Below are 142,830 nucleotides of genomic sequence, written 5' to 3' on the forward strand. Positions count from 1 at the left end.
TAAAGACCTTTGGCTCTGTAAATCAACTATACTCCAATATAAAATAAAAATTAAGAAAAAGACCTTGGCCGAAACAGTTAGCCTAGGGTAGTGGTTTTAGAAAAGGCAGAGGAACCAGAGATCAAATTGCCAATATCCGCTGGATCATCAAAAAAGCAAGAGAGTTCCAGAAAAACATCTATTTCTGTTTTATTGACTACGCCAAAGCCTTCGACTGTGTGGATCACAATAAACTACGGAAAATTCTGAAAGATGGGAATACCAGACCACCTGACCTGCCTCTTGAGAAACCTGTATGCAGGTCAGGAAGCAACAGTTAGAATTGGACATGGAACAACAGACTGGTTCTAAATAGGAAAAGGAGTACGTCAAGGCTGTATATTGTCACCCTGCTTATTTAACTTATATGCAGAGTACATCATGAGAAACGCTGGGCTGGAAGAAGCACAAGCTGGAATCAAGATTGCCGGGAGAAATGTCAATAACCTCAGATATGCAGATGATACCACCCTTATGGCAGAGAGTGAAGAGAAACTAAAAAGCCTCTTGATGAAAGTGAAAGAGGAGAGTGAAAAAGTTGACTTAAAGCTTAACATTCAGAAAACTAAGATCATGGCATCTGGTCCCATCACCTCATGGGAAATAGATGGGGAGACAGTGGAAACAGTGTCAGACTATTTTTTTTGGGCTCCAAAATCACTGCAGATGGTGATTGCAGCCATGAAATTAAAAGATGCTTACTCCTTGGAAGGAAAGTTATGACCAACCTAGACAGCATATTAAAAAGCAGAGACATTACTTTGTCAACAAAGGTCCGTCTGGTTAAGGCTTTGGTTTTTCCAGTGGTCATGTATGAATGTGAGAGTTGGACTATAAAGAAAGCTGAGTGCAGAAGAATTGATGCTTTTGAACTGTGGTGTTGGAGAAGACTCTTGAGAGTCCCTTGGACTGCAAGGAGATCCAACCACTCCATCCTAAAGGAGATCAGTCCTGGGTGTTCATTGGAAGGACTGATGCTGAAGCTGAAACTCCAGTACTTTGGCCACCTCATGTGAAGAGTTGACTCATTGGGAAAGACCCTGATGCTGGGAGGGATTGGGGGCAGGAGGAGAAGGGGACGACAGAGGATGAGATGGCTGGATGGCATCACCAACTTGATGGGCATGAGTTTGAGTAAACTCCGAGAGCTGGTGATGGACAGGGAGGCCTGGCGTGCTGCGATTCATGGGGTCACAAAGAGTCGGACACGACTGAGAGACTGAACTGAACTGAACTGAGTGGGGGTGGAAGACAGGTGACAGTGTGATGCTTTTGAGATTCTTCCATGTTATAGCCTATATCATAACTTCATTCCTTTCTATGACCAAGTGATATATTCCATTGTACGGATAAACCACACTATATACCACATTTTGTTTATCTTTTTGTTGATGAATGGACATTTCCCCTCTTAAATCAGAAGTCCATTCATTCAAATGAAACATTCTGTTTGAAAATACTAACTTGAGCCTGTTTTCCATTATTTTAAATGGGAAAAATGGAAATAGGTTGTGTGTCAACTTGAATCTTTCAACAAATTTCCTAAAAAATGTAACTAGATCCCAGTAAATGCCCATACAGAATTAACAAATTATTACATTACGATGTAAAAAGCTCAGTATATTGGTTCATGATTACCAAACAAGAATATAGCTGTAATGAATGGTTGCTTTGTTAGCAATAAGTCTTCTTAGCCTCAGCCACACTCCAGACTCACATCCCATTTGTTGACACTTTTCAAAACGTTTACACATGATTCTGATACCCTATCAATTCTATTTGAAATGTAACTTGGGATTTTTCCCATCCATCATTATGTTTAGAATGCCATATTGAGCTTTGGGGATGCAAATACGTATATATTTTCCCTCTGTAAACAAAAACTGACAAATATTACTGTAATTGATATACATGGGTTCTCTAAGGTTGGGGTACTAAAAGCCTAAAGATGTTTTGCCAGGAAAATATTAATAGGGGAGCATTTTCTACAGGATATTCCAATATAGTTAAACAAAAAATTCAAAGTATATGTTCTATATGCATATGTGTGTGTGTAAGTGCATGGAAGAACATACACCAATCTAGTTACAATAAAGAATGGGCAGAGATCTATAGAGACGTTTCTCCAAAGAAGACATACAGGTGGCCAAAAGGCACATGGAAAGATGATCAACATCACTAATTATTAGAGAAATGCAAATCAAAACTACAATGAGATATCACCTTACACAAGTCAGAATGGCCATCATCAAAAAATCTGCAAACAATGAATGCCAGAGAGGGTGTGGAGAGAAAGGAACCCTCCTACACTGGTTGGTAGGAATGAAATTGATATAGCCACTATAGAGAACAGTGTGGAGATTCCTTAAAAAACTAAAAATAGAGTTACCCTATTATCAAGTAAGCCCACTTTTTGCCATATATTCAGAGAAAAACACAGTTTGAAAGGATTTATGCACCCAAATGTTCACTGCAGCACTGTTTACAATAGCCAAGACATGAAAGCAACCTAAATGTCCACCAGTAGATGAATGGATAAAGAAGATTTGGTACCTATATACAATGGAATATTACTAAGCCATTGAAAAGTATGAAATAATGCCATTTGCAGTAACATGGATGGGCCTAGAGTTTATCATACTAATTGAAGTAAGTTAGAGAAAGACAAACATCATTCGATATTTCGATAAAGAATGGGCAGAATCTAAAAAAATGACGAAAATGAACTTATTTTTAAAACAGTAACAGACTCAAAGACTTATAGAATGAACTTGTGGTTACTGGGGGGGGGTAAGGGGAATGGAGGGATAGAATGGGGGTTTGGGATTGACATGTACACACTTCTATATTTAAAATAAAATGCCTTTCCAAAGATAAAATAAAAATGAGAAATAAACAAAATGAATATAAAAAAGGAAAGACTAGAATTAGAAGGACTGATCAATGACAGGTTTGGCTTTATCTGTAATATTTGCATTTTAATAAGTATGTAATGAATGGATGGGTGAATGAATTAACAAATGAATAGATAAGTAAATAAAATTTTAAAATGGGTTTAATACCCAGAACAACCTTTGGGTTGTTGATGTTATCCAAAGACAGAGAAAAGAGCTGCTATCTATCCTTTTTCCTTCTTTCCGGAGTGTTGAGGAGAATGACTTTAAATCGGAAATAGCAGGAAGAATTATGATTAAAAAGATCTAGGTCCAGACAAGTGTTGAAATCACATGTAATTAGGAATCTGCTTTTGGTGACCTTCATGGAATCCTGGCGGGTCAGAGGGGTACTACAGTATGTAAATGGATAAGGACTACCATAATACTCAGCAAGGAGTAGACAATCGATTTGGAAATTAAAGACTGTCAAGATTGAGATTGATTCCTGGCAAAATTCTAGAAATGATTATTATATATGGGGTCTGGCAATGCTTAACAAGGAAAACATGTCTACCTTTTGGCAGAAGCCAAAAATGAGTTCTTTAGGAATACATGCCAAAGAGTAGAAAACCATGCTTTTTTGTTGATAAGGACACTGAACGAGGAGGTTAGGGGAATCCTGAAGATACTGTTCTTTGATTTCAACAGGGGATGAAGCAGTTTGTCCTATTATCTTTGTGGATGCAATGAAGAAATGTGGGCTGATGATGACCCTGCTTGGAGCATTCAGAAATGGTGACTCACTGTACCCAAAGAAGGGTAATGATGGTAGGGGTTATGTCTTTCCAACTGGAGGTTTTTGAACCTGGTCATGTGATATTTCTATCAGTGGCTCAAATGAAGATGTAGGTGTCCAGCTCATCACACTTCCAGATGACACAAAAAGGACCAGGATCACTAATAGGCTGCATGACAGAATTGCAATTAGAATGATCATGATAGGCTGGAACAATGATCCTACATGAACAAATGACACTTGGAGGAGAGTGGATGTGGAGTCCTGCAGGCAGATTAAAAAGATCAGAGATGCAAACATAGGCCTGGGAGTCCTGGTTTAGGGATGAATCACTTGAAAAAGACTGAATTTATGTGACAGCTAATTCATTGTGGATCAATTGTATGATCCAGAAGTATGATGACTCCCAGGCTCCCTACCTGCCTTAGTAGATGCAGAAAGCTTGGTACAGGAAAGATTAATGGTCCCACTAAGGTTCCATATTTTGCTAGGTTTAAGGCTGAAGACACTTCTTCAGAGTGATGTCCAGGGTAGGGCAACCCACGTCGGAAAGGACCTAAATACCAAATCCTATTAGAAGAGTAGCCATAAAATGTTACCTAAACTACGGTACATTTGACAGTAAAAGAAAGTGTTATTAACAATTGCAATGTATAATAATTCTACTTTTGAAGCATCATTGGAAGAACTGGGACTTTTTATACTAAAAAAGAAAAGAAAAAAAAAAAGAATGCTAGTAGCCAAATGGCTATCATATGAGAAGGGGAATAGATTTCTATGGCCTATTTTTTTTTGACAGGAAAGTAGGATTTACTGGTGGGTATGAGTAAAGAGGGGACAGTACCATGGCTCTCATGAGTGTGGGACCCACCATTTGTCTGCTGCTGCTGCTAAGTCACTTCAGTCCTGCCAACTCTGTGCGACCCCACAGATGTCAGCCCACTAGGCTCCCCCGTCCCTGGGATTCTCCAGGCAAGAACACTGGAGTGGGTTGCCATTTCCTTCTCCAATGCATGAAAGTGAAAAGTGAAAGTGAAGTTGCTCAGTTGTGTCCAACTCTTAGTGACCCCGTGGACTGCAGCCTACCAGGCTCCTCCATCCATGGGATTTTCCAGGCAAGAGTACTGGAGTGGGGTACCATTGTCTTCTCCACACCATTTGTCTAGGGGGCCACAATTAGGGATATATTTGACCCCACAGCCATCTGGGGAAAGCCGCTCTTCTGCCATATCTTTTCAAAGTCATCTGCATTAAACTTAGTAACTCAGCTGGTAAAGAATCCTCCTGCAATGCAGGAGACCCTAGTTTGACTCTTGGGTCGGGAAGATAAAATAATGAAAATTCAAATAAATCATACTGTATTTTTAAAAGGTAGTCTAAAAAGGTACAACCTTTTCCCTGGAGAAGGGATAGGCTACCCATTCCAGTATTCTTGGGCTTCCCTGGTGGCTCAGATGGTGAAGAATCCACCTGTAATGCTGAAGACCTGGGTTCGATACCTGGGTTGGGAAGATCCACTGGAGGAGGGCATGGCAATCCCCATGGACTGAGAAGCCTGGTGGGCTACAGTCCATGGAATCGCAGAGTCAGACACGGCTGAGCAACTAAGAACACACACACAAACTTGGTAAATCCCCGCTTCTTGGAGATGTGGATCTTCTGATGGCCAGGGAGCTTGAAACTGGCCCCCAGGAGGACTTCAGTCACATGCTCCTTGTTCTGCTGCTTGGTGCAGACAGACATTATGATTTGGCCAACATGGACCCTGGCCACTGTGCCCTGGGGCCTTCCAAAGGCACGCGCCTACCTGTCTGGAACCTAGACTGGGGACAGCATGCCAGCATGAAGGTTCTGAAAAGGGCTGTCTCCAGGGTCCCTTTGAGCATCCCACACAGACAACAGGCTGCATGTACTGTTTGCAGGCGTTGCACACTAGACCGTGATGGGGAAAAGCGCACAATCGGCTTAACTGGCTGCAAATCTATGGCCTATTTTTAAAAATTATGGTTTAAAAAAGAATACTTTCTCATTGAAAAAAAACTTCAAATGATAGCCAACTCTTTTCTATCAAACTGGGGTGATAATAGTATCCACCTCAAACTGTTCTGAGGATAAATGAACAGTGAATGTATGAATTTGTAAGATAAAATTTAAAATGTAACTGTTTACATTTGCTTTTTCTGTTTAACAGAAAAAAATTCACCCTTTCCTCACTACCGTTCATCCCCTATATCCGTCATGTGCCTCAGAGGTAGCCATATTATTAATTTGTTAACATTTTTTAATTAAAAAAATTTAAACTTTATGCTTACATGATACAGGTGTGGCAACTTCTTGATATTTGCTAACTCTGAATGATTAGAATATGGGAATTCACTGACTATTCTATTTTCATATATCTCCAAAATTTTCATTAAAGATAATTATGTAACTCAAAAATTAAACTAATACAAGGTGATAGCTATTCCCTATTAGGTCCTCATAGACTACCATTTTAAAATTGTTGAGTGACATCTTCTGATATTTGCTTCCCTATTTCTATTGAAATATCATGTTTATCTTGCTTTTTTGACTTTTCACTTTTTAGATACTTTTATTGACTATTACGGAAGATGAGAATTGGGCTCTCTTATACCATCATCTATGTTCATTTTATCTATGTTCATTCTTTCAATATACTTTTATCACAATTCAGAGTAAAATCAACATTTTGTGTTTATGTATATAAAAGTGTAAATATTTCTTTTCAACAGCTGAGTCATGTTGTGACTTTCATCACATTTTATTTCTTGCATATCTTTTTGTTTTTCTTGGAGTTAATAATTGCCTCATGTCCTCCCCTGCCACCAGTGGTTTGCTAAATTTTCTAGTTACTTATTTATAATCATTTCCAAATTCTCAACAGAAATATGAAATATTTTATTATTGTCAAGCATATTTTGTAATCTATTGTTACCATATTTTTATTGGGGGCATCCTTTTTGGACCTATAATTTTCCTATTCAAGGCCATCACTAACACAGATGTCCCTTCTGAGTAAATTTTTAATTAATTAATTAATTTTTGCCCATGCCATGCAGCTTATGGGATCTTAATTCCCTGACCAGAGATTGAACCCACAACCTTGATGGTGAAAGACCAGAGTCCTAACCACCAGTGGTTCAGAGACTACTGAACCACCAGGGAATTCCCTTGAGCAAATTTTTTTATAAGGAACCCCCTCTGGCCATAAGGATTGTTAAAAAGAGCTTCTTGAGTTGACAAATTACAGAATAGTGCTCTCTTTGGGAAGACTGATTAGTAAGGGTATCTTCTTTCTCAAGGTTTAATGCACCCCTTCATCAGAAATGTGCCTTGGGAAGCAGAGCACTAAATGAATTTCGGTTCTCACTTATGGTCTCCACACGAGACATCTTTGTTCAATTTACACAGCTGTGTGTGGTATACCTGTTCTAGCTCCTGTTTGTACTGGTTATTCCATGGATACACGGCACACCTGTCATTCTGGATTTTTCCTTCTCCACTATTTTGGTGATTACCCTCATTTTTCTCCTGTGTTAGATCTTTTGCTTACTGAGTTGCAAGTATTCCTCTTTCTTAGTTTGGTCTTTTTTTTTTTTTTCTTTTGGCTGCACTGCGTGGCTTGTAGTATCTTCTTTCCCTGACCAGGAATGGAATCCAGGCCCATGGCAGTGAAAGCGCAGAGTCCTAACCACTGGACTGCCAGGGATTTCCCTAGTCATCCAGTAATTTTTAAGGAAAGAAAGCATGGATATTTTGGGAAGCTTTGGAATTGTGAAAAATATTTTATTCTCACACTTGAGTGATATTTTGTTTGAATATAGAATTATAAATTTGAAATCCTTTTTTCCTAAGAATTTTGAGGATATTGTTCCTTTATCTAATAGTTCCATTATTGCTATTGAGAAGTTTGCTGCTATTACTATTTTCAAATTGCTATATTTCCCCTCTTTCTTTCATTCTGGAAGCTTCTTTTTATTTTTCGGTGTTCTAAAACTGTATTATTATGTGCTTTGATGTGGGACTTTGTAAATCCTTTGTGCTGGGTATTTGACTGTCCTTTTCAATCTAGAAATTTCATGCCCTTCAACTTGGGAAAATTTTTGGAATTATTTTAAAAATAATTTTAACCTTTTAACCTTAATGAACCTTTTAACTTTCATTTTCTTTGTCCTATTTTTTTCTGAGACTCTCATTAGATATTTATACTTTCTGTACTTATCCTTTATTTTTCTTATTTTTTTCTTTTATAATTTTATCTCTGAGCCTATTCATTCTACCTTCTGGGTATTTTCTTAACTTTACCTTGAAAATCTTCTATTAAATATTTTTACTTTTAATGTTATGTTTATGAATATACACCTATTCATATATGTATATATACATATGTATTAATATTTAGAAGTTTGCAAATTATTATTATTCTCTGAATGTACCTTAAAAATGCACAGTTTTTGTTTCACAGAGGTCAGTTTCTTTATATCTCATACTATTAATTATAGATAGTTTTTTTGGAGGGGGGATTGTTTTTAGTTTTATTCTTTTCCCTGAATTGACTTTGATTCTTTCACATTTTTTGGTGGTAGTTAATTCTGGCCTTTATTTCAAGTTAGAAGCGTATTTTAAATCATTAGTATCCTTTCCTGTCCATCAACACAAAAGTGAGGCAATAAAAGATTGAAAATTCTGTATGCATGTTTGAGATCTGTTGATCAGTAGACACCATTTAAAAGTGATAAGGTGGGGACCCAGATGTTTTGTGGAAGACCCCAATTGCGAGAATCTAGAGGTATTTTATTTTGGACTGGTCATTTTCTTCAGAATCTCTATCTTGGACAGCTAAGCAACTGAATTTCTGAAGTCAAAAGAGGGGAGACAATGATCCCCAAATTTAACTAGTTTATTTTAATGTAAAGTGGTTTAAAATTTTGTTATTATTTCAAACGTATACAAAAATAGAGAGACTAGTATAACAAGTGCAACTAACAGTTATCAATTTATAGCCAGTCTTGTTTGATTTAGTTCCTCACCACTCCAACCCCCAGACTTGTTTCATAGCAAATCCCAGACACCATATCATATAATCTGTATATAAGTTTATATTTCTAAAATAAAATGACTTCTTAAAATGACCATCATATCACTAGCACATCTGAATGTGTAATTTGTATTGTATTTACTTTTTCCTGATTACCTCTTAACTTCTCCTCTTCCTAATCCTCTTCCTCTTTTTAACTACTTGAAGGATTCAAGTATATTGCAATTAGTGATTATGTTTCTTAAGTCTCTTTTGGTCTGCCTTTTTCCCCCCTTGCAATTTCTTCATTGAAGAAGACATTATTTGCACTAAAGTTTCCTCACAGTCTATGGAAACTATGCAAAAAAGAGCCTAGATCATGGGACTTCCCTAGTGGTCCCGTGGCTGACACCATGCTTTGAATGCAGGGGCCTTGGGTTCGATCCCTGGTCAGGGAACTAGATCTCACATACCACAACTAAGAGTTTGAAGGCTGCAACTAACGATCCCGTGAGCTGCTATTAAGACCAGAACAACCAAATAAATAAATATTAAAGAGAAAAAAAGAGAAGAAGAGCTTGGATCAGATTGCATCCTTGCGGTTTCTTTGTTTATTTGCTTATTTTTGGCTGTACTGTGTCTTTGTTGCTGTGCACGGGCTTTCTGTAGTTGCAATGAGCAGGGGCTACGGTCTAGCTGTGGTACATGGGTTTCTCATTTGTGGCGGCTTCTGTTATTGTGCAGCATGAATTCTAGAGCCTGCAGCCTCAGTAGTTGTGGTGCATGGGCTTAGTTGCCACACAGTATGTGGAATCCTTCATGATCAGGTTTCGAACTCATGTCTGCTGAATTGGCAGGTAGATTTTTAACCACTGGACCACCAGGGAAGTCCCTTGTGGTTTTTTTGTTTATAGTGTTTTCTGTAAAATGGTAGTTACAGCTAAAGGCTTGATCAGATTCAGGTTTGATTTTTTTTTTTAATACTACTTTTAAAGATTTTTTTGTTTCTTTGTATTTTCATTAAGAGGCACATAGTGTTCTGTTGTTTCTCTTTTGGTGATTAACAACCATTGATAATCATTGCTTAAATCTGTTACTCCACTGGGGTCGCAAAATAGTGATACTCTAATTCTATCCATTCCTTCTTCATTTATTAGTTGGAAGACTTCTATAAAGAGAAACTTCCCTTCTTCCACTATTTGATTTCCTAAAGTACAGGTCTTATAAGAAAAGTAGTAGAAATGCTTGATTCCTCTTATTTATCAATTTCCCAAATAATGAGTTAGTTCCCTCCCTCCTCTAAAGAAGGTCATAGGGGTTTTTCTTTTAAGTATAATTACGAACTCATGGATTTAAATATGTTTGATGAATTTCAGTCAGTTGCAGCTATTATTCTCACTGATGCTCAATTGTCTCATTATTGGTCAATGGGAGCCTCTAATGGGCACCTAAGTCCTTTTGACATGATCCTAGTAATCTTTGATAGCTTTCTTGCTTCCTGTTATGACAAGATTTCCCTGATCATCTTGTATATTAATGTTTCAAATCTGACATCTTCCATTTCCCCAAGGAATCCTGGTTGCTTTTAGTGCAAAGTGGTATTTAAAGACCAGAGTCTAGGAACTAGAGGTGCTTACAGCTATTGAGTTGGTTCATTTCTTGGTCCTTTTCAGTGCGCAGAGCCAGGACATGCATTTTTTAAAACATGAAATGCATCAAGAGTTACTATTAATACATCCAATTAAATCCAAGACTATAGGGATTTTACTTATCTTAATTGATCTTCCATTTGGTTTGTTTGTTTCTCCCACGCCAAAAAAACCTCCAAGCATACAAGTATCATCACTTATTTGCTTAATCAGTGTATGCCCCACTAGAGAATGTATATTTGGTCAACTGCTAGGTTTTAACTTACTTGGAATAATTTCTCTCTATGTGGTTATGATACCAACTCAATAGAGAGTTAGATTCATTTGTTTTATTTGGCTTTTGCTTTTGGGGGCATTGCTTATTGATTTAATTTTGTTGTGACATTATGTAAAATATTTACATAGAAAAGGCAATGGCAACCCACTCCAGTACTCTTACCTGGAAAATTCCATGGACAGAGGAGCCTGCTAGGCTGCAGTCCATGAGGTCGCTAAGAGTCGGACATGACTGAGCAACTTCACTTTCACTTTTCACTTTCATGCATTGGAGAAGGCAATGGCAACCCACTCCAGTGTTCTTGCCTAGAGAATCCCAGGGACAGGGGAGCCTGGTGGGCTGCCGTCTATGGGGTCACACAGAGTCGGACACGACTGAAGTGACTTAGCAGTAGCAAAGTCATATCTACAATATAAGATATCAGTGATGACAACCTTCTACCCTGTCTTCTCCATTTTGTTTCCTCCTTTCTTCTATAGATAAATATTAAAAAAAACCTTTTTATCTTTCCATTTTGTAAAATGATACATTCATATTCCTCCTTTCTTATATAAATATTTGCCTATTATACACATTTATCCACCTTAATATTGACCTTTTAATAAAATTTATGTCTAGGAATATGTTACATATTTATGTTGTGATTCAACTTGTTCCCTGTTTTGCTTCTTACCTAGAGGGCTGAAATTCTTAAAACAGATAATGCAATGCCAAGAGCATGGATGTACTTTAAAAGGGAGATGGACCTGGGTTTGAATTCCAGCTCTACCCCTTTCTTGCCATATTACCACAATATAACTTCAGATTGTTCATCAGTAAGTTCACCCATCATTTCCTGGTTGATATTAGTAAATTGTTGTATGATTATCCTGTTTTTGGATTATGCCATTACAGCCCTACTGAATCACTTATACCTGGTGACACATCTTTACCACATTATATTATATTAGGACCACAAGAACACATAGAAGAACTATACAAACAGGTCTTAATGACCCAGATAACCATGATGGTGAGATCACTCACCTAGAACCAGACATCCTGGAGTGTGAAGTCAAGTGGGGCTTAAGAAGCATTACTATGAGCAAAGCTAGTGGAAGTGATGGAATTCCAACTGAGCTATTTCAAATCCTAAAAGATGATGCTGTTAAAGTGCTGCACTTAATATGTCAGCAAATTTGGAAACTCAGCAGTGGCCACAGGACTGGAAAGGGTCAGTTTTCATCCCAATTCCAAAGAAAAGCAATGCCAAAGAATGTTCAAACTACTGTACCATTGCGCTCATTTCACATGCTAGCAAGGTAATCCTCAAAATCTTTCAAGTTAGGCTTCAGCAGTATGTGAAATGAGAACTTCCAGATGTACAAGTTGGATTCAGAAAAGGCAGAGGAACTATTGCAGGAAGGGGAACCCTTTCCAGAGCCCGAAACTGGGCTCTTGTCTAACACTCAGAAATGAATTGTCTGAGGAGACACATGTGTTGACAAAGCAAGAGATTTTATTGGGAAAGGGCACCCAGGTGGAGAGCAATAGGGTAGGGGAACCCAGGAGAACAGCTCTGTCACATGGTTCGCAGTCTCTGGTTTTATGGTGATGGGATTAGTTTACAAGTTGTCTTTAGCCAATCATTCTGACTCAGAGTCCTTCCTGGTGGTTCAGGCCTTGTTCAGCCAAGATGGATGCCAGAGAGAAGGATTATGGGAGGTGGTCGGACATGTGGTGTCTCCTTTTGACCTTTGCTGAACTCTTCCAGTTGGTGGAGGCTTATTAGTTCTGTGTTCCTTACCAGGACCTCCTGTCATAAAATAACTCATGCAAATAGTTTACTATGGTGCCTGGCCAGGGTGGGTGGTTTCAATCAGTGTGCTTCCCTGAACCAGAGATCAAATTGCCAACATCTGTTGGATCATAGAAAAAGCAAGAGGCTTTTCCTGCTTCACTGCCTATGCTAAAGCCTTTGACAGTGTGGATAACAATAAACTGTGGAAAATTCTTCAAGAGATGGGAATACCAGATCACCTTACCTGTCTCCTGAGAAACCTATATGCAGGACAAGAAGCAACAGTTAGAAACAGACACGGAACAATGGACTGGTTTAAAATTGGGAAAGGGGTATGTCAAGGCTGTATATTGTCACCCTGCTTACTTAACTTCTATGCAGAGTACATCATATGAAATGTTGGGCTGGATGAATCACAAGCTGGAATCAAGATTGCCAGGAGAAATACCAACAAACTCAGGCATGCAGATAATACCATGCTAATGGCAGAAAGTGTAGAGGAATTAAAGAGCCTCTTGATGAGGGTGAAAGAGGAGAGTGAAAAAGCTGGCTTAAAACTCAACATTCAAAAAACTAAGATCATGGCAACTGGTCCCATCACTTCATGGTAAATAGATGGGGAAAAGTTGAAAACAGTGACAGATTTCATTTTCTTGGGCTCCAAAATCACTGTGAATGGTGACCATAGTCATGAAATTAAAAGATGCTTGCTCCTTGGAAGGAAAACTGACAAACCTAGGCAGCGTATTAAAAAGCAGAGACATCACTTTGCCAACAGTTTTTCCTTCTCCTCCTCAGATCAGCCTTGTGTTTCACATGTACCCACATTGCTGCACAGAGCATGCTTCTTCAGATCCTGGGTTTTGCTCTTTTAGCAAGTCCTGGCCATTTTCTCTACCATTCTAACCTCCTTGGAGGTTATCTGCAGCCTCCTTGGAACCCACCCAGCACAACTGACTTAAGTCGGTCTGATGGGCTCACAGATTGAGTGTTCTCTGAGGGTTTCTCATCTTTCCAGCTACCCCAACATATCTTAGGCTCCCAAGAGAGGTCTGGCTCTGGGGAACATGGCCCCAGAGTCAGGCCAGGCTTAGGGCCAAGACAAGATTGGGCTTTTATTCTTTCATTTATTTATTCAACAAGTATTTTCTGGTTTCCATTAAGTGCCAAGTTCAAAGGATAAAAACATGGAGCCCATTCTCATGAAACTTAACATTTGGTGGAAAGAGAGAGAGTGCACAAGTAGGGTGACATGATGGATGGGTAAGTTTGGGAGCTGTGAACTCTAATCATGGGTTCAGGGAAGGCTTCCTGGAGGGAGTGATATTTAATCTGAAATCTCAAGGATGAATAGGCGTCAGTCAAGTGGTGGGGGTTGCAGGGTAGAAAGAACTTTTCGGGCTGCAAGAAGAACAGTGTCTGCAAAGGCAGGAAGGGAAGGTCATTGGGGCTGGAGTAGAGAAAGCAGCGGGAAGTGTGCTGGAGGTGAGGCTGGGTTGGTGGCAGAGGTTGGGGCTTTGTGGCTTGTGAGTCAAGAGTTTGGACTTCACCCCCTGCAGGCCCATGGTGGTCCACCAAAGAGTGTTAAACTGAAAGTTAGTGTGTATGTGTATGATGGCAGGGGAGTACACCAGAATATTATTTGCATTTTTAAAGATAACATTAGCTACAAGCAAGAGTGAGCAGGCAGAGTTGCTGATCGTGGTGATGCGGAGCTAGAAGCAGGTGGCCCAGATATGCTGTTTCCAGGAGGCTAAACTGACAGGACTTGGATTCTGATTGGCTGAGTGGATGAGGGAGACGGAGGAGTCAGGACAACTGGTAGAGATCTGACATAAGCAGTTGAGTGGAAGATGGTGCCATTCCCTCAGATTAGGATCAATGGTTGGGACAGTCATGCCTTGGACTCTGCACAGAGAGTCACTCAAGATGGTTGAGGGTAATGATGGGGGCACATATGTGGCCTAACCCAGTCAAGGGGCCAGAGAAGCCTCCCTGGTTTAGAAAACTGATGGCAAGGCCTTGACTAAATGTTGCTGAGGGTCCAGGATATGAGGTTGGGCCTAGGGTTGGGATCTGGGGACACCTGGAAGTTGAGGGGGCAGGCAACCTGGAGACTTGGAAGTGGACTTAGGGTGGCCAAGTCCTGGGTGACTCTAGCCTTGGTTGGTGACAGACGGCTGGGCTGGGCCGGGCTGCCCTCTCCTCCACCGATAATTAATCCCGCACGGGGGCCGCGGGCGATGACAGGGCTGTCTAGCGTGCACTTAAGCATTAAATGACCAATTTCTGTCAGACTAACTTCCCCAGCCTCCCCGTCCCCTCCTCTGCCGCCCACCCCCCGCCCACACCCCCTCCCTCCGCTCCCTGCACTCTGAGTTTTTCAGCAACTGATGGCTCCTGGTTCATTTCTGTGGAATTAATTGGTCCCTGAATGAATTCTGTTGACAGGGCAATTTATCATGTGTTTGGGCTGACAGTGCGGGTGTCGGGGGGTAGGGGGGTGGGGAGATGAATGGGGGGGCTGAGATGAAGGGGAGGAGGGGGTCTGGGTTGGGGTGAGTATTGACCATAGATAGGGACCTGAGAGGTGTCAGCCCCAGGGTTGGGGGTGCCATAGAGCACCCCAATCATGGCTGCATGCTTTGCTACACATCCTTGATCCCACAAGTTTGAGAGAAAACCCTAAATTGGAGAGGACCTCCAAACTTTATCTGACTTCTCCCCTACCCTTCAATCATCTCAAATGGGGTGTCTTCATTGGGGGAATTCAGCACCATGCTACGTTAAACCTCTGAAGGCTAGAATGGTGCTGGGGCTCTGGGATAGAATAAGGGAGCATGTGTGTGTGTGTGTGTGTGTGTATGTGTGTGTGTGTGTGTGTGTGCATGCTCATGCACTCAAGGAGCAAAGGGACTGATTAGTCTGGGGGGTAAGGGGGCTGGTCCCCAGGGAGTTGGGCGCTCAGCCGGCCTGGCTAACAGGGGCCTAAGGGACTGGCTAATTAGAGTATTGGGATGATCTGGGCTGGGAGGGTGTTGTGGGGAAGCAGGACACGTAGTTGGCCCCCAATAGCTTCTTTCTTTGTCTCCCTCCCATGTAGCTTATCCTGCACCCTCAGTGGTCTCCACCATTCTCCTAGAGATCTCTGGGCAGACACTGGGAAGAGAGAGAGGGAAAGGCAGTAATGACTCTCAGATGGGAGAGATGGCAACAAACAAATAAATCCATGCCTCCTTTCCTATCTTAAAAAGTCCCCCATCCCCTTCCCCATCTGAATGTATCCAATCTTCTTCCACAGAGCTTTCCTGAACTCCTCCTGACCATAGAGATTGAAGGCTACCTACCACATATAACTGCAGAAGCTTAGAATGTCAAAGTGGGAAGGAGTCCTAGAGGCCATCTGGTTTTACACAGGAGGCAAGGACAGAGACCCAAGGGGCTTGTTGAAGGTCACACGGTGATCACAGGAGCCAATTTCTGGGTTCCTGCTGCTCTCAGCTTGGAGATGCCTCTGTATACACATGCTTTTCGTTCTGCCTAGAGGATGCATTTCCAGTCTGAGGATTCCTTAGGGAAGGGGTGGCTCTTCTACAGGTCTCTTCAACCAGGAAATTGAGGCTGAGCCTGGGCACTTGGGGATGGACAGTCACAAAGATTAGGACATGGGAACATACTGAGGTGCTGCTGGGTGCTGGGGTTCAATCAAGTAAGGAGGCCACACCGAGGAGGGTGTGGGTCAGATGGGGGAGGGGAGAGCAGTGTAATCTGGGGGCCCTGAACCCTGGGTTCTGAGAGATGGAGCCAACCAGGGCAAGAGGAGCCCTGGATCAAGGCAGTGATCGACCACCTATGTGTGCTCTCCTGCTGCAGGCAGGCGACAAGCTCACGCTCTCGCAGACCACCTTCTAAATCTCCCAGAATGATTCTTCCAAAGCTCCCTACCCTCCACAAGGCAGGACCCAGTCCTGCTCCCCTCACTCTCAGCAGATAGCAACTGTGTCTCTTGCAAGCTCTCTGAGCAGCTTCTCAGCCCTATCCTCTCATGATCAGCTTTTTCCCAGCAGAATTCTCCGATTCATCCCCACTCTTCACCCTCCACCCCATTCTTTCAGGCATGTTTCCATAAGCCCCTCGGTCCATCTCTCAATAGCCCCTCCTTTCCCACACAGTCTCAACCCTCTGCCTTGGCCCCCAGGCCAGTTCATATAGTCCTTAGCTTGAAAGGACTCTCCCTTGCGCTCACTGACCACAGCATCTCCTGGCCCTTCTTGTCCTCCCTTCCCTTCCAAACTTTTCAAAAGAATTGTTTACCCTCTGCCTCCATCTGCTTCCCCAGTTCTTAGCTACCCCTCCCCCAGGTCTTAGCTACCCCTCCACCTTCAGAAAGCACCAGCTGCTGGTCACCAGGTGGCCCCTGTTCACCAAATCCAATGGCCTTTCCCTCAATCATACAACAACAACAAAAAGCAAAATCTAGTTTATTCATTGAACAATTATGCTTATATGTATCAAGGATATGGTAGTCTCTCTACTTTTGTTTTAATTTTTTGAAACTCAAAATTACATTTAGAAAAGCATACTCACAGAAATCTCACCCTTACCTAGTCACCCATCCACCCTGTTCCCTGCTCAGAGACAACCATTTTTATTAGATTACTAATTATCTTTCCAGTGTTTTCATATATATAAGCAAATGTGATAAAGTCCTTATTTTCCTTCTTTCTTAAACAGGGTGTCCATTATTCAGCACTTTTCTTCTTTTACTTAAAACTCTAATCTTGTACATCTCCATGTTGGTGTCCTCGTGGGGCTAATCCTTAGTGTGGCCTCCATCATCTCCTGCCTGGACCACTGTGGTGGGTTTGTACAGGCCTCCCTGTGCCCACCGTCTCTCTTTGTATCCCACTCCTTATGTTATGGACAGAGAGCGTCTCCAAAAATGCAAGTCTATTATACCACTGTCTCTTGCTCAAAAACTTTCCATGACTCTCAATGCCTACAGCAAAAAAGTCCGAAGTTCTTAACAGGACATTAGTGCCCCCCAGAACTATTTAACTCAGAACTTTTGGGTTACAATTGGCAGACACTCAACACACTTGCTTAAGTGATAAAAAGGAGAAGGTGCTGGCTTAGGACCCTGGAAGTGCCAAAGTGGCCCTGCTTCAGGCCTAACTGGCTCCAGAGGCTCGAATGATACCAGCACAGGTCTGCCTCTCAGCTCTGAGTGTCCCAGCCTGACTCTTGAGTGTGTCTGCACTGTGCTCTCAGGCAGGGGCTATCCACATAGTGGGGAACTGTCCCTAGAGATCCAAAGCCCTCATCATTGCAGCTCACAGCCCAAAGAAAGAAGGGACCCTCTCTCTTCCAGCTCCAATAACAAGACTTCTGAGAGGACTCTTCCTACCTTGAGGTGCTGTGAACAGGGACGGGGCGGGGGGCCCATTGGACAGACATAGGTCTCAGGCCCACATCTATGGTCAGGAGCTCACAGGGTATTTTGACTGACAGTCCCATAAGAACTACACAGGATGGGGGAGGGACAGTTTCAAATGGAATGGGGGGTGCAGAGACCTTAAAGAAGTGGGGAGCTAGTCATGGGACTGCTTGGGGCACATTGAGAGCAAATGTCTTGATGTCTTGAGAAGGCTCATGCTTGATGTAAGTGAAGCACAGCACAGAGGCCAGCAGGCTCAGAGCACAGTGAGCTGGGGGTGGTGGTCGTGGGGACAGAGTGGACAGCCAGAACATGTAGGGCCTTATAGATCAGATTTAAGATTCTGACTTTGGCTCAGAGGGAGAAGGGGCATCATTGGTGGGGGGGCGCTCTGAGCAGAGAAAGAGCATGCTCTGCTCTCCACTTTGGGGGATCACTCTGCTGATGGGAGAGTAGACTGGAGTGGGTGAGGTGAAGATGGAAACAAGAAAGCCAATTTTTTTTTTTTTTTTTTCAATTCAAGGTGAAGGGTCATACTGGCTTAGACCGGAATGGTACAGCGCAGATCATCAGAAATGGTCAAATTCTGTTATCTGTTGTTGTTGTTTTTTTCCCCTTTGGCTGCACTGCGCTGCATGTGATCTTAGTTCTCGGGATCAAACCTGAGCTCCCTGCAGTGGAAGTGGGTAGTTTTAACCACTGGACTTCCAGGGAAGTCCCTGGATCTATTTTAAAGGTAGAGCTGTCTGATTTTGCTGGTGGATCAGATAGGGGATGGGAGAGACAGGAGCAGTCGGGGAAGATTTGAGGTTTTGGCTTGAGTGACTGGTAGAATGGAGTTGTCCTTAACTGAGATGAGAGGACTAGAGAGGGCTTCCCTGATGGCCAGCGGTAAAAGAATCTGCCTGCCAATATGGGAGGCATGGGTTCAATCCCTGGTCCGGGAAGATCCCACGTGCCGAGGAGCAACTAAACCTGTGGGCCATAACTATTGACCTTGGGCTCTAGAGCTCCGGAGCTGCAACTTCTGAGCCCATGCTGACACAACTGCTGAAACCCATGAGCCCTGGAGCCCATGCTCCGCAACTGGAGAAGCCACTTTAATGAGAAGCTTGAGCACCACAACTGGAAAGTAGTCTGTGCTCTTTGCAACTAGAGAAGAGCCTGTGCAGCACTGAAGACCCAGCATAGCCAAAAATAAAATAAATAAATAAAATAAAGGACTGCGGAATCCCCCAGTCTCCACTGGACCTTGACTATCATGGTCAAATGGCCTTATTCTCTCTGTTCCTCCTAGTTTTGTGTCCTGAGAGAGTGGATTGATCGGCCCAGCTCAGTTTTGTGTATGAGTCCAATTCTAGTACAGTCACTGGTGGATACATGGTCAGGGTGGGCTGTGAGTGGGACAGCTTCCTTAAAGAAGCCACGAGTGATGGATACCATTTGGACATTTCTAGTGTCCTGACTTTCAATCACTTTTAAGTTTCATCTTTTGCCTCCTCTCCCAACCCCTTCTGTCTTTCCCCAGGCAGCTGATACCCCAGCCCATTTCATCTGGTATATTTGCATGCCTCCATGTCTTCGCTACTATTGTTTCCTCGACCCAGGACAGTTTCTGTCATATTTGGTGAACCTCAGCTAGGAACTCTGTGGGAGCAGGGTGGGAACAGGGCTAGCAGAATCAGAATTAGGTGAGTTCTGATGAACAGCAGAGCTGGGGAACAGGTCCTGTTTGTGTTTAGGACTGCATTTAGAACAGGCAACTTCTCAAGGATTGTAGAGCATGTTTTGAGCCCCTCAGGCTGATTCTAGGAGGGAATATTCCCCTGGAGGGACACAGAATAAAAGTTTTTTGGGTAGAGTTGGTCACTGTTGACAGCAGACCCTCAAAATCCAATTTGGTGTGAAGGAAACCAGAAAGAGAACAGAAGGTAAGAAGTTCTGGTGGGACCCAGGTGAAAGGCGCTGGCTCCCAATCTGACGACCTGAGCAGGACAGGGCTCCCATTCTGGGGCACCCGAAGGCAAAGCCAGGCACTGGGGGCCAGAGAACCGCTCCATGTGATGCATGTGGCATTGCCTGGGCCAACCCAGTGCCCTGGCAACGTCCAGAATCCACTTGCTGGACTTCAGACAATAATCAGGAGTTCTGCCACACTGGATTTGGGTTCTGAGCAGGCTCTCTGAAGTGGGGTAAACATTTTCCAGGGGGTGCAAATAATCCACTTAGGCATGAGAAGAGAACATTGGAATTTCTATGTATTCCAGTCTCATCCTTTTTCTATTTTATGTTTTATAAGATTCTTAATACGTTAGTTGAGTTTTTTATGGAATTTGTGAGTACGTAAATACTTATGGGCTTCCCAGGTGGCACTAATGGTAAAGAACCCACCTGCCAATGCAGGAGACATAAGAGACACTGGTTCGATCCCTGGGTCAGTAAGATCCCCTGGAGGAGGGCATGGCAATCCACTCTAGTATTCTTGCCTGGAGAATCCCATGGACAGAGGAGCCTTGCCTGCAGTCCACAGGTTCACAAACAGCCAGACACTGCTGAAGCGACTGAGCACGTATGCACAAATATATTAGGAGTACAAATTCAGAATTCTTTTTACTGCTAGGATGTATGATCAAAGGAGTTTAAAGACCATTCTTCTAAGAGACCAGTGATTAAAAGGAGCAGTAGGGGCAAGTGGAAGGTGGGGCTGTCATTTATTAATATGGGATTAGGGAGGAGACACAGGTGGTGAAGCAGAAGGAAGCGGATGGACTTGACTGCTTAGGGGCTGGTTGATTTGTTGGGGGCCCTGCAGCATCACGATGTGAGCAGGCTGGGGAAACAGGCCTGGGGAAAGACAGGCCTGTTGGAATCCTGAATGGAGGTAGGGGTGTAGGAGACAGTGTCCCCAGCCAATGGGAAAGTTCACTCCTTAGTTTGCCTCCAGGTCCCGCTTGCAGCTGCCCAGCCACCCCTGGCAGCTCAGAACTTTCAGAGTATTTTAAGCTGGAGGAGGCAGAGATGGAAGTTGAGGTGGGAAGGTTCCCAGGGGTAGAGAAGGAAAGTATCCTAGGGCAGAGACCAGGTGGAGACTGTGGCCTTTGTGGGAGGACTGGCGTGGGAGGTTGCTGAAGGGATGGAGGGCAGACCCCTTCCAAGTACAACAGAAGTAGTCTGGACAATCACTCCATCCCTCCCCCAAACAGGGTAGAGAGACACAGGGACAGACACAGTCAGCCTTCACTGGACACCTGGGCACAAGAACAGTCAGGGTGTCTGAAAAAACTAACAGTTCTCCCACTTCCCTACCCCTAGACTCACACAGGAACATGCAGACCCACGCAGAACAACAGAAATGGGAGCCGGCAACCGGCTGCATAACATGCACTCTCAAGATACACCCAGACCGCACCGATCCTAGCGGCTGCTCGCCCAGGCGGGGACTCCGCAAGACCCAGGGGGCGCGCGAGGTCGCTTGAGCTTGCAGGTTCCCCCGGGTCTCTATGGGAATGGATGCTCTCCTGGCCAAGAAATAAATGCGCAGCGAGAAAACCGGTGGCAAGCGTTTGTGGTCTCTGGGCGGACTGGGGATAAAAACTGCGGCTGCGCGGAGGAGCGGTGGAACGAGACAGGACAGACGAGACAGGACAGCAAACAATCTCTCTGCCACGCAGAGACGGTCTCCGACGGCGAGTTCTGAGAGACTGCACTCTAAGTTTGGGTGTGAGTGGAGAGGTAGAGCGACCAAATCACTCGAAGTTATTCTGAAGTTTTGCAAAGCGAAAACTCCTTGCTCCAAGGGCGGGGTGGGGGTCGGGTGGGGGTGGGGATGGGGGCAGGGGAGGGTGGCTTCTGATGCGCCGATAGGTCTGGGCAAAGCGGTGGGAGAGGGGTCGCAAAGGGAATGCAGCTGAGAGGATTACTGAGGGTTTATTTGAGATTGACTAGTGTGAGGGAAGGCCTGTTCCAGAGACCAAGTAGAGACAAACTTGGAGCCATGGGGAGTGACATACAAAATTTTATTATTATTTATTATTATTTATTATTATTATTTATTTGTCATGTGCACAGAAAAGAAAAGAAAAAGAATCAAAACGAACCGACGCGCTGAAGGTGGCCAAGGAGACCAGAGCCATCCGGGGATCTTTCGAGGGTTCGGCTGGGTCCTGGGTTTGGGCCCCTGTCGCGCCAGCCCTACAGGGACTGGAATGGGCCGGGCCTCGGCGTTTGAACCTCGGCTCCCTCGCCGCCCTGCTTGGGCCACTGGAGCCTGGCTGGGCACCGGCAGTTCCCTTAACTATTCTCTTTTCTCGTTTTCCTTTTCAAATAAAAAGGCTCGAAGGAGAGAGAGATCTGGGCGAGGACTCCAAGCCTTTACGGATTTGTTCAAGGATTTTTTATTTATTTTTCACTTTTATTGACTTTGTTTCTGTTATTTCGAGTCGTCACGATCCACGGGTGAGGAGACATGCAGGGCGCATCGCCGCTACCGAGAGAGCAACTACGGGGCGGGGCGGCCCGGCCGCCGGCGGCCCACAGCCCACAGGGCACGGGCGCGAGGGGCGAACCTAGGGGCTGGAGCCGCCACCTCTGATCTAGCCTCAAGGGGCAAGGCAGCCGGGGCAGGGCTGGGGAGAGGCCTAGGGAAGGACAGAGACAGAGAGACGAGAGAGACGAAGACTCAGAGAGACCGAGACAGAGGCGGAGAGAAGCAGAGACGAGAGCCGGAAAGGGGAGCGATGCAGAGGAGAGATGAGGAGAGAGCGAAAACACGGAATTACAGAGAAATAGCCAACAAAACAGAGGCGAGAGGAGTCCACAGGACCATGTTCGTCATTTTGCATAGAGATTTCTTTTCTTTCGTCATTTTTTGTAACATAAAAAAAGCCCCCCCCCTCCCCCAGGGCGTGCTGTGCTTTAGTGGGCGTGTAGCTGTGTTCCCCCCTCCCCCCCAGCGAGCGGCGACTCTCAGAGCACAGACAGCGGGGCGTTATCTACAGGCAAGGCGGGCGGGCACCTGGGACTCTACCGGGAGGGGCGGGGCGGGAGGGGCGGGGTTATATACACGTGGGTTCGCCTTCACAAGACACGCACCGTCTTTCTACAAAGCAGCAGCCTGTTGGGTGTTTTTGTTTTCCTTTTTGCAAAGACCATCATATTAAATAAATGTAGACTTGACTTTTTGCGGTTCTGTTCAGTTCCTGCCAGAGGAAGAGGATGGAGGTGGGTGGAGTGGGCAGTCCCCCACCTTCCACTCCGCGCAGCTCAGACGCCAGCTCACATCCTGCTCCTACCACCGGCAGATTGAGTCTGTGTCGGGGCGGGGGCCAGGGGTCATCGGATAACTGCTTGGGGTGACCAGTGCCGCGGCCTGCAGAAACTGGTCCTGAGGCAGGCACGGGGGCAGCCTCAGGGGAGGGCGGAGAGTTAGGGAGGAGAGATGAAGAGCGACGTGGGATCGGAAAATGAAGGGTAGGAGGGGGAGCTGCGAGATGGGTAGAAGGAAGAGACGCCGAGGTAGGGGCAAGGCTGAGAGTCTGGTCACTAGTAGGAGCTGCCTGGGCCCTTGGGAACTGGGCAGTTCAGGTGGAGTTGGGAAGAGCCAAGGGTCGGACTCGGTGGGTGCGGGCTGCTGGGGCCTGTGTGCCTTGGGTCCCAACCTTGGAAACGCCTGACGATCCCCAAAGCGCATCCCTGAAGCCCGGCCCCCACGCCCCCATTCCATTCCACCTTCCGGGCAGGGCACACTCAGAAGGTGGGGGCTATCTGGCTGAAGCCGGGATTCGGACATTTTCCCGAGGTCTCCGCAGGAGGCTCTTCCTCCTCCTGCAGAAAATCGTTTTGTTCTTCCTTTCCTTTGCCCAGTCCCTCCAGCGAAGCCTCCTGGCGCTCACCGGAGCGTCCAAGGCGGGCTGCTCCGGGGCTGGGCCAGGCTGCAGTCCGCGCTGATTGTGTGTCACAGAAGCGTGTCCCCCGCGCGCAGCTGCGGGCCCGGCCAGAGTCCGGCGGTGCGGCTGGTGGGCTCCGTGGCCAGCTCGGGCGAGGCAGGGACAAACTGGGTCGGGCCCTCCTCGCGACGCGGCGCAGTCCAGCAGGCGGGAGGGGGCGGCGGGCCCGGGCCTGAGGGTCCCGCCCGCGGCTTCACTCGTCCTGTCCCGCCTTGGACGGGGTGAAGTGAAGGGCTGGAGGGGTTCTGGAAGGGGGGTTGGGTCTGGGGCGGTGACCGGGAGGCTTCGGGTCGCGTCGATCCTCCCTCCCTCCGGGGCGGGCGGTCAGACAGGGACGATGTGGAGGCCGAAGCTGTCGGCCTGAAGCTTGATGTGGTCCCCGCGGTAACTAGTGGCGGTCATAGGCAGCGGCAGCAGCGGCAGGGGCGGAGCCCCGGGGGGCGGCACTATAATAATAAGGGGAACCTGGAAGTTAACACAGGAGAAGAATGGGCTGGGTGAGAGGACAAACAGGAGAACAAAAAAGGAAAGAAAGCAAAGCAGAGACCTCCTCGTGCTGGGGTCTAGCAGGATCCGTGCAGGGAGGCCTTGGCTGAGCTGCGGGGCCGGTTGCCCCCAGGAGAACTGCATTCACCGGGTGGGAGAGGGACCCGATCGGTGACCGCCGCCGCCCGACAGCGCACCTCGAAGGGGGCCCAGGGTGGGGCGGCGCAGAGCCTTGCAGCCGCCGCGAGCAGAGCGGAGCCGAGGGAGGGGCGGGAGGCGCGGGCTTCCTCTAGGGATCCCGGGGCCTCAGAGCTGTGCTAACAAGCCTGCCCGGCTGGGCACCCAAAGGTCCAGTGGCGGGCTGTCGAACCCGCATCCGGAAGCCGCACGGCCGAGCTGGCGGGCGTGCGGACGGACGCGCTGAGCCGCCGGCCAGCCAGGTGGCGGTACTCACTTAGCAAGGCGGGGTTGCTGAATCTCCAAGCCTCGTTGTAGGCCGTGTACTGGGGGTGGCTGTACGGGTTGCCGGAGAACTCGCTCCCTGCGGGAGGGCGGGGGAGTGGGGATCAGACATGCGCAGGGCTAGGGCCGACCCGACGTGCCCGGCCAGGGGCCTCCCCCGGGTCCGAGGTGCAGATGCTTCGGTCAGGCGGCCGGGCGGAGACAGAACAATCCACCTGGTCCGCAGGGGTAGAGCCCGTGGTGGTGGTGATGGTGGTGGTGGTGTGTGTGTGCAGAAGCACCGACGCGCCTCGCACAGAGGCGCGGAGGTAGTTTCGGGGCGCTCCCGCGGAAGCGCTCCGAGTCGCCCAGGAAGGGTTTGTTCTGAGTCCAGGGGCACCTACGCCCTGCGTTGGGGACCAAAGCCTTTTTAGTGGAGACTCTGGTTCTAGGAGCCACAGCGCCACAGGATGGAAGCGGGGGAGGATGGCGAAAACAGGCCCTCGGGACACTTTGTCCCAGAAAGTCCTGGGAATGGCATCTCAGCACGGTGCCAATGCGAGGGGTGGGGGCTCTGCTGGGAAACACTCCTCTCCCTCCTTTCCCTCTAGAGATTTGATACGTGGGCCACGCAGCAGGGGAAGGAGGCGGCGGGAGGAGGCAGGTGGACTGCCCGCGGGTTCGCAAGCGGTGAACGGAGAGCCCCGTGGGCTGAAAGCCGTCGGAAGCTGCTTCCCTCCCTCCGCGCGAGAAAGGCCAGGCCCCCGGGTTTCCCCCTCGCCCTTTCTCCTGTGTGATGACCCCAGACTGTTTACAGTGATCCCTAACCGCGGGTTAAGTAGAGGAGAAGGGGCCCCTCTCGGAGAGGGAGCTGGGGTGGGGGTGGGGGATGCAGCCACTGGAAAGCCTGTTTATTGACGAGGAGGGAAAGCATGCGTGCAGCAGGATAATGAGCTTCTGAGCTCAACTGTGACCAAGAGGAACTGAGCTATCTCCTTCCCCATCGCTAATGAAACAAGTGTAATTTCCTCATCAGCACTAGATTCTGTTTAACGACTCCCCCCTTGCCACCGTGAGCTCTCTGCGGTTCCCCTCACCCCCATCTCCTTGCAGACTCCCCCCTCCTGCACCCCCATCTCTCTGAGACCTTCTCCAGCCTCCACCTGCTCTCGCCTGGGACCTTCCCAGAAGAATCTCCTTGCACCCAATACTCCAGTTCTCTCTACTCTAAATCTGGGCAGGAATCCCCCTACTCATACCCTCAACTCTCTTTACCCAGTTCCTCCAGCCCCCTGTTCTGCAACACCAGGCAGCAATCTCCCCCTCTGCAATCCCCCTCCCCTAGCTCTGCTGACCAAGGATTGTCCCTGAATGGCCCATCCAGGAATGGGGCCAGTCACCCTATTCTATTCCTCCCGCCTTCCATGAGAGCTGAGCTTCAGGGACTGGGCACACAGAGGGCACCCAGCAGGACAGGATGCAGGCCCAGTGATTCTCATCGTCTTTAAGACAAGAGTTTTTTGGTGTTGATGTGAATAGGAGCTTCAACTCTCTCTCTGGCTTCAAGCCCAGCTCCCAATCTGGGGTGAGGAGTTGGGGACAGCACAGCCTCCAGGTGTAGTTACCAGATCCTGCATATGGCCCCTTTCTCTCTGATCCACACAGCCCAACCCAGCTCCTCTCAGAGGGGGACAGGTCAGAGCCCCCAGGAGCAGTGAAGGCCCAGGGCTCCTCTGAGACATGGGGGTGCTCTAGGTTGTCTCTCTGAAGCCAGCCTCTCTGGTTCCTGCCACAGTCTGTCTTCTGTTCCTCTTTCCTTAGGGACTGACTCCCTTCTCTCCCTGGGGTGGGGTCGACTCCTGGTCTTCCCAGTGGGTTGGTGTGGACCAGGGTGGCTTTGTCTGAGTGACTGACATGCCCCTGGAAATGGTTCTTGGCTCCAAGTTTCCATGGAAACCAGGGCAGGCTCTTCCAAGCAGTGTCAGCTGGCTGGGGGTGGGCTAGGGCACTGAGGGTGGAGCTGAGACTGAGTGCTCCCCGGGCACAGGCTGGGATGGGTGGGCACTGCAGAGGGGCCAGGACATACAGGAGAGTGCACACAGCGGGTACTTCTGCAGGCTCCCTCCGTGGGGTGCTCAAGAGGGAGGGTGAGGGACCCCCGCTGCAGCCTCTAGGGAGACAGAGGGATAGAACAGCAGTAGTTTGTGGGGGAGGAGATACTGGGTCTCCCCCCACCCCCAGTCTCAGACTACAGACCATGCAGCAGCTCACCCACAGTTTAGCTACCCCCACCTAAATTAGGCAGCTGCAGCTGCGTCACATACCAGGCACCATTCCTGCCAGGGTAGAGGTGGGGTAGCTTCCCTGGCCAGTGGGGGGCACGTGAGGGGGGTAACCAGGCAGAGTGGTGCTCGCCATGTCACGACCTGGAAAAACACAAAGGGGAAGGGGTGAGGCCTGGAAGAGAGGGGCCTGCCTCTGCTCACACCAGGGTACTCTGTGGAAAAGAAACTATTGCGTGCAGACACGTGGGAGCGGAGCTGAATGAGAAGGTCCAGGTGGACCTTGATGTCCTATGTCCAACCTAAATGTCCCATGTCCAACCTAAATGTCCTATCTGTCCTAAATGTCCAACCTGCCTCTGCTCACACCAGGGTACTCTGTGGAAAAGAAACCATTGCGTGCAGACACTTGGGAGCGAAGCTGAATGAGAAGGTCCAGGTGGACCTTGATGTCCTATATCCAACCTAAATGTCCCATGTCCAACCTAAATGTCCTACCTGTCCTAAATGTCCAACCTGATGTCCTATGTCCAACCTAAATGTCCCATGATCAGTTATGTGTATGCACCTCGGCTCATGTAGCTCTTTGTGTGTCTCTGTGCATGTGTGTGTGTTTGCCTTTGCTTGTGTCTCTTTCTAGCCCAAACCCAGATGGAGAAGGGGGGGAGATGACCTGGCTTTACTCCTCTTTCCCAGTGAGATACTCAGTTGTATCTCTCCAGTAGAAAAAAGGACCTCTATCATCTTGCTCAGCTCTTCCCTCTCTGGTGCACATGGTTATTCCTTGTCCTCTCCAAGTGAAGCTGCAGGTGCTGGGCCTGGCGGGTGTGAAGAGCAGGGGCTGGCCAGTGGGCTATTTTCCTGTTACTGTTTATGACATTTAAATGATAGAAAACCATCTCTGAAGGAAATCAGGAGCTTTGAGCCAGCAGTACAAGTGGATTAGACCAAGTTTCAGTGAGCAAAGTCTGCTTGGCCCACTAGCTGCTGGACTTCTGTCCCTAAAGGTGTCTGTTGTTAAGAGTCTGGAGAGTGGGAGGAAGGACTTTCCTATTGTCCTGGAGTGAAGGCGAAGCATGCCAGTCTGAGGGAGATACCCATAGTCCACAGACATCTCTGGAACACAGCTGTCCCTGAATGGCTTTCCTTCCTTGCAGACCCCCTCCACTGCCACGAAGCGGTTACTGCCTCCTTTGCAATTTAGCATGCTCCAGTCTCTAACAATAATTTGCCCTCTCCCATACTTTCATGCCCTAGAGACTCATTCATCCTCTCCTGGGTCGCAGGTCCCATCTCTCCTCTCCATATTCCCCTTAGTCTCCTCTTCAGCCAGTGCCTCTCTTCCATTCCACTGCCTCTGTCCAACCCTGGGAAGAGGTGTGGCTGGAAGAAGTCACAGAACTACGCATTTCTGGCCCACTCATCCATGGCGCTAGACCTCATCCTCCTGATGGCTATTCCAAAGCGCTTCTCTCTCTCTCCTTGACACTCTCCCCTTAAAGTTGACCTCACCCCCAACTTCCCTGAAATGTGTGAGTTTCCTTACTGCTACCTTAACACATCTGAGTGATTCATCCTTCCCTAAGTAGACAGAGACACAGCTCAGGCCTTTGCATTCCCAGCTACTTGTGAACCTTTTCATTAGCTGTCCCACTGTCACCTCAAAAGTGATCATCTTCCCCACAGTCAGTTCTACTGACGCACTTGAAGACCATCAGACCAAAACCTCTGGAGTTGTTCTTGATGTAGCTCCCACCCCCCTCACCATCTGAAGTCCGTCACTAAGTGCCGTCAGTTTTCCTTAGCAATGTCTATTACATCCATCCTGTTTCCATTTCCTCCACTTGTGTTCCCTGCCTCCACATTCTTCTTCAGTCTATCCCACGTGTGGCTGCTTGGTTAGCCCTCATGAAACATTGCTTTCATCACATCACTTCCCTGGCAAAACCACTACAGATTCTCTGTAGTCTATAGTTTGACTCTCTGGCAGTCTAAAGTCTACCAGGCTTTCAAAGCCTCTCTGTACTCTTCCCACTCAGCTTTCTCAGCTCTGATTCTCACCCCTCCTGGTTTAGTTTGACTGCTGTCACTGGCTTGGGTGCTGTGAAATCTCTGCTTTTGCCATGTTATTTTCTTCTTACTATCATTTCCCTCTCCTTCCAGCTCAAGCCTTAAAACCCCCACTGTTCTACCTATCAGAGAAGTTTCTCTCTTCTAAACTTTTCTATAGTTTCTGTCCTCCACGGTTTACCAGTCACTATAGTTCACAAAGCATCAGCCCTATTGTTTGCTTCCTCAAACAGATCATAATGAAACCAAGGGCAGGCCCTGTCTTCTGCTCTATCTTGCAGTTGAAAATATGGTAGATGCTCAATAAAAATTTACTGATTAATTCTCTATCAGTCTATTGGATTTAATAGACTTAATTAATGGCCTTAATACCAGGTGGGTTATATTGTTTTCTGTTTCATATACGTTGCTGTCCTTTGGAGAGGAAAAGCTGAGCAAAATGTAAATTTTAAATCTGCTTTTTCTGTACAAATAGTTTGAATAATGGATTATGAATTTTTATAAGATGATGAAAGATTTATATAGGATGATGAAAATGAGGGACTCATATGTTGTGAGTCAGCTTTATCATGCCATGGAATGATAGTCTTTCTACCTATCTAACATAGCTAATCTCTTACATTTCAAAACTGAAGAGTGGAACTGTCAAACAGATCACTTTGGACTCCCAGAGAGATAGAAGAATCTATGTTTGCTTTGTTGTGGGTTTTCTTTCATTGACTTCTATTGTCAACTAAATGTATGGCCCTCTTGATTATCTCTCAGTGGAGAGGACCAGAAGTGGACAAGTCAGCAACATCTATCAATTCCTAGGGAGATGAGTGATACGGCATTTTGTGGTCAAAAAAGTCCCAAGACAGAGGAGAGTTAGGGAGGATGTAGAGGCTTTGGTGGCTCAGATGGTAAAAGTATCTGCCTACAATGCAGGAGACCCGGGTTCAATCCTTGAGTCGGGAAGATTCCCCTGGAGAAGGAAATGGCAACCCACTCCAGTACTCTTGCCTGGAAAATCCCATGGACGGAGGAGCCTGGTAGGCTACAGTCCATGGGGTCGCCAAGAGTCAGAGAGGACTGAGCAACTTCATTTCAGAGGTTTTGAATTACAAGAATATAGAAGACCAATTCTTGATCTTGTGATCCTAATGGCCACAAAACAGCCAGGAAAAGAAGGACGCTTCTTCTCAATAAACAGGAATTTAAATGCATCTGAGTTTTGATTTTCAGCTGCATGGTTCTCACAGCTTGTTACACACAAATTCCTTGTACTCTAAGGTTGTGTCACACAATATCTTACCTAGCTTCAGGAGAGAAGAGGAAATGTGGGATAACCAGAAAGGTGTTTCCAGCTACCTGGAAGCACCTCTATGCAATGTTTATTTCCACTGGATTTTTCTCTTGCAAATGATCCAGCTTCCAGCCACAGAACTGTTGACTGAGAGACACATTTCTAAATTCTATTAAAAAAAACAACCGAATCTGGGAAGTGCTATTCAAATATTTTCTAAGTGTGAGGTAAGAGATCCACAATGAGGAAAAAGCATAGAAAGCTTCCTGATGTTCTGCACACAGCTGTGATTCTACTCTCCTGGATTCTGTAACATTAGCATCACCACCAAGAAGTGCCTGTTCAGGACCCCTGAGCCAACAAAGGTATAAGCCACTGCATACAAAGCACTCTCAATGGCTTCATTAGCACACAGGTGACACCTGAAGAGCAGGAACAAATTGACCAAACTCTTGCCAGAGCCATATATCCTTCTGAAACACCATTGTCAATAATGGAAAACACATACTGCCGGAAGTTTTCAAATTACTAAGACCGTCATACCATTTGCCCAGCAGCATTCTGTGAGCAAGCCTCTTTCAGTGAGTGAATATGAATGGGTAATGGAATCCATGCAAGGAAGAATCAACAGAGGACTGGGCCTTGCATTACTACAGATGAATGGGCAAGCAGGAGTGGAGACGGACTCTAAACCTGTATGACAGCATAACCACCTTCTTCAAACAGGCGAAAGTGCAGAAAGAGGAGAAAACAGCTTCAGAGCAGAATACATGGCTATAAAATATGTATTATTTGACAGACATAGGAAGCGGTCAAGCATTTGCTTTGCTCACTGATGATGCCAGGAACGTGAAAGCAGCACCAAGCATCACACATGAATAAAACCCCACATATGATAAGAGGATGGGCATTTCACTTTGGATAATTGTTTCCTAAGATGACAAAGTTTTAAAGATGGAAGAGCCTTTGAGATGTTGGGTCTCACTTCCTTGTTTTAAAGTTAAGAAAATGGGGACACAGAGAAGCACTGTGACTTTCCTATTGCTGCAGAGCTGGTAAATGACAAAGCGTGAAGCTCTGTCTGTACCACACTGCCTTTCAAAGATAACATGAAGTCAGATCCTTCCCAAATGCACCAAAGAAAAGGAAAAAGAAGTCCTCTGACAAGCAGAATCTCATATTGTCACCACTGTTATTAGGATGAGGCAAGAAAAACAGGACACAAGGAACAAAATATTGACACTGAAAGTCTGCAGTAAAACTCCATGGGGTGGGGTATTAATCTCCTTTGAGAGCTTTCTGAAAAACAAAGAAGCTCTTCAAGAAACAGGAGTAGCTGAGAATCTAAAGTACCCAGAAGTGTTAGAAGCACTGTACTTGATGAGGATGTCTTCTCAGTTCAACTGCAGAAGTCCCTGAAGATTCTAAAGCCAATTTCTACAGCAATCACTACATCTGAATCAGACAGTGCACTTTTGTCAGACATTCCTTACCAAATGGGCCAGATCAAATCAACTGTTTTGGAGAAACTAAATGCAGTTCCTCTTACAAGTACAGAGAAAAGCAAAGTGAGACTTTATTAAGAAAATTTCAGTCCCTGGTTAGTTTATCCTACTTTGTCAGCTCTGAGATCCAAGGACAGAGCTGTGTTTCTACTTGCACCTAGACTAGCTAGCATTCACTGAGCACCTACTAATTATGCTAGGTGTTGTCGTAAATATTTTCTATATATTATCTCGTTTAATCCCAATATCAACCTATGATGTTGATCTGTTTTTTTAAAATCCACATTTTATAGATGAGAAACTGAACCTCAGAGGGGATAAGTATCATGTTCAAGGTTTCACAGCTCATAGGTGACAGAACCTGGACTATAGAACAAGCAGTATACTCAGAAATGGGTTCTAGAATGACACTCTCAACTACTGTAGACCCAGAAAACAGGTATTTGGTCCAGGAAAGTAACCTGGGATTATGCTAAGCAAATCCTTCCTATAATAGAACATTGTGTCACTTCTTGTTTTTTGCATATTTCAAGTTTTTCCATTTTCTACAGGAAGTGTTTTAAACTGGGGATCACCAATCCTATAGGATATCATTGATGCACTTTAGGGAGTCCACCTAAAGCTATATATAAATGTCACAGTTATACTTATGCCATACTTAGATGGCTTTTTATCATGTTCTCAAAAGTATTCATGACTCAAAGATTAGTAAGCAGTGTTTATTAAAAAAAAAGACCAAAGATACTGATTAGTAAGAAAGACACTGGTTTGTTTGAAACTATTTGAATTGTACCAATAAACCAGATCATACAAAGAACAGTAGAATAACATATGAAGAAACAGGAAGGCTTATCTCAAGTAAGACAAATGTCAGCATCCAGAAGACCAAGGAAATAATAAAAAGGAAGCCACCAAAGCAGCATAGATGCTTTCACTCAGTGATGGCAAGACAACAAGACTTATTAGACACAGATTTATACAGTAAAAGTTATATTCAATGAGCTTAGAGATGCCTTCACTCAGCATCTTTCTCTGAAAATGAGCACTTTTGCTATCCACTTGACACTATGGAGGCCCCTAAGGGGAGAAAACATAACTCTTGTTTCACTATCCTAACCTCAAGTTTTGTCTGCTTCTCATACGGTAGTGAAAATGAAGACATTAGATTGCTTCAAGGTTGGCAGTCTGTGCCTGCACTTGACACAAGCATTTATAATACTTTCAAGAATACACAGTTATTAAATTTGTAATTACTGTCTAAATATACTGTATTTACATTTACTACATCAATTATGATCACTTTAGGACCAATCCAAGTTATATAGAACGCACCAAAGTAACAGCTTTAAATCTGTAAAAGATGTTTTAATAGGAGAAGGGAAGAGATTTCTACCTATTTCATTTCGTTCTTGATTTCCCAGGTTTCCAGATTCTCCAGAAGGTTTCTCCTGGGGGTCAGAGGTGCCTGTGTGAGGGTCCTCAGCCCCAGGCTCTGTCTTGGCCCCATAGCTCCTTATCCGGAGGTTGGCCTGCCCTGGGCTCCAGCAGAGGGGGCTGTTTCTGCAGCTCAGGGCGGCTGCTCTCCCAGCCAATCTGGCTTCCCACCCACAGCTGGACCTCTGTTCCCTGGGGTGTCCTTGGCAGGGATGCCACTCACAGCTATGGGGGCAGAATAAGGCCTTGCACCTCGACAGCTAACCTGCTGGATACAGTCAGTTGTGCTGTTCCTGCCCTTCTCCCAGCACACAGCCCCTGACCTGGCCACGCCCAGAGACCCATAAGAGGGGCTCCTATAACTCGGCTGAACCATGGATGGAGCTGCAGCCTTAGAATCCTGGCAGAAGGACAGGGAGTGCTGGCAAGAATCGCGTTCTCAAAGGACTGAACAGGAACTTGACTATCCTCTAGTCTAAGTGCCTCATTTTACAGAGGAGGAAAGTAAGGCTCAGACAGAGGGGACAACTTCTCTCTCCTCTTTCACTTCCCCAGGCTACCACCTTCTCTGGCTTCACTAGCAAGTTGCAAATGGAGTATTTAGGTGCTGGCACTCTGGAGGCTGGGCCTGGGCTCGCTGATGGGCTCCCAGCCCCTCGTGCTGGGTGGGCAGAGGTTAAGCCTGTTTGCACAGTCTCTCGATGCTCCAGGTCTCCCAGTTCCTCTCTGGCTTTATTTTGTTCTCTGAGAGCGCTGAATTGTCAACTCTAATCCTTCTGAAAGCGCAGCGTTTTTCAGGCACTCTGTGTAAGTGAGACCCTAATCCCAAGGAAAACGGCCACTTAAGCTGCCAGAGCATCAGGCCGCTCTCCAAGCCTACTGCAGGATTTCCTCCCTCCCCAGCTGCTCCCCCTCCCCACTCCGCCAACCTGAGGAGGAGAGGGGAGGATTTCAGGCTGAAGGCGTGCAAAGCCCTCTCCGAAGTAACAACAGTGGCAGGGCTTGCCTCCCAAAGCTCAGGGCTGAAAAAGTGCTGGTTTGTTTGTCCCGAGGCTACAGCTCAGAACCTGGGAAGAAAGGATTCTGATTACCCTGGGGTGGGGGGTCTTCCTGTCACCTTGTTGGGGTGACTGGCTCTATAGGGGAAACGGCCTTTTACTTAGGTGACTCCGAGACCACCAGGGACATTTCTGAGTCCTTGGTCCCAATACACACCTATAACATTCACAGGGACACCACTATTTAGGGTTTCTGGTCCTTCAGGAAAGGTTGGGTTGGCTGACTTCACTTTTACTTAGCCAACCTTTTCTTCTTAGTACCGAATAATGGAATAAATAGGTTTAGTGCTGGGGAATCCCTCCCCCCACCTTGGGAGAACTCTCCTTTGGGACACTTCAAGCATCTCTAAATATCTACAGCAGCTGAAAATTTCCCTATAACCCAGCTAACCATGAAAACAGTGCCCAGTGTTCTCTCTCTCTCTTTTTTTGACTAGGTCATGCAGCATACAGGAGGATCCTAGTTTCCTGACCAGAGATCAAACCCTTGCCCCCTGCACTAGAAGCATGGGGTATTAAACCACTGGACCACCAGGGAAGTCCCCAGGGAAGTTTTCTACTAGGCAACACTTTTTTTTTTTTTTTTTGTAGTTGGCTACTACGTGCATTTGAAATAAAGATCGTTGATCCCTCAAAAATATTTTGATTTAAATTCAAACTGTCCTCTCTCCTTGATCTCTAAATAAATCAGTGAGACTGTGCTGTGGAGTGCCAAATACAGCCCATTTGGCATGCTCAGCCTTTGGGTCTCATGGATGGAAGGAGGAGATGAAGGCAGGAGTCAAGAGGAGAAGCCCAAGGTAATGGGCCAAATTTGAGCTCAACTTAGAAGCCCATAGAATTACATCTTTGCTAAGATGCCAGAGAGTCGATTATAACTTCTTCCTCTTCCCCATGCCTCTCCTTCCCTCAGTGGCTCCATTAGCAGCCCTGGTGCTTCTGTCCAAGGAACCCTGCTGGGGAGGGCAGCCCATCACTGCTTGGGACAGCTGATGAGCACAGTCATGGGTGTAGAATTGGGGCTGGAGATTAGGGTGGTACAGCTTTTATTGTGTTCAAATTTGACCTGACTCTCCCAGTCCTAGAGTAAATTAATGACTTTTCTTTGCAATATCTTTTCCCTCTAGAGGTGGGCTGGATGAAGGAGGAAGGGAAGGAGCCCTGATCCAATGATTCCCTAGGCTGCAGACCCACAGCACCCACATTATCTGTCAATGTCTCATTGCTATGGAAATGCCCCCATAATTAAATCAGAGTTGATGTCTGGGGGCTGGTGGTCCTTGGGGATGTGTCTGGAGGCCTCAGGGATGTTTGGAGAAGGCTAGCCTCTTATCAGTGGGCCTTCTCAGCTGAGGAGAAGCCCTCTTGGCTTCATCCAGCCACCATAGCAACAGGCTCTGACTTGCCATGTGTCTGAAGTTGCCCTAGCCCTCTCCTTTCAAGGTTGGAGAGAAACTCTGATGTCTGTGCCCTAAATTCCTCTAGCTAATCAGGGACTTTGAGCTGACAGACAAGGCTAGGAGACTCCCAGCCTCCTTCAGAAACATTTCTCAGCCTTTATTGCCCTCTCCTCCCCCAAGGGGCTGGCCAAGGGCTAAGCTGTTTGTTTTATGGAGGGAAATGCAGTCGCATTGGAAGGGGGTTGTTAACTACAGGAAAGAGGTATTTCCTAGAGGTCCTTAGGACTCCTGGAGCAAGAGGAGGGTTTCCCAGGGTCCACACCTCTATCTGCGAAAAGGCCACTTTCGCTCACCATCCCAGCTGTGGGTAAGGAGGCTGAACTTCTAATAGTCTGCAACCTTTTCTCAGAAGCTGAGCCCACACAACTCTCTATAGGCCCCAGGGGCCAGCCCCTGATTTTCTTTGAACTTTGCCTTACTGGTTTCCTCCACCTCTGCTCAAATTTACCAGCTGCCAGAAGAACCCCATCTTCTGCTCCCTCCCCTGCCATGGGTGGTATTTCCTGCTTAGGCAGCATCCACATCTCCTCCCAGATCTCAGCTACAGGTTCCTGCAGAGCTGCAGTCTCTAGGCACCAAGAGAAATTTCCCTGAGCTCTCGAATAAAACTAGCTTATCCCCACCAGGGTGGGGAAGCTAACAAGGCTTTTTAGAAATTTCCCCATAAGGGAGGAATGGACCGTCCCTGCTACAGTTGTCCAATGTACAGACATTTTTCCAAAAGGGAAGATTCTCTGCTGAGACTTAGCAGTATGGGAGCTTGGATAAGAAGGCGACAAGCTCTACTTTCAGGGCTGCCTGGGGGTCCTCTCTTTCCATGCCTCCAAGTCCCCAGACAACACGATTTAGGTGTCTTCTTTGCCCTTTTAAGGTCACTATTACCTGACTAGTTGCTGAGCAGTGGTGAGGAAGGGGATGTGGGATCAAGATATGTGATTAACACAAAACATACTTTCAGATGGAGGAATAAATGGCAACCCACTCCAGTATTCTTGCCTGGAGAATCCCCATGGACAGAGGAGCCTGGCGGGCTGCAGTCCATTGGGTCACAAGAGTTGGACACAACTGAGTGACTAAGCACACCCACACATACTTTTAGAAATAATTTTTAGAATTTTAAGCATGCTTACTATATAGTTGCTTTTGGATTGTTCTGGATTGTTTTGGATTATTGTTATCTCTAAGTCTTGGGGGGTATTAATTGTTCTGCTTATAACTTAGACTAACTCTCCCTCATAATAGTCTATATTTATATGAGGTCTGTCATTTGATGTAGTGAGCTCATCTTTAGTGGTGGACTTGTTTCTGTGGGAGTCCCATGAAGATTTGCCCTTGTCCTGCTGGGGTTTCTGAGTGGGTTACCATCCTGGACAAATTTGTATGTAAGTTCTTCCCTGGGGGTTCCTGCCACACGGCGTACATTTGGACTCAGGGTTAGGCTTGGGGTTTCCACTTCTAGCAGAGACAATATCTTGCCCTCATTTGCTTCCATGGGCCCTGGGGATGACTTTGTGGTCTCCGTTTCATAGACAGTGTTGTCCTGCTTTGTTCCTGACTTTATTCAGGGGAATACTCCGTTCTAGTTGCTGCTTCTCTGTGGCCCAAGATCATGTTCTCTGTCTGGTGTGTTACAACCCCAGCCTCCCCCAGTTAGGGTCTGCCTCCAATGTGGCCTCTCACACATTGCTCTGGGTTTGAATCTCCCTCTGTTTCTGATACCAGAGGGTGAGGTTTGGTTGTGTATTAGCAATTCTCATTGTTATCTATCCAGCTGTGTTTTGGTGAGTTTAGCCTGCCTTGTTTCTGGACATCGATCTCATTCATCTGTTACCCCCTGGGACTTAAAAGAGGGTGGGGAGAACTTCACTGGCATAAAGCTCCCTAGTGCGCAGCAGTGAGCCTCACCAGAGGCTGTGAAGCCCACTCACTCAGTTCAGCAGCTCTGGGGCCCAGGGTATCCCTTGGGTTCTAGAGAGAACATGGAATCTCTGTACAAGCCCTGACTTCCTCCCACACCATCTTGCTCCACTGGGGCTCCGGGGCAGGGAACCTGCTCTCATTATCAGGGTGGATCTTCACCAGGCAAAGGGACTCTCTAAATGCTCAGAAGCATCTCCAAGTGACTTTGGGAATCCTGAAACTAGTATTCATCTTACTCTCGCAGATCAACATCACTGCCAAGGTCCCTTCACCCTCTTCTGCAGCTGCAGACCTGGCCAGGCACATGACAAAAGGAGTCACAGTGAGGAGGTCATGGGAAAGAGAGGCTCCTTTCTACCAGTGATGGGAGACGTGGAGGCATCAGCACAGTCAGAACCAGAGTCCTCACTGAAAAGGCCCTGACTCAAAGGCCCCTGGGACCACTGAGGGGTTGATGGCAGCCTCACTCTGAGGTCCTTTGAAAGGATAAGAAGGTGGTAGAAGGTTGCCACAGCCAGGCAACCTGAGGAAGCTTGGGGCTAGAGTGCCCCCCACCCACTCTCTCATCCATTTGGCCCCCTTTGCCTTATCACTTAGGAGAGACTCGGCTCTGTTCCAGACCAGCAGCCTAGAGCAGTGGGCTGGAGAGAAGAGGTGCTGCTGAGCTGGAGCAGCCCAGCGGCGGAAGGGAAAGTGGGTGATAAATTTAAATAACCAGCTTGACTTGGCAGCTTGCTGAGTTGTGATGCAGTGAAATTAAAATCTCGGCAGAACTTGCAAACACTACCCAGAAAAATCCGTCTCTCTCTCTGGTTCCATGATGGAAGGTGGGGAGGGGAGGCATTCGGGCCAAGCCCCAGCCTCCAGCAGCCACCCTTGCTTGCAATGTGATTAGCTGTGTCCTGGCCCACTGGGCTCCACTCTCCCCTCCAAACAATAGTCCAGGTTCCTCTCTCTTCTCAGTCCTGACCTTGTGGAACAGCTGCATCAAGTGGCTGGTGAAGTTTGAAATCAGCCTCTGGTGCCAGGAGGTGGCAGGAATATCAATAAGGTCGGCTTGTTGGGTTGGGCTAGGACTTCCTGAGCTGTTTCTTTAGGACTCGAAGAGGTTTACAGCCTCAGCTGCCTGTCTCCTGGGAGGAAGATGAGCTGGGGGTTTAGTTTAGGATATGGAAGGTGAAGAGGGCTCCTCAAACACCTGAGCATATTCAAGCTGGACTGTGGCCACAGAATGCCCTCTCTCACCTGGAGCACACACCTGGCCAGAATCACCTGCTGGAAAGCTCCAGCCCTTTCCTCCCCCACCAACGCCCTTCATACTCTCCAACCAAATAAAACATTAAGAATCTTAGGGGGGAGTTTTTTCAAATACACTAAAAGCCACTCCTGTATCTGAGCTATTCTTGGAACCCAGTTCTAGATACCAACATCCTTCTAGAAAAACTCACCCAAAATCCACCTCTCTGATGTCCGCGCTCTTTATATCACTACTCACTGCTACCCACAAACTCCTGGCCTGAAGGCCAACTTGCTGGACCCAGCTCCTGAGATGGTCCAGGAAACCTCTGGGCACTGCACTGTTCCTCACCTTGACAGTACCTCCAGCAAATTCTGTTCGTCCCCATGATAAACACATCATGAATCATTCATCTTTAATAGATTATGCAAATTAGGAGGACATAAAATCAACAAAGATCAATAACTGCAGCCGTTTAATTGCCAGCAAAAACATTTTAAGAATGAGCATAATCTGTAGCCCTTTCTTGGGTAATGGCACCATTAATCCAAACCTTGGATCTTGGCCTAAGTGTAGAAAAATCATTCCCTGCCCCCTTACCCCCTCCCATCGCCCCTCCCCCACTTCTCCACACACTTCTCTCTTTTTGGTAATTTCCAGTTTCTGAGCGAGTTTCCCCGTCATTACCACTGGTGAACAGCTCCGAATGTTAATGGTTCTGCTTTTGTTACTCCTCGCTTGATTGAAATGTCGCATACAGATTGAGATGTTAGTGCTAACTTGCCACCTGGGAATGTCAAGCTGGGTCTGAAATGAACTTTTCTCACACTTGGATCCAGATGGATCAGCCGGAGATGTTCCCAGGCTGAGCTGGGACCGTTCCAGGGCCATGGGGGGGAGGCGGGCGGGGGATGCTCAAGGTGGAGGCACTTTTCTGCACCAGCCTGAGTTCTCCTGCTGTAGGAACCCTGACCCAGAGATCCTTCTCACCACTCCAGGAAGCCTCTGCCTTCTGGATGGTGGCCCTGGGCCCAGGGAAGCATAGCTGGGGTTAGAGAAGTCTTCTGGGCTCTGATTTGCTGCTGCGTTGGGGTGGGCCACCTTTGGGAAGTGACCACTGTAACTCTCAGCAGATCAGAAGAAATGTGACCCAGTCTAGGCCATCGCTCTTCCTTGGGTCTGAACGCCTACAGCTCAGAGAGCTTCTGTACTGGGTGATGGAGTGTCTCCTGCTGAGGGCCAGTGGGTCCTGTGCTGTGTCCTGACCCAGCTTTTGGTTGTCACTCACAAAAGCCTGTCCAGAACTCAAACTCTGACTGCCTAGGCTAAGAGTTCAACTCTGTCCGGGCCGGAAACAATGAGACTAGGACACCGCTTAGGGAGAATCTGCAAAAGCGAACAACAGGGCTCTCCCAAGCTCCCCAGGTGGAAGACGGTGGCCACTTGCAGCCCATCTCAGACCTGAGCCGTGTTCAGAACAGCTCCAAGTTGAAACCTGTCTTCCAGTGAGGCCAAGCCCGCTCCCTGTCTCTGCTGCTGGCTGCTTACAGCTGGGGTTCCAGGTCCCCAGGCCACCTCCACTCGCCTTGCTCAGCAGGTAATGCCTCAGCATCTCCCAATCCCCACCGAGACCCTTCTCAGTCATTCTCTCTTCCAAGGAACAAACGGCACATTGGCTTTATTGTCTCCAGAATAATTAGGTGAATTTTAATAACACCTTGATGTGTGTCCCTCCCACTTGGGCACTCTCCTGGCCCGGAAACCCTTTTCTGCAGTGCCAGCCTGCAGCTCGGAGGCCAGGAGTGTCATCAGCTGGGCCCTCCACTGCGCCGCACCTCAGCCTTCTTCCCCTCTAGCTGCCTCTGCTGCTCTTCATCCACCTGGATTAGGTGCCCCGCTCCCTGCATCGAGGGACAGGACCCTGTCTGGCCTTGAAATCAAGCCTTGGTCTCAGTGATGTCTCTGAGAAGCTGGAGAAGGGCTGAACTAATTGAGCTTATCTATTACCACAGAACCGGATGCCATGCCCTGAAGTCCAAAGCCACAGCTTTGGCACTCCCGGGTCGCCCAGAGGAGAGGGACACAGGTCCTCCAGAGGACTTGGGGACACGGGAGTGTGGAGGCTCAATGTTGGGCACTCAGGCTCCATTCTTGCTGGCCTGGCTTATTTACCCTCCTTCTCCCATTCACATCCTAGCAAGAGGCTCATAATTCTCACCACCTTGGTAGAGGCAAGAAAAAAAGGCAAAGAAAGAGGCTACAGGATGGGCAGAAAGAACCAGCTATCACCCCTCCTGGCTTTGACTTTTCCAGGTTGCGGCACACAGAGACTCTGCCCACGATGTTTTCTCCCACATCTGTACACATCTGTTGAGGAAGCACCCTGGCTTTTGGAGACTCGCTCTTTCTACAGTGATCATGGCAGGGAGCCCACTTGTCACACTGGGCCCCAGATGGCATAGGCTGAGGTGCCCCCACTGAAAGCAGTTTCCCCACCCTCCTGAAAACCCCCTTACCGGTCACAACAGGGTATGTCTGCGTGCCTGACACGTTGCTGCCCAGCTCAGGGTTGGTGGATGCAGATAGACTCGACTTGACTTCATCAAGCCCAGGGGTCAGGGCTGGGAGGGAGTACTCATTCCCCTGGGAGGAGAGAGAAAAGAGACAGCTCGCTATTGACGCACACATGCGGAGAGAGGCCTCGGTGTGCAGATGGGGAGGAGGGACAGGGAGCCCTCCCAGATGGGGTGGAAGGAGCTGGCCAGGCAGAGGGCGGGGAGGGTGGGAGGGGTGGGCTCAAGGGATGATGCAGAGTTGTGTGTGGGGGGAGGCAGACCTGACTCTGGGAAGTTGAGGGGCAGCCCGTCCATTCTCGGTGGGTATCCAAGCACCCTTGACCTCTCTGTAGCATCTCCTGCTTAAGAAGCCCCCAAGGGCAAGGTGTAGCAGTGGGAATCCCCCCGGTAAGAGGCCAGGGGTGTTTTCAGATGCCCAGGGGTAGGGAGTCTCAGGGAGGAGAGATGAACCCTGATGCGATGGCAGAGGCAGGAGCTGGGGGAAGGGCCTAGTGGGGCCTCCTGCCTGGTACTGCTGGGCCGCTGATCGGGTGCTGGCGCCCCTTTTTAAAAAACAAACAAAGACAGCCTCACGGGCCCCTCGCTCTCTGCCTGTGCACTGGGGTATGAAATTGGGGAGGGGGAGAGTCCACATGGCTAACAGAAGGGTGGGAGGGGGCCAGTCATTGACTCTGAAAGGGTGTCCTGCCTGAAACACTCCGGTAATTGCCTTTTTATTGCAGCCACCGCCAAGCCAGACCCCAGAGCTGGGCCGACCAGGAGCCCGCACAAAGCAGGAAAAGTTGCTCTGATTAATATTACGTTAAATTAAAACTGATTTTCTGCGCTTTCGGGTCCGTTTTTTTCTCTTCCGCTTCCTGGCCCCCCCCAGAGGACCCCCCCCACTCCTTGGCTGGACAGGATTGCCTCGTCATTTCCAATTCCTTCTCGTATTGATCTTCCTGTAGAAATCAGTTTTGTAATTAGCTGCAAATTAGGCCTTCTACTGGGGGTGAAGCTGCCCCCTGATTTATCACCAGAGTAATTCGCTGTGATCGGAGAGAAATTAAAATGAACTCAATTAGGCTTCGGATTTGCTTTATGGGCCCTGCTCCGAGTTTCAGGGGGAAAAATGACTGTGCTGGTGTTTAATAGTCTAATGAAAGTAAATAAAGGTTATTCATTGTAATACAGCCGGGGACTCGGGGAGGGTGCACCAAGCCGCCCGCCTCGGCCGGCTCCTCCTTTGTTGGTTTATGGCTCAGGGCACCTTAAAAAGACTTTTGATTTTTGTTTTATGAAGACAAACAGCTTATGGGATAAAAGGACGGGCGGGGAGAAAGGCGAATGGCTGGGAGCTGTTGGAGTCCCGAGTAGAATGGCGCTGTGCATTGCGAGTGGGTGTGAGCTGAGTGTGCAAACATGGCAGGCTGTGTTGTGCTGGCTGTGGGCCTGGCCTGGGCCGTAGTGTGGGGAGAATGCGTGTGCGCTCCTGTGTCGGAGCATGCACATGCAGCGGGGGTGGGGGGCTATCCTATCTTCTGGGTGGAGGCGGGCATGGAGGGGTGCTGAGTTGGTGGTCCTGGGGAGGGCACACCAACTGGCTGATGGGCTCCGGGGGAAAGGGTGGGGAGGGAGCAGGTGGGTGCTGGATCGTCTGTGAACACATGCACACGGGTAAATGTCAGGAGTCAGGAGGTGTATTCTGTGTATTGTGCTGGGGTGTTCTGGGTTGTTCTGCATCTGTGGGAAGTACTGGGTCTGAGGGGTGGGCTGTCAGCCTGCCTGGGGTCATGATGGACAGCCGGGTGAGGGAGCAGGAGGCAGGCACTGGGCTCTCCTCCTGACATCTCCTGGGGCAAGAAGAGCATCCAGGCTTCCTCAGACTTTCTGTAGGACCCGGGGGCATTTAGGCAAGGGGTGTTCCTGAGTATCCTATGCCAGGAGCACAGGATGGCAGGGCTGGAAGTGACCTGTCAGGTCTTCTGTCCAAGCCCTTCATTCTACAGACAGGGAAACTGAGGATGGGACTGAAACTGAAAGGGGGTAAGACTCGCCTACGGCCATACTTGCACCCGGAACTCACCATTTCTAACTGCCACATACCATGATGATTTTCTCAGCTTTGTCATAATGTCCTTGTGTGAGGGTGCTTACAGGGCGCACACGCATTGCATACCTACAGGCAGCACACGTGATGCTGGGTGTGCACCTGGCTGACCTGTGTGCATGATCTCCAGAAGCCTTGTTCTGCCCAGTCCCTCTCCCTTCTCCAAGCAGGCAGCTCCTTCCTCACCTGCTCTGATTTGATGTGCTCTGATGCCTGGAAGACGTCAGGGTAGGAAGGACGCTCAAAGACCCGATCCAAAGCTTCCAGCTGCTGCTGGGTGAAGGTGTCAGCCCGCAAGTGCTTCCGCAAGCTGTCCACGCCACTCTGGGAGTCTCCATTGGGGACTGAGCCCTCGGACACATCTGGAGGACACAGGGATACTCGGGGCATGAGCACAGGTGAGCAGAGGCCCGGAGCGAAGCAGTGGGCAAAGGGTGGGCACTTGGCTGGGCGCCCTGGGCTCCACACCCCTTCTAGTACTCCTATGCCCAGTTTTGAGGCTTGAGGGGCTGACCCAGGGGCTGGCCATGCCTCAGAGTCCTGACTGAGGGAGCCAGCACCCCTGAATGACCTGGGAAGACAAAGGGACGTTGTCACAGCTGGGGGTGGGGGTGGGGAGGACTAGGCAGAGGTGGGGGAGCCAGAGGGGCTCTTGGGCACCGTCTCCTCAGGACAAGTCTCCCCTGGACCCCTCCTGTCCCTCAGCCCTGGGTCGCCTGGGGGGAGGAGCTGGGTATCTCAGGCCAGCATTACTGAGCCTGTGGAGAATTGAACTTGGCTCTGAGATGAATTTCAGTTCCACTGACTCCAAGGGTGGAAAATCATCAAATCTCCGAGGCTGAGTGTAACACAGAGACTGGGTGAAGTAATTAACTTCACTACCAAGGGAGGAGGGACTCGGGGCCCAGCGGAGGCGCTCTTTCTAGGTCGGGCGGGCCTGAGGTTGGAGGAAGGCAGGTGACCCGGGAGCCAGAAAATGCGACTCAGGCAGAGACTGAAGCCCGGGTCCTTGCAGATGCTGTGTGTGCTCTGAGGCAACCCCCCTCAGCCTCTGTCCTTGACCTGAACTCTGGCTAAACTCTGCCAGAGGCCTGCTCTTTGGCCCCTTGGTTCCTCTTGCCATCTCCACAGGGAGCTGAGACTCACCCCGAGTCTGGAATACCAGGACGGTACCAGAGCGCCCACTCCCTGGGGCTGCGGGCCAGTCCCATCTATGTGCTGCTTTCCCTGGGCCTCCCACCACTCGGCTCCCCCTGCCTCCCTGGCCCTGCCCTCTCCATCTGGCCCGCAGGGGTTTTCAGAGTGCACAGTGGGTCAAGCACCTGCTCTGCCCACATTCCCCGAACCGCTGCCCCGCCACTCCCCGGGCCCAAAGCTGGGTCCTCGCAGTCACCGCTTGGCCACTCCTTGGCTTCCTTCAGTCTGAAACCAGCTGGGGAGTCTTGGACCTGGGGCCAGCCATGCTGGAGGCCCCAGGGTGTTCCTCTGGGACTGTTATATATATCAGTTTATAGGTGATTATATGATATGATATAATCAATATTGCATTATATACAGTAACACCATACAGTATCATTCAGGAGACCATAGAAAATATTACATATTGATTAACCTCAACCTGCAGCCATCGTCTCTTGCTGGTCTCCCAGATGGAGCAAGGGGGTCTGCTTTCCTAATGGGACTTCCTGTCTCCACTCCATCCTGGAGGGGGTGGGAAAGCAAAGAAAGTGTGTGTGTGTGTGTGTATGTGTGTGTGAAAGAGAGAGAAATGGAGACCAGGATGATGTCTGAGGTGGAGAGACAGACACAGGGACAGCATGAATGATATTTCTATGTTCCCTATGTTCCTAAGGCCACAAAACTTGTTGTGTTTTTCCTGTGTAAGCCTCTGGAATGATTTTCTGTCTTAGAGGGAGTGTGTGCTTTTCTCTATATGCGTTAGGTGGTGACATATTTATTTTCCCCTTTTGTGTATCTTCTGTGTATATGCACGCACTTGTACACATATACACATCCAGATAAGTGTCTGGGTATGTATAAGTGACAGCACAAGAACCTTTTGGAAAAGGTGTGTGTGTGCTGGTGTGACTGCACAGGAAGCGTGAACCCACATCCCTATGTTTCTCCTGCACCTGCTTCTCTTTCAAGGACGTGCCATCATCCTAAGGCCATCCCTTGGAGCTATTAATATTTGCATGTGTCACTGTATCTAATCTTCTGTTGCTGGAGTCCTAACTTTTTGGGAAGCCTTTCTGTCTGGGCAGAGAGAAACAGTGAGTGTCTTTGTGTGTGGTTACCCCAGTGTCACCAGTGGGTCCTGGGGAGTCAAGTGCATTTGTCTGTGAACACAGCCTCACACGCTATGTGCACGGGTGTGTGCTATGTGCAGTGAGACTCACACTTTGCCTCTGTGTAGATTTGTGTATATGCCTGTGTGTGGCTTGGCTCAGCCCGTGTGTGTGTGTGTGTGTGTGTGTGTGTGTGTGTATGTAGGGGCTGAACTGAAGCTTTGTCCTTAGGTCACTGGCTGGAGGAGTCTCTTTTCCTTCATTTATTCAGGGGCCCTTCAGATCTTGACAAATCTGTCACTCTAAATTTGCGAGAGATTATGGTGCTCTCTCCCCAGCCCGCAGAGAGGTGATATATGATATCTGCTGCCCCTATTGATTGCCTGATCTGGTGGCAGAGGCCGGCGAAATGAACTTGAAATGAACATCATGCCTCAACTCATTGTGCGTATAATACACTACTTAATCCCACATTTTTCAGCCGCTATGGAATTCAATTGATCAATCATGTTCCACTGATAGTACTGTTTTAGGGGTTATTGCTGCTCCCTCCACTCACTGACCTTTTTATTTATTTATTTTTTTTCGTATACTCAGGCCCTGGTGCTAAGACAGGTTACAGAGGCAGCCATGGAAAGGGGAGGGAGGAAAGAAAGGTGAAAGGAAGGCTGCTCCTGGAAGAGGTGGCGGGGAGACTGGGAATGGGGAGAAGGGGAGAGGGAAGGGGGGTGGGGTGGGGAAGAGACAGAAGATGCCACAAGGGCAGAAAAGCAAACCAGGGTGATGGAGGCATGAGGGTACCAAAGGCTTGAGGAGGACCCCCCAAAGGAGAAGGAAGGTGATAGGGAGCGGGGAAGGCAGCAGTCGTGATGAATGGCGAAGGAGCACAAAGAAAGTTGTGGGGAACAGGGTGGAGAGTCGCAGGGCCAGGGAGAGGACAGTGGCATTACTGGTCGGGGACAGGGTGGCAGTGCCCCCCGGACCAGCCAGCGGGCCCACAGGCTCTCACAGGCTCTCCCCAGAGGCCAGGGTGGCACCCTTCCCTCGGCTAGAGAAGGCAGGAGGAGCGAAGGCAGGAGGAAGGGTGGAGAAGGGAGGCAGGCAAGGAGGCTTGGACTCAGAGGTCCAAGGAGGAGGAAGCTCAGGGAAGGAGGAAAGCCAGAGGCAGAGACAGGGCAGAAAGAAAGAGGGGAAGAAAGGGAAGAAGCTTCCCGCACCAGATGCCTAGAGAAGCATAGGCCTTGCTGAGGGCATTTGCCCACTTGCCGTAGGAATGAGCCTGCTTTCCTGGAAGCCTGGGGATCCAGAGGAGGAGCACAGTCCAGGACCCGGGTGGGGGTGGGGCTGGAGGGTAGAGGGCAGAGGAGGGAAGAAGAAGAGAGTAGAGGAAGAACAGAGACCATGGAAGAAGGGAAGAGACCATGAAAAGGAAGAGAACATGAAGCCATTGCCAGTGCCTCCCACTGGTGGGGGTGCATCCTCAGGACATGGAGAAAGAGGGCCCGGGTAGGCCTTCCCAAAGGTGGAGTCTCAGAGGTGGCATCGGGGGAGGGATGGGGCTGGGCTAGGAGACACTGCCAGGCCCAGGCACTGGAGAGCTCTCTGGGGCAAACATGGAGGAAGAGGCAGAAGCAAGTCTTGAACTGGGCTGAAGAGCGAGCAAGAAGGAAAGTAATTAGATAGCATCCACCATGCCAAGGAGCCAGGCTTGGAGCTCCCCATGGGCAGGAACCATGAGTAGTGCATCTCTGTAGCTCTAGTGCCAGGCACGGTGCTGGGCACAGAGTTGGTACTCAATGAATGAATGAATGAATGAATGAGGCTCTCCTGGGTAGCATTCAAAGCAGGACCCCTGGCAGAAGGTCTCTGAACCAGCCACCTGGCTGACTTGGCATCCCAGGACATCCAGTCACCTGTCAGGCAAGTCCCATGCAGCTCCAGGTGTCAGAGGATGTGGGAAGCTCACAACAGGCCCCTGCATAGACTCACACACATTCTGCGCCCGCTCCACTGCTTGTTAACTTCCAATAGCATCAACTCTGGTCCATGGAGGCCCTTCCCACTCACACCAACACCTTCCTGCCCACCTACAGTACTTCTGTCCAAGAGACAGAGTACACGGTGTCCCCAGTTAAGAGTGAAACTTGACCTCAGAGCTGCAGATGCCATCTAAGGCCGCTGGCAGAGGCTGCTTGAGAATAGGGCCCAGAGACGGCCCTTACATTGGACTCCCCACACCACAGCTCTGGTCACAAGGTGTGGGATAAAGTGGGTCTACCTGCTCATTTCTGGTTCCAGGGAAGTCCTTCCCTAAATGACACAGTGGGCCCTCAGCCTTCACCTTGATGGGAAAACCAGCCCAAGCCTTGTCAGGGCTCCAAGAGGAGGGCAGGAGTATGATGCCACATGTCCTGAGCTTTCTGGAGCAATTCTGATTTCCAATATCTTTTCCCACTCTCAGGCCCCACTTTCAGATTGAGGTTGGAAAATGTGATTGCTGAAGGTTTAATAACCTTGCCCCCTCCCCCGAGGGGACACCCTGCACTTGTTGGTCTCAGTATGTGGAGGATTTAGTCCTGTTCTACTGTCCCTGCTCAGCCACCATCCATGAGCAGCTCACAGCACTGAGAGCTTGTTCCATTTAACCCTCCATCTAATCCTCCCAACAACCTGTGAGGTAGATGCTGTGATACCTCTTTTAAAGATGAGAATGGGACTTCTCTGGCAGTCCACTGGTTAAGAATCCATCTGCCAATGCAGAGGACACGAGTTCGAGCCCCGGTCCAGGAAGATGCCACTTGCCTCAGGGAGACTAAGCCTGTGAGCCACAACTACTGAGCCTGCACTCTAGCATTGGCGCTCAGCAACAAGAGAAGCCACCTCAGTGAGAAGTCTGCACACCACAATCAGAGAAAGCCTGCAAGCAGCAGCAACGAAGACCCAGCACAGCCAAAAATAAAAACATTTTTTAAAAAAGGAAACAGAGGCAGGGAGGTTAAGTGGCTTATCCAAGGCCATGCAGCTGGTAAATGAGTTCGGATTTGAATTCGGGTCTGTTTGAACCCACAGCCTGCCCTCCACATCATTTTATTCTGCTGCCCAGGTTCCAAACCCAGGGAACCCGGCTGAGGGGCCCCTGACCCCATCCAGGACGCTGTGTCCCTCCCAGCATCCCCCCTTTCCTGATTTGCACCCTCCCTACACTGAAGCTACAGCCTATGAGCTGCTGAGCCCAGACTGTACAAAGAATGATGAGGGGACACTTGGTCCAAACTCCTCATTTTAAAGTAATAAAAACCAGCAGGGTGAGCGGTGAGGCGGGGGAGGGGAGGTGACCAGTCCAAGGTCACACTACTAGGCAGCAGGACTCTCAGAACTGGAGCCCATTCCAGGTGCCTTGTCTACTCTGGCATGAACCATAGCATATCTGAAGGAGAGTGAGCTCCCGTAAGTCCTTTCCAGAATGAGGCAGCATATAAATAAATTAATTAAACAAACTGCTGAGTTAAAACTTTGACGTAGATTATTCTTTCAAAGGGAACAAAGGCTTGTATTGTCTTCTCTGACCGCTTCATATTTGCCTAGCAGTTAACAGAAAGCTTTCATAGACCTTTTGTTATTTGGGCTTCCTAACTACTCTCCAAGATAGCTAGGGATTATAATCCCCTTTTTACTGGTGGCTCAGATGGTAGAGAATCTGCCTGCAATGCGGGAGACATGAGTTTGGAAGATCCACTGGAGAAGGGGCTGTCTATCCACTCCAGCATTCTTGCCTGGAGAATTCCATGGAAGGAGGAGCCTGGTGGGCTCCTCCGTGGGGTCCATGGGGTCGAAAAGAGTCGGACTCGACTGAGCAACTTTCACTTTTTACTGGTGAGGAAACTAAGGTTCAGAGTAACTGAAATGCAGGTTAAACGAGGGTAAATGGCTAGATCAAGGGCATATCTACGAGGCTCTACCAGGGAGCCTGGCACACGGAAAGTCCCTGCGGACAGTTGTGGCCTGAGCAGCAACGAGTAGCAGTATCTGCCAGTTCAGCCCACAAGCAGGGCTCCAGCAGTGGGGCCCTGAACTCCATGCAAAAGAAGAGAATTGTAAAACCAAAGATCACCTCGACCAGGAGAGCCACCCACAGGGTAACAGTGATTACTCCCTGATCATGAGCAAATGCTTTTCTTCTCATCTAAGTTTTTCCATATGATCCATGCTTTGTACAAGAAGCACATACCACTTCGAGAATCATTAATAAAAATGACTTTTACTTCTCAACAAAAAAGGTGTTATCTCCTTATTCACTTAGCCTTGTCACTCCCCATCCATTCCTGGACTGCCTGGGAGCACAGCCCTGCCTCCCGCCTCTCTGATCCCAGGCCAGATCCCTCTGGCTGTCCAACCATGAATAGGGCTGGGCAGTGAGGTCTCAGAATCTTAGGGAGGAGGGCAGGCATTGATCACCACATATTAGGGATGAGGGCTCGAGACAAGGGACAAAACACAGGAGTTCTGTCTTCCTTTTGTGTTGACACTGTACCTAAATCCCCAATGTAGGTGGGGGTAATGGTAATAGACAGAATAAAAAGTATGCCATTTCCTTGGTCAGAAAGCACCAAGGTTCATCAAAGTTAATGTGGAATGAACAGGGGCTGTCCACTGAATCCCAGGAAGTAGGAATCAGGCATTTGAGAGGAATTCTTTTAAAGTACAGCAAAGAACTATAAAAATTTCAAATTAACCCAAATAAACATGTCTACCCATCTATAGGGAAACTGACAACATCAGGGCTTCCACATACACTCATTAATCCATTCAATTTTATGAGGCATTTACTATCACTATTCTCATTTTTTCAGATGAGAAGCAAAAATTATTTGTTCAACATCTCCCAACTAGAAAGTAGCCAAAGGCTGAATTTGAACTCAGCAATGTCTGACTCTAAGGCTCTTTCCACTCTATCAGATTTACTTTCCTTGTCAAGGATCATCATTGCAGCCATTTACTGAGCACTAACTCTGTATGAGGCAGGCTCCAGGTGCTTTCCACACATTACCCCTAATCCCCCACAGAACACTTGCAGAAGAGATACCATTAGTCCAATGTTACAAACGGAGAAATAAGCTGAAGGAGAGTAAAAAACATGTGTGTGATCACACAGCTAACAAGAAGCAAGCTCAGGGAAAGTAAGCCTTACTTCACCTGTAGACTAAAAATTACCCGGAAAAGTGATACAGGAAGAAAAGAAGAAAGTGTGGAGGAAGTGGGGACATTAAGTGATGGACCTCGGCCTCTAGGGGCTTTGAGGAGCAGGAGCGATCGGGGTACTGGGTCCAGGTGGGGGCTCTTTGCTGCATCCCATTCTGACTGGTGGCCTCTACCCCCTCCCTCTGTCTTAGCTCCTCTCACACCACATTCTTCCTCTGCGGGGTTCACCCCCAGGCCACCCCCAGTCTCCCCAGCTGCCAGTTGTTGCAGTTTCAAACTCAATTGTTCTCCTCGGTACTGAGGCAAATGGAGTCATTAATTACCTTCTATCGGCTGGGCTGAGTTCAGAATGCGATCAATATCCCCGCTTGTCATTCAGGGCAGCCCGCCTGTGCAGCCCCGGCCCCACCCCCACGGCGGCCAGGACCAGAGGTCTGGGCTGCCACCCTGGCCTCCCCTCTGATGGAGGGCCGGGAGAGAAGTCAGAGATGCTGAGGAACCAGGCTGCTCTCCAGACTGGGAGAAGAGCGAGGATTCAGAGAATGGAGAGGCGAGCGGGAAGGAGGAAGGAAAAAGAAGGGGATGAGGGAGTAAGGAGAGACGGGCAGGAGACCAGAAAGGAAGGAGAAAGCAGGAGAGCGGGCGCCACATGCTGGGAAGGGGCTGCAAGGGCGGGGCGGGAGAAGGCGCTGATGTAAATAAACACTGTCCAGGGAAGTGGGATGACATTCCGGAACCATGGCCTCTCATCCTTATATTAATACTAGACAATCCGTGGGACTACCCTGGCCAGGCACCCCAAGCCAAGTTCAAGAGGAGAGCATGAAGAAGCCCTTGGAAACCTGGCCCGAAGCTTTGGCTCTGAGCTACACCAGTTTCTGCCCAGCCTTCCAGCCCTGGCAAACCTGCTAATTGTGAGACCAAGCTCTGCTTCTTAACACTCCATGTGTTCAGGGCAGGGTGGAAGGCAGGGGGTGGCTACCTGCCTGCCTGACCTCAGTCTTACTGTGCCAGTTTATACCCATGTGTTTCTGGGGACACAAACTACATTTGTAGTCCTAACATAATACTGGACTAGGAGTAACATCTCCTGGGCTGATATTCTAGTTTTGTCCCTCACCTGCTATATGTCCTTGGCCAAGTCCCTGGAGTTTTTCTAGACTGAGTTTCCTCAGATGAACACCAGAGGGTTGCTAACTCCTACCTCAGCAGGATTCACTTCTCTGTTCTCTGTGTTCCAACAGACATCTATCCAAACCTCTATTGTAGAAATAATAATAACTAAAATCGATCCAATTCCTATTATGGTACCAGACACTAAGCCTAACATAATCCAATGATTTAATCCTTACAATAACAGCAGCTAACATTAAGTGTTTACTATATATTGGGCACTCATCTAAGAAGTTTACATATATTAACTCATTTCATTTTCACCAGAACTTAAGCAGGAAGCTTCTATTATTATCTCCATTTTGTAGGTGAGGAAATGGAAGTGCAGAAGTTCAGGAACTTTCCTAAAGTTACACAGCTAGTGAAGGAGGAGGCAGAAGCAACCCAGACAACATGCTTCTGGCAGTTGAGCTCATAACCTGGAGAAACTGAGAGCTAGCGAGGTTGGGTAACGCGCTCTAAAGCACTCGTTCCAGACAGTAAGTGACAGAGTCAAATTTAGAAGCCATATGTACTGAAGTGTGTTTTGTTTTTTTTTTTTGATGTTTGCTTTCTTCACTAAGCTGTGACTATTTTAAAGCCAGGGACCCATCTTTTTCACTTCTGTAAATCTAGCCCAGAGCCTGACACATAGTAGCTGATAAAAGAATGTTGGCTGCTTTGTAGTATAGAATTCCAAAAGCAAAGATTCATTCATTCTTTACTTGCCTTACAGTTTACCTAAAGAAAAAAGCAGCAGCACAGGACTTTGCTACTCTGAATTCAGTGTTATCACATTTTATAGCTAGAAAGTATCATGGAGATAATTTAATCTGATGGCTTCTTATAGATTAAAAAAAAAAAAAAAGAGGCTCATAAAGGTTGAGTAATTTTCCCATGTCTCACAACTAGTTGTCCTTAAGATAGGAACTAAAACTCTTAGCCTTATGCCCTTTTCCAGTATTCCAGGCTGCTTAATTCTGATCAAGAAAGAGGAAACTGGTAAAACGGAATCTGGGGATCTAGGAAGAAAGCAACCATGTCTAGAGTTAGCAGTAGCAAAAGAAGAGGACTTGGGCAGAATCTGACTTGAGAAAAGCAAACTGCTATGCGTTGAGGGAAAGAATGGTTGTGTGAGCCCACAGCAAGAGATTCTAGAGGGGAATATAATTCCATGAGGACAGGATGCTCTAAAAATGAAATTCCACTGCTACAAGCTCAAATAATCAACCTGACAAAGTAAAGAGAGTAGGAGTGGGGGAGGGGTGGAAAGAGAGGGCATTCAAGGGAAATCATTGTTGCTGCACACGAATAAGCTTTAAAATATGATGAGCCTAGATTTTAAAAGGACATGTATACAGAACAGTGGAAGATTATGCAACCATTAAAAAAATCATGTTTTCAAAGAATATTTAATGATATGTGAAAATGGCCCTATATAATGTTAAGTGAAAAAAGTGAGATGCAAGCTGTATATACAGTATCATTCCAATTTTGATAAAAATTAGACATACATATGTAATATATATAATTATACATAATATAGAGAATTATATACACAGAGGAGACAAAAAGACTGTAAAGAATATGCCAAAATTCTAACAGTTGTTATCTCTTGGTGATACGATTATAGGTAATTTTTTTTAAAAATTACTGTATCTTCTGAATATTTTTACAATGAGCGTATATTACACTTAGTATCAGACAAGTTATTTTTTTCTTCTTATAAAGGACAGGAGGGAGGAGGGGACCATAACCAGGGATAGATATGAGAGTAGCAGGAGCCTGTCAGGAAGACAAAAGCTCAGAACAAGCTGAAACAACAAAAAGGGCCTTGGCAACCATGTTTGGAGAAAGAACAAAAAGGAAGGCAGGCTTAGGCTCAATGCTCAGGAAAGAGGGTAATACTGAGAGAAATGAAACAGAAGGCAGAACTTCTCAACCCCTGGCTTGACTTTGTCTTCTCCATCAAAGAAAAGAATCCTCAAAATGAGACCAGCAGGAGATGCCCAGTCAGGCAGGAGCCAGGTGGGTAACTGTTAACCATTTCAACTGAGTTACCTCTCCCAGGCTCAAATAACTCAAATATCAGGACCTCAGGTGGGGCAGGGTGGTGCGGTGAGGTGGACAGGATCCTAGATTTTTTGTTGATAATCCTTGAGCAGTCACAATGAAAGGGCAAGGCAGTGACAAGATCAATGCCATAGTGAAAAAGGGGGAAAGGTAAGCTTATGCAAACAGCACTCTAATACATTTACTATTAGGGTCTGGAAATCTTTAGAAGAAATTATCATGCAGGGGCTTCCCAGGTGGCACTAGTGGTAAAGAACCTGCCTACCAATGCAGGAGACATAAGAGTCACGGGTTCAATCCCTGGGTTGGGAAGATCCCCTGGAGGAGGGCACGGCAACCCACTCCCAGTATTCTTGCCTGGAGAATCCCGTGGACAGAGGAGCCTGGTGGGCTATGGTCTGTAGGGTCTCAAGAAGTCAGACATGACCGAAGCGGCTTAGCACAGCACACAGAGCATATCATGCAGTTAATTTGTGGGCATTAGAAAAGAGTGATACCATGGAGACTGCATGCCCTCACCAAGAGTAGGTTGTAGCACCCTAACTAGTTATCATTGTTTAGGTCAAATGCCAGCCCCCCCAAGACTTCCTCCATTGCCCTGGTGGGGAGCAACTGACCCCCTCTTTCTTGACATTTATAATTAGCACTTTATACTTTGATCATAGATCTGTCACAATCTGCTTGTATAATGGTGTGTACTATCTATCTATCTATCTATCTATCTATCTATCTATCTATCTATCTATCTATCTATCTATCTATCTATCTATCTATCTCCCTACTAGACTAGAAGGTTCTTGAGGTCAAGGATAGCGTCCTTCCTGTTTACCTTTGTAAGTCAGGCCTGTTATGCTTTATCCATAGCAGACATTCAATCTGCTCATCAACTTATACTGGATTTTTTAAACTGATTGAGCAAACACTGCAGATACAGCAAATGTTAACATTTCACAGAGAGTCTTTCTAACATTATGAACAAGATGAAGAACAGCGAAATGGCTGACGGTTCTTGGGCCCAATAGTTCCTAAAGCAGCCAGGAGGGACAGTTCTACTGCTGTGCCTGTGGCTCTCCTTTATTTTAAAGGAAAATAACTCTTTAAAAAAAAGTTACTTGGATGATGACATAGAAGACATCCTTAAGATCTCATTCGGGTGAAATTAAGAGCCCAAACCAACGAGATGAAATTCAACAGGGATAAATGGAATGCCCTATGTTTAGGTTTTTAAAAAATCAATTACACAAGTGCAGAATGGGGTAGACCTGGCTTGATAGCAATTGATGTGAAAAAGATCTCGAGGTTTTAGTTGACCACGAACTCAATATGAGCTTCAGTCTGACACGGCTGCTAAAAAATCGAATGTAATCTTAGGCTACATTATGGATGTAGACTCTCCAGATGGACAATGGCAAGGGTTCTACTGTACTTGGCTTTGGCTAGACTGTCTCTAGAGTTCAGTGTTCATTTAAGAGGGACTTTAGTGGTCAAGAATGAATTCAGAGATGGGTAACCAGGATGGTGAAGGACCTCCCTTAAGCGCAGGGACCACACCATGTGAGAAACTGAAATCCACCCAGGGCTCAGCCCAGTGTCTTTTCAGGGGCTCATTAAACCAGATGGAATGAACGGAAAGGAGGGAGGAGGGGGAGAGAGAAGGACTGTCGCATGAAGATCTTGGCCTCCATTCTGTGTGGTAAGTGTTCTTATCTGTTTTAAAGATGAGGAAACAGATGCAGAGAGATTATGTAATCAGCCAAAGGTCCCAGAGCAAGTAAGGAGTGGAGATGAAGCCCACATCCAGACATCGAGATCCCAAGCCCTATGCTCTCCCCTTACCACCACACTGACTCAGTACAAAGGCCGTGTCACTACCAGGGACAACTGTCCATCTGGGTCCTGTGTCCAGGCAGGGGCTGTGACCTGTCAGGAAGATCTGCTGCTGCAGAGAGTTTTATGTGCATGGCAGATAAGACCAGATGACCTTTAGGAATCTGACTCCTCCTTGTCACCACTCTCAGCCCAGCCACTGGTCTCCCTCCACGGGGGAGATAGCCCTAGGGACAGCCTCTCCATATTTCAGCCATTTCCAGCTTCAAGTTCCATTTCCTGCCTGCTCTTCTAGCCACTTGCCTGGATTCCTACTGAATGCTCAGCCATGTGGCTCAGCAATGAATTAACAGCTTATCGTCTGATCTAGGCAAGCCTTGCCTCTCCAAAGACTGTGAGTGCTGCGAGGTACACATCTTAGTTATTTGCTTCTCTTATACATCCCAACACAGTGGGAACTTCTGCCCATAGAGATCCCCAAAGAGGTCAGTGAAAGCTTTCTCAGTATCCCACAGACTCTCAGTTCTCTGAAACTGTTTATGGGAAATATGCCTGAGGACGGAGGGATGGACTGAATGATCATTTAGGGAGGAGGGGGATATATGGAGGAGACCTAGGACCCCAGAGAATGATACCCGTACAGTTACTTTCCCTGTTTTGAATAAGTTAGCCCCCAGTTTGCAGAAAAGAAGTGCACAGGCTCCCACTGCCAGCACAACTGCCAGCATGGTGTGTGTGACCTCAGTGAAGAAGCAGGAGGGTGAGCAGGGACAGGTGGGGGAGAGAGAACAGCTGCAGAGAGGAAGAGGAGGGGTGAGTATTGGGTGGATTTGGGTGAATTCCCCAGAGTGATCAACTTTCCTGGCCAAGAGTATGCGCTGTGCCTTCCTGCTGGCCGGCGGGCAGGCGCTGGGGCTCTGGGCTCACTGGTCACTGGCGGGGAAGGAGGGCTGGCTGGGGTCCTGTCTGGGTGGGACCCGAGGCTTCCTTCAGTACTGTCTGGGCTCTCGGGAGGGCTGGGGCCTTCTGCCTGGGGCTGGGCTCCAGCTGGGGCCAGAATCAGTTAGAAACCTCTCTGGAGCCAGAAGGGAAGGGGGCTTTGTTAGCTCAAAGGACACAAGCAAGGCGAAAAATTACATACCAGGCCGCTCTAAGTATGCTTGTTTAGAGAAACTGCTTGCATTTATGAAGTCTTTGGTGCGGAAAGCAGGGTTGCAAATGACTGCATCAGAGCGACAGTAAAGGCCATTAATTTCCTGTTATGTTTTCCTGTGTTGGGGGCTTTATTAATTTAATTTTACACTGTCGAACAACAACGAGAGCTGACACTGCCACATCGCCACGGCTGGGGTTTTCTTTCTGTGTGTGTAGCAAGGCTTTGCCTGACATGCAAATCAACGCTCTTACCGGAACCAATAAAGATGTGTGGAGGCAAGAGGGGAGCGATGAGGATGGGAAGGGAGGGAGAAGGGGAGAAAAGAGGACAGAAAGGGCAAAAGCCATCCCTGGGCAGTTTCTGCCTCGCTCCATGCCTCATGTCTCCTGGCTTCCCAGAGCATCCTCCTCAATCAGCAATTTCCAGCCACCCTTCCCCTTCCCTTGTACCCCCTGCTCCTTGACTTCCTGTCTTCATATGACTTCATCTCTGTTGTCTTTCTCTGTCCCAGCTCCTGGAAGAACTTGAGTAGGGACATGGAGCTCCCAGGAAGAGGTGTGTGGGGGTTAGGCTTCTCCCCTTGCCCATTTTCAGCCCACGCATGTCAAGGAAGCACAGGGACAAGAGACTGGAGGTTGCCCTCTGTCCCCTCCACCTCTTCCCAGCCAGAGCTAAGGCCTTTGCTATATATTTCCCTTTCCAGTCATTTTCCTTCACACTCCCCTTTCCTCTAAAGTTAAGGATTCTGGCCTACTTACATATTATTAGTGAACACGCACATGAATCCATGTGCTTGTGTATATGATGAGAGTCTAGAAAGTGACTCCACCTTGCTTTTAAGTCCCTCTGAGCACTCCCATAGCCTACCTGGTCAACCATTTATTTCCTTTGAATTCCCAGAAAAAAATACTATCTCTGATTGTTTCTCCTTAAGAGATTCTTCTTAAGTTTCTCCTTCAGAGCTGTCTGCAGTAGCCTCAAGGTAATGCATTGGTCTAGACCAAGTTGCCAAAGAAAAATGGATTGCCAGTATCAGAAATACAGGCAGGTTCCCAGGAGACCACTTTCTGGTCCCTTTTCTTCCCAGGACCTCAAGATCACCCACACTGCCCTTCTCTCAGAGCTGCTTCCACAAGCTGGTTGCCCCGGTGGTCCACAATGCACAAGTGATGGAGATGGAGGTGGGGAGGTAAGAGGGCAGGGAAGCTCCCGGGGACCCTCCTACCACACACTTATCTGCATCCCTCATCTCAGGCTCTGCTGTCTGCTGGGGCTGAGGGGATCTGTGAGAGCCAGAGAGAGAGAGGGAGAGAGAGAGTCTGTGCATCTCACCCTCTGTCACCGGCTTGCTCGCACGCCTGCCTGTACTTTCTGCTTCTGGAGCTGTCTGGCAGGCTTGGAGAGGCTGTTGGACAGACTCCAGCTCTCCCCAGGAGAAGAGCATAAACTTCATAAACTGCATTTACTTTAATGCAGGTTCCTGGGGCTGCTTTCCTCCAGCTTTTCTTTCCTCCCCTTGTCTGCTCTGTCTCGATCACATTTTATCTCTGCCCCTGTGTGCACCCGGACCACACACACACACACACACACACACACACACACACACACACACACAATATGGCTAGTGCTCCTGAGAAAGCTGAAGTCTGGGCAGGAGGAGGACAGGCACGCACGGTGTAAAAGCTCTGTCTGAAGGAGAAAGCCTCAGTCTAGCCCCAGAGAGACCCCGTGAGATGCCCACATGCCTGTCTCCAGTGGAGATGAGCACAAAGGGTGCTTTGAGGCAGGCAGGCAGGCACCTCAAGGGAGGGAGGGATGCTGACATTTCGCTGGGACGGCCAAGTGAGGAGCCACCTGAAGGCTGGGCCACGGGCTCCCAGAAGGGAGGGAGAGAAGGCGAGGCCTCCGCGCAGGTTGCGGTCTGTGAGGCCTCCCTTGGCTGGGGCTGTCAAGGTCAGCAGGTTTGGGTTCACCGAAGGGTCAGGATGGTTTGAATTACTGGCTCTGTAGCAACTCTGCTCTGAGGCTCGTGATCGGTCTCTCAGCCCTCCCCCAACCCTCCTAGCAGAATGGGGAGGGTCCCAGAGACCCCTACTGGCCACCAGGGCCCTGAGGAAGGCAAGTGATGGCAGGGTGGAGGTGGGGGGGAGGCTTCCCTGGGCCCCAGCGCCCCTCTGGTGCAGACACCCATGGTTAGGAGTTTACTGGGACCCATTCCTCTTGCAGGCAGCAGGGCTGGGTCTCCCAGGCTGCCTTCTCCCTGACCCTTTTTCTGAGGGATCCTCTAGGACCCTGCCCTTCTCCTCTGCCCGTGGGCCTGCAGAGGAGATGGCGCCTGGAGGAGGTGAGCCTTCCTGCAGAAGGGCCTGAGGAGCAGCCTCAGAGCCCAGCTCCTCCCCCCATGGCCCCGCCTGAGGGAGAAGTGCAGAGCTGAGGCAGCGGAATTCTTGCTTGGTGCCCTTGCCCATGGGGGAAAGAGGACAATTCCCACCTGCAGGGCTTGAAGGGAGTTGCCAAGTGAAGACAAGGGGGTGAAGACATTCTGACAAGGTGGGTGTGCATACACAGATGTGGGTTTGGGAGGACCCGAGGTCTCTGCCCAGCACCCGTACTGCACTCCTGCCGTCACCCCAGTTTCCAGTGCTGGAGGGTGGCACACAGCCCCCCCAATGCGAGTCTGTGCATTCCCTCCTGGGGAGTGGGGTCGACCCATCCATTCTGACTTTTTTGGCACTTTACCAAAAAAAGTACATGCTTTTATGCTAAACATTAACATACTTCCTCAAACAACCAAATATAACTCTTCATCCACAGCAGCATGAACTGGCTGGGAAACTAAGGTGGTTAATGACTCAGCTGCATTCGCTGGTATAATCACAGGTATTTATGTACAAATGCACGCACCTACGTCAGCTACACACAGTCATGGCTAAACTCTGGTTCCTCCCTACTGAAAAAGGTACATTCAGGTGTACACAGGGCCCAAGGCAAAGGTCTTAATAAAACCTTTAAACCTACCTCTGTATAATGACATGATTGGCGTTCAACAGGCTCGTAGCCAACATTACCCTGAGAGTTTAGCTAAAATATGCGATCCAACTAAGATAGAAAAATTCCCCCCTCAGGTATGAACGGTCTGATTTCCCAGGTTACTAGGAAGATATACTCATAACAATGAATGTGTGTTCAGAAGTGGATTTTTGGGGGACGTGTGTGTCTCAGTGAATGCTGACCTTTGAACCTTAGTTCGTTCTTGGGCTGGATGGACAGCAGCCAGGTTTTGAATATTTGTTGGAAAATGAACATAGGCTGAGCTTTGTTCACGCAAGGTAAGGTCAGGTACCTGTCGGGATGGATGATTCCCTCTATGGAGATCTGGTTTCTGAACTTTCAGAGGACCTGACCCCTGGGGGGTCAGAGTTTGTGAACTGTGCTAGGTAGTAAGCAGTGTGTGTGAAATCCTATCATTCCAGAAATGATCCACAGAAGCATTTTCCTTACAGAAACTCAGGCTCTGCTTGACTTCCCTCTGCCAACCTACTGTCTTCCTGCAGTGCCTGGTTGGGGCCTGGAGGAGAGGAAAAGCAAAAAGGGCTCTGCCACGCCCATCCCATGATGTAAGCTCACTTCAGAGGTCTGAGAGCCCAGAACCCCTGGGTCCATGCTCCCAGGTGGGTCTTCTCTAAGAAGGAGCTGGACGGCTGGGTTTGGCTGTGATTTTAAGGGTTTTGTGGCAAACAGACATAACTGCGCCCAAGTACCGAGTTTAGGTTAAGGAATCAGTGCAACCTCCTTTTGTTTACCCAACATAGTGCAACCTCACTTTGCCTGCTGGGCCCTCCCAGCTCTGCGGATTCAGCAAAATATCCCTAAGATCTTTTCATGAAGGGAGTGCTCTCTGCTTTCGCCAGCCCCGGGCTCTGGACCAAAAGGTCAGAGAGAACTGGCCCTGTGGGCCCCAGAGAATTGGCTCCTGCCTCTGCCTCTAAACATCCACCCATGCAAACCTGCCACGGAGAACTCACCTGCTGACCCCCTCAACAGGACTGCAGGTCCAGGCCATGGACACCCAAAGAACCAGAGCCTGGTAGCTGGCCAGGGGCAGTCTCTCCTCTCTCCTGGGGTCCTCCTCGCCTGCCTTTTCTGACACCAGCACTCCTCCCACTGCCCCTCCAGAAAGACAGCGGGGAAGGGAGCCGGGTGACCAGGGCATGCCTGGTTTACATTAATGAGATACACTGAGGGTAATCCAGCCATGGAGGCAGCCTACAAAAGGAGGTGATCGCGGGCGGCCAGGAGCAGAGCGGCTCAGGTAATTGGTTTATCTATCTGGAAGCAGGGGGAGCAATCTCAGCACAGACAGACTAGCAGTAAAGTCTCTTCCTTAAGGCTATTTCCTTTGTCTTTTCAATTGCTTGCACATCCATGTGAGAGAGGGAGAGAGTGTTAAAGAGAGAGGGAGAGGGAGAAATGTTAATTTGTGAATTAATGGCTTTTCTCAGCGGAATTGTAAATTCAAATGTCACCTCACACGGTGACACCACGGCTGGTCTGCTGAAGAAGCAATGATAAGATCCCCCACCTCCCTCGGTGCCCCTCCCTCCCCAAAGATAGCTGCGGAGTGGAACATGCTACTTTTAATTTGCAATAACAACACAACAGAGGTATGCAGTAATGACTGCCTTCTTCTCCCCTCCTCCTGGCTTCCTGCCCCCCCCAGTCCAGTTGGCTCCCCACTTCCTCCCTCCCACCCCTGTGCTCTTCTGAAACAACACCTCACCTCACCCTGGCTCACCCCCCCACCCACCCCACCCAGGCCCTGATCACATGGGGGGTGTGCCTTTGGAATTGACGATGCTGCAACCCTCTCTTCTCCTTCAATAATCAGGGAATTAATGACCCTGAAGTTAAAGTGAGGCTGATACCGAGGCCCTGCCCAGCGTTGGGAAAAAGCCTTCATTGTTTTCAAGCAGGAGGCGGGCAGCAGTGAGGGAGATTCATGGATGGAGATTGAATATGCAATTTTCTTTCACCTTGCCAAGAGCTGCCCCTGGGCTGTGCCTGGCCTAAATTTTTCCTTTTACCATCTCTGCCTTATCCGGCCCTCCCACCTCCCTTCCATTCTTTCCAGAAAATTACCTTCAAAATTGATTTCCACTTTTACAAACAAATATAATGGGAACACAGGAAAAAACTTGGGCCGTGATGAATTAGGGCTGTCAGGTGCTTCCAGGTCTCCTTTGCTTTTGTTTTACTACCCGATCTGCTCTTTGTTTTTCCAAGGGCTGGAAAAAGTGCCCCCATCCACTGAGGGCCTGACCCTCCAGGCCAGCAGGGCCTCAGCCCCTAAATCCAGCAGGGCCCAAGGCGGAAGTGAGCCAGGCCCTGAGACTCCGTTAGCCTTGTGGTTTCCAGTAAAAGCCTGGGCCACCTCCTCCTAGTCAGCTCTCTGACCCTTAGGAACCCACTCACTGAAGAGTCTCTAACCGCCTCCCCAGCTCTCTCCCCTGGCCCCCACACCAGGTTCCCTCTGGCCCCCATACCTCTTAAAGTCCAGACCAGATGCAAACCTCCACCTCCTCTAATGTGGGCAGGATCAGTGTATACCTCGACTAGAGCAAATAAGAGACAGACAGACACTGAGAGATCGCGAAAGGCAGGCAGGTCGAAGACCAGAGGTAAATCCAAAGACTGGGAGACCAGGCTCTTCTGTGAGGGTCCCCAGCCTCAGTCTCCCTTGTGGTGGGGCCCAGGCCCCCCTGGAGGCAGGACCAGGACAGACCATCCTTTTGCCAACAGGTTAATGCTGACATGGGCCTTTGGGCAAAACTCTACATGCACATCTGTGTCTCAAGACCAGGCAGCCGAGCACACCCAGGCCTGGCTCAGGACTCTCCCCACCCCCGGCGCTGGTGACAGGGACACGGTTGTGCACCTGCTCACATTTGTTCATCTCTCTGCCTGTATGCACTACCCAGAAAACTGTGTGCCTGCCCAATGCATGGCATTCCATGTCCCCTTTCACCCAAAGGTATCAGAAAGGTAGAAAACACACAATACCCACATTTGCATAAACCATGTGAGAAAGCACCTATGTGTCCACAAATCAAACACACATTTCCCAAGGTAAATAAATAAATGTGTATGTGGGGGCAGAAATACACAGCAATGGATGGAGGGACAGAAGACTCCATGTTGGAGAAGAGGAGGCCCTGGGTTTATTTACACACATCTGAAATGCCTTTGGAGGTTAATAAGAGATGACATGTGGTCCAAGTGGATGGCCACAGAGCAAATGTGAAAACAGAGATGGACAGAGGTCCTCCCAGTTACACAAGGAGGCTGACATCTTTCCTTGGCTGCCCTGGTCCCATCCAGGTCAGCTTATCCAGTATCAGCTTCCCTAGGCTGCTCTGTTTAAAAGGAACCACACCAAGATGAGGGTGCTGGTACCCACAAAGTTTCCTTCTGACACAACTTCATTTCCCTTTGAAACATAAACCTGCCAATGATGCCTTCCTCCCCAGACACACAGTGAGCCATCTTTGAAGATGGAGTTGGCTCAGCTCCATGCCTGTGATGTCGTGTAGTCCTCTGCACGGTCCCCGTGAAGTCAGTGCTGTCACTATCTCCATTTTACAGAGGAGAAGACTGAGCTGATGAAGGTTAAGAGGCTTGTCCAAGGCACTATGATGGCAAACCGAGCTGCGCTTCCCTCCAGAGCCCTTCCCGACTGAGTCACATTGCCCAGCCCAGCCCAGCCTGGGACTGCCTGCTGGCCTCTCCACCGAATCCTCCTTCTGCGTGGAGGCTTCTGCAGCCTTCTCTTGCTTGAAGCCTGGGATTCTAGATGGGGCAGGAGCTGCTCCTTCCTACAGCGTAATCCCCTCATCTGCTCCAAGTCAAGCCCCAGCCACACATGAGGGATTTCAAGGAGGGAAACTAAGGAAATCGCTTCTCACAGCTATGGCTTCAGCCAAAGTAGAAGGGAGCTGTTAAAGGCAGTGACAGGGTTTGGCTGTTTGCAGCCATGCAACCTGCCGTGCCTGCAAACATACAACTGCACTGTCTTGGCACTCATCAACTGCACAATTCATTGTGCACCTAATTAATGGAAGGCAGAATCACGGCCCCCTGCAATCCCACGCATCAAAGGATGATACCAACACACCTCCCCTCGCACAGATCTAAAGACTCACACCATATGACTTCATTTGGATTTTTGGACAAGTTATGTAATTGTTCTGGGCTTCAACACCACTGATGGATGGCAATGCTTTAAACCATGGCCAAAAGCAACTGGGTGAAGGCAAAGGACTTTGGTCCTGAAAAAATACAAGAGTCCCTATCCTGCAGTCACACTGGCCAGCTCAGGCAACGTTTGGTGACGCAGTGTCCCCAAAAAGGACTCTAACATACCCACCCATAATTAGAGGCAAGAAGATTTCAGGAGGATACTGAATGGGGATCTACCTTCTCAGACTGATGGACGGCCTGTCCGCCAGGTGCTTTATGACATAACTTCCCCATCTATCCCTGGTCTGTTTACCTGTCTCATTCCAGGATCTTCTGGACTCTTGGGGGGAGGGGGGAGGGTCAAAGCTTCTTGACTAGCACCTTTTTCAAAGGAAAAGTCTAGAGATTTTTCCATTCTTCCAAAGGCCAGGGCATGAGAGGGCATCTCAGGCAGGCTCACAGTCACTGTTGGTTTCCTTTTTCCCCAGAGTCACAGCTGATCGGTCCTTTACTAATGTCCCCACAGATCTGATTGCTGCAGATACTAATAACACTGTCCATATTCGGAGTGCCAATGCCAATAATGCTCTGGGTATTATCGCTGTGAACACCAATAACTACTGCTGAGATTGTCTCCAATAATGCCAGCACACGCCACAGCCATTGTCCTCGCTAATGCCCACCACCGTGACATTGTTAGAGCTAAAGAATAGGCCACACTGTACCCACAGGCAGGAGAAGGAGTGGCTTCCTTGAGGACAGAGACACTCACAGCTGGCCCCTGGGCTATGACACTGCCAGGGAGACACCCCCCATGTGTGGGGCCAAAATCAAGCTGGCCTGGCAGGGGCACAGGGCCCTCCAGTAGGAGACCTGCCCCTCCACTCCCTCAAGGTCTAGTGCCTTGATGTGCACCCTTGTTCCCATCCCAGCCCCCCTCAGGTCCCTGGGCCAGCTCTCTCTTTCGCCTGCAGTGCCGTCGGCCCGGGAGCTGAAGGACACACCTGGATGTCTATGCAGCCCATGCCCGAGGCTGCCTCCTGCGCCCAGCCTGCCAGCCGCTGTGCTACCTTGGCCTGACTGCAGAGTTGGGCTACATCATCTTGACACTTAATTATCTCCCCTGTTCTTAATCATCTTAGCTGCTCCCTAATGCAAACTGGGCCTGGCTGCTTGGAGGTGCCCTGAGTTGGGGGAGGGGGTAGGCTGTGGAGGGTCTGCCTTTCCTGTCCTCTCCCTTCCCACCTGGTCCGATGGATCAAGTGCATGGATCATGTGTGGGGTGTGTGTGTGTGTGTGTGTGTGTTGGCACAGGATGGTCAGGGAGAACTGGCTTTCCTCATAGGCTCTGGCCTCCATGAGGGAAAGGACAGCTCCATCTGGCCTGGGGTTGGTCAGAAGGAGGGGTGAGTCAAGGCAAAAGAACCTCCCCACCTCCCCAAAAGAGAAGCAGGGTCTCTGATCCTTCTTGCCACTGAGCTAGGCCTCGGGGTAAGTATTTATGCAGTAAGAGTAAATTTAGAGATTTACATTACCTCTCACCTAGAATTCAACTGCTTCCTGAGGTGTCTCCCCACTGTCATCGCTACCACCATGCTGGAGGAGGGCCTCCCCAAACCCAGCCCTGCTCTTGTGCCCTTTCTGATCAGACACTTTTGGTGGCTTCTCATGTCTGCAGGCAAAAGTCCCGTCTTGGCCGGCTCTCCTAGACTCATAACCCCTCCACTTAGCCCTACCTCCATGACTTCCCCTCAGGCCCTTTCATCCCAGCCAAAGCACCCCTGTTTTTTCCACACAGTACCTTCTGGCCACAAGGCTCAGTCTGTCCCATAGAATTTCAACTACCATTGTCTTTGAACCGTGCCCCTCGCCCATCCCTCAGGCTCCTCCTCAGAGAGCAGCCCTTTCTGGGGGTTCACTCCTTCCTCTCTCTGAGTTCCCACGGCCTGCAGCCCAGACCTCCATCACAACACAGATATCCAGATATCTGATGGGCCTTTCTGCTCTCTGGGCTCAAGTGCTTTATACGCCCCACTAGACTATAAGCTCCTTATGGACAAGAATCATATCTTGTTCTGCTCTGGGAACCTAGAGCACCAAGCCTTTCTTATGAGTGATGCCCAGAAAAGGTTCACTGAATTGAATTGACTTGAAACAATGAATCTGATCATTTGCTCAGAGAGGAGGGCACTCTGTTCTGCCAACCTGCAGTGGCCACAGCCTCAGGCCAGTGTTTCTCTATCTCCAGCCTCCTTCCTTGACCCACAGGAGTCCAGGAAGCAGTGGACATGCTTGACCCCAACTTCAGACCAGTGGGGAGGAGTCCAAAGGGGGTCCTGTGGCCTCCCCCAGCCCCCTGGTTGTTTCACAAGTGCTAGGGGTTTAAAGGAGAAATCCTCAGGGTCTGAGGCAGAATCTTCCAGATTACTCAGGGTGCTGGGGAGCTTGGCGAAGGCCTGAGTATGGGGAACCCCCAGGGGGAACTGAGATGCAGGCCCTTTCACACAGCCGCCCCCTGCCCATCAGTGGCTATTGCCAAAACAACCACAATGAAATTTAGTGAGTGGCAAAGGCCGTGGCAGCCAAATGTGTTTGGATATTTTGGAAGAAGGAGAAATAGAGCCAGACAAGCTGTTTTCCTGTGAAACGAGGCCATTAGGGCTTCTGGAAGGAGGCCAGACCCAGGTCATCACTGTCTTGCCAGACCCAGGCCTCTCCTACATGCTGTCCCTTTCTGCTGGAGTCCCAGGCTCTCACACTCTCTTTTCCCCTAGCCTGGGCCTAGGGAATCTCAGCTTTGTCTCCTTTCTCTGTTCCTCACCCTCTAGAGCTGTCCCAATCAAGGGCTTGTCTGTGCTTGGGATGACCGCAAGATTTATTGTCCAAATAGGACATTTTTGAGAGAAAAAGGAGATGCTGACTGGCCAAGATGCAGAGACAAAGGCATAAATTGGGACTGTCTGGACGAATGGGATATATGGTCCCCCACCTACGTTCACATTTAGAGGGTTCTATTTCATGGGAGATACCCTTAAAAGTACACCCTCTCTAGACCAGGAAGTTACTGCCTCCCCAGCAGGGATGGTAAGATCAGGGCAGGAAGCAGGCTCCAGACACTGGTGTCTCCCTTTGTCTGGGCCTGCCCGCCCTGCGCCCTGGCCTCATGCATCAAAAGAGAACCAGATGGTCACCAAGGGACCCTTAATGTCACAACATTTGAAAAACACCTTCTCCCAAGCTCATCACCACCACTCTCTCCTCTGATTTTCTTTCCCTGCTTCTCCTCCTCTTCATCCCTCTCACTCTGTAACTCCCTACCCAACAGCTAGCTGCCCCCAAGGAATTACAGGGAATGAGGGGAAGGGCCAGAGAGGAGCCTTGGGGGTGTCTTCTCCCACAGCAAAGAGCAGAGAGGGCCCATGCCCAGCTCCCCTAGTGGTTTGAATGGGCACAGGGTCAACGTGTTACAGAGAAAGGGCAGTAGGGTCAGCTGCACGTGACATCACTCCCCCATTTCTTGATGGGTTGAGATCAGGGGAGGACAAGTCAGCTTAGCTTTTCATCCCCAGGTCAGAAACCAGCTGTCCCCTAACCTCCAAAACCTTCCCATGGTCCATGGTTCCTGCTTTTCCTCCTGGCATCCCACAGGGATGTTTGGGGTGAATCCCAGTGGAAGGTGAAGCAGTCGGGGCTGCTGAGCAGATGGTGAAGCTGACGGCCCCACCAGCAGCCTGCCTCCCTCTCTCCAGGAGCCAGCAGGGTAGTGGAGGGACCTGGGCTTTGCTACTAAAAGTGATCTCACAGCAGAGCAGCTGTGAAGCCGGGCCGAAACCGGAGCTCTGAGTCCAAGGACAAAGCATGCACAGCGGAAGCCAAGCCTCTTCCCTCCTCCCTACCTTCATCACGTTTCCTCTTCTCGCCGTTGGAGCGAGGGATCCCCAGGATCCCATTGATGGAGTAGGATCCCACTGGATCATTGGAGGCGCTGGAAACAGGAGGGGAGGCCGTGCTGGGAACTGGACAGGAGGAAGGAAGAAATACCATCAGGATAGTGGTTGTGATCGAAGGCCAAAGCCCCAAGGCTGGGGGCAGAGAGAGGCAGAGGGAATGAGGTGGGGATGGGGTGCCCATAGTCTCCTTTCTCTGAGATTTAAGGGGGAACAAGTCGCTGCATACAATTCAGGCTCTTCACTGCTGTCCACCCTGGGCTTAGTGGGGACCAGTCCACCCAGGCCTTCTCTGCAGACCTGGAGATTTCACTCACTCACCGTAGGTTGAACCCCCTCTTGAGGATGGATGGAAACAGCAAAGCAGACTCAACCTAGAAAGTGGTTCAGGGGTCCTGAGAGAGCACAGCTCCTTGCACAGCTCATCCCCGGATCCGTGGGGCTGGGCAAATTCGTTTAAACAAGTCCCAGCCCATTGTTTCTAGTCTTCTAGGCAAAGTATTTCCCAGTCCTGATTTAGAATATGTGGCTTTCTAAGATCTCTCTGATTCTCTTAGACACACATGAATGGGCCTGATATTCCCCAGAGGTATGAAGCTCTTCACTCCCACCTGTTGCTTCTGGTTTTGAAATCACCTGAGAAGTTCCTAACTTCCCCTTCAGGGCACAGAGTAGTGAACACTTTCACTCGGCAGTGATCAACTCAGGTACAGTTCGATCCAACCTTCCCCCCAGCACACGCTGTAACCCAGGCCTAGCAAACAGGGCTCCTGCCAACTCCCGGAGGGCTGGGACCAGCCCTTTCTACTTTCTGCTGGTCCAGAGAGAGGGCACAGCTGCCAAGAGGGACAGCAGGAGAAGTTTAACCACATCCCGGTCCCTCAAGATCTCACCTATGGCTTCAGCAGCACTGAGCGCCCTTGGGTCAAAGGGAAGACAGTGTGTGGGAGGGAGGGAGGCGGGTGTTGGCAGGTGTTCTGGTGGGACTGGTCATGTCTCTGCAAGGCTGTGAGCAAGGGTCAATAAATGAGGGGGCTTGGAGAGGGGCAGAGAGCTATGGCAGATGAGAGAAAGAGATAAAGACAGCAAGAGAGATGAACTGAGAGGAGAGAAGCCATGAGGAGGGAGGGAGACAGATAGAGGAAGAGGTAAGCACTACCTGGACAGAGAGGAGAGGAGAGGGAAAGGCAGAAGGGGAAGGAAGAGGAGAGAAGGCAGAGGAGGAAAGAGGAGAGGAGAAGAATCTTAAAAATTAACAAAGCAAAAATGGAGTAAGTAAGTAGATATTAAAGAGAGAAGGATAGAGAACAAGACATGGAGCAGGAGGAGAATGGGAAGGAGAAGGAAAGCTAGAGGAAAAGGAGGGAGAGAGACAGATGCACAGACTGATAAAGGCAAGAAGATGCGGGCAGGAGGCAGAGCACGGTCCTTGTGAGCTGGTCTCTCAGGCAGATCCTGCACCTCTAGGAACCCAGGGAGAGCGCAGGCCTTGGACCTCAGACAGTGTGCATTCCCCAGGTCTAGAGCTGCACTGCCCAGCTCTCAGGGGGCCCAGCATCCCTCATTCCCTAAGTCCTCTTACCAATGGTGTGGCCAGGGGCAGTCACTCCAGTCCCGGCCCCATCCGGCGTGGGGTGGAAAGGCTGCTGAACTTTGGTCCGGATGATCCTGCAACAGCATCACCAACAGCATCACATGTCACATGCCCTCTGATGCCCTGGCCACCTCCAGCCAAGCCCTACAGAGGCGGCTCCCCCAAGCTCCCTAGCTCCCTCCTCCCTCAGCTGCTCTCTGCACCCCTGCCCTCCCTGACTGCTGCAAGGCAGGAGCTTGCCCTCCTGTTGGCTCTGCAGATCCAAGTTCAGCGCATCCCTGGGCGGAGGCAGTCTGCATTCTGTCCTGCTGTGCATCGACCAGATTGCTGTTTGACGTCTGGTAGCAAGGATCAGGGTAGAGGAGCGAGCAGACCACAGCATCTTTCCCTTTTCTGGGAGCAGGGACTGCCCTGGTGACCACCCGGGGATCATTTTGGAGCTGGCTTTCCTATTGGGACTGTATCACAGTCCTCCAGAATCAGGGAGGGGGTGAGATCTCCCCATTTCCTGAGCTAAAGACAAAGTCAGGGAAGGGCTGGGTCACAGTAACCCTTTCGTCTCCAGGATTCCAACCCAGCACACAGTCCCTCTGTCAGGCCCTGAGCGACTCCTTGAACCACTTAGTGCTCTCACACCCCACAAAGCCCTGTTGCTGCCCAGCTCGCTGGCACACTGGCCTCCTTCCCAGAGGCCTTAACTTGAATCTCAGCTTCTTTACCAGACTGGGTGAAGAGACTGGTGCCTTCCCCATGCACTCCAGGTGAGGGTGGGGGAGAGGGCTCCAGATCAAACATTGCAGGGCTGAGGACTGTCAGTGATCTAAGGGCCCAGGGCTCAGGGATGCAAAAGACCAACCCTAGGGCCAGCATCGAGGAACATTTCCCTCTACCCACTGGTCCATCAGATGCCCTTGGAAGCCACTTTCCTGAAGGCAAGGCCCCCTCCCCGCAGAGAGGTGTGTGAGCCAAGTTCATCTCAACCGGCCAGGTGAGTCACAAGCTGTGCATGGACTGGAACACTCACAGGTGGCCAAGATAAGGTCTCTGCCTCCCAGGACTGGTAATGAAATTGGGTAGGGAGGTCACACCCTGAGAAACCTAAGTCACCCCGAGGGAGGGAGCAGGCAGTAAGTACCAGGAAGATGCAGGAGAGGAGTCACCTGCCTTGCGTGGGGCAGAGGAAGGGGAATGGGAAAAAAGTCATTGAGGAGGTGGAATTTGGAATTTGATGTAGAGCCTCCAAGCAGTGTAAGGCTGAATACACACACACACATGAGCCAAAGGCACAGAGGATAGTGGAAAAGTCACTGGGCCGCATGTCTAAAGTCTTGATTCTGCCATTAATTGGCCACATAGCCTTGGCCTCATCATTCTCCTTCCAGGCCTCAGTTTCTTCAGTTATAAATAAAGAGGATAGATGACAGGCTCTTTAAGGTCTCTTTCCCCATTAAAAAATAGCATGCTGTTAACATGAAGAAAGAAGTGGGAAAGAGGACGTTATAAGCAGATGCTGGAGGAGGGTGAAAGAAAAGCAAGGGAGGGAGCACGGGGTGAGGGGGTAATGCCTATCCAGGAACGCTGGAGGGATGTAAGGGACTAAGAGGAAATAAGGCTGAAAAGCTGAAGTAATGATGATACTAGTGATTTTTCTACTTACTGAGTGTCTACTATGTGCCTTTATTACTGTACATATAAAATTTTTAATTCTCATAGCAATCTTCAAAGCAATACTATTATCCTCATTTTGCAGACTTAAAGTCAAAACTCAAAGAGGTTAAGGAGCTTACTGAAGATTACACTGTCAGCTAGGGCAGAGGTGGAATTCAGTCTCTAAAATGTGTACTTTTCATTACGTTGTCAGACTTCCCCCAGTATATAGGAACCAGGTTTACAAAGTCTTAAGCCATGAGTGATTTCTAAACTAAAGGAGACAGGTACAAACCTATGCAGGTAAAGCAACAGACAGGCACAAGGCCGTAAGGGGCTGGTCTCAGACAAGAGAAGGGGGTGGAGGGGAGGGAATTCCCTGGTGGTCCAGTGGTTAGGACTCGGTGCTTCCACTGCTGAGGGCCCGGGTTCAATCCCTGGTCAAGAAACTAAGATCCCACAAGCCACTCAGGGTGCCCCTCTCCCCAAAAATAGAGACAGAGAGAAGGAAGAATTTTCAAGACATAGTGAAGGCAAAATGGGCAGGATTTGGCAACTAACTGGAGTCAACCTTGACTCCACTAGTCTGCGGCTCTAAAACCACAGTGGTGTGTAGCTGGAAGGCTGGTGGTTTGTCCAGCTCTCAGGAAGAGGAACACAGCATGGTGACTGGCTGGTCCTTGACACGCATCATTTGAGGAGGCAGATGAGTGCCCAGGTGGAAGATTGTTCACCAGCCAGCACAGCAGATACAGATTTAGGAGACTGTCAAAGAAGGGCGTGTTGGTTGGGATGAGAGGCCTAAGGAGAAGACTCTGGAGGACATCTAACAAAGGCTAAGAAAAAGAACCTGACCTTGCACAGTGCTCAAAATTGATCGTAGAGGAAATGGCAGAACCAGGATCAGGTAGTGTTAGCCAAGTCAACAGAGAAGAACATTTCCAGAAGGAGAACATAACCCACAGCATCCAGGATGACACCATCCATGGTGACATAAAGTTTGAAGGGAACTGGAAATAAGAAGAGGCACAGATTTGGGAATTTTGGGTAACTACTAATGACCTTGTGAGAGTGGTCTCAACAAAGCAACTGAGGCAGAAGCCAGACAGAAAGAGGTTAGGGAGTGGACAGGAGAAGAGGGAGGCAGTGAAACAGATCACTGCTTCAGAAGTTTGTGCAAAAGGAGAGAGATGTGTGGAAGCTGAAGAAGGCAGGTGAGTGGAGGGAAGCCTGTTCAGGGCAGGAAGGACCTGGACATGTTTGTAGGCCAAGGAGAAAGAACTGATGAAGAAGGAGAGGTTGAAGTTGCCGGACAGAACGTGGATGACCACCAGACAAGGCAGAAGAAGGAGAGAACAGAATGGGGGGCACAGGGAGGAGGCAGTGAGAAAAGGTATGTGGTGATGTGGCCCAGAGTTTCTGTGTTTGGAGCATGATCACGATGGGAAGGACCAACAATCGCTAAGGGCAGTGTAGTCTGGTCTACAGGAGAAGTCTAAAGGCTGAGCAACTCAGAGCAGCTGCTCCTAATTCACTGCAGCAAAAAGTTTCTGGGGTCTCAGGGGTCCAGTGAGTGGCTCTGATTTGAGGGCTGATGAGCTCTGGACAGAGGGAGCCCCCAGACTACGGCTGGGTGAGACAGACAACCGGGTGGCCTCCTGCAGCTGCTGTCTTTGTTACCCAGAGCCTCTGACCCCTGGGGCACTGGTACAGATTTAGCTGAGGCAGCAAGTGATGGAAAATCACTACTTCCTGACAGCAGCTTGGTGGGGCACAGGAGAGGAGCTGGGCAGGATGCCTGCTGTGACTTACTAATGCTCTTGGTGTCCATCCATGCCCCCCAGATGGTGGATACTCACCAGTCCCCAAATCTGAATCTCAGAATTTGAGAACCAGGACTGTGGAAACCCAATGGCCATCCATCGCCCTCCTGCATCCCATACACAACCCAATGACTCACGGGAATATCCCTAAGGGTTAAATGGATAAAGAGGTTGCTTTGTGTGACTGCCTGACACTATTTCCCTCTGTTTCTCCTCCTGTTCCTTCAATTCTTTTTCATTCTTGGAACACAGCTGTAGCCCCCACAACTCCAGGCAGAGTTGGCCTGAAAAGTCAAGTTCCCACACACGCATCCTTGGAGGATACAGTCAGGAACCCTGAGCACATTTACTGGGGGCCAGGAGGTGCCATTTCCTGTTTCCACAGAAAGCCTGCCCTGCCAGGGTACCTGCTTTCCACTTCTCCTCCAGGCACACTTTCCTTGACAGGGGTGTTCTTTCTCCCCCACCTTCCAGGGAACCTCCTTGACTTAGCCTTGGCTCAGCACAGGGCCTGCAAGTACCCAGCATCTCACACTCAAGAGGCTGTGAGCAGAGCAAAGGGGAGTAGAGGGTGGGCTCTGGGCTCAGTCTGCCTGAGCCTGAGTCCCAGTTCTGTTACTTATTGTCCGTGGAATGAATCCCTGGTGTTTCTTATTCTCTCATCTGTAAAACAAGATAATACTATCTACCTCATAGGACTGCTGTGGGGGTTAAATAGGATAATTCATGTAAAATGATTAGTGTGATGCTAGGCTCAATAAATGCTAACTATAACTGTAACCACTACTACTATTATTTCTGTGGGTGACCCCCAAGCCAGGCTGCTCTCTATGGAGGGGCTAAACCAGGTGCAGGCGAGAAGGCCACTCAGGCCTATCTGCCCCAGCCTGGTCAACGCAGCTGCTTCCAGGACCCCGGGAGGTGCGCTGAGAAGACAGGAAACAGGAGCAGCAGGTGTCAAGCCTGACCCAACAAGAGATGCGTCAGAGACTCTTGGGAAGACAGACTGGGGGCCCTGCCTGGCAGCACTGGGAGGGTCCATCGACAGTAGGAGCAGCAGTTCCCTCAGGACCCAAAGATGCCAGGGGGTTGTGGTAGAGCTTTGGAGTAAAGGAGGACGAGGCAGGTGAAGTCACTCCCTCTTTGGTTAAATTCCCAGGAGGTCTCCACTCCCGGCCATGCTGGAGATCCAGAGTCTCATGAGGCGGGACTTCCCTGGTGGTCCAGTGATTAGGACTCTGTGTTTCCACTGCTGGGAGCACAGGTTCAATCCCTGGTTGGGGAACTAAGATCCTGCATACCCTGCAGTTATGGCCTAAATAAATAAACAAACTTAAAACCAAACCAAACCAAATAAAAAAAAACTCCAATCTCAACTGCTCTGTGAGTTAGCATGATATCAGGTAATGAGGCTCCCATTAACAGTTTGTTAAACTCATGAAGAAAGAAAGACACTCTCAACTCTAAGAAAGCGCTAGGGGGGATTCTTCACTCCTGATTTTCTTCCTCCTCCTTCCTCTGCATTTCATTCTCTCTCTCCCCTTCCTGTCTATCTCTGCCCCTTCTCTGTCTCCCTTCTCTATGTCTGTCCGTCTGTCTCTTCGCACCCTGAAGTCCCACTGTGGCTGTGTGAGCTTATTGATTCCTGGGAGCTGGGGGAAAGTGGGAGGCAGGGCTGGGGTGCAGGCTCGGGGATGGAAATGGAAGGCTATAAATTATTTGTGACAGGAAAGCAATAGTGGCAGAGTGCTGAGCACAAGTCCTGTGTCACTATTAGATTCCTTTTAGCCTGATGACACTGTAAAAAAGGTTAAGTGTCTGCTGGAATCGTACACCTGGGGGGCCGGGGCAGCCTGGGAGCAGAACAAGCCACTGAGAGCAGGTATATCAATTCTCCAGGCCAATAATATTCCTCTCATTGATCGCCACGCAAAGTTCAAAAATCTCATTACAGCCAGGCAGACCGGGAACTTTTTACAAATCAATAGAATGATATAATGTATGTATACTTAGTACAAATGTATCTATTCATCTATCCATCCATCCACGGTCCGCCTCAGGGTTTCCAAGTTAACCTACCCATCATATTATGTTATGTTATGTATGATATTATATTGCATTATATTATATGATAATAAATGGTGTGCAAAAACTCCCCCTGAGGTGGAGACAAGAAGAGGCCCTATTAGCATTGAGGTGACCTCAGACAGCTCACCTTGGAGGGAGTCAGGTGGCAGCATTTCCAGGGTTGGGCTGCTCAGGATTTCTGGGAGCAGTGCTTCCTTAGCAGAGACTCCAGTAATAAAAACTTATTATTTACTGAGTATTTACTATGAACTAAACCCAGGTGGCTCAGTGGTAAAGAACCCGCCTGCCAATGCCGGAGACGTGGGTTCAATCCCTGGGTCGGGAAGTTCCCCTGGATAAGGAAATGGTGACCCACTCCAGTATTCTTCCCTGGAAAATCCCATGGATAGAGAAAGCTAGAGGGCTACAGTCCATGAGGTCACAAAGAGTCGGACACGAATGAGCGGCTAAACAACAAAAAACAATGTTCTAAGTGCTTAAAACAAATAGTTCATTTAATCCTCACAACAACACATTTTGCATATAAGGCATATTATAACTCGCCTAAAGTTACCTATTTAAGAAATGGAAAATCTGGGGTTTTAATTCAGGCAGACTAACCCCAAGGCCCCTACCCTTAACCGTGAAACCATACTGCCTCCAGGAAAGAGATACCCCAAAGCCCAGAATCCAAACTCCAGGATTCTATGGTTCTATTCTCTTGTTCTATTGTGTTTTGAGAAACAAAGGATAAGGGATTCCCTGGGATTCAGCATTCCTTTCTATAAAATGGGAGTACAACACCTGCTAGAACCAGCTGCTGACAGCATGATACACACATTGGACCTCCAAGCATGTCTCCACAAAATCCTGCCCAGCTACCTAGAACAGACTGCTTTCTCCACTTTGGAAGTACTTCTTAGTAGAACCACAGGTTGGCCCATGGCCTGGTCATATTGCTGATTTGCTGAAAGAGTCTTTGGAGCAAGAAGTCAAGTATTAACATACATGTGTTGTGTACAAATATAAATCAGTTTCAGTTGCCTACTTCTAGAGGTTTGCAAAAAATGTTTCATCTCTGGTATGGGGAAAGTCTTTCCTGATTGAGTAAATCAAAGGAACTCCAAGGTAGAGAATGTTTCAGACTAGCTGGCCCCACTGATTATTAAGAAAATGATGGTGGGAGGGGCCTCTACCAGTGACTTTGAGCTGCCTGGGTATTACAGGCTGGATCATTCAAGAGGACAAAATATTTGCTTCAGCAAAGGGTATTTTGCCCAGCGAATGCAGGTAATTGCTTTAACTCAGGCCTTTGAGAGCTGCCTTCAGCAGGCAGGAGTCCCTGGCTCTGCCTTGAGGCAAATCAGAGCTACAAAAACAGCTGGAGACTTTTCATGGCAGAACCTCAACTGAGATCTCATAGATTATTCAGGAAAATTTTGCCCTTCCCCAGATCAGTTCCTACCTTTCCCTACTCCTGAGAACTCTAAGGAACTGACATTCTCCGTTCTGTACATCCCAGGAACTGAAGAACTGAAATTCATCCCCTCCTCCCCACAGGCACCAAAAGCAGACAGTAGCCACGCAGCCCTCCCCATGGGTAGCCGGGAAGTCCTTCACATGAACTCTCTTTTCCTAGGCTCAGGCTCTACATTTAGTGCAGAGTTTAGAGTTGTTTGCCCACACCCACTCACATGCCCCTCGGGTTTCAGTTTGGACAACTGACCATATGGCAGGCAGGGTTCTGTGCATGAGAATGGCCCCTGATGAGTGGAACCTAAGGGCAGGCCCTTCGATTCTGGTTGCAGCAGGATATAATTAGAATACACAGGTTTCCCCTAAATGTGTCAAGAGTTTCTGCCTCTTTTGCTACTTCTCAGAGGTCGTAACTGAGCTCCAAGAGATGACAGTCCTACCTAAATGCTTACAGAAAGTTGTCCCCAAACTACTGTCCTTGAGCCACTGGCATTAGAATCCCCTGGGGTGCATGTTAACATGCACATCCCTGGAACCTCCTTCAGACCTTAAGCATCTAGAATTTCTGATGGGAGTGGGCTCAGGAATCTGTATTTAAGTAAATTGTCCAGATTACTCTTAAACTCTCTGATATTTGAGAAACCTAGCTTAAGCCACGGAGAAGGTCATGGCACCCCACTCCAGTACTCTTGCCTGGAAAATCCCACGGACGGAGGAGCCTGGTAGGCTGCAGTCCACGGGGTCGCGAAGAGTCAGACATGACTGAGCGACTTCACTTTCACTTTTCACTTTTATGCACTGGAGAAGGAAATGGCAACCCACTCCAGTGTTCTTGCCTGGAGAATCCCAGGGATGGGGTCGCACAGAGTCAGACACGACTGAAGTGACTTAGCAGTAGCAGCTTAAGCCAAGGGGTAAGGAAACCATTCTTGAGAGAGCTGAGAGACTATCTTAGTGAGTTGAAGGTTTCTTACTCATATTCTATCAATGCACGTCTCCCTCATCAGCTAATCCGGACTCCATCTGACAGTAAACAAAACTCAAGAGGCTATCAGTTCCTCTGTGGAAACAAACAATAAGCCACAAATAAATATAATTCCAAAATAGTTTTTGGTACCTTCCCAGGCTGATGGGTTCCCAGTGGATTGCTTAGATGCCAGGCATACTTTCTGCATCAGTTTAGCTTCCTAAGACTGGCACTGAGGATGATAATCCTTCTACCACGTGTCCCTGGGAGCCCAGGCCAGATACAATTTACCAGGCTAGATGGGCCATGGGGCTGGCCCAAGGGGGCAATAGTGACGGTTTATATGATGAATGGTAAGCATATGGATTGATTTAACTTCAAGATATGCATAGGTTTAAAAATTAAGGGGCAATGTGATTAACTAACCATTTGGAAACCAGTCTGCGGTGCATGCCAAGCTCGAGCGTGACCAGACTAGCTCCTCTCACCACCGGCCATGCCCTCATCTGTCAGGGCTGCCCTGGGCTAGAGTTCGGGTCTACCAGCTGTCCACCGCACAGTCCAGCGGCTACAAGACTGCCTAATGTGATGATGAAAGGGGTCCCTGTAGACTCGTTGCAGGGACAAGACGTCCCTATCCATCCTTCCCAGCCTTCCACAGGCAAGCAGAAGGGAGCCTGGAGAGGAGAGGTCTTCAGCAGCAGCAGCCAAGGTGGGACCTGCTAGCTGCTGCTTGGCCTGCCTCTGGCCCCTCCCACTGCTCACCTTCTTACTCCATATTCAAAAACAATCCATTGGTCTCTCTGTGCCTGCTCCTAAAAGAATGTGATGTGGCTAAACCCAACTATTGCTTCCTATTACCTACAGGATAAATTTAAAATTCCTCAGCCTGGCCTTCAGAATGTTTCCCAATCTGGCTCCGCTCTGGTTTTCCAACCTATTTCTCTCTGATCCCCTCTCCCATGTAGGGTCCAGCACAGAGCTGAAACCTGTTTTTTTGCTTACTCAATCCACAGTGAGTCCTCCTCTGGACTTTGAGCTCTGTAAGGTCACATGTGACGCCTATTTTTCTCACCATTGTATTTCCCGCACTTAGCAACAGTGCTTGGCATGGTGTAAGTACTTAAAAACTACTTGTTGAATAGCAAGTGAATGTTATTACTATTAAAAACAACAATAACATAATCTTAAGGGACATAGTGAACTAATATATGTTCGCTATGTGCCAAGGCACTCTGCTAAGTAAATGGATTCTTTGTTTTTCGCAACTCCTTATGAAGACTATTATCCTGTTCTGCAGAAATGGAAGCTGAGGCTCAGAGAGGTTGCGTAACTTGCCAAAGGTCACACAGCTGTTAAGTACCAGAGCCAGGATATTTGAACTTGGGAGCCTGACTCCAAAACCCATGTTGCTAAACACTAGGTAGAATAAGTCAATCAGATCAAGAATAGATGGTAAAATCTATGAGAAACAGGGCCTGGATAGAAGAGTTGCACATAAAAATAGTAAAAGCAATAAGTATCATTTATTTAATACTCATTCTGTGACAAGCATTATAACAAATGCATTTTCTTTCTTTTTTCTTTTTTAACAAATGCATTTTCTTATCCAAATCCTAACTATAACTCTATCAGATGGGGATGTTTTCTATTTTTCTAAGGAGACAACAGAGAGGCTAAGCACCTCGCCCAAGGTCATGTGCTTAATAGCACTGGAGCCAGACTTTGGGTCTGTGACTCCAATGTCTATAGACTGAACCATATCACCTCTTCTGGAAATTTCTATTATTAATACTTCTTTTTATTAGCCGTTTGGGCATAAGCAAATTTTTTTCCTTCAGTCTTTTCAAATCCATGATGTGGACAATTGTGCAAATGCATGTGTAGACAATAAACAGAGACTGAAGGTAGCTGTAACTCTAAACATACCTACCCTCTCCTGTGCACGCGCCACGATTATATTTGATAAGCATCCTGTCTGTGTTAGCTTCAATTTCAGGTTAAGTGGTTATGGTTTCACTGTATTTTATACATGAATACATTGGTAGGTTGGAGGGATAGATTTTCTAAATTCTTTGTATCTATCTATCTATCTTATCTGTCTACTTTCCCAATCATATACACAATTCTGTGGCGATGCTGAATACAAATGTGTTTGTCAGTTTCTAGAAACTATTTCTATGATTACCGTATCTTTATATTCATGTCTGCTCTAATGCATTGATCCAAGATTTATAATACTGGATATATTTATCAAAACTCCCCTCATGAATTCTGCCCAGTTATGCCTTTCTGTCAAATCTGTAAGCCACAGTCATACATGACTCCACACACATCACTGTTCTCTTCCCAAGGTGTTTCAGAGGCTCACGTCACAACTGCGTTTTTATATTGGTCTGTGCACCAATATTGATGTGCATAAATGTGCATTTGTATACCTGTGTATCTTTCTGTCTATGGCCAGGATGGGGTGGGGGTGGGGGACTGTGGAAATGAGAGAATTATTAAATGCCAAGTAGATGTGCAATAAATTTCATTGATTTTATAAACTCCTACTTGTCTTCAGTCTCCTTCCATTCTTTATCCTGGGGGCATTACAACAAAAACCTATTTTAAATACCTTTACTCCCCCCTCCCCCTCCCCAAAAAAGTGTCAATATTTTATTTGGATTTTTAACTTCGCTCCATAACAGTTGTTTGACCTCCTGACTCGTGCAAGTCACATAAATTCTGGGACTTTATTCAGGAGCCATGTTCCTGCTATTGAATAAGCAATTTGGGAGGGTGAATTAATGACTTGTGCTGTTGCTGGAAAGTCCCTGAAGAAATATTAAAATTGCTTGCAGACTGAATCGATACTCAGTGAACACCCAGCAAGAGGGCTTCGGCTCTGGAATGGCCACAGGAGGCAGGGCTTGGTGGAGGAAGGGGAATTTCCGCACCCAGCCTGGCGAGCCCCCTCCCGGGCCACCCCCACTTGCCCTCCGTCCCTGGAGCTCTGTCATTTTCAGTAACGGCCAAGTCTTATTAAAGCCCAACCAGGAGACCGCTGATTTGTCCTGTCTCGGGAAGCAGGCTCAGGGGACAGTTTACTCTCTTACTAGCAACGAGAGCCCAGAGGCTTTATTGGAGGTGATGGTCTGGACACATCCACCTGCTGGAGAGATGGGAGGGCGCAGCTGCTGTCTGGCAGGCTGCACTGTGCTGGGGACCAGAGAGCACTGGGTCTGGGGAGGCGGTGGTGATGATCTTCTTTGCTGGATGTGCAGGAGGGCTGGGTGTTGCACTGCTGGCTCCATCTCCGTGTGTGCCCGACCAGTGTTTACTATCGCTCAGGTGGCCACATGATTGCAGCCTTTGTGCACGGGTGTGCCGGTGGGATGGAGTGCTTGAATTGTGTGTTACCGTGTATTGCTGACACATTCTGGCAGTTGGCTTAAGGTTTGTTACTTGATGTTTTGTGGTATTGTATTAAGGTGACTGCACTTTGTGTAACACTGAGTTGGAGGAATTTGATTATTGTTTGGTGGCAATGTCTGTATTTCTGCTTTGAATTATTGCATTCATTGATCATATCAGCATCTTTCTCTTTCATAATGTATATCTCAGAGCTTAGGTTAATGGGTGTCTCCTTAGTGATGTGGGTTGAGTAAAAATGTTGGATCTGGGTGGTGGTGTATGATTCGGTAATTACTTTCTTGGTGGGGCTGTGGGTGAGAACACCTATCCTTTAGCTTTTTTAGTTCACTCTGGCTTGGTCATTTGCCCTGCTCCTTTCCAGAAGGAGGATTCTAGAGATGCAGGACAAGTCTCTTCTTGATGACCATTTCCACAGTTCTATTATTCTTGGAAGCACGCTGCCTCTGCTCTATGGAGTAGATCTGATCTTACCGTGGTGACACAGGTTCTGGTGCCAATCTCCCTATATCTGTCTAATTTGGAGAGTTAAACCCCAGGGCCAAACCCTATGCCTGTCTAAAATCTAGATCCTTGGTGGAACTAGAGGAGGATGGATGGGATCCCAATCCCGATGGGAATAACAACACAAACTCTAGTTCGGAGAATCCCCGGTCCACTCCACTCTGTGACTCTGGCCATCAGCATCTTCTTCCTTCCCAGCATCCCCAGATGATGTGGCTCAGCTGTGGCTTACATTTACAAGGATACACACACACACACACACACACACACACACACACACACACACACACACACACACACACCAGGGGAGAGTACAGAAACTCATACAAAGTATGACTTTCTATTAGGTGCAGAGTCTTTGTTCTGAGCTTGTAAGTAGAAGTATAAATACATCCCTGGGCATGAGACTGCAAAATATACAGAGCTGCCCAAGGAATGCCTGTACTTCCTTTGATCCAAAGCTGATACGAAGTATGGGGTAGTGGAAAAGCACATAGGTTTTACAGCCAGTATTGTAGGAGTTCAAATCCTAGTTGTGGTACTTAGCATGTGACCTGAATTAGTTACTCAGCTTCTCTGGACTCCAGTTACGTCATCTATAGACAATCCTATAAAGCCCTATAGGGTTGTTTGAAAGTGAAAGTGTTAGTTGCTCAGCTGTCCAACTCTTTGCAACTTCATGGACTGTAGCCCACCAGGCTCCTCTGTCCATGGGATTCTCCAGGCAACAATATTGCAGTGGGTTGCCCTTCCCTTCTCCAGGGGATCTTCCCGACCCAGGGATTGAACCCACGTCTCCTGCATTGCAGGCGGATTCTTTACAGTCTGAGCCACCAGGAAAGCCCCTATGGGGTTGTTTATGAGGTTTAAATCAATTAATATATGCAGCATGCTTATAACAGTTCCTACTGTAGTAAGCACTTGTTAGCTACTATTATTAAGAACATAGGACTTACCAAGTAAAGTGGCCATAAGATTGTCCTAATCATGTGTATAACCACATGTGAATAAAATCCAAGATAAGTCAAGGTATGTGTGTGTGTGTGTGATTTAAGCAGAGAAGTGCAAAAATTGCAGTGTGAAGGCATTTGGCTTTCTGTCCTTGTGGACAGTGGCAGGGGTTGGGGGTTGATAAGAGTTCACCACTCCCCATCTCATACTGAGGGCTGGCTGTACCCAGGTGATGAATAGGCAGAAAGACAGATGGCAGCCCTTATACATTTGCAATTATAAAAAAAATTTCAGGATGATTGAGCTCTTTCAAGATTAAAAATATTTACATGTTAAAATATTATTAACTCATTAAAATATTTACTTTCTAATTTTAAAAATCAGGACTAACAGCTAATAAGTGTCAGTGAGGAATAACGGAATTTGGCATTAATTTGGGAACTAAGAGATAAGAAAAGAATCAGAGGAGTGAATATTAATGCACTTGGTATGGATTTTACAGAAGTCCATTGAGCTGGACTTGTTTACCTAACTAGGCCCGAGGGGCAGGGAGAACTTGGGGCCTCAACCTTATTCCACAGGCTTTCCCATAAAAATAGCAAGCCAGACTATATCATGAGTTTAGGAAATGTCAGTTTTCATCTTTGCTCATGGGCACAGATTAAGTAGGAGAATTCAGAGTTTAGTTATTTTGAGCCATTACACTGAGGACTTTAAGCCCAAAGTGAATTTTCTCTCCTGATTTTTAAAAATTCTTTTACCCCTTAGTGGTGGAATAACTGCAATAATTATCAACCTACCATGCTTCCCTGGAATATCTAGGTATGCAGGGCTGCAGGAGATAGACTTGGTTTGAATTTGTCAGATGTTTGCTCAGTTCTTCCTCTCCTTTCTTCATCCTTTACCTTATCTCCATTTTCTCTCCTCTTTTCCCCTCCTCCTTTTATTTATCTCCCTGTCCTCTCCCCTCTATGACATTTAAGTATCAGAGAAACCTGTCAAACCCATCAAATAAGGATTTCCGCCGCCCCCCCCCACAACCGTTTCATTTTGTCTTTTAAAAAAACTACAAAATGCAAAGCACCACAACCCATGAAAATGCCATGAAGCCCAGAAAATGCCAACCTTCAACTCCCAGAGAAGGAGTGTGCAGTCATTAAGTACACATGTGCGCATACACACACACAGGCTGGGCTCTCAAACTAAGTGGATGAAGGGGGCAATTATCTGACTAACTCTGTTCAATGGTCAGATAACAGTCGTAAGGGTTTCTATTTTTCTGGAAGTACACAGAGCAGGTCCCCTTCTTAAATCCAGCTGGGCTTGCAGTGAACCATAATTTTCACTGGCATTCATGATACAAAATTCTGTTCACAGAATATCCTTTTGGCTCCTCAAGCTTTTTATTTCAAAGATTTCAGTGTTTATGCATGCACAAGCCAGAACTCATGTACACTGACAGAGACATAACTTGATGATTACTATTGCTGTAATAATAACTAACATTTATTGAGTACTTGCTATCTGCCAGGTGCAATTCTAAGCAGGTTTATGTGGAATAACGCATTCAACCTTCAGAAGAACCTATGACAGCGCTATAACTACATGATTACCTTCCATATTAGATCAGAGTAAGGAAACTGAGGTCCAGAGAGGACATTCCCACAACCACAGAGCCAAGGAGTAGGGAAGCTAGATCATCAACACAATGGACATGAGTTTGAGCAAACTCTGGGAAACAGTGAAGGACAGGAAGCCTGGCACACTAGAGTCCATAGGGTTGCAAAGAGTTGGATAAGACTTAGCAACTGAACAACATAACAACAAGGGAAGCTAGATTCAAACTCTGGCAATTACTTCCCAGAGCCCACTTTCTTGTGTTTTCTGTACCGAGCATGTTTATGTCTGGCACATAAGTCTTTGCTTAGCAAAGACTTTCGGAATGGATGAATGAAAGAACAAATGAAGGATCGATCATATCTTAAGAACCTTGATACGCCCCTAAGATGGTGCAGTGGGTTCCCTTATGAAGACAGGCCTATGGCTAGCTTAAGCTTTATTTGGGCAAAGTAATTTGCCCTCCCAAGCAATTTTCTGGGGAAAGTGTCCAGCAGCCATGATTGCTCAGATATTAAATGTTCCTGACCATCAGCTCTCCACTTGACTTTCAAGCCAAATCCAGACTCCCTTCAAACATGAGACCCAAATACATCAAAGATGCTTTGTAACCCTAACATTTTGTTTCCTAGAATATTTCCCTCCAAAAGTGGGTGTTTCCCAACGCAATGAAACACTGGTGAAATGAAAATGGGTGTTGGTGCTGTGTCTGGATAAAAACTAAGAAATTCAATCAATCATGCCAACATCTCTAAATCCCCAGATATTTAGCATCATATTGACAACATTTATAGATGATTGACTGAAGGTTTGAGTTTTCCTCCAGATGTCTGGGAGTTGCCACAGTCATTAACCTGTTTGTCAGCCAGTGCTCATGCATTTCTAAGAGACATAAGTGAACACTAAAGAGGGAAAGAATAACCCAGAATAAAACAGACTAAAGAGGACTGGAATAGCAGCCATTCGACAAAACTAGTCAAGCAGACTTCATTCCGGGAATGGGTCGCTGCCCTGGAGATCCATTAGAATGTGGATCCAGCTCACCAGAGACTTATGTGCTCAAAGACCTTCAAAAACCTCATAAGACTGTATCCTTGACTGTCTACCGAACCCTACCCCACCAGATTGCCGTGTGGCAGGGCTGATGGACCAGCCCCAGCATCGGCACAGAGAGCTCACGTTGTGGTCAATCCACCTTCATACCAACCCAGTCTCAGCCACTCTCTGGACACCTCATGCCTGTGTACGTAGTGTGTCTATGCACTGTCAGTCCAAGCCACAGACTTACACAAAGCTTGTCGTAAATCTGGTTTGTGCCTTTGTCCATGTCCCCATTTGTGATTTAGTGCTCTGCCTTTTATCATCTCTCCTACCTCCATTTTCTTTCCCTCTCTACTTTTTAATGCTATTTACAACTTCCTTAGCCATAGTGCAGCACAGCAATCTTTCAGTGTCTCTACTGATAAACCCAAATGATGTTTCTTGCCCAGGTTTTCTATTTGACTTAATTTATGTTTTGGTAAATAGGAACTTTAGGTTGTTCCATTCAATAGCATTCAGAGTTACCACTTTTATCAGAGGGATCAGGGCACTAAAGGACTCCCTGCAAGGGACATTTGTTTATTCTCATGAGTGATCAGCTCTCCCTACATTCGAGAAGGCTGCGTGCGTGCGGGCGTGCATGCACAGCGTCCTCGGTTAGAGCCTCTATGCTTCACTGCCCTGTGTCAATGCCGCTTGGCACTGGCAGGAAGAGCCCAGTGCAACCATTATGTGGACAGCAGCCGGCCCTCAAACTGCTGGAGATAAATCCAAGCCCTGGACCCTTGTCTGCTGATGACCACTTGGTTCTTTGAGGAGCAAGCCCACATCTGCTGGCAAGGCTGCTACTCCAAACTCTCCCTCCCATGTCCGCCCTTCTTCCCTGAACTGCAGGGGAGGCTTGTCAGGACATTACTCACAAGCAACGTCTGGGGTCCCTTCTCTTAGAGGTGGGTGTTGGAGGGGGAATGTGGGAAATGGGGACAATGCCTTTCTATTTCTGGGCTATTTATTGTCTTTTTCTCCTTTTCAATTCTTTCCACACCTTCCCCTCTATTTCTAAAACTCTCTTTGACCTTGAACTCTGGCCTCTCCCTTCACACCAGAAAGTGTCCCAAGGGTGACAGAACCTCCAAAGGAGCAGTCACCTGGCCTGACAGGCCGGGAGACCAGTAGCCAGAGGGGCCAGCCCGTCACTCCACTCCTGGAAATAAATTCCATTGTATTTGCATTTTAATTTTCCACATAAACAAAGGCCCAGAGTACTCGCTTGGGCAGCATCACTGGACGAATTTAATTAGAAATGAAAAGTTTATAGGGCCCTCTTTAATGCGATTAATGCTCAGTTAACATTTATCACATTCGTATGCTGGAATCACCTTTTTTAAGCAGCCACTGGCCATGAAATGAATTTCTCTCAACTTTTTTTTGTATCCAACCTGGGAAGCCATCTCTTGAGGAGTCTGTACTGCCCTCCAAGCTGTCTCCCTGGGGTCAGGAATTACTGTGTCTTCAAAGCCAAGTTAAAGGGAGAAGAGGGTAGGGAAAGAGGCATACGTGTGCTGGATTGGGAGGGCAGAGGGTGGGGGAGTGAGCGTGAACACAGTTTCTAGGAGAGCTGTACCCTCTGCAGTGAGCTGAGTGGTCAGCCCAGCAGACCGGCTAAAAGATCTCAGAGTCTCTACCCCCACCCCCCCAAAAAAGACACTTCCCCCACTCCCTTCCCAACACACATACTCAGTCAAAAACCAGGCTTTGGCTCTCGCTTCTCTCCATCTCAGCCATCTCTCTTCCACCCCTTTTCTCCCTCATCCTGGGCTCTCTCAGACTTTCCTACCCAGGCCCATGGTGAGTAGGAAAGGCAGCCCTAGTCTCAAGCCCAGGGATACCTCCTTTTCTCCGGCTCTCCCAGTCACGGTCCGCAGGAAGGCGACTGTCCTGGTGTGTCAGCTCCTCCAGGGAGGCAGAGCAGAGTGTGGGGAACACGAAACCTCTTTTGGTCCCTAGAGGAAGGATGGCCTTCCTGATCTTATCAAATTCTCTTTACTCTTCGCTTAGAGTCTACTGAGATTCGCCGCCTAACTCAAACCAGCTAACCTGAGTAATGTTGAGGAAGAGAGAGAGAAAGGAGGGGATGAGGGATGCGGGGAGGGAGGGGAGGTACCCACTCCACAGATGATAAAAGGAGATAAATAGCTTGACCTTTGTCCCAATCTAAAGGTGCACTCCCTGTGAGGACCTCAGCAGACACCAACCAAGCAGCTGCTGCCAGTATTCCCAGTAGCGTGTCACACACACACACACACCGGCCCCGCATTGCACACGGCTCCACACCCTCACCTCCAGCAGAGCAAGAGCACACGTGCTTGCACACAGACCAAACTGTGTTGGGACCCTCTGTGCACCCGATAGGGTCCCCCTCATCCACCCACTGAGACGCTGACCTTCTCATCAACCCCATGATTTTCAGGTAACATCCCAAACAGGTGGGCCATCCTGGTGAAGGCGGAGACTTTTGTCCTGGAACCCAAAAATACCTTCAGCTGGAAACCCTCTGAAAGGTAAATCAGTTTGCCATTGCCTATTGGACGAGATGGGCAGCTAAAGCCTTTTAAGAGTTCCTGGTGATGCCAGGCCCTTTGAGACAGCTTCCCAGGGCATGAATGCAAGACTTGGCCAGATGCCACGAGCCCACCCACTCTTTCCAAAACAGAGCCACGTGGAGACCCCCAACACAAACTCACCAACCCCTCTCAGTACCACACGCTAGGCGGGCACCATCTTGTCCTCTAGAACTAGGATGAAAGGTCACAGGATACAGGGCAGAATGAGGGCCTCCTCCCTAACCATCTCTGGGGCCTGTCAGGCTGGGGGCTTCCCACAGGCTCCTGGTCACCCTGGGCTTCCTTCACCGACCCAGCAGAGACCCCGGGGCCACGAGGGAGCATGAGGCCCGGGGGCAGCTGCCCCAGGGCTCGCTTTCACGTGTTCACGCTCGGGGGCCCCTGCTGCTCTCCCTCCTGCCCTCCTCCAGTCTCCTGAGTCCTCTCCATTTCCCCAACTGACTGTGCCTACAGCGGGCACAGCTCCCCTTGCAGCCTGCTGCCTGTCTCACAGCCCTTTCTCCTCTTGCTGCCAGGAGCCGCCCAGCTCGTCCTTTGGCTTCCTCTGTTCCTGGATGGCTTTGGGAGGGGTTCACTGCAGAGGAGTTCTTGCCCGGCTGAAAGCAGGCAGAGGAGGAGTCCAGAGCCAAGTAGCCAGGGCTCCCAGGTGGAGGGGCTCTAACCTGGAACACCCAGGAAGCCGGCCCTCCCTTCCTTCCTCCTGGCCTCCCTCCCACTCTCCTTCTGCCAGGGGCCAGGCTGGAGTGACCGCACTGCAGCAGCCGCTGCAGCCGCTGCCCGCCTGCCTTGCGGCGCGCTCCCTGGTACAGACAACCGTGCGCTCCAGGTCTTCAGACTTTAGCTCCCACACCACATCCTTTGCTCAGCCACCTTTCTCCTCCAGGCTGGCCTCTCCTTTTCTCCTTAACAACCTTTCGAGCCTCTCCTGGAGGCCACCCCAGCAGCCTGCTCTACCAGCCTCCCAGAACTCTGGCTCCCTGCAACTTTCTCACACATTCTGTTCCCGGCAAAGCCAGGTCCCAGGCCTCTGCCTTTCACCTCTCAACCTCATCACCTCCTTCCTCACTCTTCCTCCTCATTCTTACTTTTGTCCTTCCCTTTCCATGTGCATCACCCCCTCCCCTCCTCTGGCTATGGGGACTTAGAACTCATTCCCTTCCTCAGGGGCTCCAGAACTCAGGGGCTCTGGAAATGTCACACCCCCAATAACCGCCCTGAGATGACAGCTCTGGTCTGAAGCTGAGAGGTAAGTTATGTCCAGTTACGCCGACCAGGGGCTGCAGACTGGTGGCCCATGAACTGAATCAGGCCTGGAGATGTATTTTATTTGACCAACACAGAGTTTTTAAAAGTGAAATCTCAGCACCTCTAGGCTGGGCCTGTGCAATCCAGCTCCTGATTCTGTGGCTCTTACCACCTCTGTCCAGCCTCCTCGGCTCTCCTGCCGACCTTCCCCGCGGGGTCCTGGAGGCACCTGTCCTCATGACCCCTGCAGCTTCGCCCATCTCCCTCCTAGAAGACAGCTCCCAGGCCTACACAGGATGTTCCTTCTTCTTCTCCTGTCACAGGTCATCCTCCTCTGGTTTCCCACCCTCTCCACAGCTCCCCTGCGCCCAGACCCCAAGCATCTGCCTCTGCCATCATGCCCCTGCGAGGTTTGGTGTCCAAGCCCTCTCTGGTTCCCAGCTCTATGTTTCTGCCCTCCCCTCCCCTGCCCCACCCCACCCCAGCTTCTTCCTTATTTCCCTGGCACCTGGAATCCTGGGGCAGGATTTGGAGGCTGGAACTGAGGCCTGGCACTGGGAAGCTATGCCCATGACCGTGTCCCAGTGCTGCTGCCGTGCTTCCTGCTGGGGACATGATGGGCCTTGATGGACCACTGCACCATAACTCTGCAGGAAGAGGGTGCAACAGGAAGGGCATCTTCTTAGCTGCTTATGCAATTGGTCCTTAACTAGTTCTGCTGACAGGGCTGGGACTCAAGTGTCAAAGTGGAGATGGACAGTGGATCACACAGCTCTCTATCATAAAGGAGCATCACTGTAGCAAAGCCCCTCGTATTGAGGGCTAAATAGAGTGCTACAGTACAAATAAAAATTGAAGAAAAACTTGGCCCCAGTTTTTCCAAATTATGGAATGAGGAATCCTCAACTCAGCCCTATAACTGTTGCCCAGTGGCCCAATGACCACATCAACGATTGGCCTGATGGTCCCAGGGACAGGGTGTCCAGTCTGTCTGTGACTGCAGGCCACACTGTGTGGGCCTTCCTCTGTTTCCTGCTCTTGACCTCAGAGCCCATTTACCAAGGAAGAGACACAAGTAGGCACAAACACACACAAATCCACACACCCTGAAGATATCAACCTCTGTTGCCCATAAACCATCATGAATGTTTTCAAGCTGCACCTTTAGAGCACCGAAACAACGGGAAGAAAAACATTTCAACAACCTGCTCAACGGGAGAAAAACATTTCAACCCAGTAGTTCAGTGGTAGACAGAAAAACCCACAGTGATTTAATTTTAAACCCATTCAATACTTTACCTGTTACTGGGCACCGTTGTGAGACACTGTCCCACATCCCTCAGATCTATCAGAGGCCCTTCTCTCTTCTCTGGGCTCACCCACGTGGCTGGATGAGTGGCACTGGATATGGCTGCTCCTGTACCTGTTTCCCCAGCATGAATGCAAGGAACTCCCCCTTGGAGAATCCGACCTAGGGGAGGGCCGGTGGAGGGAGTGCGGGTGAGGTGAAACAGCAGGGATTCGGGGAAGTGGCAGGCCAGGTTCACACCCTATACTACATTCTTTTAAAGAACAGGAAGTGAGAAAGGAATTCTTTCCAGTATACCGTTTCCTCTTAAGTATAAGAATGCCAACTCCAGGTAGCAACAAGGAAGGGCTAAGAACGGACCTGAACTTTAAGAGGTGAAGTTTCAGGGCAGCTGGAGTTGGAGATCTAGGGAGCTGGGGACAGAAAACGAAGCCCCTGGTTTAAGGCACTCCTTTGTGGACTCAGAGGGAGAGAGTGCAGGCTAGGAAGGGTGGGAAGTGGGAAGGTTGGTTCATCTTCCATACCAGTTACTACTATCGCTATTCTTTCTATGCAGGCATAACGTTCTTGTCCACAAACACACCATCACATATACAACCACACTGTCCCACATACTGGAACAAGCCCACTTCCCAACTGTTCCCTAGCACCCCAGCTTCCAATGGTGCCTCCAGTACCCTGGGTCTATTTTTGCACAATAATTCCCTCCAATATGCACACAAAGCCATTGCTCCATCTCACTTCCTCCCGAATATTCCCTTTACTAGGCACCCTGTCTCCCTTCTCCAGGGGCTCCTCCTGTCTGGTCCATCTCCACTTGGCTAATTCCCCCCGTGGCCCCTGTATTGAACTGTTGTGTTGTCCATTTCCCTGTGACAAGGGCTCTGGTTACAGAGTTATTGATTGGTTTTCATGCAGACAGATGGGCCCTTCCGAGCTCCCATCGAAATCCCTGGCTGTATGGGCTGATTGTTGCCTCTCGGGGTGTAGGATTGCACTGGAGACCACCCTCCACGCAAGCTCCTTTGCCCAGACTGTGGACGGTAATAAATGGAGGCAGCCTGAGCGATAATAAAAGCAATTGAGTAGGTTACCTGTGCAGACACAAGATTTATGCCTCTTCATATTTGATGTGATTGTTTTATTGAGTTCTCAGAATAGTTGGGACACACTTTATTTATTTAGGGTTCCCCCCTCTAGTTTCCTCTTTGAATCACCCTCCAACATGCACCTGGAGCTTTTGTTACGGACAACCCCTCCTATCTCCCTCTTTCCTAGAGTTGCCAGCGGAGGTAAGAACTCAGGGCAACCAGCCATCACTCTCACCTGAAAGCCATCTTGTGGCCTGACCTCCCACTCGAAGCCTGCCCACAGGGAAATAGTTAGACCAATACAACTGCTGGCCAAGACATCTAAAATAACTGAGTGAACAAAGATGGCTTTTCAGGGGGACAACTCCAGCTCATTTAAAGAAATAAGAGTGCCAGCAGTCTTGACTATTTCATGTGTTATTCTAATGAGGGGAAGGCTCGTTAGAAGAAGGAGACGTTCTCTGGGGAAGGACAGGTGGGCAACGGTCTTCCGACAGAAACTGGCACATCTGTCCACCAGAGGTGGCCTGATCCAGAAGACCGAGGGGCACACAAAGCAAGTCCTTTATTCTTATTTTTCCCATTCCTCTGTGGGGAGAGGCCTTCTTCTTAACCTACCAACTTGCCTTGGCTCTTGGCCATGAGACCAACAGCCCTGACCACCAAACAAGTGCAAGGGTATGGAAATGTAGTGAGCAATGCAGCCTCTCTGGTCCAGCTTTGTGCCAAACCAGGTCTGTCCAAGAGTCAAATATGCGATGTTCTAGAACCTGAGTCTCAGAAAGAGAGACACAGACCCCAGCCCTGAACGTGTCTTCAGCATTCCCTTGGCTGGGATAAGTGGCTCCCAGCTTCCTTGGAAAGACCTCTGAATGAACAGCTAGACCACCTGTCACCTCAGTGCCAGATTCTGACGAAGACCTGCAGATGACATGAGATGGAACTGTTTAACAGCCCTGGGGCTGGTGCCTTCTTGAAGCCAGTGTTGCCACCACTAGGAGAGTACATATGCTCACTTATAAGCCAAACACGTGAAGGAAGGGTGTGGGTAGCAGGTGATTGGTGGGAAATTGACTCTGGGAGGGTCCACTTGAAAGATCTAGGAGCTGGGAGTGCCCTGGTCCCACATAGTATAGCGCCGGCTGAGAAAGCTAAAAGATGGATGGCCTCCTTGTCAGCTCAGTCCAAGACAGTACCCTCAGGGGGATCTTCAGGAACACTTGACTCCCGCTGGAGTCTGCGCCTGTGACTTCAAAGGAGCTATATTCCCTTCCCAGAGCAACAGCCAAACCTGAAGACGTTGGCATATAATTAGGAAAATCCTTCCTGCCTAGCCAATTGCTCAGCAACATAACTAGGTAAGTGACTGTTAGCAGGGTGGGTCCCCCTCCACCTCCTCCCTCTCTGGGCCATTTCCCACATGAGCTTTCAGTCTCAAGTCACCTGTTTATAAACAAACCCCCCCCACACACACACACAGCAGCAGTGTTTAAGCACAAGCTGAAGAGCTGGCAACTCCACACTCAACAATCAGTAACCCAAAATTGAGAGCCATTCAGATAAATTCCGCATGCTAAACAATCCAGTCCAGCCTCCGGATGTTTGATAGTGGTTTCTGGGAGTGAGGGTGAGATTGGGAGGCCTACCTCACCTACTCCATTGGCTCAGAGAGGTACTGCTATGAGGATCTGCCAATGGAGAAGGAAGGTTGGATGTCCAAGCCTTTATCACAACAGGATCAGAAAAAGCCAAAACCATTTTTAAAGCAGGAAAAGCAATTTAGTTTATAACCATAATAGCATATTTCAAGTGCGGCGACAGCATCTGTTTGGGGGAGGAGAAGATGAAAACCCTTGCGATTTGGCTCACATGGATAAGCACGTGTGGACTTCCTTTCTTGCCAACAGCCAGTACAGACACATCCTTGATTGTGAGTATTATAAAGTGCCCAACACAAGTGGCACCTCACCCACAGTAAAGGTCTAAACTCGAGAACCATGTTCCCCAACACACCATACTTTCTACACAGAACATCTCCAGGTTCTTCCTACAGGGAGTGAGAATTCACAAAGTTCCTGGCATCAGCAGTACCAGCAGAAATCCCACTTTTAGCAGCCTTTAGGGTGAAGCAAGGCATCTCAGATAAACCGTCCCCTTCAGAGCAAAGCATCTGGAGGTATAATGCTAAGGGCATCGGGCCCAGATGCATCCCCCCAGCCCTGATTCAGCAGCATACCAGGAAGCCCCCAGAATTCTTTCCCACATATGAATCACAATGCAAAATCAAGAAAACTCTGACCAAGCCTTGCTGATAAAGCCAGCCAGGAAGCCTCGCTGCAAACCCAGGGCTGGCTGCCCATACTGCCAGCGGCTTCCCTGTTCTCCTCCCACACCCTTTCCATTCCAGCAACACCTGCCCACAGATGGCTATTGTTCCACACCCAAAGGTAGCCTCTGTGTCCCTCAGGTGTTCGCGCTCTGTGTTGAGCAAATTCTGCTGCTGTCAGAGCTGTTAAACCGAGGTCATTCTCCCACTCTCGTCCCACTAGCAGCTCACTCTTCTACTTTCTCCCAGTTCTGGGGAGTTCACCTCAAAGCCTCTGGAGCTTGGGTCACCCGTCCCCTGTTCTCCGTGGCTTTTCAGGATGAGAGCATTCCCAAACTTTTGCATAAGCCAGCTTCCCAAAACATCTCAGCCAGTGAAGGATATAGTGGGGACAGGGGGGAAGAAGGGGTTCTAGGCAAGGGGTGCTGCCACCACACCTGCACTGACTGTCCCAGTCTTCCATGCCCCCAAAGCGAAGCACATTGCTTTGCCCAAACATATCTTGAGCTCCTCCAAAGGCTTGCAAATCCTATCACAACAAGATTGTTCCAGAACACCAGCACCCAGTCCCAGCAACACTGCTCCTCAGCAGGGCTTCTCTCTTCCCAAGACCTCAGTTCAAACCCAATCCCCAGACCAGCAACCAGCCTAGAGGTTGAGAGGAGACATTGCTTTGTCCCCTTCCCACTCCTGCCTGAGCCCCAGAGCTTCCCCAGCCTCCTCCACTGACTTTTAAATGCGAAAGATTCATTCCTCTCCCAATGCAGGTGGTGGTGGAGGGGGGAGGGCCCAGTCTTTCTCCAGCTCCTTTGGAAGGTGTCTGAATGTCAAACTGCTATGCTCTCAATACCTAGCTGAGCCAGGCCCAGGGAGCTGGAGGGTTTTCGGAGGGTGTATAATTAGCTGATCAGTATTATGTTACCCTGTTCATAACTGAATAACCATTTTAATACAGATGGCACACAGTGGGATAATTTCTGGGGTCGCCTCGCAGTACGTTACAGCACGAGTGTGGCAGAGGGAATCTTCTTTAGCCAAGGTACATTCTACCAGCTAATTTTACCTGCTGTTTTCAGGATGATTTGGGATAATTCCATATCATTTGCAAAATATTAAAAAAAAAAAAGAACCTTGATACGTGATGCCAGTTTCAGAAAAAGGCACCAGCTGAATTATTAGTTGCTCTGATAATGAGCCTATGAAGAGTGTAAAGAAAAACACAGGTATGAAACCCTCAGCCTTCTTCTCATTTGGGGATTTGCCTTAAAATGCAAGGGGCAGGGGTTGAAAAGCTGGCCAAGGCTGTCTGGAATTTGCACAGGGTCTCTGCTGATGTCAGGTTGCGCAGTTCTGTGATGGGAAAGCCATCCTGGGTCCCCATCTCCAAGTGCCCCTGTTATGTGCTATACCTGCCACATGTATACACTGGCCTGGGTGGGGTGGTACATATGTGGTGTGCACGTGTCCTGGAGAGCACACTGGAGTGGCTCGAAGATTGGGAGACTACCTGGTGCCACTGTATGTTGAGCTGACTCCAGCCTCAGTTGTCACCCTGTGCCTGAACCTGTCATCAGTGTAGCCTCAGGCCTGGACACAGGGACTCTAGGTGGTTGGAGGCACCTCCTGAGGTTCAGCCTCAGAGTCCAGAGTTCTCCATCCTGACTTGGCATCCCATTCCTTGTCTAGCTTCTCTGCTCCCTGCCAGTGGGTGGCTGGTCGTTGGTGTTTGCTCTACAGGCCTGGATACTGGTGCTAGTAGGCCAGAAATTTGTGTGGAGCTGGCTAGCAAGGCCTGGGCTCCCAGGAAGGCCACCTTTATAGGAGTCAGCAGAGATGATGGGGTGGGGGGTGGGGAGGTGAGGAGCCAGGACAGGTGGCTGCCCCGGGGGAAGGGAGCATGCCTTTAGAAAGGGAAGTCTGTTTAGAGGCTATGAATAGGACACTGGTCATTTTAAAGGCTTCGGCTGTGGGCTGTGATTGTCTCTAGATACCGACTGAGGCGCGTAATCTTGGAGTCTTAATTACCACAAACACTTGGATTCATTTCCAGGACGCCAGCGGGAGAAGCCTGGCAGGGAATACCCAGTCCTGAGCTGGAGACAGCCCTGTCTGTCTGTCTGTCTCTCTGCCTCCCAGGTCCCCTCTCCCTGCCCAAAGGACCTGGGGGCCTAGGAGCAAGGGCACGCAGAGGCTGGAGGAAGAACGGAGCTGGAGCTGGGAGAAACTCTGGTGCTCGGGAGCTGGGAGCTGGAGCCCCACCCTGCAGCCCAGCATGGCTTACTCACCTGTTGATGGAAGAGACGCTGGGCACTGTGTCGTTGTCACAGATGCCCTCCGCCAGAAGCCGGTCCCGGATCTCCCAGGCAAACATAGTTGGGTTCTGTCGCTTGTATTCAGCAATCTTGTCCACAACTTTGGGTGTTGCCACTTTCGGCTTGGAGCCGCCGATCACTCCAGGTTTGATGCTGCCAGTCTCGTAGTACCTGCGCGGGGAAAGCCAGCAGGGTCAGTGAGAAGCAGGCGGTGGCAGAGAGTGGGGACTGCAGGCTCCGGAGCCGCTGAGCCACTCTCCCGCCAGAGGCGGTGGTGCAGAGGGAAAAGACCCAGCCTGTCTGAGCGGGCATCCAGAGCCACTCGGCTAAGGCAGGGATACATCAGAGGGTGAGGGCAGGGACAACAGGGACACTCTCTCCCGGAAGGTGGTCTTACCAAAGGCTGTGCGCCCAGCAGCTGCAATAGGCGACTGGGGTGTGGAAGCCTGGCCTTTCATTTGAGAAGAGCGGGAGGAACGGCACTTGGAGGCCTCCCGCCCATTCCCACTGAGCACAGGGCCCCTGTGGGAACCAGGACTAACCTTGCGCCTCTCAAGCTGATTCTTCTCTTCTCCGGGCACCCATCTTTACCTTCACCCTATTCCTCCAACCCTCCCTTCCAAAGAGAAGAGCTGTCCTTCCGTTTCTGAAGACAGGAATCCGGCTCTCTCCCAGGGAGGACGCTGGAGCCTGGCAAGCGCGCTGGACTGCGCTTCTGGGGCCGCAGTCACCACCTGCGTGCCCTTGCCAAAAGGAGCCGCTCTCCAGATAGCCCCAGTCAGGGATCTCCCACGCCCGCTAGCGACTTGCACTTTTAGCCAAGCCCTTGGCTGGAGACCCAGGGCTGTCCAGCCCGTGAAGCAGACGGGGGCATCTCCCAGGGGCGGCTCCGCGACCCTCACCTGCCCAGGATTTTGCTGACACAGCCGTGGCTGACCCGCAGCTGCCGGGAGATGTCGCAGGGCCGCACGCCCTGGTGGGCCAGCTCCACGATGCGCTGCCTCACCACGTCGGGCAGGGGCCTGCCGTTCACAAACACCCCCCCGAGCTGGTTCACACCCCCGTGCCCTGCTGGGGAGAGACAAGAAAAAGACACAACACCCCACACACAGCAGGGACCGGCCATTAGTCAGGGCCCGCGCGCGGCCCAGGATGTGCGAAGGGAGCAGGCAGGGCGGAAGGGCATGTTCCTGGGCTCGCGGGCGAATGGCAGCCGCCGACCACAACGCAGAGGATTAGGGACCGGGAGCCGCAGGGCTGGAGAGACGCGGAAGTGCAGAGGCTGGGCGGAGGGCTGGGAAAGGACGCGCGACTCGAAAACCGGTACGACGCCAGGGAGAAAGTGAAGATGGGATGGGCAGCGGGGCAAGAGCGGGGGAAAGGGGAAGAAGGGGAGAAAAACAGCCAAGTGGGAATTAACGCCGGCAGGAAAGAATGTAGGCAAGAGAGGGCCGGGGGAGGACGGTGCGGAATCCCGCCTGAGCCACAGGCGAGAGGGAGTTGTCGGAGCGTGCTTGAAAGTGGATGATTTTGGGGTGTTGGGTAGGAGAGGAGCTAAGTCCCTTACATTCTTCCCTCTGCTCCCTACCTCTTTCCTTGTATTTATTTGGAATTGGAGTCTTCCTACATCTTTCCCCGTGTTTTTGTTGTGATTTTTTTTTTTTTTGACGGGGAGTTTTTCTTTCCTTTATGTTTTCTATCTTTAGGTATTTGGGGAGCCATACCCCCCCCCCGCCCCGCCTAGGGTTTAAAGTTTAAAGAAAGCCAACTGAAGGAGGGAAGAGGCTAGGCTGAAGAGGCCAGGGCTCAGAGTCTGCTGCGCTCCGAGACAGGGAGGCAGTGGAGAGCGGCGAGGTGCCCGCCAGCAACCACAGAATGCAAACTGCTTGGGTTCATCCGCCTGCCGCGCTGCGCCAGGCTGGGGACCCACCGCCTCACCCAGGACGCATGGTACAGGTCGCCTAGGTGGGCTCAAGGTTCACAGGGCACCCTGTGCAACCAGCCTCAGCCAGCTCGCATCCCTCTGACCTTTTAGACCTCCGCGGCCACTCAGGAAAGGGGACAGCAAGGGCGTTTGCTCTCCTGGGCAAGAGGAGGCTGCTGGGTCTCCAACCTGACTGCTGCTGCAGGCGCCCAACCTCGGAGCCATAGTGGTCGCCGGATGCCAGGCCTGAAGGCGCTGCCTGGCGCCCCATTCTCCCTGACTCACAGCAGTCTAGAAATCCTGCACCCAGAGCCATCAACACGCAGTCGCAGTTACTGAACAATCCAAGCAGAGAGTGGTAGCGGCAGAGTCCGACCTGACCGGACCAACAGCCTGCAGCCCTGTCCTGCTAGCCTCTGGCGACTTTCGGAGAAAGCGGGGACACCTGCACCCGGCTCGCTGCTCTCCCGTCCCCTTCTTGGGGGGCTGAGAATAGGGGCCGGCTAAACCTCTGGGGAGAGGCCGCCGATCTCCAGGCTGGGGGAAGCCGAAGCCTCCTATCCTACCCCTCACCCATGCTAGGCTCCCTACCTTCAGCCCCACTCCTCACCTCTCCTCCCTCCAAACCCGACCATCAATAATTTAGGCCCCGGGAGAACTCGCGTTACCGGTATGAAAAGGCGGCAGCTGCGGGCAGATTAAAGATGAATAATTCAGCCTCCCCGGGCTCCGGGCCCAGCCCCTCGACCCCAATCTAAGGGGTCGGGAAAGAAAGGGGGTACGGCGGGAGTCCAGGGCTGGGGCCGAGGGCCGGTGCTGAGTCGGGCCTAGACTGCGCCACCGCCGCCGCCGGCGCTGACTCTGGCTGCCGCTGCCGGCCGGCTAGCCCGCGCCGCGGTCTCGCCCTTCCTTCGACCACCTTCGACTCGCCTTGCTCCCCTCTGGGCTTCAAAGTGGTACCCAGTGGGCGGCCAGGACTCGGCAAATCCCCCGCGGAATCGGCGAGAGAGGAGAGAAAGAGCAGAGGCTGCGGGGCCAGGAGGCCGGCTGGCTGGGCGAAGACGGTGTGGTACCCAGTTCCACTCCCTCCGAAAAGGAGACAGGGTTTCAGGCTCGGCTCGCACAAACCGGCGGCAGCCGGAGGTCTCTGGCTCGGATTTCCTGTGTATGCTTGGAAATTATTTAGGGAAGTATATTTTATCCCAGGAGTACTTTTTAAAGCATACATTACATATATATGCTAAATAAATGTTTAGAGAAAAATGCAGCTCTCCCTCCCTCCTGGGCTCTCTTGTCCAAAGCACAGATCCAAGCCAGCTCTAAAAAGTTTCCGTGTGAAAAGTTACAAATCATCCTTGATTGATTATTAATCTACAGAAAAGTTTTCTATTTAGAATCTATTTACCTTTGGAGGGAAAAAAGCCTGCAAAAAAAAAAATCTCTGAATTGTTTTCCAAGCTAAAGACATAAGAATTAGATAAATTCAAATTTAATTTAAATAGTCCTCCTTTCCTATTTTAAATTTAGTTTCTCCCCTTCTCTTTTTTTCCTGTAACATTTCTTTTTCTGTTTTCTTGCTCTTCTTTCTTAGCCCTGGTTTGGGTTTCTCTCTCCTTTCTCCCCAGCTTTGGCATTTGCCTTCCTTTTGTTCTTCCCACCTCCTTTTCTCCCTCTTTTCTGATCCCCTGGCCAGGTTACTGGCTGGATCATCCTTACTAGCGATTGGGAGACTGGCAAGGAGCCTCTAGAATTAGAAGCAGAGCAAAGCTTTGGGACCACCTGGAAGGCTTTTCTGTGTGATATATCGCTGACTTCGATTTCTCCTTGGAACCCCTCTTTGTTTTTAGAGCATCTCCCCAGGAAAGGCAGAGAAAGATGACCACCACGTCCGGCCAATCTCAGACTCCCAACTCCAGGACACCAGAGGGGAAGTAGGATGGAAGGCAAGAAAGAAAAGAAGAGGAAGGAAGTATTTCAAACCAGCCCACATGAAGCCTTGCCTGGGCTGGTAGGGCCAGGAGAAGCTGGGAGCTGAGGGTCAGAAGGGGGCACCCCACCCCCAGGCTCTTCTGCCTGATTGTCCTGACACTGAGGCTGCCTGTGTGGGGAGTCTTCTCCTAGACAACCACACTCTAAGTTCGAGAAAGATACAGACGAGAGGAGGAAGGATGGGGGAGGCAAACAGAAAATAAGTAAACATAACACAAAACCCTAAAAACTGCCTGCCCATTAGTCTCCCAGCCCCAGGCAAGAGGGTGGCCAGGGGAACGGTGGCTGGAGCCAGGGTCATAGGCTGTGGATCCACTATTTAAGAAGAAGCAGGTGGAAGGAAAGAAGAAAGGATGGGCACCAGGGAGGTAGGAAGGCAGGTAGTAGGAGAAATATGAGTGACATAAGGCAGAAGGAAGAGAAGGGTCTTTAGATAAACCGAGAAATGGGAGAAAGATGAAGAACGAAAAGGGGGTACCAGGAGAAGCCAGGGTGCCCTCCAAGATGGGATCTGAGCATAAGGGGCCAGAGCCGCCTCAGGACAGGACAGGACTGAGTAGGGTGGGACGGGGAGCCCCGAGCTGGGACAGGAGCCGGGCGCCGGTACTCACGGTGCATCGCGGAGAAGGGGTCTGCTTTGCAGTGCATATCCATGGGGAGGCAGAGGAGCGGGAGCAGCGCGGCCGCCGCCGCCGTGTCGCCTCTCAAACTCAACTTCAGGACTTGAGGAGAAAAGGGAGGGACGGTGGGGGAGGGAGGGTGAGTGGGCGCCCGGCTGCGACCCGGCGCTCGAGAGCGGGGGGCTCTGCGCTGCGCTCCCCGCGGGGACTCCTCCCGGGCCGATCGGAGCTCGCAGCCGCAGCGGCCGCAACTTGCCACCGTCGGGGCGCGGGGCTGAGCGGTCAGCAGAACGGCCCCGGGGCGGCAAGCCGGGCCGGGGGGACCTGGGGGCGCATGGCGCGCGCGGCAGCCGCGGCCAGGGCTGAGACTGGGCGGGGAGACGGCTCGCTCAGCTCCCCTGGAACCCGGTCATCCAGAGGCGGCAGTCGGGAGTGGGCGAGGAGCAGGGGCGGCCCGAGGGCGCTGGGCGGGGAGCTGGGCCGCTCCAAGTGCCGGTGAGTTGAAGAAGTTGGCAAAGAAGTAGCAATCCTCGGGATGTCCGAGCCGGCGCCTTCGGGAGGGGAGAGCGCGAGCCGGGCCCCCGCCCCCGGAAAAGGCTGGCGCGCGCCGCCGCGGCCGAAGGGCCGGGAGGGAGGGAGGGAGCCGAACGACGCCGGCAGCACTGGACTGGCCCCAGGTGGGTTGTGTTTGCGTGAAGACTCGGCCGCAGACTGGAGCCTGGGCTCCCGGTGTGTCTCTCTCTAAAAGCTGCAAAGCCCCCTCCAGACCCCCTCCCCCTCCCCGCGCTGGGAGATGGATGACTTGTCAGACAAAGGCAATAGATTCCACCACTCTGTGATTCGCCAGCGCCGGAGCCCGGAGCTTCGGCGAGGAGGGCCCCGCGCCTGTCACTCCGGTGCCGGCGAGGGGAGGGCAGGAGAGGGGGAAACAGGAGGGAGGGAGGGAGCAGCGGGCGAAGGAAGAGGGAGGGAGGGGAGTGGGCCAGGGGGAGGGGGAAGGGGAGCCTGGGATTAAAACTACACTGAGAAACGAAACTCGCCGATAAGATAAACGTTAGATAAGGATAAAGGGCGGCCAGTCTAATGAATATTCAGGCAACGACAGAGGACCGCAGAGCGTGCCACGCTCCGAATCCGGCTCGAAGTCCCAACTCACCCAGCCCTGCCATCCACCGGCCAGTGCCCGCATGAGCCACGGAGACCCCAGCTCGGTCCGCATCCCTAGTCCTGTTTCCCCCCGCTACTCTCAGCTGAGTTCCCTTCCGTTCCTCCTGGTTCTTCCTTCCTCTCTCTGGTCCTTCCCTTTCGCCTGTCCCTCCTGAGGTACCTCCCCACCCACACACCCCCAATTCTCATTCCGGGGCAAAGTGTCCGGCAATTTGTCCTCTCCCGTCCACGCGCGGCTGCGTGCAAGGCTTCCCTCGTCCCCTTGCCTAAAGGGGTCTGGACAGTGCAAAACGCTCGGTGTAGAATCGAGCTGGAGACCTCCGGGGGGGACCCACCTGCCTCAGTGGGACCCAACGGACGGTGCGAGAACCCGGGGACTTGGCTCCTGGACCCTCGGGTGACCGGGGAGGGGACTCGGGGAGACAGTGCAGAACGACCGGTTGCTGGCGGCAGCGGAGGCGGGAGACCGAGGCTCGCTTCGCTCTCCCCGGCTGGGGAGAAGTGGCTGCGAACGAGGCTGAGCGCCGCCCGCTGCCAGCTCGCCGGATCCAGAGCCAGCGCAGGAGGCGCTGCGCGCTCTACCCGGCCCCGCTCCTGCCGGCGCCGCCGGCCCAGCCGCCGCAGCCCTCGTCCGCACTCGCTCCCTCGCTCGCTCGCTCAGGTTAGCTCTCGCACGCACCAGGCAGGAGAAGCCCTTTGTCTCCTAACTGGTTAAGTACAGAATATCCGGGAGATCTTTATGAAATATTTTCCCTCCTCTCATAAATCATCTTGGCACTTCAGCTGATGTTTTAACTCTCTCCCTCCTTCGCTCCCTCCGCACCCCCCACCTTCCTGGGTCTGCGAAAGGGCGGCTTAGGAAAGCCCGCGATGCGCTCTTGCAGCCGGTACTCGAGGCAACTCTGGCCCTGCCTGCTGACCCTGGCGCCTGCAGAAGAGCCGCGGACTCGCGCCGCTGTCCCTCTGTCCGGAAACCTAGGCTGCAGCTAGGTCCGGGGCCGAAGGCGGCGGTCCCCCCCACCCCCCCGCTCCGACTCAGGTAGGAGGAAACTCCTATAGGGCCTCTTGCACGGGGTTTTCAGAGCTCCCTTCATCCTCGCGCCGGTTCGGGCCAGGTCCAGACCGACAGGCTTTCAAGCTCCCCACTCTTTAGGAGGTCAATCTGCTGGGATCCTGGCATTTCCTCTCCTTCCTGGATCCTCCGGAGCCCAGTTCGTTTAATCCACTTGCGGAGTAACTTCTGGAAGGAAAAGTCCGCTCCCCGCCTGCACCCTCCTTCCCAGCCCTCAGCCCCACTTCCCTTGGGCGGCCCAGCTGGTTCCCTCGGGCGGGAGATGAAAGACCCAGGGTCCAGCCCCGAAGGTCAGTCTCTTCCTCTCGAGACCTGCAGATGGCGCTCCTGGGTTTCCTTTGGCCTCACAGCCCCACGAACACGCACTAACTTGGTGTGGGGAGCGAGAAAGGAAAACCGTTCCAGGCAGCCTAAAGGGAATGGCTCTCGGGCCTGGGAGCAAGGGGCTCTCGGGTGATAGCTGGTACAGCCTCGGGCTTCTTTCAGGGAGGTAATTAAGTCACAATTGAGATGAGCCCCCCCCCCCGCCCCCGCATGGAGGAAGGGTCTTCTTTACTGAGAAGGAGCTTAATACTAAAGGAGCCCTTTGCCCCTTTGCTCCTTATGTTGGTCTAGGAAGTTGTCGTAGGGAGTCTGAACTCTTGGAAAAACTGGACAGTGGACAGCACCCCTGTCTGCACAGAGACTCAGATTTTTCTAGAATCAGCCAGACATATCCTTAGGTTACACAGACTATGAAGAAGTCTGGGTGCAGACAACAGGCTTTTTTTACATACCAAGGAAGAGGGATTTTCTTCTCTTGTAAAGACGGAGACAGTGCACAAAGTGTGCTGGAAGTTGCGCTCACACACCTATACTTGACATGTACCCCCTGAGAAGTGAAGAGCCTTCCATGACAGTCCAGTTCCCAGGTAGTCCCTGAGACTCCAGAACCCCACTCGCCCTGCTCCTGAGACACTTTTCCCTGCACTACACCAGCTGGACATTCACCCTCCTACCAAGCCAGCCCCTGGCAGCTTCCTTTTTGGCTCCAGCCCATTCAAGAGCCTAGAAAACCAAAGAGCAATATTCCATGATGATTAGAAACCCTTTTAGTCAAGCCCTGGACTTCTCCCAGGGCTCCAGGCTGAGGGGCTGGCACAGATTTCTCTCCAGAGGCGCTGGTCTCTCCCTCTGATCCTCTCTTTCCTGTTCTCCCCTTTCTTCTTCTACAGTCTTAGTGGGGGGGGGGGGAGTCAGAAAGGAAAAAAAGGAAAGAAGAAAGAAGAGGAAAAGAAAGAAAAAGAAAGAAAACAACCCAACCCCAAACACAACCTGGGCTCCGACCTGTCAGGGTTGGTTGCTTTTCCCGTCTGCCTCTAAATGAACCTTTTCTCTCTGGTGTTTTCAAAGCGGCCCTTCCACCCCCAACCTAGGGGCATTTACACTTCAAACAAGGCGCCTGCCTCCCTGCGGAAATTTAAAGGCAAATAAACTTTTGGGGAGTTGCTCTGATACCCATCTCGGGATTTGCTTCATTAGCCGCCTCTGTGCATCTGATCTGCCCAATAAATCTTCCTTGTGGATCTCCGCTCCTTCACCTTCTCTGCTCCCTTCCCTGCCAGGCTCGCCTGGCGCCTGGTGCCCCCACCCTTGCCTCCTTCCTCGCTGAGGAGCACTGGCCGCCTGGCTCTCCGGCTGTCTCCTGCCTGCTCTGCCGGGTGTAGGTGTCCCCGAGGCTACCGTGTCCACTGAGCTTCTCTCTCCTCCCCCACAGTATACATATGCAAAGGCACCCCAAGCCAAGGGCAACTAGCACCCAGAGCTCCCAGATGCATTTCTGGGCAGACTGTGCTTGAACTGAAGTGCTCAAAACCCTGTCCACTACCCCTAATTGCACCCTCTCCCTACACGATCCTTCGGCTCCTTTTCACGTTTCGCATGTAATTTCTTGGACTGAATTCCCTAGTCTGGCCCAGTGCTTTCTGCCCTGGCGAAGAAAGGCTGAGGGTTGGCTGCCTACCCTCTGCAGGCAGGGCCCTGACCCAGGGCCCAGATGCCTGGCCTGGAGCAGTTGGGGAAGGTGGCTGGGCCTCTGAGGGGAGGGGTTGGTGGGGGCCCAGGCAGCGTCTCAGTCATGGCCCTCCTGGACACCTCGGCCAGCCTTCCTCCTTCCACTCCTTCCACCTCCCGGGGAGCAGCAAGGGGAGCCAGGGCTGGGGCTCTGAGTGAGGGGATTAGAAATTCCGAAATTAAATGTATCTCCCTAGGAAATGCTCCCCACAGTGCGGACCAAATTAATGCATTAAAGTTCAAGGCGGGGAAAGCTGTTTAGAACCAAGGGGGAAAAAAAAACGAGTCCAAAGGGAAGAAAAGCGAAAACAGAGGAGGGAAGAGACAGAGAAGGGTGGAGCAGAGCATCAGCTCCACAGCCAAGCTCCTTTTCAGAATTATTCCTAGTTTTGGAAGTCACCACCACCAGAAAACAAAATTACAGGAAAAAAAAAGTTCGACTGACAATCTAAGTCTTGGACAGCCAAGGTCCACTGGCCCGCAGGGTCCCGGGGTGCCCCTGGGGCTCATCCTCTCTGGGACCAGGTCCCAAGCCGCGGCCCACGCACTCGGGCCCCACTCCAGCTCGCCCTGACCGGCTCCGGCCGGACCCTTTCTCCTCCTCCACCCGCTTCTCTCCCCGCCCCTCCCCCTTCCTAGCCCTCTGGTCACGTTGGAGGATGGTTTTTTTTTTTTTTTTTTTGGAAGAGCTTCTGGTACAATATGGAGCACCATGGGCTGCAATTTCACACTCCACGGCACATTCCCCCTAAAGCTACTTTCTTTTTTTTTTCATCTAAGACCCCCTAATTTCTGCTTCCTCGCTCCCTCCCTTGCTCCCTCCCTCCCTCCTGCTCTCACTCTTCTTTCCCCGCTTTTGTTCCCAATATTTGGGCTCCCTGCGTGAAGCCCGGGGGGCCTGACTCCCGGCTGGCCCCGCCCGCTCTGTCTGTTGGTCCTGTGGAGGCCGGGCGCACGTGCTGCGCCTTTATCCTCCCCGGCCCCTCCTCCTTTAACCCGGCTTCTCCTCACAAGAGGTCCTAGCGACCTGCCGGCCCTTCACAGTCCCTTTGACGAGAAACGACAATGCAAGCCACTTGGCCACCAAAGCGGCCTCTTAGCGGCACGGGCCTGCCAGGTGGCTGCCGCCAGTGGGCCACCAGACTAGGGAGCTGGAAAAAAAAACCCACAAAAACTGTCAAGCCAGGAGAAACTGGGCCAGCAAGGCTATAGGGTAGAAGGTAAGGTAATGAATTCTCTGTCCAACAGAGAACAAGCTAGAAGACGGTGAGGGGGGGCACAGGAGGCCCAGTGAGGCTCTAGTACTCCAGGACACAGCCTGCCCTCCCCCCTGCTTCTAGACCTCTGCACAGCTGAAGGACCACTCACCCAGGGAAGGAGCAATAGCTTCCAGGGGCACAGTCCCTCTGCCTCTCTGAGCCTCTGTTTTCTTGCCTGTAAAATAGGGATAATTCCACCTGTCTTGCTTCTCCATGAAGCTAACCAATAGGAAAGCATTTTAAAAACCAAACATGTCTACAGTAGATTGAGGAATAAGTGCCTAACTTTCTGAACAAATAGGGAAGAGGGGGATTTAGGCACTCAGGTAGGGCAGGGTGTGATGTTTCTCACCCAACTTCTACCCTATAAAGGTAAAGAGGATTCCTCACTGCTTTCCTTTCTGTGTTCCTCCCTTTCAGACTTTTTTCTTTCCGTTGTTATAATGCACCCTTGGCCATGTTCATCACTCTACTTTTCCCCCTCTGCCTTTCTTCCATTCCCACTTCTTCCTGCACCCCTCTCCCCACTGCAACTGCCAGAGGATCAGTTAAATACCACCCCCCCCCTCCAACAGCCCAGGTTAAGTGTGGCCTCGGGCGTGGTCCCCTTTGGGCCAAAATGGTTGGGAAGAAGTGGCCCGCTGGTGGAGACTTGGGTAAGGAAATTCCATCCAGTTCGGTTCCAAACAAAGAAAGTTGTTCCTCCCAGGACCTGCAGTCAACCTGCCAAAAGCCAGAGCGGAGATAAGCTGGTGGGGAGAGGCCTGGCCAAGGGGAGGAATGGAAGAAGGGAGAGAGGAGGAAAAGAAAGGGATGTGAAAGGTGCTGAGGGACCAGAGCAGGCACGTGTCTCTGGAAGGGCCGAGGAGGCTGGTTGGTGCCAGGCCGAGGTGCCCACCTGGCCATCTGCCCTCTTCACTTCCTCCCACAGGGTGAGAGAGTCCCAGTGAGGCTGAGGGTCTGTGGAGAATAATGATTAACCCTCTTCTCAGCCAGGCCCTGAGCCCTGAGCCTGACCTGGCTGGTGAAGGGCGATTGTGCCGGCGGACCTCGGACGTCCCCAGCGACACCCTCCACCGCCACCGCCAGGAAGGGGGCTGCGGAGGAAGGGGACAGAAGGCAGCATGCGGGAAGCCAAAAGGCAACGGAGTGCAGGCAGGGGGAACGCAACTTCAGATGCTGGGCAGACCAGGGCAGTGAAATAGCCACCGCCAACGTTCAAGGAAAGGAAGGGGCCAAACGCGGGCGAGGGCGCGCGGCTCCGAGGCGCTGAGGAATAGTGGAAGAGGGGCGGGTGAGTTTTCCCCGAGTTGCAGCAAGCACCAAATCTACTCTCTCGGATCCGTCCGCGGCGCGCCCGCCCTCCCTGCCTCCTCTTCCAGCAGCTGTGCGGACGTGAGGAGCAGGCGGAGAACGCGCCAGAGCCGAGAGCGGGTAAGGAAGACAGGGGGAGCCCCGCCAGCCAAACAGGGAAGCCAGGGGCAGAGCCGCCCAGGCAGGGGCCCGGCTGCTCGGCGCCGCTAAGTGGCCGGAGACAAAGGACCGGAGCGGAGGGGAGAGGGTACCACGGTGGGGAGAGAAGGGCTGATGAGACAGGGAGAGTACCAAGGAAAAGGGGTCTCTTTGGGGACTGGCCGAGGGTCGTCTGACCCTGTCGCCTTTGCCCACCCCACCCTGGAGGTGGGACGTCCCGGGGGCTCACTATCGCTTGGGTTTCAAGCCGGAGGGCCTGTGGCCTGGAATCGGGCAGCGGGGTGTTACTGTGTCTGTGGGGTCGTGTGTTTGTGTATGCGCGCGCGCCTGTGCGCGCGCGCGACAAGGCTTAAGGAAGGGGGGAGGGGTGGAGAGGGGAGGGCCTTCGCCTTTGGGTCAGACCCCTACCCCTGGCTGCCACAAGCCTCCGCCCTCTATCCTGCGCGGTCCAGAGCGGTCCGTCCACCTAACTTGAAGCAAAAAGGCTCAACCAAATCCCTCTGGAGTCGGGGCACGGACTCTTCCTAGAGAAAGTACTTTGGTCTGAGACTTTAAGGGTTACTCGCATCCAGGATTGTTTCTTAACTTTCTGCAACTGTTCCTGGGAGGAGGGGCGGGAGGGGGGAGATGCAAATAAATTTCGGACAGAAAAAAAGCTCAGGTCCCAGTAGTTGACTCCGGCTATCTCTGAACAGGCTGGTCGGGAAGTTTAAGACCTGCGGATAACGAAGATAGAGAAGAAGCTGATGCAGGGAGGAAGCCCCTTTCAATTTCTAAATCTATGGAGAATTTCTGATGTGTCTCCCTGAGGGCTGAACGCCTCTTGGTGAAGGGATCCTGTGAGTGTGTGTTGTGAGGGTGTGAAAGATGTATGAGGCGGGTGGAGTGAGCGCCTAGGCAAACAGCTGTGTCCCAGGCGGGGCTGAGATAGGCGCTCATGACCCATACCCAGCACCTCCTCCTCCCCCCTCTCTGCCCTCAGCCGAGGCTGCACCGAGGCCAAGGCCTCCTCAGCCTCTTCCAGCGGGGCCGCCAATCAATCCTGCAGGTCAACACAGCAATTAATAACGGGGTGAGGAGGCCTGGCAAAAGAGGGCAGGAGGCGTCAGGCTGTGTCTCCCCCAGGCCCCGAGGGCCCGGCGGCGGGAGTAGGAGGGGTCTCGGAGGGCATAAAGACCCCTGAGAACTCAGCATGGGCCCAGAGCCGCGGGAGGGAGAGGCAGGGGACCAGCGACAGGGAGGCGGAGAACCTGCTGGGTCAGGCCAGTGGAGTAAAGGAAGGTCATTAAATAAAGGACTTATTTTTATGGTTCTGAGAGTAGAGGCGTCGATGGCCAAAGACCACAATTGACCTGGTAGCCGATCCTTTTCAGTTACCCCTTCTCTCGCTTATTTTCTGGTGGTCTTCGCTGTTTCCGGACAGGCTCAGCGATGGTAAATAAAACCCGCATCCTTCGCAAACCCGTCTGCGGCGGTTGAGCCAGGGCGTCCGCCAGGCACGCTCGCTCTTGCGCGTAATTTTGAACCAGCCGTATGGGTCTGAGAGGGGACCGGGGGCCCTCTAGGGCACGCAGAGTCCTGGTTTGTGCTGTGCCCCGGCCAGAAGTGTTCAAAAAAGAGGGGAGGGCCGAGGGACCGGAGGGGGGCAGTGAAAATAGAGTGAAGGCGCCTTGGAAGGGAAACATTTCCGTGCTCAGACCCAGCCCTGCCTCCTGCCCTGCTCCGCAGTTCCTTCCTACCCTTCCCCAAGGCCCGGCTGGGCTGGTGGGAATGTGATCCCCGCGTCGGCCAAAGCGGGGAAAGGAGGGAAGGGAAAATTGGAGTGCTGTGCGCAGCTGGTCTTCCCCGGCCGCCGGGCCGACCGCGCCGGGAGAACGGATCGTCGGGCAGATGCAGGTAGGCGCAGGCGGCCCTGGGTAAGCGCCCTCGCCTCTTGTGGAGTATCCCCAGCGCCAGGAAACTTGAGATGAGGGCCCAGAGAGGTGCCCAAGGATGCCCCCACCGCTCTGCCTTCTCCTTCCCGAGGCGCTGGGGAGTGGGTCGGGCTGTGTCTTCCGGGAGACTTGCAAGGACTGGGAGCCAGGTCCACATACCCCAGGCCTGCGAGGCAGTGAGAGCCGCCTTCCAAGAGGGAAAATGGCAAAGTGGGAGTGTCATGAGCCTGAGTAGACAGGACCGGGAAGGAAGGAGGGGTGGGGGCAGGAGGCAGTAGGAGGCAAAATAAATAGATTCAGACAGAGGGAGAGAGAAGCTCTGTGCAGGAGGGGAAGAAAGGGGGAGAGAGGTTCCCAGGAAGGCCCAGCCATTAGGTCTGTCCTTGGGCTGCATATTTATACGGTCGAGGGGGTGCACAGATGGGCTCTCAATTGAATTCCATCTTCAACACCATCAGAGATTGATTTTGTACTCGCTTTTAATTTTGCCATAATTAATTAGATCATTACAACTGTTTGCTATTGATCTCCCTACTTAAACCTCTGGTGCGGAGGGGTGGCCCAGATCCCTAAAAGCCCAAGAGGCCACAGTTGACACTCCTGGGGGCCCAAATTCCCCCAATGAGGACAAGGCCCCCAAGAGGGAATGGAGGTGGGCAAGGGACTAGGCCAAGAAGCTACAGGAAGGGCAGTGCTGAGGGTGGATAATCAATTGAAAGAACTAGAGCTTGAGCTGGTAGATGTGGGGAGGAGGGAGAGCAAGAAGGTGATTTGGAGAAGGAGAGGAGTGAGGCAAAAAGGTCTGGAGTTAGTCCTTGACCTCTGTGGTATTATTTGAAAACTCTTGGAAACCTGATCCAACCCTCTCCCTCCCCGGCAATCTGAAACTAAACTTGGGTCCCTGGCTTCCCACCCCTGTGCTACATCAGGACACCTAGTGGGCAGACAGAGCTGAGTTGGCACACCTGGGGGAGGGAAAAGAGAGAGAACAGCCTTCCACTGCCTTAGCCCATTGGGTAAGCAGCTTCATTCTCTTCCCTACTCGGGTCCCCTGGGGCCTGCCATCCCTCTTCCTGTCCCAGGGCTCCCTGGAGTTGTTTATTTTGGGAGCAACCTTCTCTCCATACACATTATCTACTCCAGTGCTTACACTCTGGTTCATACTGAAATACACAAGACCCTCACACGTGCACAGAGACTTGTGCACACAGTCTGTCCCCACCACTAGCACACATGCACATGCACCCACACTCCATCCCCGCTAGAAACTAAGACCTTCCCAGTGCTCCCAACTTGGGGGAAGTCGGGTAAAATATTTCTACACCGAAGGAAAGCAAAGCGGAAAGACCAAGTCCTAAACGCACAGCAAGAGAGCAAAGGCCAGATTCTGCAAAGAGACCAAGAGAAGTTGTAAAACTCACGTTTTCTGGGTGGAAAGTTTTTCGTTGGTTTAGAGGACACTGGGACAGAAGGCGGGAGGCCTCAGCGGTGGGGAAGAGGCCCCGGGGGGCCCGTCCCCAGCCACGCCGCCCGGCAAGCGCCAGAAATAAAAGAGAAGTGGAGTCCCTCAGTTGGCCGCCCCCATGCGTTTCAGTCACCCCCTTGCCTGTGGCGCCTCAGGGTCCTCCTCGCTCTTACCTGCCCGGCCCGCGCGCTGTTCCATGCTCTGCTCCCCGCCGCAGCCGTCTGGGCCTGGGTCTCGCTTCTCGGCTTCTCTGCGGCCCGACAGCGCGTCTCGCCTTTGCCGCCGCCGCCCTGAGATCTGGGCGCAGTCACCCAAGACCGAGCGGCTCAGATAACCTGGGCTGCCCGCCGCCTCGGCTGTGCGTTCCGCTCGCGCCCGCGCTCACCCAGCAGGCCGAGCCGAGGCACAGCCACGCGCCCAGGAGCCCCAGGCTCTCCGCCCCGCGCACACGCGCGCACACGCACCCCGGCCCCGAGCCCGCCGCAGGCAAGCCGCCGCCGCGCTGCCGCAGGCACCCAGAGACCGAATCCCCAGCCTAGACGCCGGCACACCCTCTCACCCCACCCCCCTCTTCTTCGCTGTCACTCTCTCCCGTCAGTCTCCAGCCTTACACGCAGGGGCGTCTTCACTCTCATGCGCTCCCCAACTTTGTGCGTTCCCCTTCTCCACGACGCTCAGCGCTCGCCCCCTGCCACTTTCTCCACCAGCACTTGCTCCGCCGCCTGCCACGCACGCCTTAGTCTCAGTACATGTTTCCAAGAGTCCTACAAATGCACCCCAACTTTCTTGGGCGACATAATCACTCTCTGTCGCCAATACATTGTGGAACTGCTCGATAAATCCCTTACAAGCCTCTCCTGCTCCGAAATTTCTTTCCTTTAAAAAAAAAAATCAGAATTAAAAGGAAGAAGTTCTGGCTTCCCTGCCTTCATGAGATGAGGCAGGCTCAGAGGAAAAGGAGAAAGCCCGGAACCCTCCACTGCTCGGCTGTGCTCAGAGGCCCACCCGTCTGAACCACCCCCTTCCGAATGATTCTGGTCTTCTCACTCCAAGTTTCTTGGACCCTCAGATTCACACCTCTCCAAGCACATTCATGCTTTCCATCCCTGATCAAAGGTTCACTTGAGCTTTGTCCCACCTCGGGCTCTCCCAACCTGGAATTTACACCTCTCACACCTTGGTCACAAGTTCTCTCTCAAACTTCTACACCACTTTGCCCACACACCCCCTCTTATACTCCTCCTTCTTACACACTCACACACTTCTCAAGCACCGCTACTCCCACTTCTACCCCCCAGGTACCCTTTTCTCATCTGCCCCATTTCACACTCCCACTCACTTGCTCTGGGCCTCCCACTCTCATGCAGCCTTTGCTCACACACGCTGAGTAACTCTGAGAAGCGGGCAAGGTAAGTGCTGGGTGAGCCCCAGTGTGCAGGCAGAGGTCTGTGGCTGGTCCCATCTCCTGCACAAACACCTCCAGGCTCCAGGCAGAAGGCACCAAAGCAAGGACCAAGGCCCAGGTCCAAAAGGCCACTTAGCAATGGATCCTGTTTAGCGAGAGTCCCAGATACTTCAGCTGAAGTTCCTTCAAAAAGATTATGCAACTCAGGACTGAAGAGGCACAGGCACCCAGAGGCAAAACCCATATAATGGCTCCCCAACTTAAATTTTTTTTTTTCCAGCCATGCACAGGTTGTGGGATCTTAGTTCCCTGACCAGGGGTTGAACCAGGGACCTTGACAGTGAAAGCTTGGAGTCCTAACCACTGCACCACCAGGAAATTCCCCTCCCCAACTTAAATTTTAAAAAATCATTCTCCAGGACCATGAATCTCTACTCTTTCAGGCAAATCATGGCCGAGGTACCATCTTACCACCAATATGTGATTTAAAACATCAGACTTTGCTGGGGTTTCTTTTCTTCTTAACTTCTTCTTTTTTTTTAAATCAAACAATGATTTTCCAATATAAGCATATGGAAACTTAGAAGTAAAAAAAAAAGTTTTTGCTTTGTGTTATACACAGAACACTATTCCCAAGGACAAGGATGGGAGAGCAATGTGTATAAATGAAACCCTAGTGTCTCTCCCCCACCCCACACACAGTACATTCTCATGCTGTTATTCCATTACACACGTGAGATGTTCACACACGTAGCCTCTCTGTCACCCACTTACAAGGGCCATGACCTGCTGAGTCACACCTCTACTGCAAGGCTCTTTGTGCCTTTGTTACCACTTCTAAAATAGTGATTATAATCCTTGCCCTTCTCCCAGATTTCTCTTGAGAAACTTGGGTGAAAGTGATTGATAGAATGTGAAGTGTGACCACAGACATATTCATTGCTCTTATTCCTGTGTTTTCAGAAGCAGGAACTGAGACCCAGCATTACACACACACACACACACAGACACACACACACAAGCAGGGGGCACCCAATGGGGAATCAGGTGTTTTGAACTCGCACACACAGCTTAGTGTCCCTGCCTGCTCCTGAGCCAGCTTGTCACAGTTACCTGAACACAGGGCCCAGGGTTGGGGCAGTGCCAGGACTGGGGCGTAGGCCCAGGGGAGGGAGCTGAAGCCATTGTGCTAAGCAGCCTGTCGCATACCAGGGGGACCAAGAGGAGGAAGGAGTTTTCTTAGCTCTTGGCACTGATACTTTTGGAGCCTTGGGAACTCTGGAGACCTGCAGAGTGATGCCAGTCAAAGGGCAGGCCCTGTACCTTAGCCTCCCTCCAGCTTTCTCTTTGTCTCCCAGGCCTCACCCCTGTCCCACACAGTCTCTCAGGGCCCTTCTGCTCATTGCCCGCCCCATTGATTGAAAGTCTCTCTCAGGTTCTCCAAGGAGTCCCAGGAAAAATGATCCGCCAGCCTATTGATTCTTCATTAGAATTACATTTTCACGTGTGCTAAATTGGTTTTAAAAGCTTTTTCTGTTGTTATTGTCTTGTCAGACCCTGCGGTCCAGGGCAAACCAAGTTAAAATGTTGTGGCTTCTTAGAGAAAAAAAATCACCAGGGCCAGGTCTGTGATTACTTGCTTTCCTGCCTTATTGTTGTCATGATGACAATTGTGATTTGCTTTAAGTATCTTTAGGAAAAGAACCCTGCAGGAGGCCACTCTTGTCAGACTAGGGCTGGCTGGGGGTGTGAGGGGGTGGATGTGTGTGGAGAGGGCTCTGAAGCCCCTGGAGGAAGGACACAAGAGTAGTTTTTCTTTCTTTGAAAATTAAACTTAGCACTTGAACCTGTATTAATTGCTTCTGGGACAAGAGGAAAGGTGAAAGTTTTAGAAATCACTTTTATTTTCTTTATCTCCTTCCATATTGAATACAGGAGAAACAGAAATCACAGCCTCACTTATTCTAGCTCCCTGCCCTTTCCCATAAATAACTGGAGAGGGGGTGTCAGTATTTCACAAAGTGCTGAGGGCGAGGTTGCAGACTTCTGTTTTGTCGTGGGGCAGAAGCCCAGTCACAAGGATGCTTTTAATCATTACACTTTGTGCTGGGGGAGGAATGAATCCAAATGAGGGTAGAGAAGAGGGAAGAGAGAGGTAGGGACTCCTACAGAGAAGGGGGGTTGGGGGCCCAGATTATCTGAGACAGACAGACACACACAACCCAGAGTCAGTCTGATGGACTATTCTTTGCAGAGAAGCAGAGGATAAAGAAGAATGCAAGGGAGGAAGAAAGGAAGAAGAAAGAAGGGGAAAAAGAGGGACTGAGAAAAGGAAATGTATAGTGGAAGGGAAAGAAAGAGAGAAAGGTAGGCAGAGGAGACACCCCAGGGAGCTGGCAGCCCCTCCAGCCCCGCCTTCTTCCTGGCCTGGCAGCCAGAGGCTGTACTGGGGTATGGGCACAGGGCGGCTACGGAGCCCAGGCAGGAGAGCCGAATGTCTCCGTGATGTGTTTATCCCCTAATCAGTTCATTAGTTATAAACAACATGACATTAGAAGTTAGGAGGCAGTTGATATTAATTTTTATTTAACTAGTTGATGTTTAATCCGTCACGCCAGGCTGGGTAGCAGCGAGAAAGATCTTCCTGACACAAAACCAGTTAGAACTTCATAAGGCGCAATCAGTGTCCGCGCGTTGAAACAAACAAGAGAGACAGAGACAGAGAGACAGGGAGAGACTGAGAGACAGGCAGCCTCGCCAGAAATGGAGGCCGGGCAGTGGGGGAGAGAGCTAACCCCAGGGGAGGGCAGGAGAGAAGTAAGCTGGAAAGGCTGAGAGTACAGAGAGCTCGGCGGACGGCTGGCAGTCCGGAACTGAGCCCCACGCCCAGCACGGCTGGAGGCAATAGTAAGGGGCTCAGCGCCCCCCGGAATGTCCAGTCCCAGCAGCGGCAGGGCCACGAGCTAGGGGCCCTACCAAGCCAGGCCGTGGGCACCAGCAGCCTTCAGCTGTGCAGTGCTTTGGGTGTCCGGCGGCCTGGCGGGTGGTCAGAGGATAAGGTCCCAGCCAGGCGAGACCCAGACTTTCCCAAACGGTCCTCTCCGAAGCCCAGAACGCCCTCCTGTCCTGCTCCAGGAAGAGCGGGCCGGCAAGGAAGAAAGGAGGGAAAGGCGAGCAGCCTGTGCCCAGCGACTCAAGTCTGACAAAGTTTGTCGCCATCGCAAGCCAGAGCAGGGTGTGTGTGCGTGTGTGTTGGGGTGCTCGGCAGTGGCAAAGGGGGAGGAAGCCAGCGACCATTTGGCGATTCTGCAGGCGGGAAAGGGTTTTCCTCCCAAGTTGGCCAACCCCTCCAAGAGCATCCCCGCGTGCTGGACTCCCAAGTAGAGACCAGGCTGTGTCGGTCGCCGGCTCCTCGGGTGGCCTTGCCCAGTTAAGCTCCCTTCTCAACCCCGCCCCCAAGCACGAGCTGTTCGGCTTTTTCCACCTTCACCCCGGGCACCGGCCGGGCACTGGCTCGGTCACGGCTTGGTGACCCGGCACGGGCGGGGAAGGGGGGTGGCTCGGGCTGTAGTTTTCCGCCCTCGCGAGGGACAGTATTTGGAGGGGCCGAGGCATCCTCACCCGCGCGCAGACTCTAGCCGAGCATCTCACCATTTGCATGTTAATCTGCCTCCACCACGAAAAGGAAATCGCTGAAATTCCGAAGAAAATTGCCTCTCGCCAGCGGTTAATAGTTAACTCTGACGGGAAAGTTCCCAGGGAAAGGCGAATGCTGGGGCGATTGGCGCAGGGGAGGCGGCCTGGGAGGGCTGCAGCCCGGCTCCGGCCTCTCCCCTCGCCCGGCGCGCCCTCTCCCCTCGCCCGGCGCGCCTCCCCTCCTCGGGGTGGCGCGTCCCCCACCCCGTAATTAGCATCGTTTAGTTCACAAAACCCTTCCTGGGAGAAATCTGTTCCCTCGTTCCGGGGCTCAGTTCAGCACCTGATTCCGCCGGGTGAGGCGAATAAATCACGCGGCGGCGGCGGCGACGGCGGCGGCGGCGGGAGAGCCCGACCCGAGCCCGCCAGACTGGGGCCGCCGGGAAAACGAAAAAGTGAGAAAGAGGCGGCCAAGTCAGGAAAAACGATTTAGGGAGATGGTGCAGCCCTCGCGCAGGGACAGCGAAGGGCCCGGGAGGGGAGATCCAAAGAAAGACAGGGACTCAGAGGCAGAGTCGGGACCAAAACAGAAGAGGGAGGTACAGAAAAGGACAGAGAAAAGAGAGGCAGAGACAGAGAGAGAGAAAGAAAAAGCGAACGAAAAGAAAGGGAAAGGGGGAGGTTAGGGAAGAGGGAAGAAGAGCGAGGAGGGAGACTAAGAAGGAGGAAACAAAAGAATAAAGGAAATAAAAGAAATCCAAAAGATCAAAGGCTTTTGTTGTTATATTTAAAAAAAAAAAAAAAGGAAAGGAAAAAACCCCCACAAAACTCCCCTGCGAACCTCAGCGGTGGAAGCGCGCCCCGCGGCGGCCAGCGCTCCCTGCCCAAGGACCAAAGACCGGGGAGCGCAGTTTGCGCCTTCGGCGTTCTAGGCCGGGTCGGCGTAGAACCCGACTCCCGTTTGAAGTTCCAGGGCACGGGGCGCACAGGAGTATCTGCCCTTGGAAGCAATGAAGTTTGCGTGTGGGATGTCATCCTGGATAGATGACCGGGAGGGGATGAGTAAATAAAAGGCGCACGGCTCTTTCTTGGGCGAGCGCTGGGCACCAGGAACTTTCTGCCCCAGCGCGAAGGGAGGCAAGGACTGGGAGAGGAGCGGTTTCCGCTGCTTAGCTCAGAGCCCAGCTTTCCCGTAGCTAGAACCCCCCTCCCACTACCACACATACTCTTTAGCAGGGTCCACCTGCTCCACTACACCCCCCCCCCCCTTACAGATTCCTAGCTCCCAGGCGGGATTGCAGCGGCACAGCTACGAGAAAAAAGTAACGCATAGAGAACGGCGACCCGGCACCAGCGGAGGGCGCATTTCCTGATCCGCCTTCCCGCGGCGAGAGAGGCGCGGCGCAGGTTCAGCTGGCTCTAGGGGCCTGGCGTGGCATTGGGCTGCCCAGGCCAGAAGTTGGGGAGGAGGAAAGGGAAGAAGAGAAAGAAGCGGGGGAGGGGGTAGGGAACGTGCAGAAGAGAAGAGAGAAATTAAAAGTGGAAATGCGGGCTGGAAGGAAAGGCAGAGCAAGGGTATTAAGAAGCGTCTCCCCTTCGGTCTGACCCTCGTGGGAGTGCTCCCTCCCAGGTCTCAGTCATTTCGAGCCCCTGTCCTCTAGCCCCTCCTCAGGACGCCAGGCAGGAGACTGAGACCCGGAAAGGCCTCTGTGCGCGTGTGAACAGAGAGTGAGGAGAGAGAGGCTTCCTTGCCAGCGGGCGGACCCTAGGATGACAAGCATTCCCAAAATTTCCAACCTTTGGGACTTCCGGGTCAGTGTGGTCCAGCCCACTTCGCCCCTCCTCCGGACTTCTACCCCTCCCTCCTGTCTTGTTCCTCTAGCCCGCTCAGCCACTGAGCTGACTAGAGGAGTTGGGGGGGGGGGGGAGGGGAGGTTAAATACTTAAAAGAAGAAAACCGGAAACTCAGTCAATTCCAACTTTTTGCACAGGGACAGGAGAAACTGATATCTAGACCAGAACACTTTGGGCTGGGGAGGAGGCAGTGACCAAGCTGACTTAAGTGGGAAAGCACTGGTCAGTCAGTCAGTCGCCATGGGGCTGCTCTGTGATGGACAGTGGGTTTATGGTACTGTACCCCAAGTTCGTATGCCTGAGGCACAGTGAGGCCGAACAACACCAAAACGTTGGGAGTTCGGAGCAGAAAAAGGTTTACTGCAGGGCCATGCAAGGAGAAAGGGTGTCTCATGCCTCCATCAAAACCCTGAACTCTGAAAGATTTCAGCAAAGCATTTTTAAAGGCAAGGTGAAGAAGGGGCGTGGTTGGTTGTTGCAAACTTCCTGGTGATGGAATCCTTTGTCCTTGCAGCTGTCCATGTAGGTCAGGTCCCTATAAATCTTCAATAAGGCAAATGCTCTTCTTTGTTCTGCAACTTTGTATTTATGTATGAATGGTAAAGTGTTGTACCTTTAAAGACCAGAGCCTTGAGAATGGGCTATCCTGTATATTTCAGGCTACAGGCAACATTTTTAACTCAAAGCAAAAGCAATAGAATACAAAGATTGAAGTAAAAGAAACATCTAATGTGGAGTCAGATTTTTTCCTTCCCTGTTATTCAGTTCAGTTCAGTCCCTCAGTCTGACTCTTTGCTACCCCATGGCCTGCAGCATGCCAGGCTTCCCTGTCCATCACCAACTTTGGGAGCTTGCTCAAACTCATGTCCGTCAAGTTGGTGATGGCATCCAACCATCTCATCCTCTGCCGTCCCCTTCTCCTCCTGCCTTCAATCTTTCCTAGCATCAGGGTCTTTTCCAATGAGTCAGTGTTTTGCGTCAGGTGGCCAAAGTATTGGAGCTACAGCTTCAGCATCAGTCCTTCCAATGAATATTCAGCACTGATTTCCTTTTGGACTGACTGGTTGGATCTCCTTGCTGTCCAAGGGACTCTCAAGAGTCTTCTCCAACACCACAGTTCAAAAGCATCAATTCTTTGGTGCTCAGCTTTCTTTATAGTTCAACTCTCACATCCATATATGACTATTATATTTAAGTAGATAAATCAGACACTGGCCCTGCTTTTTTTTTTTTTGGCCCTGCTTTTAAGGAAGGTATCACCTGGTGGCAAAAAGAAAGTTTTGCCAAGAAACTCCAGAAAGTGTCACGGTATGGACTGGAAGGGTGACTGAGACACAGGGGGTGTCAGAGAATGCTTTGTAAACAGATGAAGTCTTGCAAGATGATGAAATGTACACCAAAATGTGGGGGATACCTGGCTGAAATATTCCCAAGCAGAAGGAGATCAGGAGCAAAAGCATGGGGAAGGGACAGCAACCCACCTAGCTGGGAAACTGCAAAGGATTCTGTGAGGCCAATATGGATGTGAGAGTTGAGTCAAGGGGAACAAGGTTGGGAGGTAGGAAGGGCCTAGATCAAGGAGCACTTTTGCAAAGGAGTTTTGATTTCTCATTTAGGCTGTGGAGTGTCATTGGAGGATTTTATACAGGGAAGAGAAAAGATTGGATTTGGAGAGGAAAGACACTGCAAATGTCGATGGTGGGCTGGAGGTAGAGAGAGCAGCAGAGACTGGGAAAACAGTCTCAGCAAGAGAAGATAAGAGGTCTTGGAACAAAAACGTCTGAGGGAGATAAAGAAGAGAGGGTAGATGTGAGAGATGAAGGCAGGATGGTCAGGACTCAGGCACAGATTGGATGTGTGTGTATATTGTGGGGTGAGATGATAAATTAAGGTCTGTCTAGGTCTCTGGGTAACTTAAGTCTCAACTCTGATCCCTCCCCTCCCCCTCCCCTCTCATCCTCTCCCCCTCCACCCATCCCCTTGCAAACCCTTCCCTTTCAGTGGCTATATAAGTGGAAACCCCATGTATCATATCTGGAGGCAAGTCTTTTCTCCTCTTCTCATGCACCCTTACCAGGCAGTCTCATGTGCACCACAGAAGAGGAAATTCTCATTAACTCTAAGACAGAGAAAGCAGCATCTAAGAGTGAAAGATGGAACCCCTCCCCTCTTTTAGTTACAAAGCATACCAGTTTTCTGGTCTTGGGTACATCCCTTGAACTCCTTGTGCCTAAGTGTTCACATCTATAAAGTGAGGACAAGGATATTTGCCTTGGGGAATTATTGGGTGGTATTAAATATGGGGTATAGTAACCACTGACATATAGAAGCCCACCCCAGGCCCAGACCTCTTGGCAAACACTGATTGAGCATTGTCTCCTGCACAAGGTGTCAAGGGGTATAAAAAGCAGTAATATAAAGATATTGGAGGAAGTTGTTGATCCAGAGGGAAGACCAGGTGCCCCATTGAAGCAAAGTTAATAATAAAAACAACTAACATGTCTGAGAGCTAACTGCATGTCAAACATGCTTTGCATACATTAATTCTATTTGTTCTACCTACTATTTATTCCTATTTTTAAGATGAAGAAACCGAGGAACAGAGAGTTTCAGTAACTTGTCCACAATCACATAGCAAATTGGTGGCAAAGGTAGGATCTGTACCCAGATACTGCCTCCGTAACCTATGCTCCTAAGCACATGCTATGCTAAATATTCCTAGGGCCCACTGAAGAGTCAGAGAGAAAAAGAGACACAGGCTGTGGTTCAGAGGTTGGGTGGGTCTGAGAGGATTCCTTCAGGACATCCAGTTAGTGAAACCCAGGAACCCTTCTCCCCTCTTCTTCAAAATCCTCATGCCTTTCACCATCTCTATGCTCTTCTCTCTCCTCTCTTCTCTGTCTCTCCTCAGAGCCTTTGAATCTGGAGACCCAGAGTTAGCTCCTGTGAACTGGCCAGCCAATTCTGTGAGGCTGCAGGGCCAGCAGCCCTCACCAGCCTTGCAGGAAGCTGGGAGCCCCACACTAAGGGTTTTCCAGCCAGGCCTTGTCCCTTCCCATGAGACCTCAGGCTTTTGCAGCTCCCAGGCCTGCAGCCTCAATATGGGGTAGGGGGCTCCTGACATGCCTCCCTCCAGCTGGGGTCAGCCTCTGATCAGGCCTCTGGATCCTGATCCTGAACACCAGCCATGGCAAGAATTCCCTGGATTGAACCTGATGCCCTCCCCCTACCATCCTGACCTGGGTTGTCCCATTTGAATCCCCATGAGCTGGGCCAAGTTGCCCTGGGAACTGCAGAGGAGCATGGAGGACCCTACTCATGAGCCCATCCTCATTACTGGCTCTTCTGGGTCCACAGAACAGGCACTGTGACAGGTACCTTTTCCGTATATGCTAGAATCACCCCCATAGTCGCTCTTTTCCCTAAGCCCACAGAAGTCTATTTTTTTCCTCTTAGAGCAGGAGTTATCTTTGCCAAAGACAGAAATTGAAGAAGTTCTGGAATAATCCAGGACTGTGGAAACTATCTTTAACCCTTCCAGTAAGAGTGAGGCAGAAATGAATGTGTGTGGAAGGAGGAGGGGTTTGGGCCTTTGGGTTTGGAGGGGTCTCAGATTTTACTGGAATTTAACCAATTCCCCACCTATTACACCGAATGGCCTTTTCTCAATGATCTGTGAGTTCTTTAAAATACTCACTGTGGTCAGGTAGATATTATACCCAAAGGGTCAGTGCTGTGGAGCAAAACTGTTTATGAACTTTTGGGTGTCTGCCTTCCCAGTTTGCAGCCCAGTCTTTTGAAAATCTTCCTCCAAGATGGACAATGTGTTAGGCAATACGCTGGGTCACCCAGAACAGACACTAGGAATGAAGGTGATTGCATGGATGTGAATTAGAGAGAGGCATTTTCTCTGTTGTTCCCTCCTCCGCACCCCACCCCACCCCCTCCAGCACTTGGTCAAGGAAAGCTGTCTGGGGGGCGGGGTTGGGGGTGGGGGGAGAAGGGCTGCCTGCAGCATCCTTAAAGTAAATATATCCGTTCCCAAGAACAAATTATTCTCTTAGTTTCCTCCTCTGAGGAGTGGGGAGGCTCATCCAGTCTGCCCAGGGAAATTAGAGAATTAAAGCCCCCAGCACAGCTCCTGGCACACGTAAGGGGCTCGCATAAATGCTATTGTTCTTTCCGTATGTCTCTAAAGGAGCCCCGCACTGCACCAGTCACAGGCTTGGGGTTCACGGGTGGGAGCTGGGAGCCCTGAGGGTGCGCTTCCTGCCGCAAAACCGCGCCTCCTGGACCTGGGGCTGCGGACCGGACTCGTTCCCCTGGCGCAAAACTGGACGTTCGGCTGCGCAGGCGCGCAAACCAGGGCTAGAGGTTGGACCACAGGTCGGATGCGGGATGGAGATGAGGGAAGAGGACTGCGCGCGGAAGCCTCTGCTTCCTCAGCCAGTCTGCAAAACGGTACTTGCGGCCGCCGCCATGGAGCCCTCCAGGCTTGGAGCTCCGCGGAGCCCTCCAGGCTTGGAGCTGCCCGGGGGCCCAGCGCATCTTCCGCGCTCCGAGCGCGCTCGCCCGCGGCCGGCTCCGCCCCGCCCGCCGAGAGCCCGCACTCGATTAATAATCATAAACCCCCCCGCTCACCCTCCTCTTAAAATTAATAACTCTGTAATTAGAGTCATTTCAGAAGCCTCCTGAGCCTCCGAGGCCTGCCCGGCCGCTGGCCGACCCGCGCTTGGCCGAGAGGGAGGACGAGGCCCGGCGCGGCGGCCGCGGCATCTGCAGGTAGAGAATGAGAATTAAAATCGCTCTCAACAATCCAATACACTTTTTATCAGTCATCTATCTGAGAGCCGGGCCCATTCATCATCCGAGGCATTCTCCCTGAAAACAAGACCCATTCAGATTTTATACAAATTATCATATTTATCATCGTCTCCAACTCCGGAGTAACATCTCCGCAAAGTGTCTGCCGTCTCCCCGGGGAGCCGCGCGGCTCGGAGCGCCCGAGCGCCAGCCCGGCAATTCCCCCGCCGAGCCCCCTCCCTTCGCCCCTTCTTCCCCCTCCCCCTTCTCGGGTCTCGTCTCTGGCCTTTGATCCACTGTCTCTGCTTTCCCCACCGCTCTTTTCTCCCCACTTTCCATCAATCTCTCTTTCTCTCATCCCTCTCTCGCTCTCTTCTCCCTCTCATCTCGCCCTCTGGCCTTCGATCCGATCCATGGTCTCTCTGCTTCCCCCCCCCTCCTAGAACACTTACTTACACTCTCTTCCTTGCACCACCCCGCCTCCTCGCCCCCCAGTCCACCCCGTGTCTCCCACCTGGTCTCAAGGACCTGGTCAGGTCTTTCTTCTCTTCCTCTCTCTCTCTCTGTCTCCATTTCGGTCTATCTCTCTGGGTCTTTGCTTTCATTCCACCCAGCATCCCCATTGCCCTGCCAGAACCAAGCAGCAGGAAGGGCCGTTTGTGACCACAGCTCATGCCTCCCCTCGTGGATGGAGGAGGTGTTCCACAGTGGGACCCCCCAGGTTGATTCCAGGGGTCAACTCTGGCCCACATCAGGGAGCATGAGGAAGTGAAGCAAGGCCACAGGAAAGACACACCCATCACACACTACAAGCACACACACAACCCACCACACATACACACACTACATGCGTGCACGCATATAGCCCCCATTACACTCATCCCCTCACCACAGACCCACCACACATATACACCCTCATACACACACAACCCCTGTCACCCAACACACACAGCCTCCAACACACAGCTGTCAATACACACTCCACACACACCTCCTAACTGTAATCATGTAACTGATCTCACTACACATAAAGCCCCTCTCATACCACACACAGCCCCCAATACATACATAGCTCCCTACCACACACTTGGCCCCCAATATGTACAAACATAAGGGCAGAAAGTCACACCTTCTAAAAATGTAAGTGTGCTCACTATACGCTCTTGTTCTCTTGCCCAGATTCTCAGGACCTGTCCTCTACCTTCTGTCTCTTAGCACATCATACACCTGTGGTTTAGGCAGGAACAGATCAGCCACTATAGCCTTTGGAAACACCTTCTGGCTTGAGTGGGGAAGTAACCAGCAAGAACTTAGCTCCCTCAACCAGTTACTGAGGATGCTCTGCACTGACTCCCAGGGGTTAGTGAGGCCTCCCCAGTTCAGACCCACAGACACTGGGGGCATTTCAGAAGGGGCTTTTATTCAGATTCTATGGAGGGAGACCTCACAAAAAGTAACAGCAGGAATGTTGAGAACACAGATTTCTGACTCAAAAAACCATCTGTGGGTGATTACTTCCTTTCTAGGCCTCAGTCCTGAGGGGTGACCCTGTGGGCCTCTAAGGGGACATTGAGGCTCCAGTATTATATTGAGATCCTCCATGACCAAGCCCATCCTATTTTCCCTCAAAAACCTGCCTCAGTGGGGTGCTGTGTAGGAACCTCTGGCTGTGTATCCTGTGGGTCTTTGGTTGGTTGATTTATTCGTTCCTCAGCCATTAGTTCAACAACCATTACAGAGTGCCTTCTCTGTGTCAGCTCTGTGCTTGGCATGGGGTCATGGTGATACAAGAGATACACAGCCCCTGCCTCCATGGAGCTTACAGTCTAGAACAATGCTGTCCAATGGAACTTTCTGTGATACTGCAAATACTCTATATCTGCACTTCAAGATGGTGGCCACTAATCATATGTGGCAGTTGAACACTTGAAGTGTGACTGAGGAACAGATTTTAAATTCTATTTATTTATTTAAATTAACTTTCATTGAATTTAATTATTTAATTTAAATGTGGAAAATGGCTACTATATTTGCCAGCATAAGTCTCACAGGCAGGTTAGTCTTAATTTCTTTCAATGGAGCAGTGTATATATGAAGGAATTTCCTTCCTCTTCCAGAGCTGTGGAAGGTTTGTGAGCAAGGGGCCTCTGAGCATGACTCCTCTTCCTGTTTGGACCACCAGTTTCCCACATGCAACAAGAAGACACAGCAGCCCCACATGTGTGAACATAAGAACCTGTGCCCCTAAGACAGGCCCATTTGAAAAACTGTAGATGAGTAATTCCACATGAGAGAGTAACAATAGCATTTTTTGGCTACCAGCCACTGTTTGCACATGCAATTTCATAAGTCTTACTAGGGGTTCATAAACACAGATGCCTGTGGGGGCAGAAATGGCTGGGAAGACAACAGGGAGGGGGGCAAAATTCTCTCTAAAGGATGGGATTGTCATGCTGAAGTGGGGGCCAATGATGGCTAGTTGTCTAATTTTTTAAGAGTAATGAGGAATCTTAGTTTTTCTTTGAAATTCATTTAGAAACTATTTAAATTTTTTAAAAAATGTGACCAGGCAGATGACCAAATGATGGATGTGTAAGGATAGTCACTGTAGCTTTGCTTGAAGATTAGAAGTAATCTTAATGTCCACTACTAGGAGTCTGCTTAAATGACACAAAATATTTATTCAATGGAATACTTTGCAGCCATAACCAAGAATCAAGTGAATCTTTGTACATAGGTGAGGATAGATCTCCAAAGTGAAAAGAGTAAGGCATAGAACAATGTGTAAGGGACCATTTATTTAGTTTTTATGTTGTTAGGTACCATTTATTTATAAGTGTTTTTTTTTTTTTTTGCCACACAGCATGTGGGATCTTAATTCCTCAACCAGGGATCAAACCTTGCCCCCTGCATTGGAATCAAGGAGTCTTAACCAATGGACCACCAGGGAAGGGCTGCGACCATTTATTGAAAGAAGAAGAGGCATATATATATATGAAAGTGTTAGTTGATCAGTCGTGTCCAACTCTTTTCAATCCCATGGACTATAGCCGGCCAGGCTCCTCTGTCCATGGAATTCTCCAGGCAAGAATACTGGAGTGGGTAGCCATTCCCTTCTCCAGGGGATCTTCTCAACTCAGGGATCGAACCTGGGTCTTCTGCACTGCAGGCAGATTATTTACCATCAGAGCCCCCAGGGAAGCCACATACACATATACACACACATTTGTACCTGCACAGATTAGCTCTGGAAAGATATACAAGAAACTGGAAATAGTGGTTGCCTCAAGGAAGAAGGCAGGGGTGGAAGGAAGACTTATTTTCCTCTCTATACCCTTTGGCACTAACTGCATGGTTATGTACTTACAGTATAGACTGAGAAAACCTAGCTAAAGGCCAGCTGTGGCTTTGGGGTCACTTTGTTAAAGTCTATTAAATCTGTTACAATCTTGCTTCTGTTTTTTGTTTTGGCTGTGAGGCATGTGGGATCCTAGCTCCCTGCTCAGGGATTGAACCCACACCCCCTGCATTGGAAGGCAAAGTCTTAACCACTCATGGGGTGTCTGTTTGAAGTAGATATTCCTGACCCTATTATATAGGTGAGGAAGCTGAGGCTCATTTAGATTAAAGTTGGTCAAGTATATATAACTAGTTAGTGGTGGAACTTCAATTCTAACCAGGTCCCTCTGGCTCACTAGCACCACATGGCCTCCTCCCAGAAGTGGGGAGGAATGATGATGTCAATAACATCATCACTGTCAACAATAGTGTTTATTGGAAACTTGTTATATGCCAGGTGTTGTGATAAACCTTTCATGTCTCATTTAATTCTCACAACAACCTTATGAATTAGACATCATTATCATTCCATTTTATAGACAGGGAAGCTGAGACCGAGAGGTTAACTTTGCTCCCAGAGTTACACTGGCCAGAAGTGGTGGAGCTGAGTTCCCTGCCTGGGTAGTCGAACTCCAGAATTTGGTGCTTAAATCATCTCAATGCAGAAAGTTTTGTATCCTGGCAGGCGCTCATCCCCTAAATATTCTATGACACCTCCCTGGGGCCTGCCATGAGTGTACACTGTCTCCTATAGTGTGGACCTATGTACACATTTGCTCAAACACATCTGTCCTGAAGCAGATGTCCTCAGGGGACAGACTTCTAGAGTTATCTTTCGTAATGAGAAGAAATGGATATCTGTTAGCAATGGTTCTTCAGATTCCTGGTGACTTGCCTTTCCTACCTATACCTTTGCACTGCCCTTTCCCCAGAGTGGCTGGAGTTGTCTATTTTCTCCAAGTAAATGTGTGTCTGGCTCCAGGGCCCAGGCACTGACAATACTAAGTGATTGTAGAGCAGGTTTTCTTTCGAGTCTCTTAACATCCAGTGAGGAAGGCAGGAAAGGAGTATTTATTCCCGTTATGTGGATGAGGAAACTGAGGCTCACACATCACACACACACACATACCTGCACATACTGGTAAGAATGAAAACTATATTGTGGTGCAAATTAACCCACTTACTCCATTATCTCATGGCAAAGTCTCCAAAGTCCCTGCCCCCATCTGGGAAACATGCGAGGCGCATTCTCCAGGCAGGCCCAAGCTGGAGATGGAAGAAGACAGAAAAAGAAGCAAAGAGCTAAGGAAACAGCCATGGCCTTTGAGCAAGAAATTCCCCCATTGGTGGCTTGAGTTCTATGGTTAAAATTGTGGCCAAGTGCAACTGACAATCTAGCGTAGCTCTGTCCACAAGGATGTGTGTATACTCACTCCACTGGCTCTTAAGGCACTTGCTTCCCACACTGTTTCCCTTCCCCCATGACAACCCTGTCCTACCTAGTCTGGTCCACAGAGCAAGTGAATGGGAAGATCTGAAGATTCTCAACCTGCCCCCCGAACCCCCTCAGCCACAGGCCTAAATGCATGTGCTAGCCCCAAGCCCAGTGCATGATTCAGGAAGAAGAAGCAGGCAGACATTGAAGGAGCATCCCCTCCACCCTCCGAGCTGTGTCCATGTCTATAATGGCAAAACACAGGCTCTGGCAGGATCCAGAACCTTGGAGGGTCCAGGGTAGCCAGAGGCAGGCTTACATGTAGATGGCAAATCTGGCGACTGATAAAGTAGGCCTTTCCTAGGGCCGAAATAATCTCCTCTAGGGATTCTTTTTAATGTTTATTTATTTGGCTGTGCCAGGTCTTAGTTGTGCCACACCAGAATGTAACTCTTGGTTGCAGCATGTAGAATCCAGTTCCCTGACCAGGGATTCAAGCCCAGCCCCCTGCATTGGCAGCTCTGACTCTTAGCTATTGGACCACCAGGGAGGTCCTGCCTCCTCAGAATTTATTTAACAAATACTTATAAGGAATTCCCTGGTGGTCCAGGGTTAGGATTTGGAGGTTCATTGCCGGCTGGGGTTCAATCCCTAGCCAAGGAACTAAGATCCCATAGGTGTGTGGTATAGCCAAAACAAAAACAAACAAAAACCAAATACTTATAACATATGTGCTGTGTACTTGGTTGGCACTCTTGTACATACTTTTACAAGGACATTAGTTTCCTCTGGCTGCTGTAATAAATTACCACAAATTTATTGGCTTAAAATAACACATTTATTAGCTTACCTTTCTTGAGTTCAAAGTCTAAAACAGGTCAGCAGGCTATGTTTCTTCTGGAAACTCCAGGGGAGAATTCGTTTCCTTACCTTTTCCAGTTTCTAGAAGTCATCCACATTCTTTGGTTCATGGCCACCTCACTCTGATCTTGCCTTCTGTCCTCACATTTTCTTTGACTGCTATTCCTGCTTCCCTCTTATAAAAACCCTTGTGATGACATTGGGCATGCTCCAAAAATCCAGGGTGATCTTCTCATGCTAAGATCCTTAACATGATCCTACCTTCTAAATCTCTTTTGCCATGTGAGGTAAGATAATCATAGATTTGGGGGATTAAGATTTGTGAGGCAACCATTATTCTGCCTACTACAGCAAGTATTCATTCATTTAATCCCAATGACAACTCTGTGAAGTAGATGATATTATTATTACCATTTTGCAGATGGGGAAGCTAAGGCAACCAGAGGTTAGATTTGCCCAGCGTCATACATGACGCTTAGTACATGACAAAGCCATAATTCAATCCTAAGCAGCTTGTCTGTAAAGCCTGTGCTCTTAGCCACCATATTACAAGTATTTGGGGGCTTGATAAAAGCATATGCTCTGTGACATCCACAGACACTCCATAAACTCAGACATCTCACATAATGTCTATGCATTTTTCACAAACATATAACATACACTTGCATATGCCCTTCACATATATGCACTCTGCTCATATACATACACTCCATAGATACTTGAATATACACAAAAGACCTGGACACATGCATTCAAAAACATCCCCTCTGCTCACGTGTACTCATACTGCATGCATATACACATGCCCTAAACACATGCATAAACATTTATGCACACTATCCCATACAGAGACTATTCATAAATACATATTCTGCATATAGAGCAAATGTATTATACTTTCTATGCTATGTGCATACACAAACATCCTTTCACAACCACATAATGCCCTATGATACATACATCTTGCACATACATGCACACTGAACCAGGCAAGCATAAATTCTCTTTATTTTTTTTTTTATAAATTCTCTTTAAAACATATCTTTCAAAAAGACACATAATGTGCCTGTGATAGCATACATACCCCATACATGAATACACCATGCACATGAAATATACTCAGCAAATACCTATCCTGTCTAGACACATATGTAACCTACACACAGACTCTATGCATTTATACCTTATTAGAGTCTCATCTGACATATATACATATTTGAACATACACACCCTGAACCCCAGAGTTCTGTACTCTGCATACCCTACCTACATATCTATTTACATACCATACATATATTATCAAGAACCACCATGCATACAGATACAGTGGCCCTGGGGACACACATCCTGCACACGCACAGACAGCCCACCTAGAATGCATACATTCATGCACACATACAATTCTTTCTTAATATACTTTATATGCACATCTTGCAGTTACAGAAATGTACATCCTATCCATCAGGACTAAATCCACAGTGAATTGTCTGCTTTAAGTAGCACTTCACACACACAAAAATAACCTCACAAGTGTACAGCCAGATCAGAGAGCTTCCTTAGGCATTCCCCAACACTTGAGGAGGACTGTTATCCCCATTTTCCTGGAGAGGAGGCTGAGGCTAGGAAAGGGCGGGGCTAGCCCAAGGGCGGCCCCGCCCCTCCCACCGTCGCCGGTGTGTGATCAGCCCCCGGCTCGTATCCCTCAGCTCCAACAAAAAAGTAGTTCCAATACCATGTTTGTTAACTAGGTTATCTAGGCTGTGGAAGATTTTAATGTTGAATTTTATAGCTTTACCACGCTCTGCCGTCCTTGTGAATATTGTAATATTGCATTTTTTACAAGTTACTCTTCTGTTAATGTTCCAGCTAGTAACTTTTATAATCCTCCTCAATGAAATTTTTTTGTATTCTTCCGCACCGTTAACCCCAATGGCGGCGCCTCGGCCCCTGGCAGGAGGCAGATACGAGATGAATTCCTCTTTAATCAGAAATAATAATAATAAAAACACACACGCGGCTCGGCTGCCTCTCACTCTGGCTTCCCTCGCCGCCGCGGCCGCCTCTCCGGGCCGCCTGTGGGGCCTGAGGCCTAGGCCTGGGGCGGCTCCAAGAGAGAGCCGACAGCCGGCGCCCGGCTAGGGCAGGACCAGGCTCCCGGGCGCTTCCCGCATTTCCAGACCCTCGCCCCTTGGCGTCTCCCTCCCCGACGCTGCTGCTCCCGCTCTCCCGGAATCCGAGGCTCCACTCTTCAGGATCCGGGGCACACTCCCTGTTTTCCACCCCTGTGTCTGTGTCTGTCCGTCTGGGCCTCTGGCTGTCTGTCTCTGCCAGTCACTGTTTCTGCCTCTTCTTTCTGCCTCTGTCCTCTAAAGCGCTCTTCTTTGTGTATTCTTCTCTTCCCCTCTTCTTCCAATCATTTCGGCTTTCTTTCAGGCTTTTCTTTTTTCCACCTCTTTTCCCTCTACATCTCCAGTCTCCACTTCTTTTGCTTTTTTCTTTTCAGACCAGAAGCCATTTGGGATGTAGAGTGGGGAGTTTTGGCAATGGGATAGACCGTGCTTAGTGAAATGGGGTTTTGAACTAGATTGGGGCTGGGTTAGGATTGGGGTGCCTTTGGACACGACTGAGCGACTAAGCACATAGCACATTGGAAATACCAGGGAACAGGAGTATCAGAGAGGGTTATGGTGTTTGTGGCCATGCAGGCAGCTGGGGACAGTTGCGGGGCAGGGAGAGGATGTCCAAGAGTCAGGGGAAGGCTCAGAGGGTCCTAGCTGCTGGGGGCTGGGGAGAGAAGGCAGCTGGCCAAAGAAGCCCTGGCTGAGTGTCAGACATACTCTTGCCCTCAGGTTCTCTTCTATCTAATGGGAGAGACCCACCATGGAGGTAGGAGGAAAATGGGCTGTTTCCTAGGAAGACAAGGCTTGCAGTTTGGGAATAGTCTCCATGGTGGGGGATTGTGTGTGCATGTTTATGTGCATGGAGTGAAGGGCCTGTCTTTAATGATAATGGTAGAAGAAAATATGATCTAAAACTATAGCATAGAGATAGTTGGATAGCATCACTGACTCAATGGACATGGATTTGAGCAAACTCCAGGAAATAGTGAAGGACAGGGAAGCCTCGTGTGCTGTAGTCCATGGAGTTGCAAAGAGTTGGACATGACTTAGCAACTGAATGATAAGATTGTAGAAGACCACACAGCCTCCTTCATTCAGTCAACAAATATTTATCAAGCATCTGCTTTGAGCACCTATTGAGGCCCAGTGCTGGACCCAGAGAACACAAAGGTGAATAAAAACACAGTCCTTGGCCTCTTGGAACTTATGGGTTAATGGAAGTGACAGATATTTAAATAATCACACAACTTGCAAACTGGAATCATTGTGCTAAGAATTTCTGAGCTGGAGGCAAAGTATATCCCTGTGGCTTTCAGAGATCCTTCAGAGGCTGGGGGGAGCAAATTGACCACAGGGCTTGATAAGAGCTCCAGAGCCTCTCATCTTCCTCCTCCCACGCCTGCTCCTACTTTACAGAGGGCACTACTCCCCCAATTCATGTGAGTTTTATCAGCTGGTCTTCAAGAAGTCACCCCATCAGATTTCCCTAGGGACTCCCAGATCTGACCACTAAGGTACTCTCCTTCCTCGTAATGCAGAGGGGAGTACTGCCCCACACATGAGAACAGAGATGCCCAACATCTGGAAATCTCAGCCCCAGCAACCGCCGAACATCTGGAGCGCTAATCACAGGAGCCGCGATCGGCCCCGGAGGTGGGGTTGGAGAATGGGACGGGAGGTGGGATAGCTCAGCAAGCGGGGAACTCGAATTCCAGCTCCTCGCCTACTCCAATTTGTACCTGGCCGGGAATGCGCCACAACGCAATGCTGAGGACCTCCCCCTCCCCTCCAGTGTCCCCGCGTGTACCGTCACCGGCGGAACCCCAGGTCCGTTAGCAAGGGTTAACGGCCCGACGCCTCTCTCCCAGCTTCACGTCGGACCAGGAGCATGCAGGTGAGGAAATATCTTTAAACCATGACCGGGGGTTGCGGGGAGAAGAAGAGGGACCGGAGGGGGAGGAGTGGGGCGGGCGTGGTGAAGCGGGGTGGGGGCGCCCCGCGCGCCTGTGCGGAGCGTGGAAGCTGCGAGCGCCCGCGACAGTAAAACATCTGTAATGTGCCATTCGCCGCTGCTCGCTGATTGCTCATGGATTAAAGATTAAAATCTCGGCTTTGGCAGATGGGGAGAGAGAGGAAACTCTTACGAGCACGTTTTGCATCTGCATTTCATTCTGCTCGGTTCCCTGCGCCACGCCTGGTGGCGCCCGCCCCACCCCGCCCACTTCGCTCCCGGTTCCCCCTGCGCCGCCCGCCTGGCCCGGACCTCTCAGACCATTGGTCCTCTTCCCACCGTCCCTGTCGCTCCGAACCCTAGGCGCTTGCCCCCCTCGTCTCATTCTCATTCATTTGGAGTTCTTATCTCTGATCCAGTGTTGGTTCCCCGGCTTCCACCGGAGACTCCAGGCAGGGCAGAATGAACTTTCCCCAGAAAAGGGGTACCCTCTCTTCCACATGGGGACACCGCCCACACGCCCACCGTACCTGGCTGCCTACCCCTGGGAGAGGTACACAGGCCGAGGATGGCCGGCGTGCGGAAGGTGGATTCAGTGGTGGTACTCCTGGCCCTTGGAAATGGTGAAACTTGATTGCGAGGTGGCCAGGTGGGCTCACCAGGGTGGATGTGTCCCCTCTGTTTTTCACACTGAGCTGCTCTGGAGGCTGGGAGATAGAATAGACAGGGACAGGACGACTCTTAGGAGCTCTTAGGGTAGGGAGGGCTACTCCTGGAACGGGGTCTGTTTTGATTTTAGGATAATCCCTGTAAATCAGCCTGGTTCTGGACCTCAGAGGAGTTGAAACGTGTGCTGGTGTTCTCCACACGCAGAGCAGATCCACTGGCTTCCTCATTTCCCTCTCTCTCCCAGAACGTGTCCCTGGATTAAACTTTGTCTTGGTGGGAAATCCAGGCAGAGAGAACTAGAGACAAAGGGCTGTTAAAAAGACAGACAGGTGTTAAAGAAACAGAAAAAGGAACAAAAAGCTGCAGAGTAGGATGGCAGATGCAAGCAGGTGCATCTGGTGGTGGGGGGAGAAGGCTGGGGAGATGGTGGGAGGGAGCCCTGCCTAGGTTCTCAGGACTCGACTGGGAGGAGGAGGTTGGTTCAGAGTGAACAGAAGAGACGCTGAAGAAGGATGAACGAGAAGAGGGTCGGTGTGGCAGATGTAATTAATTACTGCATATTAAAATGTTTGTTTACAGAGATGAACAGCGGCCAGAGGTCTGATGGTAATTAATTCACAGCATTTCCCAGCCCTCTTTGAGTCCAGACCCCTCTTAGGGTCTGGGAGTGGACTGGGGTGGATGAGATACTGGCTTGTTCCTGTCCTCCTCTCACCAGGGATTGGAGCCCTGATTGCTGACACTGGAGGGAATCTGAGACAGCATCTCAGTCAGTCTACACACTCAGGGAAACCCAGGCCAGAGTGAATTTGTGACTAGTGATTTGCTCAAGGCCACCAGCTAGTTAGTGATGGAGCTAAGGCTGTAGTCCTTGTTTTTTTTTTTTTGCTCTTAGAAATATGTTCAAGGAACACTGAGGAGATGGTGATCTTGGGTAGAGATGATAGAACAGAGGGCAGAAAGGGGGATTGGGACTGAAGAAAGGACTTGGGAAGAAAGAGACAGACTTAAGACCATGGTGGAGAGGGGACCATAGCCCCTCACTCTGGATAGGTTGGGCCAGACAGCCTGGTTATCAAAAATCAGCTCTATCCCCTCACCCCCCACCCCTGCCACTGCACTATCTTGGGCCATGAGGAAGGAGGCAGGTGCAGCTAGCATCCTGGTCTTAGAGTCTGCCACTCCCAGCCTTGTGACCTTTTGGAAATAATGTAATGTCCCCGAACCTCTGATTCTTATAAAATGGACACCTCCCAGGTTGGGTAGTTGGGAGGAGTACACTGGTTGTTAGTAGAGAGGGATTGGGAAGTGGTGCTTACTCCATGTAGCTGCCTCTGCGCCCACTTCCTCTTCATTCACACATGATCACACTCTCAACACATGTTCACCCACACCCTTTAACTCATCTATTTATTCATTAAGATATTGGCTGAGGGACTGCTAGGCGGGTATATGGGGTGAAGGGATGCAAGATGAAGCCAGGATTTGCCCCTGTTTTGTAGGAGCTCATAAGATTCACAACCATGAAGAGAGAATCAAAAGTGAAGGCACAAAAGGAATATCACCAGAGTGAGGGGTAAGGTCAGCAGATAGGAGTCCCCGGGGGCAGCCAGGCTGCAGGAGGTAAGGCTTCTGGAGAAATCTGGGCCCCAGGATAGCCACAGAGGAGAGGTAGGAAGGAGGTGGGAGGAGTAGGAGTGGAGGAGGAGAAGGCTCTGTAGTGGGACTGGGCAGGTCATCAGTTCATAGGAAGAAGGCAGGAGCCACTGCCCACACCCTACACACACCCCAGCCCAGAGCCCACAGGGATTCCACATAGGCCTCTTATTTGAGGAAGCAAAGTAGGGGGATCCCTCATTTCCCGCCTCAGACCCTGCTCCTTCTGTACCAAATAAAGGGCTGAGGTCAGGTTGTAAAGTGAGCAAAATTTCTGTTGTATCTCAGAACCATGAAATGACAAGAGTTTAAGAGAGAGGGAAAGGAGACGCCAATGGTGGGGAGAGAGAGGGGTTGAGGTAAGTCGCTAAAGAACTGGAGAAGGATGAATGAGGGTGTTTGAGGAGAATAAGGCCTTTGCTCCCTTCTGAAGGGCTAGGGCTGGAGGAAGGGTGCGAGCAGGCCATGACTGGTGGTGTGTGATGGGCGCTGTGAGGGCAGGCTGTGTGTGAGTGCTCCTGTGAGCGCATACCTGTGCATGAGTGCATTCTTGGGTGTGTGGCTGTGGCTGCAAGGATATGTTTATAGGTGTGTGAATGCGTGTGTGAGTGAGTGTGGCTGTGTGCCAGCATGTCAGCATGCCCCTGACTGTCCCTGAGTGTTCACGTGTGAGGAAATGTGAGGCTCCTTTTGTACATCTGGGCCTTTCTCCTATAGCCACCGCCCATCCCCACGCACCCTCAGCCTCTGCAGGTAAAGTGGGAGGAGGGTAGGGTTCCCCAGGGATGGGTCTCTCACCCAGGGCCCTTCCAGAGTGCACTGGCCTCCCTCCCTGTGGCTGAATCAGTGTCAGAGCCTGGGGTCTGGGCCAGAGCGTCCCTCCAACAGCCCCTCTGTCCTTGTGTGGCTTTTATATCTCTGGAGGGGGGGGGGTCACACATGATATGTTTATTGCAAACACACAAAGACAAAAGAAACTCAGGAGATGCAGATAAGTGAAAAGAAGGAAAAACTCACCTGTCAACTTACACCCAGGGAAACCCACTCTACAAGTTGGTATATTTCTTTCCGATCTTTTCTATGTGAACAGGGTGAAAGCAGAAGTGGGGTCGTGCAACGCAAACTGTTCAGTTGGCTGCTTGCCCCCTGCCATCCTGGCTGCCTCGTGCCTCTCTGGGGCCCCTCTCGCCCCCATTCCCCTCATCCCGGCTCTGAGGTTGCAGCGAGGGAGATGCTTCTCCCGCCTGCCCCCCCCCCCCTAAACCCCAGAACGCATGGGAGGACTGGGTGACGACTTGTCCTTGTCGGGCGGGGGTGAGGGGTCCGGGCGCACCTGCTGGGCGCCCAGCAGGGGAGTGTTGGGCCTGCAGCTGGCTGGTGAGCGAGGCGCGGGGGAGGAGCCGACGGAGGGAAGGGAGCGGAGGGAGGCGGAGCGGGGCTGTCGCTTCCCATCAGGCGGAGGATTGTTCCCGACACGCGCAGGCCCCGCGGCGTTTCTGTGTCAGGGAGTTTTGCCGGCGCCGTGACCCATGCGAGGGGGGTCGGGCTGCGCGCGGGGAGCGGCCAAGAGTGACCAGCGCGGCCGGCCGCATCATCACCACCTGGCCGGGTCACTGCTTCCCTCTCCAGCCGGGAGCGCCGCCGAGTGGGGGCGGGGCTGAAGGATGGGAGGGGGCGTGTTTCTCCCAGTGTCCCTGCCCCTCCCTCTCCCTTGGGGAAGGTCGAGTGGGAGAAGCATTTCCCACGTGGATAGAGCATCGGGAGAAGTCACCACGCAGGGTCTCCGTGTCTTCCTTTTGGAATGGAGGGGAGGTCTCTCCTAGTCTTGAATTAAGGATGTCCTGTTCCCTGAGAAGTGGATGAGGCCACTGGCTAGAGAATGGAGTGCCTGAGGGTGAGAAGGCCCTCCGATAGGAGGGAGGAGGCCCAGTCAATCCCAGGTTGGCCCCAGAGCCAGAGCTGCTCAAATAGAACTGGAACCTGGACTCTCAGTGGAGTGAGATCAGGGACCAGAAAGGCTGGGGTGGGGCATCAATGCAAATAAGATGATAACGGGAGTGTGAGTGGCCGAGTTTCCCAAGCGGGAATGGCGGGTGGAGGGATGGAGGGGGGCTGCAGGGAGAGCGGGGCAGGCTCCTGACCTCTTCCCCCCACCCACGGGTCCCATCTGAAGTCTACGGCTCCCATCTTCGGCACTTAATGATTTTGACGGGCCCCACCCGCGTACCATCCGGGCCTTTGTGTCTGCCAGACCAATGGCCCCTCTCCCGGGCCCACCCATCAGTCACCCGGAGCTCCAGCTGTTCCCAGCCTTTGGAGCAACCTCGGCAGTCACCACTACAAATTGGCTCTCAACAGCCGCTCAGAGACCCCTTTTCTGCCATTGTCTCGGGACAAATGGCCCTTCCCCTGCACACCGCCCCTCAGGCCCAGCCCAGGCTGCCTGCTGCTCCTGGGAAGGGGAGGGAATGCCCACAGAGCTCTTCTGGGAAGACTTCCTCCTTCTTTAACCCCACCGTTCTAGCTTGGCTGGGCTGGTAGATGGGTCCCCACGGCCCAGTTCTGGCCTAGACACCCTGTGGCCTTTCCCCAGACAGATATGGGCTCCATGCTGTTAAAGACTGAAACTCCTTCTGTTTCTGTCACAGCCCCCAGAGCTGAAGAAGTCTCAGTAGGGACTTGTTGACTGAGGCTGAAGAGAGGCGTAAAAAGGCAGGGAGGGAAGGACTGATGGAGGAAGGCATGGAAACTGGAAGCCAAGGTTCCCAGGAGCCATCACAGCCAAGCACATAGCCAAGACAATTACATGCCTAGTTTTGCTGATTGCATTAAAATCATTAGAATGAGGGATCTGAAAATCGTACATTAAGGGGTAGAATTAGAAAGGGCTTTAGCGACTGGCACAGGCATCCCCAAAGTGAATCTGGTACAATTAGCTCAAATTGTGTTACACAGATACTTCCGCATACTACCTCAATGACCTTCTCAGGACACCATCTCAAACTCCCTTCCCCTCTTTCTTTCTGTTCCACCTGCAGGATCTCAAACTCTCTCCTCACTCCTCCTCCTCTTTGGCTTTCGTCTCTCACATGCCATGTTGCTTCTTAAGCTGCCTACTTTGTATGCATTGCAGTGAGTTAGATGAGAGGATACAGTAGGTGGGGTGTTTGGCTTTGAGGGTGGAAGACAGACAGACTAAGACATCCCCTGTGGAGCTCGCCCTTAGTCAAATGCCCCTCCTAGCATCTGTCCCAGCATCGGTGCCAGGGTGGCAGGAGAGTTAAAATGCCCTGGTTTGGGGCAGGGAGGGGGTGGGCCTGTCTGCTAGTGTCTGTGTGAGAGGTGGCCTGAATATCAGAGTCTGGATGGAATTGAGTCTATGGCTGCCTTTGTGAGGGTATCTGTGTGTGTGTGTGTCTGTGTGTGTGTGTCCTGGCTATGCCTTAATCCTGTGGGTAGCCAGACTTCCTCCAATGGGCGTCTGTCAGAGTTCTGGGGAAGGGAGCCAGAGTGCCTCTCTTGTGATCTCATGGAGCAGCGGGCTGGGGGCTGGGCTGCCACCGGCCGGGCTCAGGCCCGGCCAGGCCAGGCTGCCGTGTGGAGAGTCTGATGAAGTACTGGTGAATGGGCCTCTCTGGCTAGGGGAAGGGTGGAGAAAGGATGGGGCGTGAGTGGGGGTGGAAAATGGAATTGCCAGCCTGGAATGAATGGATGGTGGAGTTTCTCTTTTGTAACCAGGAATAATTAAGATAGATGTGCGGATGGATTAGCTGTCCTGCAAGGTCAGGAGCGCATTGCCGGATCACTCTATTATTTCGCTGCGCCACGGCTACCCGGCTAACGCCTTTTTCATGATATTTTGAACATCCACACAGAAAAAAACCAAGTGAGTGCACGAGAGATACAAATGGATCGTTTGGTGGAGAAATCCGTCTTCGTCACTGCCGCCAGGCTGGGATTAATGCGATTGAAGGCTCCTCCAGGCTCCGCCAGGGAGCCCGGCTCTGGAAAGCAAGAGAAATTGGTTTGTACCCCTGGGAGCACGATTGATGGGCTGGGCCGCCAGGCCGGGCCGGGCCACCGAGTTCTCTGACTAGTCTGGGGGCAGGGAATGGGTCTGGGCCCTGGCCTTGGCTCTGGTGGGGCCCTGTCCTGGAGGAGAGGCCTAAACAGGATGGAACCTACAGGAGCTTGGAACCTAAAGGAGAGACTTTAGGTTTAGGGAAAGAATAATAAGGTGGTGGTGGTGGGGCTAATCCCCAGTGACATCCCTCTTCCTAGAGTGGCCAACAAGGCTGCTAAAGTCTTAACAGGACATAGGATTGGCGGGGGGGGGGGGGGGGTGAGGAGTGGGTTTTCTGGAAGAGGGCATGTCCTTTTACTCTCAGAGAGTGTTTACTGAGCTTGAACCATGTGGCAAGCACTGTGCTAGGTGTGAAAAGCCCTGTAGGATTCCTGTCCTCAGGGAGCCTGTAGTCTAACTGGGAAGGGAAACACTGAACAAATCATGCCAACCAAGTGTGATGGGGCTTGTGACAACATTTAATCTCCTTGACTAAGAGATCAGGGAGGTTTTCCTCCAAGGGTGACATGAAAACTGAGTCTTGAAGAATGGCTGGGAGTTAACAAGTTAGGGGAGGGAACAGTTATTTTATAGGCAGAAAGGTCAGACTGTTTGAAGATCTGGAAGTTAGGAGGCTGATGGAGAACTCTTCACCTACCTGATAGAGGAGACAAAACTTACCTGCAGAGAGGTCCAATGACTTGTCCAGGGTTATAAAGCTAGCAGCGAATGGCAGAGCCAGGGCTAGAACAAAAGTCCTTGGCCTTCAAGTGACTACAGAATCTGCTATTCTGGTGGAAGAGACCAGGTCTTCTGTGTTTGAAAATGGTCCATGGGTTAGGCTTATTTGAGAGGTCCCTATCAGAAGAGGGGAACCGGGCACATACCTCTGTACCACTAGGTACACACACACTTTCACGTAATAGAATGAAGATGGGCTCAGGGAGATGATCAGAGAAAGTCCAGAAGATTTTGTTTTTGTTTTTGTTTTTACTTGTTAAGGGTGTGGGTATGGTAAAAATTTAAATATTATACATGGAAATACAGTGAAAATTACATCTCTTTTTACCCTTCACTTTTCATTCCTATATTCTCCTTTCTAGAAGAGGCTACTGGTATTATTTTGTGTGCAAAAATATTGTACACATATGTTGTAGAAATATTATCTACTTTCACAAATGATGGCAAACTATACACATTGTTCTACATCTTAGTTTTTTTTTAACACATTATTGTAGGGGTTATTCCAGAACAATACACGAATATTTCCCTTATTGTTTAGAAAAGCCGTATAGAATCCCACTGTGAAGATGTACTATCACATTTTTTATTTTTAAAATTAAAAAAATTATTTTTTTCTATTTTAGATTCTTTTCTCATTTACATTTTTTCAGAATACTGAGCAGTGTTCCCTGTGCTAAACAGTTGGTCCTTGTTGGTTATCTGTTTTAAATACAGCAGTGTGTCCATGTCAGTCCCAACGAGTGTGAAGGGAGAAAGCTCTGATGTAAAAGGAATAGGAGGAAAGGGAGAGGGAAAAGGCCAGGATGGATGGTGAGAGTGAGGGGCTCTGAGCTGGGGAGGCTGGAGGCTTGTATCTCCATCTTGGTCTGTTTTTTTTTCTTTCTTTCTTTTTTTTTTTTTACTGGTTCTGTGTGATCTTGAGCAAGCTGTTGAACTTATCTGAACTCTTTTTTAAAAATGAGATTTTGTGTGATGTTTAAATATCTTCCATGATTATGTATGAGAAGAAGAGTGGATATACTCTACAATAAAATTAGCAACTACCGCTGGGGAGTAGTATTTGAAATGTTTTTATTTTTTCTTTTATATTTTCTGCATTATCTATGTTACCTAAAATGTCTACAATGTGCACACATTATTTTGACAATCAGAAAGGAGTCATACAAACTTAGATGCTTATGATGGAGAAGGGGGAGGAATGGAGGTGGAAGACTCTGCACGCTCATGTATTGGGCAAGATTACTTGGCAGGACTTTCCAGGAGTGGGTTGGATTCGCAGAAAGCAGAGTTGGCAAGAAAGTATATCAAGTGGAGGGACATAAGTGAGTAAAGGTGTGGATGAGAAAGCATCTGTGGGAAAATCAATCCAGTTGGGCAGATTATACTTGTTTCTTTCATTCAGTCATTTAACATGCATTTATTGAGGTCAGATTCTGGGCCAGACACGGCTTTGCCCTTTGGACATGATGGTGATCAGAAACAGAAACAGTCCCACATTTTGTGGTGTGGGAATAAGTACAATGAAGAGGTATGAGTTGCCTTTTTATTATTATTATTTTTGGTTGTGCTGAGTCTTCCTTGCTGTGCATGGGCTTTTGCTAGTTGCAGAGAGCAGGGGTTACTGTTTGTTTCAGTGTGCTGGGTTCTCGTTGCAGTGGCTTCTCTTGGGTTGTAGGCACATGGGCTTCTGTAGTTGCAGCACACAGGCTCAGTATTGTGGTTCCCAGGCTTTGTTGTTCTATGGCATGTGTAATCTTCCCGGACCAGGGATCGAACCCATGTCCCCTGCATCAACAGGCAGATTCTCATCCACTGTGCCACTAGGGAAGTCCTACCTCTTTTTTTTTTTTTTTTTTAAGATTTTTTGATGAGGATCATTTTTAAAGTCTTTTTTGAATTTGTTACAATGTTGCTTCTGTTTTCTGTTTTGTTTTTTTGGCCAGGAGGTATGTGGGATCTTAGTGTCTCAACCAGAGATTGAACCTGCACCCTGTACATTGGAAGGAGAAGTCTTAACCCCTGGACTGGCAGGGAAGTCCAAGTTACCTTCTTTTTTCTCTTTTTTTTTTATGAGAAAATCTACAAATAGGCAGGCCTTTGCAGCTTCTAATAGAGAGGTTTGGCCTCACCAGGGAGGTCAGGGAAGGCTTTGTAGAGGAAGCGCCCACTAAATTATGGATTGGGAGGACAAGTAGGTGTCAGGTAGGCAAAGAGGAAAGAGAGTAATATTCTAGGAAGAGGGAACAGCATGGTGGGTTACCCAGTGTCAGCAGGAACCTAGTGAGTATGAAAGACAAGGGCAGAAAGCAAGGGAAGGGGGCCGGAGATGTTGGCATGTCAGGCTGTCCAGGGCCTTCCCAGCTGTGGGAAGAATTTTGGATTTATATATTAAAGGCAACGAGGAGCCATGGAAGGGTTTAAACCTACAAGTGACAGGGTCAGGCTTGTGTTTTCAGTGGTCCCAGCTGGCTGCAGAGAAATGGAGGTCAGTGAATATGAGGAGACCACTCAGAATAGAAGGTGATAATGTATCAGAGGGGAGTGATGATGAAAATGGAAGGAAAAGAGTGGGACTAACAGAATAAGTATTCTTGCCTAGAGAATCCTGTGGACAGAGGAACCTGGTGGACTGCTGTCCACAGGGTCGCATGGAGTCGGACATGACTGAAGTGACTTAGCGTGCATGCATGCATTGGAGAAGGAAATGGCAACCCACTCCAGTATTCTTGCCTGGAGAATCCCAGGGACAGAGGAGCCTGTGCGCTGCCGT

General features: G+C 50.1%; 1 protein-coding gene, 1 non-coding gene and 1 pseudogene across 13 annotated transcripts; 1 reads left to right on the forward strand and 2 right to left on the reverse strand.

Moving 5' to 3' along the window:
* Nucleotides 1-5,570: 5,570 nt before the first annotated feature.
* On the reverse strand, nucleotides 5,571-5,690 carry LOC122446914 (annotated as a pseudogene).
* A 16,201-nt stretch (nucleotides 5,691-21,891) lies between these two features.
* On the reverse strand, nucleotides 21,892-112,064 carry PAX2 (paired box 2). 12 transcript variants are annotated; one of them, XM_043477093.1, is made up of 12 exons: nucleotides 111,698-112,064; nucleotides 101,094-101,204; nucleotides 97,472-97,637; nucleotides 96,543-96,740; nucleotides 70,141-70,226; nucleotides 68,508-68,627; nucleotides 62,919-62,987; nucleotides 43,867-44,042; nucleotides 41,532-41,658; nucleotides 27,089-27,190; nucleotides 24,778-24,864; nucleotides 21,896-24,283 (listed from the first exon to the last, which is right to left on the reverse strand). In XM_043477093.1, the coding sequence occupies exons 1-12, from the start codon at nucleotides 111,720-111,722 to the stop codon at nucleotides 24,162-24,164; spliced, it is 1,389 nt and encodes a 462-aa protein (XP_043333028.1). In that variant the 5' UTR covers nucleotides 111,723-112,064; the 3' UTR covers nucleotides 21,896-24,161. The 12 variants fall into 12 exon arrangements, with proteins under 12 accessions (XP_043333035.1, XP_043333028.1, XP_043333031.1 ...); XM_043477096.1 differs by having other exon boundaries at nucleotides 21,896-24,302; XM_043477092.1 differs by having other exon boundaries at nucleotides 97,472-97,640.
* Nucleotides 72,176-72,248, forward strand: TRNAG-UCC. The gene has a single exon. It is a non-coding gene; the product is annotated as a tRNA-Gly (tRNA).
* Nucleotides 112,065-142,830: the final 30,766 nt, after the last annotated feature.

The sequence above is a fragment of the Cervus canadensis genome, chromosome 8 (assembly GCF_019320065.1).
Source record: "Cervus canadensis isolate Bull #8, Minnesota chromosome 8, ASM1932006v1, whole genome shotgun sequence".
Classification (NCBI taxonomy): Eukaryota; Metazoa; Chordata; class Mammalia; order Artiodactyla; family Cervidae; genus Cervus; species Cervus canadensis.

Excerpts from the sequence above, each read along its gene's own strand:
- PAX2 (XM_043477092.1), bottom strand. The coding sequence starts at position 111,722 with ATGGAACAGCGCGCGGGCCGGGCAG. Across the intron at positions 70,227-96,542 it reads AGCGTCTCTTCCATCAACAG|GATCATCCGGACCAAAGTTC; the intron begins GTGAGTAAGCCA and ends ATGCTGTTGCAG. Across the intron at positions 44,043-62,918 it reads TCTGGTCTGGACTTTAAGAG|ATGTGTCCGAGGGCTCAGTC; the intron begins GTATGGGGGCCA and ends TGTGTCCTCCAG.